This window comes from Coregonus clupeaformis, chromosome 10, assembly GCF_020615455.1.
Source record: "Coregonus clupeaformis isolate EN_2021a chromosome 10, ASM2061545v1, whole genome shotgun sequence".
NCBI classification, from domain to species: Eukaryota; Metazoa; Chordata; class Actinopteri; order Salmoniformes; family Salmonidae; genus Coregonus; species Coregonus clupeaformis.
In genome coordinates, this window is record NC_059201.1 from 52,951,061 (window position 1) to 53,095,239 (window position 144,179).

Here is a 144,179-nt window from a genome sequence, read left to right on the forward strand (position 1 = left end):
AGTAAGCCTATAGAAAGCTAATGGGATCCTCCTCTTTTTAATAGATGCAATTAAAACTCTGTTTTCTCATGCAATTGCATAGCATAGCCTATAGAAATGTAGCGCAACATTGGCTTATACGAACATTTATCTCATTCCATGCATCAACCAGCTATGAGTTGCTGGCTCTTGCTGCGCAACACGTGATCCTATTCCATTCAAACTCTGAATGCTAGGGCTCTCATGAAGTTTTTGATTTGTTTTTCGATCACATTTGCATTGATGTAAGAGTGATTAGAGAGACAACAGAGCGCTGCGTACCAGCCATTAGCGACTGGCAGTTAGAACGTTTGGTAGGCTACTAATGACTATCAGCGGTATCAGAGTGTAGTTTTGGAGAAGCCTAGTTACAATGACTAAATGGTCATATGGAATGTGACTGCGTTCATGACTGGTGACTGCCGGTGTGGCGGTAAAAGGATCACAGTAACTCCCTCTGGTGGTCGGCTGCGTCATTACATCAATTTAGATAACTTCACTTCAACGTCACATTGAAGGGATGGTCCTTAGAAAAACATTTATCCAGCTCGACTGCTTAACCGCACAGACATGGCAAAGCAATCACTGAATTTGTCTCTAGCAGGCAGATCTAAATACATAACTTTCATAGCTCTAGATAAAAAATGCGACCTACACACTTCCATAAACCTAAAATAAGTAAAGAAGTAATTTTGTGTGGAAGTCATACATTTGTTGTACATCAGAGGCAGACACATTGCATATACTCAGAACGACAAAATCAAGCCCTTTACATAGCCCTTCTCCCGTTGTTGATTTAGACGTTCACAAATTCTACAGATTTTGACTAGCACTATGTCAAGGGGTGCTGAAGGTGGGTGTGGTGCATGAATCAAGCGCAGGACGCAGAAGCTCAGTCCAAAAGACTTTAGTGCAATATTCACGTAGAAAATAAGCACAATAAGCCCGAAGGCGAAATCACAGCGCACACAGGCGTCAAACAAACGACGCACTAACATGTGCGAAAAACCTCTCCAAAACACTGGAGGGAAGTACGTAGCTCCAACACGAAAACAGAAGAGCAATCACACACAAAGACAAACACAACCAACGAGAACTAAATAGGACACTAACGAGGACTAACAAGACACAGGTGTACAACATCAAGACAAAACCAAACGAACATGAAACATAGATCGGTGGCAGCTAGTACTCCGGGGACGACGACCGCCAAAGCCTGCCCGAACTAGGAGGAGGAGCAGCCTCGGCCGAAACCGTGACAGTACCCCCCCTTGACGCGCGGCTCCAGCCGTGCGCCGACCCCGGCCTCGGGGACGACCAGGAGGACGCGGAGCAGGGCGCGCGGGATGGTCCCGGTGGAACTCCGACAGGACAGATGGGTCTAGGATGTCCCTCCGCGGCACCCAGCACCGCTCCTCCGGGCCGTACCCCTCCCACTCCACGAGATACTGGAGACCCCCCATCCGGCGTCTAGAGTCCAAGATGGTCCGAACGGTGTACGCTGGAGCCCCCTCGATGTCCAGTGGGGGCGGAGGAGTCTCTCCTATCTCATTGTCCTGGAGTGGACCAGCTACCACCGGCCTGAGAAGAGACACATGGAACGAGGGGTTAATATTCTTATACTCAACAGGTAGATGTAACCTATAACACACCTCGTTCAATCTTCTCAGGACTTTAAAGGGCCCCACAAACCGCCGACCCAGCTTCCGGCAGGGCAGGCGGAGGGGTAGGTTTCTGGTAGAGAGCCAGACTCGATCTCCGGGTGCGTACACCGGCCCCTCACTGCGGTGGAGATCGGCGCTCTCCTTGTGACGAAGGACGGCCCGCTGCAGGTGGACGTGGGCAGCGTTCCACGTCTCTTCCGAGCGCCTCATCCAATCATCCACCGCAGGGGCCTCGATCTGGCTCTGCTGCCACGGTGCCAGATCCGGCTGGTAACCTAATACACATTGGAAGGGGGTTAGGTTGGTAGAGGAGTGGCGGAGAGAGTTCTGGGCCATCTCGGCCCAGGGAATGTACCGTGCCCACTCCTCAGGCCGGTCCTGGCAATACGACCTCAGAAACCTACCCACATCCTGGTTGACACGTTCTACCTGCCCGTTACTCTCCGGGTGGTACCCTGAGGTAAGGCTAACCGAGACCCCCAAATGCTCCATGAACGCTCTCCAAACACGGGAGGTAAACTGGGGGCCTCGATCAGACACTATATCCTCGGGTACCCCGTAATGCCGGGAAGACGTGGGTAAATAGGGCCTCAGCGGTCTGTAGGGCAGTAGGAAGACCCGACATAGGGAGAAGACGACAGGCCTTAGAGAACCGGTCCACAACGACCAGGATGGTGGTATTCCCCTGAGAGAGGGGAAGGTCTGTCACAAAATCCACCGAGAGGTGGGACCATGGTCGTTGTGGAACGGGCAGGGGTTGTAACTTACCCCTGGGCAGATGTCGGGCGCCTTACACTGGGCGCACACCGAGCAGGAGGAGACATAAACCCTCACATCCCTAGCCAAAGTAGGCCACCAGTATTTAGTGCTAAGGCAATGCACTGTCCGGCCAATACCCGGATGTCCAGAGGAGGGTGACGTGTGAGCCCAGTAATTGAGTCGATCCCGAATCTCGAGCGGAACGTACTTCCGACCCTCAGGACACTGTGGAGGGCTGGGGTCGGTACGCAACGCTCGCTCGATTTCGGCATCGACCTCCCACACCACCGGTGCCACAAGGCAAGACTCCGGTAGTATGGGAGTAGGCTCAACGGACCTCTCCTCCGTGTCATACCGCCGGGACAGCGCATCTGCCTTACCATTCTGGGACCCAGGGATGTACGTGATTTTAAATACGAACCTGGTGAGAAACATACTCCATCGAGCCTGGCGAGGGTTCAGTCTCCTCGCTGCCCGGATGTACTCCAGGTTCCGATGGTCGGTCAAAATGAGGAAAGGGTGTTGAGCCCCCTCAAGCCAATGCCTCCACACCTTAAGGGCTTGAACTACAGCTAACAGCTCCCTGTCCCCAACGTCATAGTTACGCTCCGCCGTGCTGAGCTTTTTTGAGTAAAAAGCACAGGGGCGGAGTTTAGGTGGCGTGCCGGACCGTTGAGAGAGAACGGCCCCTATACCTGCCTCAGACGCGTCCACCTCAACCTGAAAGGGTAATGCGGGATCCGGATGCGCCAGCACCGGAGCCGACGTAAACAGGTCCTTCAGTCTCCCAAAGGCCCTGTCCGCATCAGCTGACCACTGCAGGCGCACCGGTTCCCCTTTCAGAAGGGACGTGATGGGAGCTGCCACCTGTCCAAAACCCCGGATAAACCTCCGGTAGTAATTCGCAAAGCCCAAGAACTGCTGCACCTCTTTTACAGTGGTTGGGGTTTGCCAATTACGCACAGCGGACACACGATCCACCTCCATTCTCACCCCCTGACGCGGACAACCGATAACCCAAAAAGGGAGACCGACTCCTGGAAAAACAGACATTTCTCTGCCTTGACATATAGGTCGTGCTCCAACAGCCTCCTCAATACATGACGCACCAGGGTTACATGCTCGGCTCGGGTAGACGAGTACACCAGAATATCATCAATGTACACGACCACCCCTTGTCCCTGCATATCCCGGAAAATGTCATCTACGAAGGATTGGAAGACTGATGGAGCATTCATCAACCCATATGGCATGACAAGATACTCGAAATGACCTGACGTGGTACTAAACGCTGTCTTCCATTCGTCGCCCTCCCTAATGCGCACCAAGTTATACGCGCTCCTGAGATCCAATTTTGTGAAAAACCGCGCTCCATGCAATGACTCCATCATGGTCGCAATCAGAGGGAGTGGATAACTGTATTTCACAGTAATCTGATTGAGACCACGGTAATCAATGCACGGGCGCAACCCTCCATCTTTCTTCTTCACAAAAAAGAAGCTTGAGGAGGCGGGAGAAGTGGAAGGCCGAATGTATCCCTGTCTCAAAGATTCGGCTATGTAAGTCTCCATATCTTTTCTCTCCTCTTGAGACAAAGGATACACATGGCTCCGTGGGAGCGCTGCTCCTGCCTGGAGATCAATCGCACAATCCCCCTGTCTATGAGGAGGCAACTGCGTCGCCCTAGTTTTGCTAAACACGAGAGCTAAATCCCCATATTCAGGCGGAATGTGCAGTGCGGGCATTTGGTTTGGACTTTCCACCGAAGTCGCCCCCACGGAAACACCCAGACATCGCCCCTCGCACTGAGCAGACCACCCATCGAGAGCCCTCTGTTGCCACGAAATAGCAGGGTTATGGGTGTTAACCAGGAATTCCCAGCACCACTGGGGTACGCAGGAGAGTCGATCAGATACAGCTGTATAGTCTCTTCATGACCCCCCTGCGCACACATCCTAAGTGGCGCTGTGATCTCCCTAATCAACCCCGACCCCAACGGGTGGGCGGCTATCTAAGGCATGAACGGGAAAAGGTTTGTCAACAGGTAGGAGAGGGATCCCTAAATCTAAACAAAACTTCCGATCAACAAAATTCCCAGCTGCGCCTGAATCTACTAGCGCCTTATGCTGGGAATGAGGTGCAACCTGTGGAAAACAAACAGGTATACAAAAGTGCACAACAGAAAGCTCTGGGTAAGTGGGAAGTCTACTCACCTGGGAGGCCTCCCCAGTGCGTGGCCTGTTGTCTTCTCCCCCGGAGAACCCTCCCTAGCACCTGGCCGCAGTGTGCCCTCCACGACCGCACTTGGTGCAGGAGACAGGCCCCCTCGGGCTCCTCCTCCTCCTTTCTATAGCGCCGGCACCCCCGAGCTCCATAGGGCTCGGCTCGGAGGTGCCGGAGGGCGGAATGGACGGACCCCCCTCGGGACGTCCACGGGTGGCCAGCAGGGTGTCCAGACGGATGGACATATCGACCAACTGGTCGAAGGTAAGATGGGTATCCCTGCAGGCCAACTCACGTTGAACGTCCTCCCGTAGGCTACATCGAAAATGGTCGATGAGGGCCCGTTCATTCCACCCTGCGTCCGCCGCTAGAGTCCGGAACTCTAGAGCAAACGCCTGTGCGCTCCTCCTCCCCTGTCTCAGGTGGACTAGACGCTCCCCCGCCACTTTAACCTCAGGTGGATGGTCGAACACGGCCTTGAAGCGACGGGAGAACTCGGCGTAGGAGATGGTGTTGGCGTCCATCTTCCTCCACTCGGCGTTAGCCCACTCCAACGCCTTGCCCGTGAGACAGGAGATGAGGGCGGAAACGCTCTCGTGTCCCGAGGGCACCGGGTGTACAGTGGCCAGGTAGAGCTCCACCTGCAGGAGGAACCCCTGACACCCGGCAGCTGTTCCGTCATACGCCCTCGGGAGCGAGAGCCGAATCCCCCTGGGTTCCGGACCTGGGACTGGTGGACCGGCCGATGGGGTTGGCAGGGTAGGTGGAGGTGTGGGTACCCCGCTGGCCTCCCGTCGGTGCAAGGTGTTGATGACGTCCTCTAGAGCGGTCCCCAGTTGTCGTATCTGGTCATCTTGGCCGCGGACATGCTCCTCGAGCGACTCAGGCGTAACTGCAGATCCTGCTGATTCCATTCTGGTGTGTGATTCTGTCAAGGGGTGCTGAAGGTGGGTGTGGTGCATGAATCAAGCGCAGGACGCAGAAGCTCAGTCCAAAAGACTTTAGTGCAATATTCACTTAGAAAATAAGCACAATAAGCCCGAAGGCGAAATCACGGCGCACACAGGCGTCAAACAAACGGCGCACTAACATGTGCGAAAAACCTCTCCAAAACACTGGAGGGAAGTACGTAGCGCCAACACGAAAACAGAAGAGCAATCACACACAAAGACAAACACAACCAACGAGAACTAAATAGGACACTAACGAGGACTAACAAGACACAGGTGTACAACATCAAGACAAAACCAAACGAACATGAAACATAGATCGGTGGCAGCTAGTACTCCGGGGACGACGACCGCCGAAGCCTGCCCGAACCAGGAGGAGGAGCAGCCTCGGCCGAAACCGTGACACACTAATGTCACGATATGTTTGGTGAAGTGATAAAGAAGGTGAAATATCTTCGGTAGATGTTCCTAAAACGGAGTATAACTATATATGGACATATTATAAAGTATGAAAAGGCTTATTCATTGATATTCTTTTATTTTTTAAATCATCCCATCATATTTGTATGTTTTATTATACTTTTATTGTGTACTAGATCATATGGGTTGAAAAGTGTTTTTTTCTCAGGCATAAATAAACAATTCCAGGTGACAAAAACCATAGCGAGACAGTGCAAAACGTCTGTCAGCACATATCAAGCTAGCTAGCTAACAAGACTACCTAGCTAACTAGCTAGCTCACAAGAATAGCCAAGTTAGCTGCGTTGCCACAGGGCTCTTTGATGAAGTGGTTATCGTGCATCTGAACAGTGGTACTTTTGATTATCTTGTGATCTCGACAAAACTACTTTTGTTATGTAGTGATCATGACAAAAATAAGTTGTGCTCTCAACATAACAAGGGAAATGTTATTTTTATTCATATGTCCTCTCTGGACTTCCGTACCGTAACAGCCCTAACCACAACGCTTCAACAACATTTGACATGTGATCCTCTGTAAGCTTTATAGGATTATGGCTCTGAGCACATACCGCAACACCTCCCCCATAGGCATTCCTGTCTTTTCTGTAGATGTAATATCCTTGTATTGCTACTGCTATATCATCAAAGGAATTATCTAAGTGAGTTTCAAAGATGGCCAATATATGAATGTTATCTGATGTTATTGTTTTCATGATCCTTATTTCTAAGGCTACATATATTAATATGGGCTATTCTTAGCCATTTCCTGGGTAGCTTATCGGAGATAGACATAATTTGAAATAATAATAATAATAATAACTTTAAAAAACATTGTTTAGCTAATAGTCAATCAGGTGCTTGTGAGTGTCATTTGAGTGTGTGTGTGTGCGTATGTGATGTTGGGATGAAGCTACTGACCCAGAAGCTTGGCTCTCTCACTTCACCCAGGCTTTTGGGAGGGAGGGTGGACAATGAGCTTGTCGTAGCGGGAGTAAGCAATGTCCCCACGCTCTCTGGCAGCTTTCATAGCTGGGATAAGTTCTTTCCACGAGAGTGACCCAAAGCCTGTTAGCAAAGTCAGCAAAAAGCTCCAACTTGAGAGCCCCTCAATTTAGCCCGTGAAGGGTAATAGTCCAAACATTAATGAATTTGAAATCGCAACACTTACATTTTGGTGGATGACTCGCTTCTGAGATTCAAACAACCGGACCCCTAGGGTCCTAATATGTACCATCTGACTTGACTTGGAGGCCCTCCTAACTGCTTACAATTTACTGGACAATCAAGCAACAAATGTGAACAGTTTAAGTGATTGTATAACTTATTGTAGTTACTTGGACAATATTTCTTTGTTATAATAAAGGGCCACTGGAAATGTTTGTTTCTAATAACCTCACTAACCACCATGTAGGCACGACATTTTCTGTATTTTTTCCATGTTGCCTTTCAAATCACTTTACGGCGAGATAAGGGAACAAATTGGATTTGAATGGTATTCAAGTAGATTGCTACAGGAAACCAAAGTCAACCAAAGTGTTTTATGTTTCATATTTTATGTTTTTTATTAAAGATACAAATATAACTACAATATAACTACAATGGTTCAGTGTTACTATTTTTGACATATTCGAACAAACACAAAACACACTCAAGAAATTCTCATTTCCTAAATCCGTACTTAAATAATATGGCATTACATTAATTGTCTTGAAAACATATATATTATATTGAAAGAAAAAAGTAACCCTTAAGAATATTACAAATGGTAAAAGTCCATTGTAGACTAAACTTGCCAAATTGCATGCACAATTGCTCATACATCACCAAGCAATTACTAAGGTCCTTCTAATAGGCATTTTCACAGTGTCCTATTGCGCCAAACACAACATTGTGTCTACCTACCACCCAGTTAGCATGTCAGCTAGTTAGCTATGTTTGTCTAAGCACTCTGTTCTCGGGAGAGAGTTGAGAAGTGAGGAGTGAATGCATACTGCAGCTGTCGTAGTACTGCAGTAGGAGGGCCAAGAGATCAAACTCACATCAGTCAGTGGATGTGGTGGCGAGTCAGCCGACAGAATGACAAACAGTCAAAACAGAACTCCATCTCAGCCAGGGCAATTACCAGTGTTTGCTTAATCTTTGGGAACATGCTGTCGAGTACCGGGTCAATTACGCCGTTTGACTCTTCTAGAGACTAAGGGGGATTATTTCTCATTAGGACTTCACAGTTTTGTGTTGGGTGACTAGAGGGCTGGCGTCAAAAGGCTGACACCCCCCCCCCACCAACATACACACACACAAACAAACAACACACACAAACATGCACACAAACACACACACAAACACACTCACACACATTTACTTACACACATTCACACACACACACAGACTGACAAGCAGACATACTGTACATACATACGTGGGCGTCATGCACCCCCAAAATCTGAGGTGGCACAAAGTATGTGAGGATGACTGGGGTTGGAGAATTTTGCATTTTTCTGAAACAGCTTTTTCCTGTAATCTAGAGCCATAATTATTATGCTTAATTCTATGTCTATATTTTTCTGCATATCGACGCATACCTCTTAAACTGTCTGTATCCTCCTGACTGGTGGTTCTTTTTTTAAAGAAACTAAATATGCTTCTCTGCATCTCTACTAAAATCTGGGTATTAGATTGAAAGGAATGTGAGTCTTATTCAGTACATTTAGTAATTACTTGCTTTTCTAAAGTCTACCAACCTTGCCAGAAGGCATGCTAGCTAAGACAGACAAGCTAGCTACTCTAACTTGATTGATAGCCTGAAATGGCTTCTTGGTAGCTAGTTATGAGGTTGGGAGATTGGGAATCTATCTGGGCTAGATAAAGCCAACTTCATAAAATTGCTAGGTGGCTAGTAGTATTACATAAAAGTTTTTTAAACAGGCCAACTCTGAGAGGGCACGTGCCCCTGTGTCCCCTATGGGCATTATGCCTCTGCATACAGACAGACAGACAGACAGACAGAAAGACACACAGACAGAAAGGCACACAGACAAACAAACGCTCGCACGCACGCATACTGATGGAGCTGATGAACATTGTATACTGGCATGCAACAATGTGTCTCATTGGAATACTGCATCTGTAATCCTGCACAATATGTAACTACACAGTAATAACTGTAGTAAAAACCATACATGTAACATGTAGTTACATAGTAACTGCTTTGTATTTAAAGTCCCCACAACTGTAAGTCGCTTTGGATAAAAGCGTCTGCAAAATGGCATATAAAAAAAAAAAAAAATGGAATCGTTTTTATCTCTAGGTAAAAGGCATGGTCTTTGAGTACCCATACATTGTGCTTATAGCCATAGAGTACATGACCGCTCCATTTTTGTTTGTGTGACTTTGAATGAATCCAACATTCAGCTAAACATTCTAACATTCACATCTCCTAAATGGTGTTACCTGTACAGTGCCTCTTTCTCCTCTGCAATTACATCAATATGAAACTCCAACCACCTGCAGGCCCTTTTCACTCTACAATTAAGGTGGCGTGATCTTGATTCCCATGCCACATTTAAATGACAGTGTAAGAACCCCTCGGAGGCAGTGTGGATGGGTTTACTGGGATAGTTTAGCATTAGTAATTACCTATAGTAATTACCCCTAATTCCACCCACTCCTGAGAATATCCCAGGTTATGTATAGCTGCAGGGAGAGAAGCTCTGTGTCTCTTACTCTGATGGTCATGTTGGATCATTTTCCTCTACCATTCCACCCCAACCCCCTCTCTCTCTCTTATTCATGCCTCTTCCTGCTTCTCCTCTTCTAATAACTAGTCATCTTTCGACTTGCTTATCCCTCTCCCATTGCCCCCCCACCACCCCTCTCGCTCTCTCTCTCTCTCTCTCTCTCTCTCTCTCTCTCTCTCTCTCTCTCATTTCTCTCTAATTTCTCTCTCTCTTTCTCATCTGTCTGTATGTCTCTCTCGCTCTCTCTCTCTCTACTCCACCTCCTCCCTCCTCTCTGGCTATCTTGTGTTCATGTTTTGACTAACTGGGGGGATGAGAAGAGGCTTCCTGCCGACAGGCTCAATGAGACAGGATGTCAGTGCTCAGTGGGAGGTGGCTAACTAGGGAGAGCATCAAAGAATGACTAAATCATTTCATTCTGATGATTTGCTTTAGAAGTAATTACATTCCTCTAAATTTAACATCTAAAATATGTAGGAACAATGTTGTCTCTGACCAGACTTAGATCTCATTAGAAATATGTCAGATGGTTGACATTTGACCATACTTTTCTCTGACTTGGTAGTGAAAATATGTAGGACATTTTGAAATATTTAGCCTTGGAAAAGGCTTTCTCTTAGTTGTCTCTTCTGCTAACTGTTATTGCTCATTATTGCATAACTTGGCAATTACGGAGATGACAGGTGAATTTGACACCCCCAATAATATACCATGATGAGTTTGAATGATTTGAAAAAAATAAAAAACATTTCCCCACTGTAAAGCGCCAGGCAGCTACTAGTTTCAGGTATGTGGACAGATAGGGGTCTAGCCTACCTGTGCCTGAGCACCTGCCCCTTGGCTCTCCCACTCGCCAAGTGCCCTTTTGGGTGGTGGTATTATTATAGATTTTTTTATGCCGTTTTTGTCGTTGTTGTTCTGAACCCACTGCCCCCAAGTTGTCGTGACGTCGGCACGTTCTCCACCCCCCACCCCTACCCTGTCCGTTGGTCTGTTCATACGGAGCTCATGTGCCATGTTGTGCCTTTTTTCCAGTCTGCTCTGTACGGAGATCGGTATCCAAACATGCATGGCTTGAGATGCCATCCCACCAGTCGAGTGAGTGTAGCAAGCTACCTAGTTTAAATATCAACAGTACTGCCACAGCAGCATAAAATTTGATTAACACTTGATAACACTTGATTTACAATATTGTCAATATTGTGTCCGGATGGCTGATACAGGCAGCAGAGAGAGGCAGAAAGACATCAACAACCCTTGCTCCGAACCAACTCAATTCCTTCCTCATTTGGCAGCAGCAACACTCAAGCTAAACACCATGTACTAAAATATCCACACAAACCACTAGCCAGCCAGCCATATACAGTGCCGTGAAAAACTATTTGCCCCCTTTCTAATTTTCTCTACTTTTGCATATTTTTTATACTGAATGTTATCAGATCTTCAACCAAAACCTGATATTGGATAAAGGGAACCTGAGAGTTGTTGATCAGTCTCTCACATCGCTGTGGAGGAATTTTGGCCCACTCTTCCATGCAGAACTGCTGTAACTCAGCGACATTTGTGGGTTTTCAAGCATGAACTGCTCATTTCAAGTCCTGACACAATATCTAAATTGGGATTAGGTCTGGACTTTGACTAGGCCATTTCAAAACATAAAATGTGTTGCTTTTTAACCATTTTCATGTAGACTTGATTGTGTGTTTTGGATCATTGTCTTCCTGCATGACCCAGCTGCGCTTCAGCTTCAGCTCACAGACGGATGGCCTGACATTCTTCTGTAGAATTCTCTGATACAGAGCAGAATTCATTTCATGGTTCCTTCTATTAAGACAAGTCGTCCAGGTCCTGAGTGTCACGTCTACTCCTGCTCCTCCCCTCCGGCGTGCGACGTCGAGTACTAACCACCGGTCCTGGGATTCATCATTACGCACACCTGGCATCCATCATTCATGCACCTGCAGATCATTATGATTTACACCTGAACTCCATTATCTTCCACATTACCTCCCCTTTATATGTCCCTCCCTTACGTTTAGTCCTCAGTCGGTATTGTTCCTGTGTTTATGCTATATCGCCACTGTTATGATGTCTCGTTTCATGTTTGTTGTTTTATTAAACGTTTCACCTGCACCTGCTTCTCGACTTACAGCGTCATTGTTACAGAATACCGACTCCAACCATGGAAGCAGCAGAACATTTGAATATCTCTCAGACGGTCGATGAACAAGGTTATCTTCTATGTCAACACCATGACCAGCTGGCACAACTGTGATCGGTTATGGAGGAGGTTCTTCGCAGTGTGCAACGTCTCAAACACGCACAGTGATTTCTCTGCTGACTGGGCGGGCGTTGGAGTGGGCTACGGCCGTCTGGGAGAGAGGAGAGGAGGAGCTTGAGTCTTATGAGGGGTTCATGGCTCTGTTTAAATGTATTTTTGATCATCCCCCGGAGGGCAGAGAGGGAGGTGAGCGGCTACTGCAATTACGGCAGGGTAACCAGACGGCTGCTTAGTACGCGCTCACCTTTCGGACAGTAGCAGCATCCAGTGGATGGAATGAGCCGGCGCTTTGTACGCTATTTAGAAGAGGTTTGTGTGAAGAGGTCCAGACGGAACTGGCCTGTCGAGACGACAACCTCTCCTTGGATGCATTCATTGCGATGGCCATCCGTCTGGATAACCTACTTCGGGAGCGCCGGTACTCTCATCGCTTCTCTCCTTCCCTCAGTGAACACTCGGAATCAGAGTCTGAACCCATGGAGGTAAAGGTCACTCGTCTCCCCGCGGCAGAGCGCCGCAGACAGATACAGTTGGGGCTCTGTCTGTACTGTGTAGAGGGAGGGCACAAGCTCCAGAGGTGTCCGGTATGTCCGAATCTGGGATCCACAAGAGCAGATGGACGGTCACGTGATCTTCCACCCCCTAGGGCAGGAGTGAGAATTCCATCTTCATCACTGTCTACTAGGCTCTTTTTAGTGTCCATTACATTTTACATTTTTACATTTTAGTCATTTAGCAGACACTCTTATCCAGAGCGACTTACAAATTGGTGCATTCAACTTATGATAGCTAGTGGGACAACCACCCAATATACAGTGGCGGAAAAAAGTATTTAGTCAGCCACCAATTGTGCAAGTTCTCCCACTTAAAAAGATGAGAGAGGCCTGTAATTTTCATCATAGGTACACGTCGTTGTTATATACCCTTTGTTGGCAATGACACAGGTCAAACGTTTTCTGTAAGTCTTCACAAGCTTTTCACACACTGTTGCTGGTATTTTGGCCCATTCCTCCATGCAGATCTCCTCTAGAGCAGTGATGTTTTGGGGCTGTCGCTGGGCAACACGGACTTTCAACTCCCTCCAAAGATTTTCTATGGGGTTGAGATCTGGAGACTGGCTAGACCACTCCAGGACCTTGAAATGCTTCTTACGAAGCCACTCCTTTGTTGCCCGGGCGGTGTGTTTGGGATCATTGTCATGCTGAAAGACCCAGCCACGTTTCATCTTCAATGCCCTTGCTGATGGAAGGAGGATTTCACTCAAAATCTCACGATACATGGCCACATTCATTCTTTCCTTTACACTGATCAGTCGTCCTGGTCCCTTTGCAGAAAAACAGCCCCAAAGCATGATGTTTCCACCCCCATGCTTCACAGTAGGTATGGTGTTCTTTGGATGCAACTCAGCATTCTTTGTCCTCCAAACACGACGAGTTGAGTTTTTACCAAAAAGTTATATTTTGGTTTCATCTGACCATATGACATTCTCCCAATCCTCTTCTGGATCATCCAAATGCACTCTAGCAAACTTCAGACGGGCCTGGACATGTACTGGCTTAAGCAGGGGGACACGTCTGGCACTGCAGGATTTTAGTCCCTGGCGGCGTAGTGTGTTACTGATGGTAGGCTTTGTTACTTTGGTCCCAGCTCTCTGCAGGTCATTCACTAGGTCCCCCCGTGTGGTTCTGGGATTTTTGCTCACCGTTCTTGTGATCATTTTGACCCCACGGGGTGAGATCTTGCGTGGAGCCCCAGATCGAGGGAGATTATCAGTGGTCTTGTATGTCTTCCATTTCCTAATAATTGCTCCCACAGTTGATTTCTTCAAACCAAGCTGCTTACCTATTGCAGATTCAGTCTTCCCAGCCTGGTGCAGGTCTACAATTTTGTTTCTGGTGTCTTTTGACAGCTCTTTGGTCTTGGCCATAGTGGAGTTCGGAGTGTGACTGTTTGAGGTTGTGGACAGGTGTCTTTTATACTGATAACAAGTTCAAACAGGTGCCATTAATACAGGTAACGAGTGGAGTACAGAGGAGCCTCTTAAACAAAGAAGTTACAGGTCTGTGAGAGCCAGAAATCTTGCTTGTTTGTAGGTGACCAAATACTTATTTTCCACCATAATTTGCAAATAAATTCATTAAAAATCCTACAATGTGATTTTCTGGATTTTTTTATCTCATTTTGTCTGTCATAGTTGATGTGTACCTATGATGAAAATTACAAGCCTCTCTCATCTTTTTAAGTAGGAGAACTTGCACAATTGGTGGCTGACTAAATACTTTTTTTCCCCACTGTAAATCATCTTCTTTTTATTTTTTATTTGTATTTATTTTTTACACTACACTATCTGACTGTCCCTCATGTACTGTGTCTGCAGCGTTAGTGGATTCCGGTGCCGTTGGGAACTTTATTGACCAGACCCTTGCCTCCTCTCTTAACATCAACTCATACCCGCTCTTCTCTCTTTTTCCGGTTCAAACCCTGGATAGTCGGCCTTTAGGATCCGGAACCGTCACCCACATCACTCAACCACTCACCCTTACTGTGGAGTCCATTCATCAGGAGAATATTCCCTTCTTCATTACCAGTGCACCAGTCAACAAGATCATCCTCTGCCTCCCTTGGCTTCAATGCCACAACACTACCATCTCATGGTGGAGAATGAGAATTACAGACTGGTCACTCGAATGCCGGAGGACCTGCTTCCCTGTCCCCTGTGGTTCCACGTCGGTTGAGAGTCCTGTGGTTGCCCTTCAGCCCAACATCCCGGAGGTATACCAGGACCTGCGGGAGGTATTCTCCAAGACCCGCGCCACCTGTCTTCCTCCTCATCACCCCTGGGAATGTGCCATCGACTTGCTTTCAGGTTCTGCACCTATCGGTACCCTCTCCCATTGGTGCCATCAGCCATCGAGCAGCTCCGCGCGTCCCGGCTCTTTACCAAACTGGACCTGCGGAGTGCATACAATCTCATCCGCATCCGGGAGGGGGATGAGTCGAAGACGGCATTTAGCACGATGTCTGGTCACTACGAGTACTTGGTAATGCCATATGGCTTAGCCAATGCTCCGTCAGTGTTCCAGGCATTCATTAACAAGGTGTTCAGGGACATGCTCGGCCGCCAGGTGGTCGTGTATATCGATGACATCCTGATCTACTCAGCTATCTTGGAGGATCACATCATTCACGTTCGAGCAGTCCTGGAACGCCTTCTCGCCAACCCCCTGTTCATCAAGGCTGAGAAGTGCCAATTTCACCAGAGGACGGTGTCCTTCTTAGGCTACCAAATCAGTCCGCAGGGTGTGAACATGGACGACAAGAAGGTAGATGCAGTCAGGTCATGGCCAGTTCCAACCACCTTAAAGGGGTTACAATGGTTTTTGGGGTTTGTCAACTTCTACCGCCGCTTCATCAGGAACTTCAGCTCTGTCATCGCTCCTCTCACCTCTCTCCTTAAAGGAGGGCCCGTAGGTTGGTGTGGAACTGATAGATGAATTTGTATGTTTATGGTAATGACTAACATTGTTCCACCCCGATACTGTATGACTGTGTAAACTGTGTTAGAGTTATAAGGTAGTAATAAACCCGCTAACAGAGAAGGGGGTTAGAAACTGCTGAGACAGACATTCCAGGAGAAAGGAGACTTAGAAACGGTCCTATTTAAACATTCTATACTGTGGAAATTTACAGGCCGCCTAAAGGTGGGAGGAGCAAAGTCCTTTGTGTGGACGCATATAAAAAGATTGTGTGTGTTTTTGGCGCTAGAGCGCTCTCAATGAATAAAAATGCTGATCCCTTGCAGACTGGAGATATTGTTTAATTCTTAATGAACTAGAGTCTTACAACCTCTGGGAATTATTCAAAGCTTAGCATTAGAGATATAAATTCTTATGACAGGAACCCAGCAGCCGATGAGGCCTTCTGTCTACTCAAAGGACGTTTCACCTCTGCCTCAGTGCTCAAATACCCAGATCCCACGACATCCTTTGTGGTGGAGGTGGATGCTTCAGAGGTAGGCGTGGGGGCAGTTCTGTCTCAATGACAGGGTAACCCACAGAAGTTGTACCCATGTGCGTTTTACTCTAAGAAACTGTCCCCTGCAGAGAGGAATTACGACGTCGGTGATCGTGACATGTTGGCAGTGAAGTTGGCATTAGAGGAGTGGAGACACTGGCTGGAGGGCGCCAAGGAACCATTCGTCAATCTCACCGACAATCGGAACCTGGAGTACATACGGACAGCGAGGAGGCTGAATCCGCGTCAAGCAAGGTGGGCCCTGTTCTTCACAAGGTTTGACTTCACGCTGACCTATCGCCCAGGTTCTAAGAACACCAAGGCCGATGCTCTGTCCCGTCTCTACGATTCGGGGGAGGGTCCTGTCCAGAATGCGCCGATAATTTAATCCTCCCGAGTCGTAGCTCCTGTGGTCTGGGACGTAGATGCGGACATCCGCCAGGCTCTGGAGAGGGAGCCCGCACCCACTAATTGTCCTCCGGAGCGCATTTACGTTCCCACAGGGATATGGGATCGGCTGCTGACCTGGGCGCACACAGCTGTCGTCGCTGTATTTCTCGCACTACCCAATCCATCTCTGGGAAATACCACCTTAGCGCAGGATGTCACTCGCTATGTCAACTCCTGTTCCGTATGTGGTCAAACCAAGTCCCCCCGGAACGCTCCAGCAGGGAAGCTCCTGCCACTTCCCGTGCCTCAGCGACCCTGGTCACATCTATCCATTGACTTTGTAACCGATCTCCCCTCCTCTGATGGTTTCACCACCATTTTGGTGGTAGTGGATAGATTTTCTAAGTCCTGTCGTTTAACCCTCTTCCTGGTCTCCCCACTGCTTTCCAGGTCGCTGAGGCACTCTTCCAGCAGGTCGTCTGACATTATGGCCTTCCGGAGGACATCGTCTCTGACCGTGGGCCCCAATTCACATCACGAGTATGGAGGGCCTTCATGGAGAAGCTCGGGGTCACGGTCAGCCTCACTTCCAGGTACTGGCCTCAGTCCAACGGGCAGGTGGAGAGGATGAACCAGGAGCTGGGGAGGTTCCTGAGGAGTCACTGTCAGGACTTGCAGAGTGAGTGGGAACGATTCCTTCCATGGGCAGAGTACGTGGGCGTCACTCCTCCACTGGGTTGACACCCTTCCAGTGTGTTCTGGGTTTTCAGCTGACCCTGGCACCGTGGACCCCGGGCCAGACCGAAGCTCCTGCGGTTGATGAGTGGTTCCGGCGCGCAGAAGAGGTGTGGAGCGACGCTCATGTGAGACTCCAGCGCGCCGTCCATCGTCAATAGGAACAGGCAGACCGCCACCGCAGTGAGAACCCTGTGTTCCACCCTGGGGATTGCGTCTGGCTTTCTACCAGGAACCTCCCACTCCGCCTGCCCTGCAAGAAACTGAGCCCCCGGTTTGTGGGGCCGTTCAAGGTTATCCGGAGGGTCAACGAGGTGACGTATAGGTTACAGCTGCCCAGTCACTATCGTATCTCACCCTCTTTTCATGTCTCCCTTCTCAGGCCGGTGGTTCCTGGTCCCCTAGCTGAAGCTGTCCCCCACGACACCCCCCACCCCCCCTGGACATCGAGGGGAGTCCGGCGTATGCTGTCAGATCCCTACTGGACGTCGTGGGGTTCATCTCCAGTACCTGGTGGACTGGGAGGGGTATGGCCCAGAGGAGCTGTGTTGGGTTCCGGTGGAGGACGTTCTGGATCCCAACATCATCTGTGATTTCCACCTTTGCCGCAAGGACCGACCCGCTCCTCGTCCTCGGGGTCGTCCCTCTGGTTGGTGTCGTCCTGCGGGGGGGGGGTGTACTGTCACATCTACTCCTGCTCCTCCCCTCTGGCATGCGACGTCGCCGGAGTACTTACCACCGGTCCTGGGATTCATCATTATGCACACCTGGCATCCATCATTAAGCGCACCTGCAGATTCACACCTGAACTCCATTATCTTCCACATTACCTCCCCTTTATATGTCCCTCCCTTACGTTTAGTCCTCAGTCGGTATTGTTCCTGTGTTTATGCTATTTCGCCACTGTTACGCTGTCTCGTTTCATGTTTGTTGTTTTATTAAACGTTTCACCTGCTCCTGCATCTCGACTCACAGCGTCATTGTTACACTGAGGCAGCAAAGCATCTCCAAACCATCACACTACCACCACCATGCTTGACCGTTGGTATGAGGTTCTTACTGTGCAATGCAGTGTTTGGTTTTCACCAGGCATAATGGGACCCATGTCGTCCAAAAAGTCAACTCAAGTTTGCCAAAAAGCACCTGGAAGCACCTGGATGATCATCAGAACTCTTGGAAGACGTTCTATGGACAGATGATTCAAAAGTATAACTTTTTGGATGACATGGCACCTCCCTCATGTCAGCATCAGTGTCGACATATCACCTAGGCTATACTTTGAGGGAAATTATTTACGTACAGGTAACTGACAAAATATTGGAAACACGAACATAAAGTGTCTTAATAGGGCATTGGGCCACCACAAACTGCCAGAACAGCTTCAATGTGCCTTGGCATATATTCTACAAGTATCTGGAACACTATTGGAATGGTGTGACACCATTCTTCTGTGAGAAATTCCATAATTTGGTGTTTTGTTGATGGTGGTGGAAAACGCTGTTTCAGGGGCCTCTCCAGAATCTCCCATAAGTGTTCAATTGGGTTGAGATCTGGTGACTGACACACACACAGACTCACATAAACACACATACACACCCTTTAAACCCCCTATGCTCCTTTGAGACCCCTCTTTCAAAGTCAAAGAGATATCTTCTAGCCATGGTAGCCAAAATAATAGGCAACTAGCCCTAAGCATGATGGGAAGTTAATAGCTAAATTAACTCAAGAACCACACCTGTGTGGATGCACCTGATTTCAATATACATTGTATCCCTCAAGTGTTTCCTTTATTTTGTCAGTTACCTGTACATTTATGCAAAATATTATTCCAATGTTGTCCTTATTAGAGGATTTTTGGCTCAGTTGACCCCATTAATCTATTTCAGTAGTAGGCCTACTCATATTAGCTAGAGATATCTGGGGTTTTGCGTCTCAATCCGTCTGCGGTGGAAGGTGGCCGAGCTACAGCAGTGTTTGTAAGACCATGAGACATCCCGAAAATCAGTCTTCTCGCGAAAACATCTGTAGTGTTAGAACGGTTTGGCACAAGCCCAACGGGACTCGTCTGAAGTTGGTAACACTGATGTGCCAACTTCTGTCTGTAGCACCTGAACCGTTTGGGCTATGAGCCCCACAAGTGTGTCACGATCGTCGTTAGATGAAGCGGACCAAGGCGCAGCGTGATATGCGTACATTATTTATTGAGTACACACACGAACAAAACAACAAACCAAACGATACGTGAAGTCCTAGGTTAACACCAAAACAGACCTTACGGAACAGGATCCCACAATGACTAGTGAAAACAGGCTGCCTAAGTATGGTTCCCAATCAGAGACAACGAGCTACAGCTGCCTCTGATTGGGAACCACCCTGGCCAACATAGATCTAAACGATCTAGAATGAAAACATAGAACAACTAAACATAGGAAAATCCACACCCTGGCTCAACATTTAAGAGTCCCCAGAGCCAGGGCGTGACAGTACCCCCCCCCAAAGGCGGGGACTGCAACCGCGCCAACCAAATACAAGAGGGTAGGGGCCGGGTGGACATTCCGCCTCGGAGGCGGATCCGGCTCCGGGCGTGACCACCACACTCTCTCTACCCCCCCGTTGCGCCCCTGGTCTGGTCCCGCTGGCCGGAGCTGGACTGAACACCGGTGGAGCGGATTGCTCTGGCTCCGGCGTGGAACAGGCACGGACCGTGCCGGACTGACGACACGCACCACTGGCTTGGTGCGGGGAGCAGGAACGGGCCGGACCGGGCTGACGACGTGCACCACTGGCTTGGTGCGGGGAGCAGGAACGGGTCGGACCGGGCTGACGACGCGCACCACTGACTTGGTGCGGGGAGCAGGAACGGGCCGGACCGGGCTGACGACGCGCACCACTGGCTTGGTGCGGGGAGCAGGAACGGGTCGGACCGGGCTGACGACGCGCACCACTGGCTTGGTGCGGGGAGCAGGCACGGGCCGGACCGGTTTGACGACGCGCACCACTGGCTTGGTGCGGGGAGCAGGAACGGGCCGGACCGGGCTGATGACTCGCACCACTGGCTTGGTGCGGGGAGCAGGAACGGGCCGGACCTGGCTGACGACGCGCACCACTGGCTTGGTGCGGGGAGCAGGAACGGGCCGGACCGGGCTGACGACGCGCACCACTGGCTTGGTGCGGGAGCAGGAACGGGCCGGACCGGGCTGACGACGCGCACCATTGGCTTGGTGCGGGGAGCAGGAACGGGCCGGACCGGGCTGACGACGCGCACCACTGGCTTGCTGCGGGGAGCAGGAACGGGTCGGACCGGGCTGACGACGCGCACCACTGGCTTGGTGCGGGGCTGACGACGCGCACCACTGGCTTGGTGCGGGGAGCAGGAACGGGCCGGACCGGACTGGTGACACACACCGCTTGCTTGGTGCGAGGAGCGGGACTGGGTTTCCTCATAAACCTCTGCTCCCTCTGCTGCCTAACCAGTTCCTCTCGCCGTGCTTCCACACTCTCCTTCTCACTCGTGACCAGTGGCCCCCGTAACCTGGCGGCCTCCTCTGCTAACCTGCTGAACCGCTCTCTCGCGGCCTCCTGCTGCCTCGTCGTTTTTTTTGGGCTTGTCTCTCCCCCGTGAACATGGCCTCCATGGCTCTCGCCAGACTCTCACTCTTCTCCTCCCAAGTCCATCCTCTCTCCTCTTCACACTGCTTGATCCAGTTGTGGTGGGATCTTCTTTCACGATCGTCGTTAGATGAAGCGGACCAAGGCGCAGCGTGATATGCGTACATTATTTATTGAGTACACACACGAACAAAACAACAAACCAAACGATACGTGAAGTCCTAGGTTAACACCAAAACAAACCTTACGGAACAGGATCCCACAATGACTAGTGAAAACAGGCTGCCTAAGTATGGTTCCCAATCAGAGACAACGAGCTACAGCTGCCTCTGATTGGGAACCACCCTGGCCAACATAGATCTAAACGATCTAGAATGAAAACATAGAACAACTAAACATAGGAAAATCCACACCCTGGCTCAACATTTAAGAGTCCCCAGAGCCAGGGCGTGACAAAGTGTTACAGGACTCGTCTGAAGGTAACCCATAGAACTGAGGTAGTTTTGTGCCAGAAAAAATAAGGGGTTAAATATGGAACCAAAAAAACAGAGCTTTTTGGACAGAGAGAGAGAGAGAGAGAGAGAGAGAGAGAGGAATTTTTCGGCCCAACACCTCGTAAGATATGACTTGCATTTGACTACAACCGTTTTTGTTTACACACCCTTCCATCCAGTTCCTCTATGCTGCACTCAATGCTTGCAGTGTAGACACAATAATATCATTGCTTCCTTACCAATGGTCTCCAGCGCTACAGCTGTCTTCACTTTGCACTTTATTGTGTACCCTTTTCATTGGCCTAGCAGCCATAGTACACTAATATCCATCAGGCTGAATTTACACAAACCGCCATTCTCAAAACCATATATAACACTCAGCGCAAAACATGAGGGCTCCATGGACTCTCACCACTGTTAAGTTGCACAGCGAAAGTCGCTGTAGACGCGAAAATGATGATTTATTTGGTGACAGTGTCTTTCTCTGTGTCTGTATTCCCCACAATTGAAAAAGTTACTTAATAAATGACCAAATGAAAGTTGTGAAAAATAGACACTGAAAGAGATGTTTTACTGCCAGACGTTCCACAATTCTCAGCCAAGACGCTGTATTATTATGCCTCAAAAACATCTCAGAAATGACCTTGATGTGCTGTGGTGTGGACAGATACATTTTAAGATTTAACACATCTGGAACACTGAAGTGGCGATCAGGCTGTTGTTGTTGTTCTGTATACAGTTGATCATTATCGCTGTCATATATGATGCAGTCAGGCAGTGCTTTGACAGCACAAGCCCCTCCCCTTCTCTTACACATTGAAACCGTCCCTAGGAGTGCGTGAGTGAACATTGACTCTATTTCATTGCCCAGAGTGAGTTATTCGCCTCTCTGTTTCATAGCCTCGCCATTGTGCCCAACTGCCCCTTCTTTTCTCATTCATTCCAAAGGACCCCTTATGACTTTGTCTCCCCCACCCCCCCACCCCCTTTAAAGTCCTGAAGTCACTACCCCCATGAGTCTGTCAAGCACTGAACAGGACCTGCTTTGACTGTCAGTTAATTACACACCGTTTTACTCTGCTGTTTACCAGTCAAAGGTAGGGCCGGCAGGGGCTGCATGGGGCCAGCGTGGCATTCCTTCTATCAATGTCGGCAGGCCCACAAAGGCCACAATGGGGATGAGTCCCTTAAAGCCGTGGCGTGTCCACCGCTCAAAGCCACCCATTCCTAATTGCCTTCAGAGATGGCTGATAATACCCACTTTGAAGTGAAAATGGGCCCTAATGAGAGGAGAGGGAGAAGGGAAGAGGAGGGAGGGAGGGAGGGGGTATCAAGTATCATGAAGTGAAGGAGTGGAGTAGTGGAGGAGGAGGGGGGGGAAGGGAGAGGGAACGGTCTAGGGACACTGTCCTGCCTCCAGCCCCCTCTCTGTGCTCAAGGGAGCACGGAGGAGTCGAAGACGGGGCCCCGAGACACACTCCCAGCGGGGGTCCCTCTCCATCCATCTTTCGGGCCCCTGTCAGCCCCTGTCTCCTGGCATGGCCCCCAGGCGCCTGACTCCCCCGCCATCGTTAGCAGCGCCTCTCTCTTTTCTCTCCCTCTCTCTCTCCTTCGGTCCCACCCTCTTCCTCCCGCCCTCCCGCTCTCTGTATGAAAGCCTCAGAGGAAAGGGTGACAATAGCACCGCCACTAGGTCTGGCGACTGGAGTTCCCATAAGAACTACATGCCTGGCATTCTTTGCACTGTCTTGCATACTTTCACAAGGTGTTCAGGTGCCTCGCAGACTGCTGAAGTTAAATACAAAGCGTTTTTTTCTCACACTTCGTTATCGAGCTCTTTGTCTGCTCTTCTTACCTTATTATTGTTCTCATTTAGCCCACTCTTTAATCTTCCAATTTCATCTGATTTGGTTTAATTCTCAATAAAAGACTATGCTTATCAACATAAATCAAACATAGAGTCCTATCTTCCTAAAGCATATCCTTACACACAACAGATATGATTTAGTGAGGTGACAAATCATACAGGTTTAACATCTACATTTTCCTAACATTATACCTACAAAAGGACAACAGAATCACAACATACAATACATGTACAACCGCCACTTTCTAACTCGATACAACCCAACAATAGGGTTTCATAGACTGTGGCAATGCAAGTCATCCCCCTCGTCATCCCCCCTTTGAACAGGGAGTATTCGGCAGTTAAGAGCCTCTATGTCGCGACCTGCCCTCGTTACGCAATAAAACAGAACTTGTTTGGACAATGAAAGACTCAGTTAACTGTAATCTCCTTTATTAGGCAAAATCAGCCATTGTGATCCAGCTCGGGTTGTGTTTTCCTATGGCCTGCCAATTCAAAGGAACTCTCTCCTCAGACAAAGACCAGAGCCACTGGGTTTTAAATGACAATGCTTTCAAGAATCAGTCAGTATTTACTACCAGAGCAGTACAGTGCATTAAGGCTCAGGCCTGATTGTCTGCTCTGTTTGCCTGTACTAATTGCCTGGAAAGCAGTGATCAGAAGGAAGGAGAGGAGAGGGAGGCTTACGGGGGAATGTATGCAGAAAACTTGCAACCACATAAAGCGTGACCCATACAGAAGGCTGAGCCTGAAACAGATCTTATACAAAGGTAGATGAGTCAGACTCCAAGGTGTGTAAGCCCAGTTCATTGCATGCAGAGGTGAAGCATAATGGCGGTGATGATCGTCAATGCATGCCATTATGAGACCCAGTGGCCACACTGCAGGTGTATGCTCTAAGTAGGTCAGAGGTGATATTATCCTTACGACTGTGCTTGGTTTCTGTAATGGGTAATTCAGTGAGAAAATCATAAGCTGCCTTCTTAATCATTATTCTTCATAATTCATAACTCAATCATTTACATTAGGACTGAATGATAATATTTTATTTTTCTGTATGTTGCCTTTTCAACACTTTCAGGGGTCCCTTCAAGTCACATGCCCTGTCCTTCAGGAAACCCTCAGAGGTCGTCACGTCAAAACATGAAGGGAGGGAAACAAATGGCCAGAGGACCTGGTTCCATCTAACCACTAGGTTCTAGTCTAGTTGGTAATCAGGACAAGCTGTGCGAAGACTTGGCCAAGATCCATAAAAGCCCAACCACAATTTCTGGCTCTGAGTGGGAAGATGAGGAGAAATAGTAGAAAGAAAACAGGGGAAAAAGAGTAAAGAATTATGCTGGAAGAGCAGAACAGTAGCCATCCTTGTGATGTTTATGGAGAAGGCAAGCCACAGGTCTAGACTGGGGGGTTGGGGTGGTATGGAGGCGTGCATCAATTCATTTTTCTTGCTGACGCAAGCCCCTGGAAAACAGCTACTCATCAAATTCTAGGTCAGAAAGAGCCCAAATTGACTGTGTGACATACAGTGAGGGGCAGAGATGAGGGGGGGGAGGGGGAGGCAAAAAAATCTATGCAAAAGCCAAAAAGGCGGGTTCCAAAACGGTCATGGTTGAAACTAGTATTCACAGCGAATTTCCGGCCACAGTGCCATGTCTAAGTCCCCTGATTAGGTTGCTTCATTTCAAAGGCCCTCTCTACCCTCATCTACTATTTTGTATTTTTAAGGGGAAACACACAGAGAGATGAAATTAAATTAAAAGTGACTATCAAACACACAGGGTCCACTGTACTCTGTTGCGGTACAGTGTCTACCTCAGTCTACAGTCTGTGTCTAACATATACTAATACAGGTATTTGCTGAGTGTGTTTTTGCAACAGAGGTACAGTGGGGGAAAAAAGTATTTAGTCAGCCACCAATTGTGCAAGTTCTCCCACTTAAAAAGATGAGAGAGGCCTGTAATTTTCATCATAGGTACACGTCAACTATGACAGACAAAATGAGAAAGAAAATTCCAGAAAATCACATTGTAGGATTTTTAATGAATTTATTTGCAGATTATGGTGGAAAATAAGTATTTGATCAATAACAAAAGTTTCTCAATACTTTGTTATATACCCTTTGTTGGCAATGACACAGGTCAAACGTTTTCTGTAAGTCTTCACAAGGTTTTCACACACTGTTGCTGGTATTTTGGCCCATTCCTCCATGCAGATCTCCTCTAGAGCAGTGATGTTTTGGGGCTGTCGCTGGGCAACACAGACTTTCAACTCCCTCCAAAGATTTTCTATGGGGTTGAGATCTGGAGACTGGCTAGGCCTTGAAATGCTTCTTACGAAGCCACTCCTTCGTTGCCGGGCGGTGTGTTTGGGATCATTGTCATGCTGAAAGACCCAGCCACGTTACATCTTCAATGCCCTTGCTGATGGAAGGAGGTTTTCACTCAAAATCTCACGATACATGGCCCCATTCATTCTTTCCTTTACACGGATCAGTCGTCCTGGTCCCTTTGCAGAAAAACAGCCCCAAAGCATGATGTTTCCACCCCCATGCTTCACAGTAGGTATGGTGTTCTTTGGATGCAACTCAGCATTCTTTGTCCTCCAAACACGACGAGTTGAGTTTTACCAAAAAGTTCTATTTTGGTTTCATCTGACCATATGACATTCTCCCAATCCTCTTCTGGATCATCCAAATGCACTCTAGCTGAACTTCAGACGGGCCTGGACATGTACTGGCTTAAGCAGAGGGACACGTCTGGCATTGCAGGATTTAAGTCCCTGGCGGCGTAGTGTGTTACTGATGGTAGGCTTTGTTACTTTGGTCCCAGCTCTCTGCAGGTCATTCACTAGGTCCCCCCGTGTGGTTCTGGGATTTTTGCTCACCGTTCTTGTGATCATTTTGACCCCACAGTGTGAGATCTTGCGTGGAGCCCCAGATCGAGGGAGATTATCAGTGGTCTTGTATGTCTTCCATTTCCTAATAATTGCTCCCACAGTTGATTTCTTCAAACCAAGCTGCTTACCTATTGCAGATTCAGTCTTCCCAGCCTGGTGCAGGTCTACAATTTTGTTTCTGGTGTCCTTTGCAGCTCTTTGGTCTTGGCCATAGTGGAGTTTGGAGTGTGACTGTTTAAGGTTGTGGACAGGTGTCTTTTATACTGATAACAAGTTAAAACAGGTGCCATTAATACAGGTAGCGAGTGGAGGACAGAGGAGCCTCTTAAAGAAGAAGTTACAGGTCTGTGAGAGCCAGAAATCGTGCTTGTTTGTAGGTGACCAAATACTTATTTTCCACCATAATTTGCAAATAAATTCATAAGAAATCCTACAATGTGATTTTCTGGAAAAAAATTCTCAATTTGTCTGTCATAGTTGACGTGTACCTATGATGAAAATTACAGGCCTCAATCATCTTTTTAAGTGGGAGAACTTGCACAATTGGTGGCTGACTAAATACTTTTTTTCCCCCACTGTATATAAATCTATATATACAAAGGCTTAAATTCAACCTTGTTACATTCTCTAGTTTAAATCTTCACTAGTGAGAGGGGTGATATATAAAGGCTGACATAGAACACAACATGTAACAAAAGAGCGTATTTCAGAGGATAAAATCAAAAAGATCTGCCCTATCAATTTTGTCTAGTCAGACCTAGGGCCAGATCAGTGGCAGTCGGTGCCATTTAAGATCAGGGAGGACAATTCTTTTTTTTAATGAGCATGGCCTTATTTCTAGGGTTAGGGTTAGGGTTAGAGACACATTCAATACCGCCTTGCACACTCTTCCCTGCATCTAGCTAATCTAGGGTGTAAGCATTAGTCCAACAGTTGCAAACAATAGTTTCTATTGGACAAATTCAGGTATGTTTAACCATCAATGCACTGAACACTGTAGCTACCTTTTCTTTGTCTCATACACGCATTGAAATGTGTTGTTTTACAGGGTCTGCCATAGTATTACGGCACCCCTGGAGCAAAAAAAATAAATAAATGCACATTCATGGTAAACGGTAATTCACGGTTTCGAGGCTCAATCGGAAAATAACCTTCAAATGTCAATCATGCTATAATGCGATCTTCCGTGGTCCAGATTGAATCTAGGCTCTAGAGGAGAAAACAGCATTGCCACTGTAATATTTGTAGAAGTGAAAAAAGGGCAAAAGAGTGCTAATTTGTTATGGTTAGAGATTGAGTGTGCTAGGTTTTGCACCAAAGGTCATCACAGAGTAAAGGAACGGCACAACAGTGAGTGTGGGAAGACATATTAAACTTTGAAATGGCAAAGCACAAGTCATCGGGAGATAAAATGACAAAAATTTGCCATTCAGATGAAGGTGGCAAAGTCATTTCCTCCTCAGATCCCGCATGTACTTTTTAAATCATGATCACTTTGTTCTTTGCCTAGCCACGGACTGACCTTCTCCGCTTGCAGTCTGTTCATGAATGACTCTGAAATGACACAGAATGGAGATTGCTCGGCTCTGAGGGACGGCCACGCTATATTGTCACAAGATTAGTTACTTTCTTACCAATACCCATAGGGTTCTAGTCACATATCCGGGTTCCTCTCCTCTCTCCACCTATTTATAAATACATTGAGTCTCTAGCAAAGATTTGGCCTTGGCCAGAGGGAGCCTGAGGTTAAGAATGAGAGAAACCATGTAAACACAAATTAGTTCTAGTTTAGTTTCTCTGTGCTGCAGAGGGCTTTGGTTTTGCAGCAAGCAATTTAGTTGAAAGTGTCCATATAACTTTAATATCAGTCACTGTTTTCTTAATGTTACTTAGGTCATTTTTCATTAAGTTAACTTGTCCCATCTGCTCTAATGGACCAAAGACTCATCATACAGTAGCTCATAAAGTTGAATAGAATAATGTTCCAGTATCAGAATTCAGAAAAATATACAGATATTATGCTACAACTCTGATGTTTGACTACAGTCATATTTTCTGAATGTACTTTTTGTAACCATCAATGCACTGAACACTGTAGCTACCTTTTCTTTGTCTCATACACGCATTGAAATGTGTTGTTTTACAGGGTCTGCCATAGTATTACGGCACCCCTGGAGCAAATTAGGGTTAAGTGCTTTGCTCAAGGGCACATCGATAGATTTTTGACCTTGTAAACTCTGGTATTTGAACCAGCAACTTTTCGGTTACTGGCCCAATGTACTAACCGCTAGTCTACCTGTTTCTCATTGACTTCTGTAAATAACCGTAATTGCTTAAATCAGTTCATACATCAAAAAATATATATATATGTGAAAGCTGTCCTATTACGGTGAGGCAATGGGACAATCTATAATCCATTCTGTAAATGTTTCTGTAGAACAGTTTTCCCTATAAGGGTATTTTGTCATAACGAATGAACACTGTGTGCTAATTTAGTTGTTACAGATAGCTCACCAGAGACATGTTAAGACATAGCTGCCCTCCAGGACAAAATTGTTTGAGTCAACATTGTTTTAGCATTATTTCAACTCACCTTATCAACATAATCACACTGCGTCAATGTGGCTAGTTGATTAGAATTTGCAAGTCATCAACGCACACAGGTTTTGTTTAAACAAGACGTCAACCACAAATAAACAATAGGGTTTCGAGGTTTTATTTATTTCCAGTTGAATTCTGCAGAATAAAACTTGCTGCATTACATGAAATCGCTGCTTTTAAAATTGATACATGAAGGAATGAAGGAATGAAGGAAAGAATGACACTAACATAAAACTCAATACATTTTATGATTAACAACTATAATGTGTGAATTGGTACACCACGTCTGTAAAATAAGTAAGTGTTGTTTGCATGGTGAATGAAGGTAGTGCTCTCATACAAAGGCTCATGTAAATTACATGAATTCAGCACCACAAATATGTTGCTATCGAGGAAGACAGACTTTTTTCTAATGATTGCTTGATGAAAGGTATCATTTAGAACTGCCACGGGAACTCAAAGGCCTCAAATGCCATATTACCTAGGAATGTGAAAAGAGACCATGTATTTTTTTATAAAAAAATATTTAAATTGTTATTTTTTTAGTCAATTTAGCAGACGCTCTTATCCAGAGGGACATACAGTTAGTGAGTGCATACATTTTCATACTGGCCCCCCGTGGGAAACGAACCCACAACCCTGGCATTGCAAGCACCATGCTCTACCAACTGAGCTACAGGGGACTTATATAGGGGGCAATTGTCTATTAGTTTAATTACAATGAGGATTCCTCACATAATGGCGCCGGAGGGGATGGCTATCGTTTTACGGGCTCCTAACGAACTGTGCTATTTTGTTTGTTTTTTCACATTGTTTGTAACTCATTTTGTACATAATGTTGCTGCTACCGTCTCTTATGACCGAAAAGTGCTTCTGGACATCAGAACAGCAATTACTCATCTCGAACTGGACAAAGATTTTGTCTTTAATGAGTCCGAAGCGAAGAATATACTGCTTTGTCAAGACAAGGCCCAAATCCTCATCATCAGTGTGAAGAAAAGACGGAGGAAAAAGGGGAGGAGGGCGGAGTGCCTTGTAAGAATTCGCCGACAAGTAGGTAAACCACCACTTCACTCCTTATTATTGGCCAACGTGCAATCATTAGAAAACAAACTGGACGATCTACGATTAAGACTATCCTACCAACGGGACATTAAAAACTGTAATATCTTATGTTTCACCGAGACGTGGCTGAATGACGACACGGATAATATAGAGCTGGCTTCTCCGTGTATCGGCAGGACAGAGCAGCTACGTCTGGTAAGACAAGGGGCGGGGCTGTGTGTCTCTTTGTCAATAACTGCTGGTGCGGGATGTCTAATATTAAAGAAGTCTCAAGGTATTGCTCGCCTGAGGTAGAATACCTCATGATAAGCTGTAGACCACACTATCTACCAAGAGAGTTCTCATCTATATTATTCATAGCCGTCTATTTACCACCACAAACCGATGCTGGCACTAAGACCGCACTCAACGAGCTGTATAAGGCAATAAGCAAACAAGAAAATGCTCATCCAGATGCAACGCTCCTAGTGGCCGTGGACTTTAATGCAGGCAAACTTAAATCAGTTTTACCTCATTTCTACCAGCATGTCACATGTGCAACCAGAAGAAAAAAAACTCTAGACCACCTTTACTCCACACACAGAGACGCATACAAAGCTCTCCCTTGCCCTCCATTTGGCAAATCTGACCATAATTCTATCCTCCTGATTCCTGCTTACAAGCAAAAACTAAAGCAGTAAGTACCAGTGTCTCGCTCAATACGGTAGTGGTCAGATGATGCAGATGCTATGCTACAGGACTGTTTTGCTAGCACAGACTGAAATATGTTCCAGGATTCATCCAATGGCATTGAGGAGTATACCACCTCAGTCACCGGCTTCATCAATAAGTGCATTGACGACGTCGTCCCCACAGTGACCGTACGTACATTTCCCAACCAGTAGCCATGGATTACAGGCAACATCTGCACCAACCTAAAGGCTAGAGCTGCCGCTTTCAAGGAGCGGGACACTAATCAGGACGCTTATAAGAAATCCTGCTATGCCCTCAGACAAACCATCAAACAGGCAAAGCGTCAATACAGGACTAAGATTGAATCCTACTACACCGGCTCTGACGCTCGTCAAATGTGGCAGGGCTTGAAAAATATTAAGGACTACAAAGGGAAACCCAGCCGCGAGCTCCCCAGTGACGCGAGCCTACAAGACGAGCTAAATGTATTTTATGCTCGCTTCGAGGCAAGCAACACTGAAGCAGGCATGAGAACACCAGCTGTTCCGGATGACTGTGTGATCATGCTCTCCGTAGCCGATGTGAGCAAGACCTTTAAACAGGTCAACATTCACAAAGCCACGGGGCCAGACGGATTACCAGGACGTGTACTCAAAGCATGCACGGACCAACTGGCAAGTGTCTTCACTGACATTTTCAACCTCTCCCTGACAGAGTCTGTAATACCTATATGTTTCAAACAGACCACCATAGTCCCTGTGCCCAAGAAAGTGAAGGTAACCTGCTTAAATGATTACCGCCCGTAGCCCTCACGTCAGTAGCCATGAAGTGCTTTGAAAAGGCCGGAAACGCTAGACCAACTCCAATTCGCATATCGCCTCAACAGATCCACAGATGACGCAATCTCAATCGCAGTCCACACTGCCCTTTCCCACCTGGACAAAAGGAACACCTACAGTGGGGAGAACAAGTATTTGATACACTGCCGATTTTGCAGGTTTTCCTACTTACAAAGCATGTAGAGGTCTGTAATTTATATCATAGGTACACTTCAACTGTGAGAGACGGAATCTAAAACAAAAATCCAGAAAATCACATTGTATGATTTTTAAATAATTAATTAGCATTTTATTGCATGACATAAGTATTTGATCACCTACCAACCAGTAAGAATTCCGGCTCTCACAGAGCTGTTAGTTTTTCTTTAAGAAGCCCTCCTGTTCTCCACTCATAACTTGTATTAACTGCACCTGTTTGAACTCATTACCTGTATAAAATACACCTGTCCACACACTCAATCAAACAGACTCCAACCTCTCCACAATGGCCAAGACTAGAAAGCTGTGTAAGGACATCAGGGATAAAATGGTAGACCTGCATAAGGCTGGGATGGGCTACAGGACAATAGGCAAGCAGCTTGGTGAGAAGGCAACAACTGTTGGCGCAATTATTAGAAAATGGAAGAAGTTCAAGATGACGGTCAATCACCCTCGGTCTGGGGCTCCATGCAAGATCTCACCTCGTGGGGCATCAATGATCATGAGGAAGGTGAGGGATCAGCCCAGAACTACACAGCAGGACCTGGTCAATGACCTGAAGAGAGCTGGGACCACAGTCTCAAAGAAAACCATTAGTAACACACTATGCCGTCATGGATTAAAATACTGCTGCGCACGCAAGGTCCCCCTGCTCAAGCCAGCGCATGTCCAGGCCCGTCTGAAGTTTGCCAATGACCATCTGGATGATCCAGAGGAGGAAAGGGAGAAGGTAATGTGGTCTGATGAGACAAAAATAGAGATTTTGGTCTAAACTCCACTCGCCGTGTTTGGAGGAAGAAGAAGGATGAGTACAACCCCAAGAACACCATCCCAACCGTGAAGCATGGAGGTGGAAACATCATTCTTTGGGGATGCTTTTCTGCAAAGGGGACAGGACGACTGCACCGTATTGAGGGGAGGATGGATGGGGCCATGTATTGCGAGATCTTGGCCAACAACCTCCTTCCCTCAGTAAGAGCATTGAAGATGGGTCGTGGCTGGGTGGCTACTGGCAACTATTAGCAACGGTATAGTTGTTTCACGCCTGAGAGCACCTGTAATTACGCCAGCTGGCTGCCTACAATAATTACATACAATAATTGCCTACCATTCAGCTGTTTTCTAACTTCATTGTCTGAACCGTTAACGTTAGGTAGTAAGTGGCTACTGTGCTTGAAATTTAGCTAGCTTGTTGCTACCTGGATAGCTACTAGTAAACAATAGTTGGAACGACCTAGCGAACAGACGCGAACTGGCTGAGTCAATTCAGTAGCTAGCTTTGCACTTGGCTAGCTAACAGTAGCTGCTAGGGGTAAGTCATAACCTACATTTGTGTTTTGTTTTTACATATTGGTAGCCAGAGTCGTTCAAGGAATTCGGGACATGGGTGACTAGTTAACGTTAGCTTGGCTCTCTCTGTGTGTTCGTGCCGTGAAAGGAGGGGTTTCTTCTTTGTCTGAAAGCAATGGCTAGCTAGTATGCTAACTATTCTAGCTAACTAACTGGCTGAATAAGTTGACGACGGACTCGCTCAAGCTGTCGGGACTAACCCACAACGTTAGACACGGACACGAACGATCTGCTTGTGTGTTGACACACTGGTGTGGCCGAGAATTGGTGCTAAACCGTGTTGTTGGAGTCCGGCATGCTAGCTGGCTGTGGCATCTTATGACTAGGTGCCCTGGATGATTTTCACGGAAGAATACTGTACCTAGTTAGCTAGCTGAATAAACTAAGTTAGTCTATTCCTAGAAAACATTGGAAGTTGGGAGAGTTATATTTGGGTGTTGTGATGAGGGAGGCCCCGCTCTCTCCTTTCCCAGATGTTTAGTTCATTTCATTCCGATCTCCTTTGCATTATTGTAGCCATTTTCTGCAGCCTGTCAACTATGCCTCTGTCTATCCCTGTTCTCTCCTCTCCGCAAAGGCTATACAAACGCCTCACACCGCGTGGCTGCTGCCTATCTAACCTGGTGGTCCCTGCACGCACCACCCACGTGGAGTTCCAGGTCTCAGGCAGCCTCTGGAACTGCCGTTCTGCTGCCAACAAGGCAGAGTTCATCTCAGCCTATGCTACCCTCCAGTCCCTCGACTTCTTGGCGCTGACGGAAACATGGATTACCACTGAAAACACTGCTACTCCTACTGCTCTCTCCTCGTCTGACCATGTGTTCTCGCATACCCCGAGAGCATCTGGTCAGCGGGGTTGTGGCACAGGAATCCTCATCTCTCCCAAGTGGACATTCTCTATTTTTCCCCTGACCCATCTGTCTATCTCCTCATTTGAATTCCATGCTGTCACAGTCACTAGCCCATTTAAGCTTAATATCCTTGTCATTTATCGCCCTCCAGGTTCCCTTGGAGAATTCATCAATGAGCTTGACGCCTTGATAAGTTCCTTTCCTGAGGATGGCTCACCCCTCACAGTTCTGGGGGACTTCAACCTCCCTACGTCTACCTTTGACTCATTTCTCTCTGCCTCCTTCTTTCCACTCCTCTCCTCTTTTGACCTCACCCTCTCACCCCCCTACTCACAAGGCAGGCAATACGCTTGACCTCATCTTTACTAGATGCTGTTCTTCTACTAATCTCACTGCAACTCCCCTCCATGTCTCCGACCACTACTTTGTATCCTTTTCTCTCTCGCTCTCCTCCAACACTACTCACTCTGCCCCTACTCAGATGGTAATGCACCGTCGCAACCTTCGCTCTCTCTCTCCCGCTACTCTCTCCTCTTCCATCATATCATATCTTCCCTCTGCTCAATCCTTCTCCCTCCAATCTCCTGATTCTGCCTCCTCAAACCTCCTCTCCTCCCTTTCTGCATCCTTTGACTCTCTATGTCCCCTATCATCCCGGCCGGCTCGGTCCTCCCCTCCAGCTCCGTGGCTTGATGACTCATTGCGAGCTCACAGAACAGGGCTCCGGGCAGCCGAGCGGAAATGGAGGAAAACTAGACTTCCTGCGGACCTGGCATCTTTTCACTCCCTCCGCTCTACATTTTCTTCATCTGTTTCTGCTGCTAAGGCCACTTTCTACCACTCTAAATTCCAAGCATCTGCCTCTAACCCTAGGAAGCTCTTTGCCACCTTCTCCTCCCTGCTGAATCCTCCTCCCCCTCCCCCCCTCCTCCCTCTCTGTGGATGACTTCGTCAACCATTTTGAAAAGAAGGTTGACAACATCCGATCCTCGTTTGTTAAGTCAAATGACACTGCTGGTCCTGCTCACACTGCCCTACCCTATGCTTTGACTTATTTCTCCCCTCTCTCTCCAGATAAAATCTTGCGACTTGTGAAGGCCGGCCGCCCAACAACCTGCCCGCTTGACCCTATCCCCTCCTCTCTTCTCCAGACCATCTCCGGTGACCTTCTCCCTTATCTCACCTCGCTGATCAACTCATCCTTGACCGCTGGCTATGTCCCTTCCGTCTTCAAGAGAGCAAGAGTTGCACCCCTTCTCAAAAAACCAACACTCGATCCCTCTGATGTCAACAACTACAGACCAGTATCCCTTCTTTCTTTTCTCTCCAAAACTATTGAGCGTGCCGTCTTTAGCCAACTCTCTTGCTATCTCTCTCAGAATGACCTTCTTGATCCAAACCAGTCAGGTTTCAAGACTGGTCATTCAACTGAGACTGCTCTTCTCTGTGTCACGGAGGCTCTCCGCACTGCTAAAGCTAACTCTCTCTCCTCTGCTCTTGTCCTTCTAGAACTGTCTGCTGCCTTTGATACTGTGAACCATCAGATCCTCCTCTCCACCCTCTCCGAGCTGGGCATCTCCGGCGCGTCTCACTCTTGGATTGCGTCCTACCTGACCGGTCGCTCCTACCAAGTGGCGTGGCGTGAAGCTGTCTCCGCACCACGTGCTCTCACCACTGGTGTCCCCCAGGGCTCAGTTCTAGGCCCTCTCCTATTCTCGCTATACACCAAGTCACTTGGCTCTGTCATATCCTCACATGGCCTCTCCTATCATTGCTACGCAGACGACACACAACTAATCTTATCCTTTCCCCCTTCTGATAACCAGGTGGCGAATCGCATCTCTGCATGTCTGGCAGACATATCAGTATGGATGACGGATCACCACCTTAAGCTGAACCTTGGCAAGGCGGAGCTGCTCTTCCTCCCGGGGAAGGACTGCCCGTTCCATGATCTCGCCATCACGGTTGACAACTCTGTTGTGTCCTCCTCCCAGAGTGTGAAGAGCCTTGGCGTGACCCTGGACAACACCCTGTCGTTCTCCGCTAACATCAAGGCGGTGACCCGATCCTGTAGGTTCATGCTCTACAACATTCGGAGAGTACGACCCTGCCTTACACAGGAAGCGGCCCAGGTCCTAATCCAGGCACTTGTCATCTCCCGTCTGGATTACTGCAACTCGCTGTTGGCTGGGCTCCCTGCCTGTGCCATTAAACCCCTACAACTCATTCAGAATGCCGCAGCCCGTCTGGTGTTCAACCTTCCCAAGTTCTCTCACGTCACCCCGCTCCTCCGCACACTCCACTGGCTTCCAGTTGAAGCTCGCATCTGCTACAAGACCATGGTGCTTGCCTACGGAGCTGTGAGGGGAACGGCACCTCCGTACCTTCAGGCTCTGATCAGTCCCTACACCCAAACGAGGGCATTGCGTTCATCCACCTCTGGCCTGCTGGCTCCTCTACCTCTGCGGAAGCACAGTTCCCGCTCAGCCCAGTCAAAACTGTTCGCTGCTCTGGCACCCCAATGGTGGAACAAGCTCCCTCACGATGCCAGGACAGCGGAGTCACTCACCACCTTCCGGAGACATTTGAAACCCCACCTTTTTAAGGAATACCTGGGATAGGATAAAGTAATCCTTCTACTCCCCCCTAACCCCACCCCACCCCCAAAAAAAATAAAAAATAAAAAACACATTGTAAAGTGGTTATCCCACTGGCTATAAGGTGAATGCACCAATTTGTAAGTCGCTCTGGATAAGAGCGTCTGCTAAATGACGTAAATGTAAATCTATGACCGAACTCTCTGAAATGATTTCCATGACTTCCTTTCCTCATCTCCTTGCATTCATTTACATTTTAGTCATTTAGCAGACACTCTTATCCAGAGCAACTTACAGTTAGTGAGTGCATAAATTTATTTATTTTCATACTGGCCCCCCATGGGAATTGAACCCACAACCCTGGCGTTGCAAGTGCCATGCTCTACCAACTGAGCTACACAGGGCCCATACTGTCATGACAGGTGAGCTGAGGGGACTAGATGGGTTAAATCACATAAAGGTCACCACCCCCACTCTCACCTGTCAAACCCTGCCAGACCATTGGTCACGAAGGGAAACAGACGGAGAAAGGAGGTCATTGTAAGAGTATTGGGACTAAACCAAGAGTTGATTTGTCAGTCTCTGTGGCTGGAGGGGTGTGGCGACTAAGCATTTGCCTCAAAGTCAGTTGCCTTACCAGGTAATTGGTTACCATCAGATCAAACTGCATGGAATTCTTCAGGAGCTTGCAGAAACTAAAGGATGCCATTAACTCAAACCAGGGAAGGTGTTGCTTATAGGGATCATAATAATAATAATAATATGCCATTTAGCAGACGCTTTTATCCAAAGCGACTTACAGTCATGCGTGCATACATTTTTTTTGTGTATGGGTGGTCCCGGGGATCGAACCCACTACCTTGGCGTTACAAGCGCCGTGCGCTACCAGTTGAGCTACAGAGGACCATCATTGTCACCATCATTGTCGGCATTCCAGTAAAAGTCTTTGAACATCAATTTCAGTCTACGGATCAGTCTACGGATGATGAAGAAACTCAACTTTATTTAATTTTTTTTAGGTTTTAGGTTTATCTTAGGTTTAGATAGTTACGAGTGTTTTAGCTATTATCAGTGATTGAAAGGTGACAATAGTGTTTTGGTTGAATTCATACATTACTCTGTGTTAACGTTCTGAAGTATTTCTTCATACAATTACATATGATGCATATCCAAAATATGAGATGAACCAGCAAACAATATCCACCCCAAAACGTTGTCTTCTTATCCTAAAACCATTCCAACCGAGAATAGAGCTGCAGGGACCAAAGATAAGGGCCTTTGATATAATCTAGCCACGTTGAAACAGTCAATAGATGAGCCCTCTGAAGATAAAGTGGCCAGGACTGACAGGCCAGATAATAGTCCAGACAAAGAGAAAGTGAAGATTAAGGATAGGAGTTAGGGATCCTTTTCAGTGAGTTAAGTGGTCTGCCCAGAGGACACTCAACAACATGGCTCATCTGTCACAGAGAGAGTGACTGAATACTATGACCAAGCTACACTTCTCCCGGTTGTCAAAATAAATATATATATCATGGTATTTCTCTATAAAGCATATCATCTATTTTTCATTTTGGCAGTTTGTGGATTTCATATCACATGGTACTGTAAATAAATCCAACTCAATCTTTGTAGAGGAAGCATTTCTGTTTGGGATTTATATGAAAATACTAGAAGGTGCAATTGATAGAATCATTTTCTCTATTCAGCTAATCTGCAGTTGATAGCCTGTATATTGAATGTAATATATCTTGATACATATCTTGATATCATGCTCTGCTTTTCATCAACCTTCTTTACATAGTCATAGACATGACAAGGCGGAGGTTGTATGTTGTCATGAGAAAGAATTTGTCTGCATTTAAGTCAGATAATTAACAGTGGTACAGTAGGTGAGGCTGCCAGTGCTAATTTGGTGCCAAGGTAACCACCCACCCTGATCACCGAAAGTATCTGATCAAAAAGATGAAGTAGATGTTATGAATAATACATATTTTGGAATTGATCAAATTAAGTTGGATCTAAGCAACAACTAACAATATGCTGGACTCAATATATTAGTGTTTGTGAAACACCAAAAGCTAAGTATATTATACATAAGAATACCTTATATTGGAAATACTCAAAAAGCTGATACAAATAGCTACCAATTTTTTTAAAAAGTAGAACTAGGGGGAAAAATGGCTGACATGTAAGCAGCTGAGTGCTGAAGCTGCAGAAGAGGAGACATTCACACCAATCTACTGTAACAGAATCTGGCGCAACACTAACAAAGGAAATGAGCAAACCGCACAGCAAATAACCATATTTTATTCAACACATTGAGCCCCTACACTTACATCTAGGTGCCAACCCAAGTGAGAAATATTATGTACAAATTACTACATTCGTCTAGACAGGACATTATTTTAGTTTTACTTAACTTGGTAGTGTTGTAGTGTAATTTTTTATAAATATGCACTTAAGTATACATTACATACCTAAGCAATTAAATGACTTCAGCATTCAACATTCTACAGTGCACTTAGGTAAGAATCCTATAGCAGCACTCCTACTCTTTCTTTGTAAATTCCCTGAATTCCTAGCCTGGTAGCCTGATTGCCAAGCTAGCAACAAGCTGGTTACCATGTTCTCAGAACTTAAAATATTAATGTTCTAGACACGTTTCATGGGAACGTTGCAAGAACATTTATATGTCCAAAGAAAAATTCATTACACATCAGGTCTTGTTATTGTCGCCAAGCCAATCAAGGCCGTGATTGGTAAACCACTGATCTATTCATAGCTCTTTGTCTGTTGGTAAGTGATACTCAAACACAGTGCTTTTACTTTACCTTGTGCATGTCATTATTTTTCAATATGTCCTTTCCTGGGATTTGAACTCACAACCTCTTAGTACATGGTACTCTGATCTTCCTGCTACACCACCATGTCCGTGTCAGGTATCAGTTAATCTGACTACATTTACATTTTAGCAGACGCTCTTATCCAGAGCGACTTACATGAGCAATTAGGGTTAAGTGCCTTGCTCAAGGGCACATCGACAGATTTTTCACCTAGTCGGCTCGGGGATTAGAACCTGCGACCTTTCGGTTACTGGCACATCGCTCTTACCCACTGAGCCACCTGCCGCCCATTCTCATCATTGATTTTCTTTACTTATTTCAGCAATTGAAGGGATTTCTGTATACAGTGGCTTGCGAAAGTATTCACCCCCCTTGGCATTTTTCCTATTTTGTTGCCTTACAACCTGGAATTAAAATTGATTTTTGGGGGGTTTGTATCACTTGATTTACACAACATGCCTACCACTTTGAAGATGCAAAATATGTTTTATTGTGAAACAAACAAGAAATAAGACCAAGAAAAACAGACAACTTGAGAGTGCATAACTGTTCACCCCCCCAAAGTCAATACTTTGTAGAGCTACCTTTTGCAGCAATTACAGGTGCAAATCTCTTGGGGTATGTCTCAATAAGCTTGGCACATCTAGCCACTGGGATTTTTGCCCATTCTTCAAGGCAAAACTGCTCCAGCTCCTTCAAGTTGGATGGGTTCCGCTGGTGTACAGCAATCTTTAAGTCAGTCCAAAGATTCTCAATAGGATTGAGGTCTGGCCTTTGACTAGGCCATTCCAAGATATTTAGACGTTTCCCCTTAAACCACTCGAGTGTTACTTTAGCAGTATGCTTAGGGTCATTGTCCTGCTGGAAGGTGAACCTCCGTCCCAGTCTCAAATCTCTGGAAGACTGAAACAGGTTTCCCTCAATGATTTCCCTGTATTTAGCGCCATCCATCATTCCTTCAAATTCTGACCAGTTTCCCAGTCCCTGCCGATGAAAAACATCCCCACAGCATGATGCTGCCAACACCATGCTTCACTGTGGGGATGGTGTTCTCGGGGTGATGAGAGGTGTTGGGTTTGCGCCAGACATAGCGTTTTCCTTGATGGCCAAAAAGCTCAATTTTAGTCTCATCTAACGAGAATACCTTCTTCCATATGTTTGGGGAGTCTCCCAACACCAAACGTGTTTGCTTATTTTTTTCTTTAAGCAATGGCATTTTTATGGCCACTCTTCCGTAAAGCCCAGCTCTGTGGAGTGTACGGCTTAAAGTGGTCCTATGGACAGATACTCCAATCTCCACTGTGGAGCTTTGCAGCTCCTTCAGGGTTATCTTTGGTCTCTTTGTTGCCTCTCTGATTAATGCCCTCCTTGCCTGGTCCGTGAGTTTTGGTGGGCGGCCCTCTCTTGGCAGGTTTGTTGTGGTGCCATATTCTTTCCATTTTTGAATAATGGATTTAATGGTGCTCCGTGGGATGTTCACAGTTTCTGATATTTTTTTATAACCCAACCCTGATCTGTATTTCTCCACAACTTTGTCCCTGACCTGTTTGGAGAGCTCCTTGGTCTTCATGGTGCCGCTTGCTTGGTGGTGCCCCTTGCTTAGAGGTGTTGCAGACTCTGGGACCTTTCAGAACAGGTGTATATATACACATACACTGAGATCATGTGACAGATCATGTGACACTTAGATTGCACACAAAGTGGACTTTATTTAACTAATTATGTGACTTCTGAAGGTCAACAGATCTTATTTATGGGCTTCATAGCAAAGGGGGTGAATAGATATGCACGCACCACTTTTCCGTTATTTATTTTTTTGAATTTTTTTAAACCGGGATGCTGACCTTCTAGGCAGAGTTGCAAAGAAAAAGCCATATCTCAGACTGGCCAATAAAAATACAAGATTAACATGGGCAGTCTGAGATATGGCTTTTTCTTTGCAACTCTGCCTAGAAGGTCAGCATCCCGGAGTCGCCTCTTCACTGTTGACGTTGAGGCTGGTGTTTTGCGGGTACTATTTAATGAAGCTGCCAGTTGAGGACCAGTGAGGCGTCTGTTTCTCAAACTAGACACTCTAATGTATTTGTCCTCTTGCTCAGTTGTGCACCGGGGCCTCCCACTCCTCTTTCTATTCTGGTTAGAGCTAGTTTGCGCTGTTCTGTGAAGGGAGTAGTACACAGCGTTGTACGAGATCTTCAGTTTCTTGGCAATTTCTCGCATGGAATAGCCTTCATTTATCAGAACAAGAATAGACTGATGAGTTTCAGAAGAAAGTTATTTGTTTCTGGACATTTTGAGCCTGTAATCGAACCCATAATTGCTGATGCTCCAGATACTCAACTAGTCTCAAGAAGGCCAGTTTTATTGTTCTTTACTCAGCACAACAGTTTTCAGCTGTGCTAACATAATTGCAAAAGGGTTTTCTAATGATCAATTAGCTTTTTTAAATGATAAACTTGGATTAGCAAACACGATGTGCCATTGGAACACAGAACTGATGGTTACTGATAATGGACCTCTGTACGCCTATGTAGATATTCCATTAAAAATCAGCTGTTTCCAGCTACAATAGCCATTTACAACATTAACAATGTCTACACTGTATTTCTGATCAATTTTATGTTATTTTAATGGACAATAAATTTGCTTTCCTTTCGAAAACAAGGACATTTCTAAGTGACCCCAAACTTTTGAACGGTAGTGTATATTGCTAAGAATGTGAGAGTAGGGTGACTCGCCTAGCGGAACTCAAACCCAGGCCACCATCACCCATGACAAACACCCTAACCACTGTCCCAATAAGGTATATCACTGTCCAGCAGAAACACTAACCTCTCCTCCATAGGCATTTGTGCAGATCTGAAACAACTTGATAGGTGTAAGCAAAGGGATGAATGCACTTTGAATAAATCTCAGCTCTGTTAAAAGTACATTCAAGAAAAACTTTTATTGATTTTATTGATGTTGAATAATAATTACTGTATAAATGAACATGCACAATGTAATCATGTACTGTATGTCAAAGTGTGTCAAATATGTAAGTTGAAAACACTATGTTAAAAGCACTGTTTGTGTGTGAGTATCGCTTGGCAATCCCTAAATTCCCTGTAGCTCAGTTGGTAGAGCATGGCGCTTGCAACGCCAGGGTTGTGGGTTCGTTTCCCACGGGGGGCCAGTATGAAAAATGTATGCACTCACTAACTGTAAGTTGCTCTGGATAAGAGCATCTGCAAAATGACTAAAATGTAAATGCCAAAAGAGCTGTGAATGGATCAGTGGTTAACCAATCAGGGCCTTGATGGGCTTGGCAACAGTAACAAGGCGTGATGTGTAGTGAGTTTTTTTGGGGGGGATTGTTTGTTTGGGACCATCAGGCAATGTCCTGACAACTGATACACAGAAATGTTCTTGCAACATTCCCACGAAACGTGTCCCGAACATTAATGTTGTATAATCTGAGAACATTGTAACCACGTTGTAGATAAATTCGGCTTGACATTAAGGCAATGTTCTCCTAACTTTAACACCAAAACCTGATAAAAAGGTTCTCAGAAGGTTTCTGCTAACATAAATAGAATGTTCCCCTAACTAACGTAAAACTGGACACTCAAACATTAGGGGAACATTATGGATAATATTACAAAAACGTTATCTCCCTAGAATTGTTAGCTTGGTCTATGCTTTAGCTAAATGTATTCATACGTTTTAAAATGTGGCTAAATGTAAATTCTAAACATTAAGACAATCCTTGCATAATAGTCAGCAACTCTTCCAAGAATATTGGGGTGAAATACATTCCATTAATTTTTTGGGTGCAATTTTGATCCCTATATAGTATTTTACTGGAATGCTGCACACTTCAGTCAAAGATTTTTATAACTTATTGTTCTACAGCAGGGGTGTCAAACGTCCGGCCCGCGGGCCGGATCAGGCCCGCAAACGGGTTTAATCCGGCCCGCGAGATGATTTTGTAAAGTATAAAAATGAGCTGCAATTTTTCAATAAAAGAAACTGCTGTTCCAATTGTGTCCACTGGATGGCGCAATAGCAATTGTGTTAAGCAAGCAAACTGTTTATACCGGGGCAGAGCAAATAGGTCAAGCAAGTGCAGCCAGTCCGGATGAGCTACTTTGTTTTGCCCGCGATATTTATTACGGCTTCTACTTTTAACATTATGTGCTTTGGCACCCTCATTGCCCCAATATGTCTCTGTCAAAAAGAGAAAAGTGGACGCAGAGTGCAGAGTGTTCCAAGAAAAAATTGTCATCCTTCTATTTATTCATGGAATTGAATGGGAAAGCTGTATGTTTGGTGTGTTCACAGCATGTTGCAGTGCTGAAAGAATATAACCTTTGTCGCCACTATGTGAGTCTTCATGCCGACAAATATGACAACTTTCAAGGACAGCGGAGAAGAGAGAAGGTGAATGAACTGTTGGCGGGTCTGAAGAAACAGCAGTCTGTGTTTACTCACAGCCGAGACATCAGTGACGCTGCAGTGAAAGCTAGCTACCTCATTGCTAATGAAATCGCAGTGGCTTCAAAACCATTTAGTGAGGGTGAATTTGTAAAAACATGCATGATGAAGGCAGCGGAGATTGTGTGCCCTGAAAAGCACCAGGCTTTTGCAAATATCAGCCTGACAAGAAACACAGTTACAGACAGGATTTCCGATCTTTCAGTGGATTTGGACAGCCAGTTGAAGCAAAAAGTAAAGTAATTTATTGCGTTTTCGGTTGCAATTGATGAAAGCACGGACATTACAGATGTTGCACAACTGGCCATTTTCATCCGCAGAGTTGATGACACATTGACCGTCACCGAGGAGTTCGTGGAGTTGGTGCCGATGACAGATACAACGACAGCAGCTGATATTTTCACTGCACTCGTCAGCGCGCTGGACAGGGTCGGAGTGGACTGGTCCCGCGCTGTCAGCCTGGCTACAGATGGTGCGCCCTCAATGATCGGGAAAAAAGCAGGCGTTGTGACAAAGTTCAGAGAGAAAGTGCAATCTGCAAATGGAGGACGTGATTTTTGGACTTTTCACTGTATTTTGCACCAGGAGGCTTTGTGTTGCAAGTCATTAAAGATGGATAACGTCATGAAGGTGGTTATTATTTTTATTATATTATTATTATTATATTATCCAAACTGTTAATTTCATCCGATCCAGAAGCCTGAATCAACGTCAGTTTGACAGCCTTCTCAGAGAGAAAGACCACATCTATGGCCTGCCATACCACACTGAGGTAAGATGGTTAAGCCGAGGTGCTGTGCTGAGGCGTTTCTTTGATTTACGAGAAGAAATTGAACAGTTCATGGAAGAAAAGGGCAAACCAGTGTTAGAATTTCATTCCGCAGAATGGATGCAGGACCTTGCATTTATGGTGGATGTTACAGAGCACCTGAATAACTTGAACAAACAGCTGCAAGGGTGCAACAAAGTTGCCACGCAGTATTATGACAGCATACGTTCTTTCAAGTTGAAGCTGTCATTGTGGGAGACGCAACTCGCCGGTGGTGATGCAGCTCACTTCCCCTGTCTGAAAAATGTGTGCGCGACCCAACATGTGGCAGACATGAAGCGGTTCAAAGATAAAATAACGGGACTGTTAAGGGAGTTTGAGCAACGCTTTCAGATTTTTGGTGAACTGGAGAAAGACTTCAACGCTTTTTTGTTCGCCATTAACCGTGAATCCCTCTGATCTGCCCGTCAGCATCCAACTTGAAATAATATACTTGCAGTGTGACTCGGATTTGAAGGGCAAATTTGCCGCAGCTGGCTTGGACACATTTTATCAGAATCTCTTGCCAGGTTACCCCAACTTGACAGCCCTCGCTGCAAAACTGTTGTGCATGTTTGGAACCACATATCTTTGTGAGCAAGTTCTCTGTAATGAGCATAAATAAAACAAAGCTGTGCTCAAGGCTCACGCACAAGCACTTGAATCACATCCTGAAGTTGGCTGCCACTCAGGATGTGACGCGTGATATTGATGCGCTGGTGAAAGCTAAAAGATGCCAGGTATCAGGAGTCAAATAAACTATGCAACCCCACTTAAAGTGCTGCATGAGACACCCTGATATAGTTCTGTGATCTGTGATATACTTCTGTGAATCACTGAGGCATTGTGTGTTTGTGTGTTGTTTGTCCTCAGAATTTCAAATAGCTTGAGGTGTTTTATGATTAATAGTGATGTTGTGCTTTTGGACACACTGTCCTCAGGCTCCAGCTTTATGTTTATATGTTTTTATGTTGATGTGCTATTGTTTTTAATTGATTTTATTTTATTTGTATATTTAACCTATTCTTGACTCTGTGGTTCTTGCACTTGTTTGGGGAACAGGATTTCATTCTTTGTATCTACATTTCTGCCTGAGAAATGACACCCTGATATAGTTCTGTGATCTGTGAAACAGTTCTGTGAATCACTGAGGCATTGTGTGTTTGTGTGTTCTTTTTCTTTAGAATTTTCAAATAAACTTGAGGTGTTTTATGATTAATAGTGATGTTGTGCTTGTACTATTTTGGACACACTGTCCTCAGGCTCCAGCTTTATGTTTTATGTTGATAGTATTAAAACATAGAAAACAATCTGAAGTTGTTGTTTTTAAGTTATATATACCATGATTTTACCGGTCCGGCCCACTTGGGAATAGATTTTCCTCCATGTGGCCCCTGAGCTAAAATGAGTTTGACACCCCTGTTCTACAGTATCTGTACTTCATTTTACAATGGGTGGTTCTAATCCTGAATGCTGATTGGTTAAAACCGCATTCCAGCCGGTGTCTATTCCACATTAAAATGCTTATTTACTCTGTTCCATCTGACTGTGCAATCCACTGTCTCATCAGCCCAGCCAGGCAATTTATAAACTTAATCTCCACTATAAAAAGCATCTACACATTATCTCACATTGGACACTAACATTTAGTTTTCAACAGATTTGTATAAACCTTTCTCCTGTAGCTCAGTTGGTAGAGCATGGCGCTTGCAACGCCAGGGTTGTGGGTTTGATTCCCACGGGGGGCCAGTATGAAAAATGTATGCACTCAATAACAGTAAATTGCTCTGGATAAGAGCATCTACAAAAATCTAAATCTCTGTCTCTCTGATATTCAAATTCGATCTCCAGATGTCCCATAGTAATGAAGGTGTTGGGATCAGACAGGCAGTCAACGTTTCTCAGCCAGTCGAAATCATGAATCAGCTGGCATCATTTTTACGGATATATACTGTAGCGACCCGCACAGACAGCTGTGTGTTATGTGTTAGGCTAGTAGATGGTTGTGTTGTACCTACCAGTACCCAGTGTTCGCGGGGTCCGACATGTCAATCAACCTGCTATCTGCCAATCACGGGAATGCCTGGAATGTTCTGATGCCGGGCATCCTGGCGGTTGGCGGAGTGGCGTGGAGGGGGGTTGGGCAGGGGGATGGAGCATTGGAAGTTAAGACCAGGTTTAGCTTTTGTTCTCTCTCTTTTTACGTCTGGGCTTCACAAGAGAAGGTCACGATTGGCTTGTGGGTTATCTTTCATTTATTTGGCGTGGGCTACGGCCAAACAGTAGCCTGTGTAAAGTTGGTTTAATAAACCGTCCATTCGTAAACTCAATCCTCTGTCTGGACAGTTGTTCTTTTATGATCTAGTCAGGTCATTACATTGGTGTCAGAAGTAAAAACGTTGATAAAAGTTAGCCAGCTAGCTAGCTGACTTCTGTGGCTAGCTACCGTAGGTGAGAACGGGGGTTGAAGATGCTTCGAGGGAATCCGAAAGTGAAGGTGGAGGTAGGGGACGATTATGGCCAAGGAGGTGCGTGTGCATGGACGTCGGGGGTTCTGGCTGAGGAGATCGCCAGGGCATCGGAGCCCAGAGGCCGCTTGAGGGAGGACGTTAGAGTGATGGCGGCTGAAGCGGGCATGATTGCTTCGCCGACTGTGTTTCGCGCGGATTCTGGTGGGGCGGACCGAAGGGGGTGACGTCGACGCGGCGGGACGAGGAATCTGGGGCTCAGGATGTAAACAAACATGGCGGCGCCCAGTTCCCGGCTGCGTCCGTATCCGTTAAGACCCCGAAGTATTCCGGTAAGGCGGATTGGGAAGCTTTTCATGCTCAGTTTGAACTGTTAGCTCATTTTAGGGGGTGGTCGGATGAAGATAGGGCACTGCAGTTGGCTTTATGCCTCACGGATGAAGCTCTGGCCTGTTTGATATTGATTAGCCCCGAGGACAGACGTGATTATGGTGCTTTAGTGGGAGCACTGAGGAGGCGCTATGGACAGTGTGTACAGCCCGGGCTACTGCGCTCCGAACTGAGTAATAGACGCAGGCAGCCTGGAGAGCCTCTACGGGTGCTAGCTAATGACATTGAGAGCCTCTCTCGGCGGGCATATGCTCACATGCCCCCTCCGTGCAGAGCGAGCTAGCACGGGACCAGTTCATACAGGCGCTCTCTCCTACGGAGCTGCGCATACAGACCCAGCTGGCTCATCCTGAGTCATTGCAGGTAGCCTTGGAGATGGCTTTGGAGAGGGAGCTGGTGTGGGCTGGGGCTTCAGCTGGGGCTTTGGTGGGGATGCAGGGAGACAGACCCTCTGTGCGAGCTGGGGGGCAGAGCAGCCCGGAGCCAGAAAAGCCTGCATGGGTGGCTGAAATGACAGAACTCATTCGTGCTGTGTCGCTACAGGCGGCACGAAACACACGCCCTGGTCCCAGGGTCTGCTGGGGTTGTGGCCAGCCAGGCCATCTGCGCCGAGATTGCCCCATGTCCCCCAGAGCTCAGGGAAACGGCTCGGGGTCCGCATAGACCGGGTAGTGCGGACCCCTGGCTTTCTATCCCAACCACCATCTTCTTCAGGAGCCCACCGGCACAGACGGGGAAGCAAGGCTCCACTTCCCCCAGAAGCAGACGAGGGCAAGCGGATGGAGCCTGTTGTTGTGGTGGGCCGGACCTGTGTTGGTGACTTTTGTCATGTCCCTGTCACTGTGGAGGGGGTGCCCTGCTCCGCCCTGGTGGACACTGGGTCCACAGTAACCCTGGGGAGGCCAGATATTGTGCCAGGTTGGACTCAGTGTGAGCCTACAACTGTGCATTTCCGCACAGTCACAGGTGAGCTGGCACCCATGAAAGGGAAGGGAATAATGACTCTGACAGTAGGGGGCAGGACTGTGCGTCATCCTGTGTGGGTGGCGGCTGTGCAGGACCCTTGTATCCTGGGGTTGGACTTTCTTAGGAGCACAGGCTGCCAGTTAGACCTAAATAGGGGCACACTGAGCTTCCAGGGAGGGCCGGAGGTCACCATGGCCCCTAATGTCACATTCACTCAACCCAACAAACCCTTTACTCCAACAGTTAAAGCAGCAGAGACTCATGGCTGCCCCCCCCCCCCCACATCTGGGTGTGACTTTTCCCCAGCCCCCCTGTCACCTACGGCATTGCGTTACATTCCCCCAGCTACCTCCACGACACAGTCCTCTGTGAGCCCGGGCCGCGCCCCCCCAGCCCAGCTACCCCAGATGGGAGGGGAGAGGACACTGTCTGCAGTGAGGGAGATATGGGGGAGGAACTGTGTTGGTCTTGACCCCGAGCAGCAGGAACGGTTGAGGCAGTTGCTGTTTGAATTCAGAGACAGCTTTGCGCTGAGTGAGGAAGAGGTGGGTCAGACTCATCTGGTGCAGCATGAGATCGACACAGGTGATGCTCGACCTATCAAGATGCGTCCCCGCCGTATCCCGCTGGCACGCCAGGAGGCGGCAGACAAGGCTGTGTTGGAGATGCAGCGGGCAGACTTCATTGAGCCCTCAGACAGCCCCTGGGCGCCACCAGTCGTCATGGTTCCGAAGAAGGGGGGCAAGCTGAGGTTCTGTGCGGACTACAGGCGGCTGAATGAGGTAACCAGGAAGGACTCATACCCCATACCACGTATCGATGAGTCGCTGGACCTGGTTAGGGGGTCCTCCTGGTTCTCCTCACTAGACCTCCGCAGTGGCTACTGGCAGGTGCCCCTCTCCCCAGAGGCCAGAGCCAAAACTGCGTTCTCCACTAACAGAGGACACTGGCAGTTCAAGGTCCTGTGCTTTGGCCTGTGCAACGCTCCAGCTACTTTTGAGCGTTTGATGGACAGGGTGCTGGATGGCATCCCCCGACAGCAGTGTCTGGTATACCTCGATGACATCCTGGCCCATGGCAGCTCCTTCCAGTCAGCCCTGGGGGCGCTACGGTGTGTGCTGGAGAGGGTGGCTGCCGCAGGTCTGAAGCTCCACCCCGAGAAGTGCCACTTCATGAGGAGAGAGGTGTCCTTCTTGGGCCACCGAGTGGGGAAGGAGGGGATCAGCACCATGGAGGACAAGGTAGCGGCTGTCAGAGACTGGCCCACCCCCACCGACCAGCGTCAGCTGAAGAGCTTCCTGGGCCTGGCCTCGTACTACAGGAGGTTTGTACGGGGCTTCTCAAGCGTTGCTGCTCCACTGAACCGCCTGCTGCCGAAGGACAAGGCTTTCACTTGGACAGTGGAGTGTGAGGAGGCGTTCAACACCCTCAAACGTGCACTGATCGAGGCCCCCGTGCTCGCCCCCCCTGACCTCACATTGCCCTTTATCCTGGACACAGACGCGAGCAATGTGGGCATGGGTGGGGTGCTGGCCCAGGTGGGGCCAGAGGGGGAGAGAGCGGTGGCGTACTTCAGCAAAACATTTGACAAACATGAGCGCCGCTACTGTGTCACCCGGCGGGAGCTCTTGGCTGTTGTGGCTTCCGTCAAACACTTCAAGTACTACCTGGGTGGTCTGCCCTTTACTGTAAGGACTGACCACTCTGCTCTCCAGTGGCTCATGTCTTTCAGAGAGCCAGAAGGACAGGTGGCACGCTGGTTGGAGGAGCTTCAGCCGTATGACTTCACGGTGGTGCACAGGGCAGGGGCACGCCACTCCAACGCCGACGCCATGTCCCGTCGGCCCTGTACTGCAGACGGCTGCCGCCACTGTGAACGGAGAGAGGGACGGGAGAGAGAGCTGTGTGCAGAGGAGGGGGTCTGTGCCACAGTGTGTCGGGCGAGCGGGCCTGTCTGCTGTGAGCTGCAGACTGTCGACGTGGCTGAATGGGGGCAGCAGCAGGGACGGGACACAGACCTACAGCCAGTGCTACAGTGGGTAGAGGCGCAGGTGAGGCCACCATGGGAAGAGGTGACAGCGCTCTCACTCGCGACCAAAGGGGTTGTGGTCAAAGTTTGAGCGACTGCGGCTGGCTGATGGCGTGTTACAGCGGGCATGGAAGGAGTCAGCTACGGGAGAGGAGAGGTGGCAGGTGGTGGTCCCAAAAGCATTGCGGGAGGCTGTGCTCCAGAGTACTCATGGGGGGTGGGGACTGGACACTTTGGGGTCACAAAAACACTGCGCCGCCTCTGTCAGGGCTTTTACTGGGGGGCAGCACAAGAGGGATGTGGAAGACTTTTGCCGCCGCTGTGACAACTGCACAGCGAGAAAGGGCCCCCCAGGCCGCTCTCATGCTCAGCTCCAACAGTTCCCAGTGGGGGCTCCCATGGAGAGGGTGGGAGTGGATGTAGTTGGGCCGTTCCCCACCACAGACAGTGGAAACCGCTGGGTGCTCACGGCCATGGACTATTTCACAAAGTGGCCCGAGGCCTATGCTCTGCCTGACCAGGAGGCAGAGACCATCGTCGACGCCCTGACAGCGGGGATGTTCAGCAGGTTTGGAGCTGCAGAGTCCATCCACAGCGACCAAGGCAGAAACTTTGAGTCCCGTGTGTTCGCCACCATGTGTGAGAGGCTGGGTATGCACAAGACCCGCACTACTCCTCTCCATCCTCAAAGTGATGGCCTTGTGGAGCGCTTCAACAAAACGCTTGGACAGCAGCTGGCCATCGTCTCTTCCAAACACCAGCGTGACTGGGACAAGCACCTGCCTATGGTCCTCATGGCATGCCGCTCCGCTGTCCAAGACTCCACCTCCTGCACGCCTGCCCTCCTCATGCTGGGGAGAGAGATCCGTACCCCTGCGGAGATGGCGTTTGGTCGGCCCCTGGATAGCCCTCATGTTTCCCGGGGCCGGAGTATGCCCGGAGACTCCAGGACCGCCTGGAGACAGCCCACACCTTCGCCAGAGAGCAGCTGCTGAATGCAGGTGTGAGGCAGAAGAGGAACTATGACGTGCACACCCGGGGAAGGCACTTTGTGGCTGGGGAGCTGGTCTGGGTCTACAGCCCGTTAAGGAAAAAAGGCAGATGCCCCAAGTTGGAGAGTCACTGGATGGGACCCTGCAGTGTCCTGGAGAGGGTAGGGGAGGTTGTTTACCGGGTGCAGCTTCCTCCCAGGGGGAGAAAGGTGACACTGCACCGGGACAGGTTAGCCCGATATAGAGGGGCCTCTTCTCCCCAAACCCCAGGAACCCCCACAATTCCCCCTCTCTGGCAATGACATTCTCCAGGCACCCACCCCCAGGTGCCGCAGACAAGGCTCCAGACAGCCCACTCCCCCTGTGTCACCGCGTGGTTCCCCAGAGCCACGGACTGTATTACCCGTTCCCGCTTCCTTGTCCCCCCATGTCCTTGCCTTCATCCCCTGGTTCCCAGAGGGGCACTCTGCGGCCATCACAGCCACGCAGGCAAAGGAGACCTCCGGGTCGTTTCAGAGACTTTGTTTGTTCCCTCGGGGACGAGGGACTTTGTGGTGGGGGGGGCTGTGTAGCGACCCGCACAGACAGCTGTGTGTTATGTGTTAGGCTAGTAGATGGTTGTGTTGTACCTACCAGTACCCAGTGTTCGCGGGGTCCGACATGTCAATCAACCTGCTATCTGCCAATCACGGGAATGCCTGGAATGTTCTGATGCCGGGCATCCTGGCGGTTGGCGGAGTGGCGTGGAGGGGGGTTGGGCAGGGGGATGGAGCATTGGAAGTTAAGACCAGGTTTAGCTTTTGTTCTCTCTCTTTTTACGTCTGGGCTTCACAAGAGAAGGTCACGATTGGCTTGTGGGTTATCTTTCATTTATTTGGCGTGGGCTACGGCCAAACAGTAGCCTGTGTAAAGTTGGTTTAATAAACCGTCCATTCGTAAACTCAATCCGCTGTCTGGACAGTTGTTCTTTTATGATCTAGTCAGGTCATTACAATACAAAGAAATGTCAATTGAAAAAAGGTCAAACGAAATGAAGTGCAGCTAGTTTGCAGTCTTTCCAGCTTCAGTTTGAAGTGATTGTGTTAGCTGTGTTGTTGGCTAGCTCCTCTGAACAACAGTGTCCTGACGAAAGAGCACATTTTCTATGCCAGGCGAAATCGCGCCTCATTAGCTCATTGTAATGGTGGGTCTAAATTAATGTCACTAGAAAACAGCTTAAACAAATGCAGCCAGCTACTGTTGTTATTCTGGCTGCACTGTTTGACGTGACTGCAAATTAGCCGTAGTTGCTAGCTAGCAAGCAAGGGATAAGAACGTTGCCAGCCAGTATGGCAATGAAACATTTAGAACGAACAACTGGGTCGAGTCCATAGATAAAGAACAAAAAGACTGAACAACTGGGTCGCGTCTCTGACAACCGAACTGATAGAACAAATGACCAGCCGGCTTGGGTAGCAACCCTAGATTTGTGTCAGGACTATATCTTGTGGAAGGATAAAATAGTATGAATAAATTCAACAAAATAAAAATTTTCATGAAAATATGGCTATCATTATTTGAACATGTTGGTAACCTTTTGTTTAAAAGTGATAATGCCCTCGAAGCCGGTGTTTGGAGGATATGTTGGCACGGTTTGCCGACCGTCGACTTCGACTCGGGCCTAACAACACCCGTGCCAATATATCTTCCAAACACCGGCTTCTCTGGCATTATCACTTAAGTGGCCAACCATGCATGTTTCGAACGCACCCATGCGTCGCAAAAATATGACGTTGAATGTGGTGACGTGTCTCTGTTGACAGTGGCGTGGACTGACGTGCTACCTGGGTGCTACTCACAGAAATGGCTGTTGATATAACTTTACTGTTCAAAGCCAGTGTCAAAACGGTAAAAACCCGAAATAAAGCTATCGGAGTAGGGTTTGATTCGCCTAAAGATGAAATATTCAAGAAGAGCAGACCCAAGAATGGATTTTCTCCCAAGGCGAAGGAAGTGGTGAGTATTCATTCACTGCACTGGCTAACTACCTGGTAACGTTAGCTAGCTAGTTAATGTAGCCAAGATAGCTGTTTGTTGTAGCCAGCTAGCTAATTTATTTGAATAACAGTTGTGTAAAGATGGAAATTAAGAGTTACGGGTGCCGTTACAGCTCATGTTAGCTAGCTCATCAGTTAGCTAACGTTAGCTGAGTCAGTGGCTAGCGTGCTAACGACATTAGTCAAACATATCTGGAAGTTAGCTAACGTTAGCTAACAACTAGCCAGCTATCTAAAAAGGCCTAAGTCTATGATGTGCTCGCTAGTTACTTATATCGACCTCTAAGTAACCAATACTACTTTGCTCAAACGTTCAGTACTTGGCATGTAGCTAGCTAGCTACTACTTTTTGCATTTGACATGTTAGTGGTGCGTTCCAGATCGCCTACATAGTCAGTCAGTGTATTTTACTGGCTAGATAGCTACACATTTTCTGCGCATAAGTGTACTGTCACAGATTGTAGGACTGTTGCCTCATGTAGTTGTGGTTCATGAGACTAACTTATTCTTTAGCACAATTTGATTTCCTGAGTTGGTTCCTGATATTTTATAGTAGATGTACGCACACAAACCGTTCTAAATGTTATAATAGACAACATGACGCTCACTAGCCCAAGATGTACTCTTAAGGAGCCTAACGTTACCATTACTCCTTAAGGTCCAAGGACCTTATGATATCTTCAGAAGTAGACTGGCTCTGACAGACAAATACTCCATCTAGATGTGAATCGATTTTAAATTGTGATACGGTTCTAGAAACATAAAGCCCTTTACTTTCATATCACATCAAAATAATATCACAAATGCAAAATACACGCTGCTACTGTACACTGTTTTAACCGGCTTTGACACAGTTGCAGCCAACAGTATTTTTCAGTGCTAAAATGTTTCTGGTGGCCATCTTCCTTTACATTATTACACATAGGTGTTCGGAACAAGTCACATAATAAGTTGCATTAATACTTGGGGGCTCCCGAGTAGCACGGCGGTCTAAGACACTGCATCTCAGTGCTAGAAGCGTCACTACAGACACCCTGGTTCGATTCCAGGCTGTATCACAACTGGCCGTGATTGGGAGTCCCATAGGGTGGCGCACAATTGGCCCAGCGTCGTCGGGGTTTGGCCGGTGTAGGCAGTCATTGTAAATAAGAATTTGTTCTTAACTGACTTGCCTAGTTAAATAAAAGCAAAAAATCGTGTTTAATATGATTTCTGAATTACTACCTCATCTCTGTACCCCACACATACAATTATCTGTAACATCCCGTAGTCGAGCAGTGAATTTCAAACACAGATTCAACCACAAAGACCAGGGAGGTTTTGCAATGCCTCGCAAAGAAGGGCACCTATTGGTAGATGGGTAAAAATAAAAAAAGCAGACATTGAATATCCCTTTGAGCATTGTATAGTTATTAATTACACTTTGTATAATGTGTCAATACAAAGATACAGGCGTCCTTCCTAACTCAGTTGCCGGAGAGGAGAAAACCACTCAGGGATTTCTCCATGAGGCCAATGGTGACTTTAAAACAGTTACAGATTTAAATGGCTGTGATAGGAGAACTGAGGATGGATCAACAACATTGTAGTTACTCCACAATACTAACCTAATTGACAGAGTGAAAAGAAGGAAGCCTGTACAAAATAAATATTCCAAAACATGCATCCCTTTTGCAACAAGGCACTAAAATAATACTCTTAAAGATGTGGCAAAGCAATTAACATTTTGTCCTGAATACAAAGTGTTATGTTTGGGGCAAATCCAATACAACACATTACTGAGTACCACTCTCCATATTTTCAAGCATAGTAATCATTCCGAATAAAAAATAAATGGAATGGAGCCAAGCACAGGCAAAATTCTAGAGGAAAACTTGCTTAAGTCTGCTTTCCACCAGACACTAGGAGATGAATCCACCTTTCAGCAGGATAATAACCTAAAACACAAGGCCAAATCTACACTGGAGTTGCTTACCAAGAAGACTGAATGTTCCTGAGTGGCCAAGTTACAGTTTTGACTTAGTCAAATAGATGTATCTATAGCCAGACCTGAAAATGGTTGTCTAGTAATGGTCAACAACCATTTTGATAGAGCTTGAATACTTTTGAAAATAATAATGGGCAAAATATTAGACTTGGGCAGTATACCTTATATACTGGGGTATTTGGAAATAGCCACTGGATGTTTTTTCAATACCGTCAATACTGTTTTGAAATGTTTCTCTACATTTTACTATTTGTAGCTACTTTTTTAAGTAAATACCTGCAGTCAACTTGTGCAATATGTTAGAAGATAAAGCAGATTGTGTTCTTCATTTCACCTGTCACATTATTTTACATTATGAAGCTTTCCGTAGTTCCCCAGAACGGTTGAGCCAGTCACGTGTTTGTTTGTAAATAGCACAACTGGGGAAAGCGGGAGCAGGCGAGTCCAGCTGTGTATTGACTGGGGTCACGTTTTATAATGAAAGTCAAGTGTTTTTTTGCTTCAATACAGTGATCAGGGATGTGCAACTATAGTTTTCCTTCACAGAAAATACATTCGTGCGACACATTCGGCAGAAAATAGCTTCATTTTCATCAGATGACAACAGAAGTACAACACTATTTGGCTGGCAGCCACATAAGTAGGCTAAATGAGCTTACAATGAAAAAGCAAGGTATTATTAGCAAAAACTATGCATGGTCATCATATTTCTGTTTATCATAAAAAGAAAGTAGCCAGCTACATTTCCTAATGTTTTGCTTAAAGTTAATATTGCCATTTACCAGAGAAAAGTAGGCTGGCTACACCGAGAAAAGTAGCTCCACATCAGTCAGAACATTGTCTGCTGATAGAATGCCCGTTCTTGAATTCTCATCCAAGTTTAGAATTAGAAGTGCAACTGAAGCACAAAATTAGTCTGATGTTGAGCAGAAATTACAATAAGAAGCACAAGATACTTGTTATGCGTTTTATATTTTTTGCCTGTGAAAAATGAAGATTTCTGTGTTAACACAACCCCTAAGTGTTTAACTTACTAACTAGCTAAGTTGACGGGGCATCATATTGTGTTGGCTTTCTGCCTTGTTTGAGAAGTCAAAGCCCTTTGGATTAGTTATCTGTACAGCTGCCACTGCTATCTTTTGATTTCCTTGCGTTTTTTCTCCTCTCAGTTCTTGGCCTATCTGCTCCTCCCCCATCTTCTCCGAGCACATCAGGCAGGCCCGTTACCCTAGCGACTCCAGACTCCACACAGACACATGCTGCTCCAGAGCCATTACTGTTCATTTGCACAATGTCTCTCGTTCATATTCGCTTGTAAATGTCCAAACTCCCCCAAAATGACATTCCGTAGATCCTACCTATATACAGTATCTATAACTTTAAGAGCTGGACTGCCTGTCTTTGCCATTTTTTAAAAATGTGTTTGCACTCGTTAGCATATTTAGCTAGCAGCCTCCATGGAAATTCGCTATTACTTGTGTTAATTTTGTTAGCATTCTGGTAATAGACGCCCAATAGCCAGTAATATCGTAAATCCCAGGATAAGAGAAGGATGGTATGATATGAAAATCTGGATAGCGCACAACCCTAGCAAATATTGCACAATCCAGGTGTGGAACGCTCTTAGAGATTTACCCAGAAAGACTCACAGCTGTAATCGCTGCCAAAGGTTCTTCTACAAAGTATTGACTCAAGGGTGTGAATACTTATGTAAATGGTATATTTTTGTATTTCATTTTCAATAAATGTGCAAAACATAAATAAAAAAACATGTTTTCACTTTGTCATTATGGGTATCGTGTGATTAGATGGGTCAGATAAAAAAAAAAATATTAGTCCGTTTTGAATTAAGGCTGTAACACAAGAACATGTGGAATAAGTCGAGGGTATATGAGTAGTTTCTGAATGCACTGTAGGTAGGGGTAAAGTGACTGGGCAACAGGATAGAAAATAGACAGTAGCAGCATATGTGCTGAGTGTGAAAGTGTGTGTGGCATCAGTATGCATGTGTTTGCATGTTATGTGTGTGTGTGGGCATACAGTGCATTTGGAAAGTATTAAGACCCCTTCATTTTTTCCACATTTTGTTATGTTATAGCCTTATTCTAAAATTGATTAAGTTGTCTTTTTTCCTCATCAATCTACACACAATACCACATAATGACAAAGCAAAAACAGGTTTTTAGAAATTTTGGCAAATGTATAAAAAAAATAATATGGAAATATCACATTTACATAAGTATTCAGACCCTTTACTCAGTACTTTGTTGAAGCACCTTTGGCAGCAATTACAGCCTCTAGTCTTCTTGGGTATGACGCTACAAGCTTGGCACACCTGTATTTGGGGAGTTTCTCCCATTCTTCTCTGCAGATCCTCTCAAGCTCTGGGAGCGTTGCTGCACAGCTATTTTCAGGTCTCTCCGGAGATGTTCGATCGGGTTCAAGTCCGGGCTCTGGCTGGGCAACTCAAGGACACTCTACCATAAAGGCCTGATTGGTGGAGTGCTGCAGAGATGGTTGTCCATCTGGAAGGTTCTCCCATCTCCACAGAGGAACTCTGGAGCTCTGTCAGTGTGACCATCAGGTTCTTGGTCACCGTCCCTGACCAAGGCCCTTCTCCTCTGATTGCTCAGTTTGGCCGGGCAGTCAGCTCTCGGAAGAGTCTTGGTGTTTCCAAACGTCTTCCATTTAAGAATGATGGAGGCCACTGTGTTTTTGGGGACCTTCAATGCTGCAGAAATTTGTTGGTACCGTTCCCCAGATCTGTGCCTCGACACAATCCTGTCTCGGAGCTCTACGGACAATTCCTTCGACCCCATGGCTTGGTCTTTGCTCTGACATGCACTGTCAACTGTGGGACCTTATATAGACGGGTGTGTTCCTTTCCAAATCATGTTCAATCAATTGAATTTACAACAGGTGGACACTAATCAAGTTGTAGAAACATCTCAAGGATGATCAATGGAAACAGGATGCACCTGAGCTCAATTTCGAGTCTCATAGCAAATGGTCTGAATACTTATGTAAATAACGTTTTTCAGTTTTTTATTTTTTAATAAATTTGCAAAAAATTCTAAAGTTGATGAGGATTTTTATTTATTTAATCTATTTTAGAATATGGCTGTAGCGTAACAAAATGTGGATAATGTGAAGGGGTCTGAATACTTTCCGAATGCACTGTATGTAGTGTGTGTTGGGTTGTCAGTGTAAGTATGTGTGGGTAGAGTCCCGTGTGTGTGCATAGAGTTAGTGCAAAAAAGGGGTCAATGCAGGTAGTCCGGGTAGCCATTTAATTAGCTATTACCTGTCTTGTTTAGAAGTCTGATGGCTTGGGGGTAGAAGCTGTTCAGGGTCCTGTTGGTTCTAGACTTGGTGCATTGGTACCGCTTGCTGTGCGGTAGCAGAGAGAACTGTCTGCCTTGGGTGGCTGGAATCTGAAAATGTTTTGGGCCTTCCTTGATGAAAGCCAGTTCCAATTTGAGGGGATAGCCTAATATGAAACACCCAGTGATGGACAGTCCTGATGAGAGGCTGCATTTTTTCACGTCTTCCTCTTTTTTTCTTTTTACATTCACATGTCATTCCAATGCAGTAGGTTGGGGATAGATCCGTGGATCTTAGATCTGTGGTCTTCCCAGATTTTCACTCTCACCACCACATAGTCGCAACCCATCATTGGTGCTGAAATAAAGAGGGCTCATTGCAAGCGACTGGCAAATAGAATAAGTGCGCCACATGCAGCGTGACCACTGTGATATGCAGAGGTGAGTATCGTAGATACAAGCCCCATCAAAGGCACCTTGAAGAACTCCTCTGGATTTCCGCAGGGACTTCAGCTCTTGATCCATACCTGATGTCCCCACCAACCATAGCCAGGAGAAACAAGCCCAGTCACACAGCTCCACACAACTATTCTTTGTTACGCCTCGCGCACCCCTGTTGCAATGATATTGGAAACGATGGTTTAATAAAAGCAGGGATGCTGATTTGAGGAAACTCAAACCTAGCCTGTGGTGACATCCCCCCCCGGGCCCCCACCCTCCCGCTGTCTCCCCTGTGCTACCGATATCATCTGAAACGATCTCGGTGAACCAACGTTTGGATAAATTGAAAATGTGAGTTTGGAATGTCCTCACTGCATACAGTTATGTGGTGGTTTTCATCTACCCCCACCCCCTCATCCTTTTCTCCATAAGACTTCAGATACAGGCTCCATTTTTTTGTGTGCGAGCCCTCTCTTCACATGTTTGATTCCATAAACATGCTGCAATAACATTTTCTTTCAGCTTTCTAACAATTTCTTGAGGAAAGCCGATCCTCCCAAGAGCCAGTGATTAAAGGTGGAAGATCAAAGCAGAGAAAACATTAAATTAGGTCCCCAGTAACAATGTTGACGGCCGGCCCCTAATGCTGAACAGATGTGGGCGCTCTCCAAGACATGCACTGCCTTCTCAGTTCCCAGTGACACTTCCCAAAACAGATAGGTAAAAAAAGTCAAAGTAAACAAATATAAAGTAGAATGTATGGGTTGTTGTTTTTTCAAAACTTTACCCTTTGCAGAAAGTTAACATTTTTGATGGCGAAACGAAAGGCTTGATGGACTTATAAGAGGGGCTAGTGTGTGTCTGGGGTGCGGTGATCGGGAGGGAATCTTTTACCTCGGGTCGGTTTGGAGCACTGTTTTCTCAGTTTCACCGCTCTCCTCCTCGTCTCCACAGCAGGCTGCTCTTCTCGTGTTTAAATGCAGGAGGTCACCCCGAAATGGTTAAATTGTGTGTAGAAAATTGCGTTTGGCTTCCCACCATGCCTTCAGCAGCGCCGTTCCAAAATTGACCACTTTTTACAGTTTTTTCTTTGAATCTCCGATAAGTGCGGTGATCAGCCAGCACTTAGAAGTATGCGTTATTACTAAACTCGATCGAGGTAGGGGTTGCCCTCTCATATGGCGAATTTGAAATGGAAATTATAATCTGATATATTCTCAAAACATTGAGTTACATTTTGATAACCTGGGTCCATTTCAGCCTTAATTTTGTAGTCTCTCCTATTGGGGAAAAAAAACTTTCTGGGAAAATCTAAATTTTTTAAGTACTTACACAGGGCAGTACATGTGATGCTTTGATGGAATTTATCTGCTCTACAATTAGAATACCATAGCCTAACTCTTAGGCTAAGAGATAAGGTACAAGCCTAGGTTATATTTGTTGGCCCCATTACCTGAGAATCACACACCTAATTTGAGCAATTGAACAAATCTCTTCACCCCATTTCTTCCTGTTCTTCCTGTTGACACAGAGCAAGTTTTTGCAAGTCACCTCACAAGAATTGCCATGAACCTACATCTGCATGATCAGTGATTTGTTTTGTAGTCTCAGGAGTCTTCATTCTCTCCCACAAATTATTAAAAAATATATCTATATTTCTCACGCACTCACTCACACAAAACTGCAAATGTATTCTCTCACCATCAGGTTGTGATTTGAGGGATTTTACCTGAGCAGAATGTCCTGCTAAACACCGTCTTTACCAGTTGGTTTAATCTCCGTTCTGTTTTCGCAAGGAGGCCAGGCAAATAGAATTTTGAGGCATCAAATGCAATAGCGGAACCGATCTTATCTAGCATTTCCCCACAGACGTTTCAAGAAAGGGGATTTCACCAGTTTTGCAAAAATGAAAATATAATAAAGTGTAAAATATGGAGACATAAATGCACAAACACAGGTCTGTGGACGAGTGTCAAATGAAATCCAGATACTTGGCAGTCTAAACAGTGGAATTGTAACAAAAAGGCAAAATTCAGATTGATATGAGCCATAACGGCATTATTTAATTAAGCAATGAGGCTCCTTCCTTAACAAATAGGCCTAGGCCACATAAGACGATAAGTAATCTATAGGATAATTGATTACTCAAACATTTCTCAATTAGGCTATCATTTAGCATATCTGTATTAAAATAGGCAGAAAAATGTCCTCAATCACAAACTAGGGAAACATCCACTCTCAGGCTCAGGGACAACCAGAACAAACCTTAGAGGAAAAGTGACATTTCTCAAAACAACTGTAAAATATTTCAGGGCTTTTGTAATAGGCCAAACAAAAGGTGTTGCATAAAGCTTACTTCATTTATTTTTTATTTATTTTTATTTTCACTGCATCGGTTCCCTACAAATGCTGTTTTGAATTAAAAGAAAATTGGACCTACACACTGAAAAAGGCTGCAAAGCCGAACGTTTGTGTATGCTATCCCTGAAAAGAATGAAATGAAAATAATAATTAAATAAAAAATGAAGGTCGCTTTATGCGACATCTTTTTGAGTGCGGACCCATTACACCTTAATGTTTGTCTGAATTTGTGGATTTTACATACCAGCCAAGCTTCTGGGAGAGCAAGATGGTCCCCTTTTAATTTTGTAATAGGCTTACCTGCCTTTTTCACAAAGACACGATAACCATTGAACATGTGTCAAAGAATTAGGCTAGCCTAATTACCAGTTAACATTGCATTTGGGTAGCCTACATTGGTACGATCTAGTCTGTTCTACTGTGAGCACCATATACACAGGCCTTGAGAGGAATAATGTGTCCTTCATCTAAGTGTTTCATTAATTAATCCCTTAAGTGCAACAAGACCAAACATTAGTGTTGCTCAACTACCCAACAAACAACACAACGTTCTGGCTTGTTAGTCATGTTTTCCATTAAAGTTCAAATAAAAGACTGGGCTAGAGGTTCTGAGGGGAAGTCTGATGTGGTCCCAATATCTTTCTTTCTCAATGAAGCTAGAATATGACATTGTTCGCATCCATTGTAGTCAGGAGAGAGAAAGCTGCTTTGAACAGGATAAACCTCTGAGCCTTTGTTCATCAAGTTTGTTCAAAAGGAAAATAATGCTTTTAAAAACGGTGATGTGCACAACTTGGATGCATTTGCAAAACAAGATGCTGTTGACTTTTCAGAAACAATTTACTTGTCGAGGGCAAAAATTCGACATCTGACATTAGAGCAACAGGAGAACGACAGTGGTCTCCTAGTTAAACGTATACTTTGTTCTTCATTTATGCTGCATACAAGTACGTGACTCAAAAAAGTCAGATTGAATGGCATGATGGCATGAAAACTTGTGGACTACCATACATGTTTCTTGGCAGTTGGCCTGGCTAGCTGGTTAGAAGAACACGCTAACTTCCGGCCAAAATGTAAAACTGAATAAATACAGCACTTTGAACCACAAAGTGGACGCAGTGGATGGTATTTTGTGGCAGAATTTGCTGTCGTCATCTCATTGAAAACCATGACATCCGGTATCATCCTGCCGCCATGAGTCTGCTATGCGAACAACGCATTATTCTTACACCTAGTTTTAACTAAAACAATACAACTTATTTTGGTTTTAATTTATTTTTCTATTTATTTGTATTTCTTTTGAAATCTGAGAAGTTTAGGAATGTATGCTGTAGTCGAGATTATTACCCTAAAAAATGCACACTCTAGACAACTATTTGTTTAAAAGCTCCTAGATACCTTTGGATGCGAGTGTAGTTTATTGACTGTGTTGTTGTGACTGACCAGAAATCTCAATTTCTAATACACAAGAGTTAGTAAGACGTAAACACATTGATCAAATCAACGCGGCGACGTCCCCTCCACTGCAAAGAGCTTTAAGTGTTTCTCACAGTGTCTTATTTTAACAATTAGGCTAGTTATAGAGTCTGTAGATCTAAAATCAGATTTGGACAGGCTTCAAAATGGACAGCTAGGGGTCAAGTAATGGAGACCTAAACGACTGCTGGGTGATCATTATCAAATTATCTCAGTTACCTGGTTTTAGTAAAATAAAGAGCCTACCCAGACTGACTTTTAAAAAAATCAGCTGGCTAAGCCTTTTAAAAATGTTTATAATAATGCACTGTGATGGTTTGTTTGCGCTTCGTACAGGCTGAGGGGCAGGGGAGAGTGAGAAGATAAAGTGGGGGTCCTTGATGATGATGAGATTAGATGTAGCCCGGCAGACTGTCTCCTCCTGCTGCCTCGTTCCAAACACAACACACACGCGCACAAGCACATTCATATACATTCGCACACTCCTACAGCCACAAGCACAAGGCTACCCCCTTCCTCATTGTTTAGGTATTACTAGCTCTTTAGAGTCTTAAGTTACAAGAGCAATTGATCCCAGTGACCCCCGAAAAACCCTGGAGGTTGCAGTGGGAATCTGAGCCCAAATGTATACACACAGGAGACAGATCAACCCCCCAAACCAGCACTCTTGACATCTTCTCTCTTCTCCTCTGTTCTCTCCTGAAAGCCATTGGGGCTCCAATACTGGCAGCCTAGTGCTACCTGCTGGTGAGGAGGTGTGTTACAAAAGCAGAAGAATGTAGCCTATTTCAAATAGCACATCAGTGATCTAGTGACCCTTGGTTGTAGGCCAAATTAGCATGATATGGGTTTATAGCTGTGATTTATATAGTGAGTGTCTGGGAGAAGAGAAAATGAAGACACTCAGGCATCCAAGGATTGGAGTTGCCCATCCCAGATGGTATTCGTCTTGAATCTAACAAGACAGCAGACAACAACACAGACAGCAGACAACAACACACTCCTGCCTTTCAACCATGGGAACGTTTTTCTTCACTCAACCCGTTCACAAGCACAAGTGCTCTGAACAACGATTAACATTTGACCCCTGATAATTGTATTATTACAAGGGTCGACTCGCTGCCACAGCCCTTTACTCGGTTATCTTAAACCTGCTTGGTTCTAATTGCTCTGAAGCAATGTCACACCTCGAGACATCTAGGCTTATTTGCTTTCTAGGAGAGGTGATGGGTTTCAAGCAAATTGTAGCTCTGTATTTATTTATTTTTTAACTTTCTTTTCAAAGCCTTGTCGTTTTCTTCTCGTTTATATTTTTAGAGTCGCCATTAGAGACTAAGACCCAGGTCGTGCTTTACCACTGCAGCAATTTGGTAATTACGGTCATTAGAAGAAGAAAAAAACTGGACCGAAGACGCCGCGGTTTGGCTTTACAAAAATAATCCCGCTCGCCCTGGGTCTCTGTCACAGTCGAACTCATTGTGTCATTTTCAATATGGCGCTTGTCTGGATTCTCTCTTAGGTTTTTTCTTCTATTTTCGCAAACAGAGCCTGCTGTGTGTGTACAGTCTGTCCTTCTTGTGCTCCACTCTGTTGATGGGGAAGCAATTAGGAGTTTTTCGATGTTAACCGAATTATAGGAGCAAATATTGGATTCAACCGAGTTTCCTCTGGTTTTCCTGTGCACACATCTTCCCGGACATTTTATCTGTGATAAATACATTTCAGGCATATTTAAATGTTTTCTGTCAGGGAACTACAGTGTATAGGAGAGTATAATTTTATTTACTGGAGCTAGGCTATTTAACAAGGAAATTGCCAGTTTGATTTTGGTATGTCCTGCCGTAAACAAATATTAATTGGTAAACATTCAGAATGGATAGAGGGAGACAGATGGACAAGGTGGCCTGTCACAGTCAATGAATGCTAAATATGGTCATTTTAAAGGAAGGCCTAACTTGAGACATGCAAGCAGAGCCTGAAACTAACTCTTTGGTCCACCAGTGAATGAATGAAATCCACCAACCTCCCAGACGTCTTACCAGCATTTGGCTGTGCGAGACATCTAATATTGTCATCTTCAACCTAGCTTAGCTCCTACGGATGCACTCATAATGGCTTCCAGTCCACCCATTATGCCATTATTGACTTGAATGGGGACACCCGTTCTATTCATTCTATTTTTATTGCAGCACATGCTGTCAGGAGAGGAGAAAATGTGTCTATAAAAAAAATATATATGTACACACACACATACAGTTGAAGTCGGAAGTTTACAGACACTTAGGTTGGAGTCATTAAAACTCGTTTTTCAACCACTCCACAAATTTCTTGTTAACAAACTATAGTTTTGGCAAGTCGGTTAGGACATCTACTTTGTGCATGACACAAGTAATTTTTCCAACAATTGTTTAAAGATTATTTCACTTATATTTCTCTGTATCACAATTCCAGTGGGTCAGAAGTTACACTAAGTTGACTGTGCCTTTTAAACAGCTTGGAAAATTCCTGGAAATGATGTCATGGCTTTAGAAGCTTCTGATTGACATCATTTGAGTCAATTGGAGGTCTACCCGTGGATGTATTTCAAGGCCTACCTTCAAACTCAGTGCCTCTTTGCTTGACATCATGGGAAAATCAAAAGAAATCAGCCAAGACCTCCAAGCTTTAACGTCCAAGCTTTAACGTCCAAGCTTTAACTTCCTGACTGATGTCTTGAGATGTTGCTTCAATATATCCACATAATTTTCCTTCCTCATGATGCCATCTATTTTGTGAAGTGCACCAGTCCCTCCTGCAGCAAAGCACCCCCACAGCATGATGCTGCCACCCCCGTGCTTCACGGTTGGGATGGTGTTCTTCGGCTGCAAGCCACCACCTTTTTCCTCCAAACATAACGATGGTCATTATGGCCAAACAGTTCTATTTTTGTTTCATCAGACCAGAGGACATTTCTCCAAAAAGTACGGCTTTTTTATGGTGGTTTTGGAGCAGTGGCTTCTTCCTTGCTGAGCGGCCTTTCAGGTTATGTCGATATGGGACTTGTTTTACTGTGGATATAGATACTTTTGTACCTGTTTCCTCCAGCGTCTTCACAAAGTCCTTTGCTGCTGTTCTGGGATTGATTTGCACTTTTCGCACCAAAGTACGTTCATCTCTAGGAGACAGAACGCGTCTCCTTCCTGAGCGGTATGACGGCTGTGTGGTCCCATGGTGTTTATACATGCGTACTATTGTTTGTACAGATGAATGTGGTACCTTCAGGCGTTTGGAAATTGCTCCCAAGGATGAACCAGACTTGTGAAGGTCTACAATTTCTTAAGACTTCTAGATATTTACAGTGGTTTGGTTTTTCAAAGAAAACTAACTTTCCATGTGCATTTTACCAATGAAATGAGTCCACAATGACAGGGACAAAATCATGAAGAGGAACTGAGATGTAGCCAACAAATAGAGAGAGAGACATGAAGACATTGATAAACTTCTCTGTAACATGTGTTTTCTCTTCATTTTGACAGATCTCCAACATCACCAAGCTGAAAGACTTTCTGCTGCAGCACAGGAAGGACTATGTGAATGCTGGAAGGTAAGCCTCGTCTCAGGCCACCAAACCCTGTCCTATTTACTGTCTGTTTTCTGTCACTTTCAACAGTGACTTTCATGTGGCTATAAAATGTAGGCTAATCCCTTTTCACGTTTGACCTAAAGAAAATCCCCCAGGAAGGGTTCGGCTCGGCCTCCATGTAGATTGGGATATATCTAACCTTTGACAACTTGATTGATGTTTCAAAGAGAAAAAAGGTCATTCTCATAAAGGATGCAAAAAGGTTTTAACCTTCTCAACCCTAGAGCCTTCATTGTTAAAGAAGTTGATGACATTAACTAAAAAGCATAATCCTAAGCAGTAGTCATATAGGCTAAGGTGGCTGGAGCTACTGATGGAACATTGGGGTCTGTCAGAACTTGGCTCATAGTGCTGTGTGTGTCAGTCAGTCAGCAGAGTTGACTACAGGCTGTGTTGCAGACTCAAAGGTCTGACTGGTCTAATTGAGGTGGGTGGTTGGGGAAGCCAGGCTCTGGCACAAGGTCAGTAGCGAGTGGGGTGGTCTTTTGGATACTCAGTCTAATTGGGTGGAATAATTGAGCTGCAACCAAGTGTAGAGCAAATCACGCCCTGGGACTAATCCTAGACTTCATCTGATCAAGGCCCCGAGGGCAGTGTGTGTGAGCACGCATGGTGGGCCTTGAAAAACGTTTTCAGTCCCTTGCAGTTTTCACATTTTCTTGCCTTAGTTTAGAGCCAGCAATTTGGATCTATTAGCCTAAAAAATATATATAATAAAAAACCTGTCACATGCATTAAAAATGTAATAAATAAAAACGTATTATTAGTTTACATGGGAAGAAGTACATTATATGATCTTCCCATAGAATTGACTTAAGTATTTAGTTTTTTGTTGTTGTAATTAAACACTGGAAACACAAGAAAGGTCTGGGTGCCTTTTTCATGTTTCTTCGACAGAAAATGAAAATTAGCATGTGTCAGTCATCACAGAACTATCATTCTGAGACAATTATCTATTACCTGTACAGTAGGAATCCACTAGAGGGCAACATAGGCTAAACACTTTAAATGTAACTGCACAGAATCAGCAGGCCTAGTTTACAGCAGACCTGGGTCCAAATACGATTAGTTTCCTTTCAATTGCTTTGTGTGTTTGCAGTCTCATCTCGTCAGACCTAACCCGGATGACCGACAATGAGCGAGACCAGATCGACCAGGACGCCCAGATCTTCATGAGAACCTGCTCTGAGGCCATCAAGCAGCTCCGCTCTGAAGGTGTGTGTGTGTGTGTTTGAGTCCATTGGCTTGCATGTACTGGACATACTGTATAATACACAATAATAAGAACCCTTTTGTCATTTACTGTCGCCCTTCCAGCTGAGAAGCAGGTCATATCGACACAGATCAGAGAGCACAGGGGGGCGGTCCTCGACCTTATCGAGATATATTTGAGAGGTGGGCTCATTGATGATGTCACGATATATAATTGATGTCAGTGCATATTGTAAGTACTTTATAATAATGTAGACCATATCTGATTTGTGTTGATCATTCCTGTTTGCAGGAGTGTGCAAGCTTTACTCCGAGCAGAGGGCTATACGAGTGAAGAGAGTGGTGGACAAGAAGAGACTGTGAGTATTTAAAGAGCAATGTTTTTCAATGGAAGGTTAAAATGAATCACATCTATTATGGAAAAAAATACCTTGAATTATTCATTTATTGACAGAATTGATTTCAGGGACAGTTGAGATGAATTCTGACATGTGTATAGGTCTGTATATTCATAACACATCATTTATTTGTGAATTATTCTTCATTCATTTATAACATTTTGGCAGTAAGCTATCTCCATAATATATGTTGTGACCTTGCTTTAAGTGTTTTGGGGGCTTTTAGGAAGCCTGACCTTGTCTACGGTGTTTGATATTATTCCAGGTCCAGACTAGAGCCAGAGCACCACCACAGTAGGGTGGCGGTAGAGAGAAGCCCACTGGTGGAGCAGCACAGCGAGGAGAAAACAGCCAAGGAGGAGAACAGCAGCGGTGGTGAGTACAGAGACCAAGACGAGATCCCAAAGAGACTCTGTGTGGAAAGAACATCTATTTTGAGTCACTACAGCCGACTATTTAAATGGTGTTTGTCTAGGGTTGTGGGTTCGATTCCCACGGGGGGCCAGTATGGAAAATGTATGCACTCACTAACTGTAAGTTGCTCTGGATAAGAGCATCTGCAAAATGACTAAAATGTAAATGTTTATTACAGCCCCACACATCTCTACATGTAACATGTTATTCTCTCATTGATTTGATTTATTTACTACTACTGGTATATTCATTGACATTTAGCGCTATTTGCACGTGGAAATCTTACAAGTGCCTAAAACACAAATGTTTGAATGAAAATTGTCAACATCTGTATTTAAAATAAAGCGAAATGGATAGAGGTAAAGAGAGGGTTATGAAAGGAGTGGCTTGATGTTTGTGTAATAAAGAGAAAGGGATAGAGTGGAAAATCAATGGCTATGACAGTCACAGGAGTGACTTGATGTTTGCGTGAGCTTAAAGTGAAGAGGGTGTATTTCTCCCTTTGTTTTCTCCCTGAAGAACGGAGCGTGGCGGAGGTGCCGGAGAACAACGTGAGCCTGTGGGAGGAGGGCCAGGGCCGTGTGGAGGACGAGCTCTCACCTGAGGAGATGCAGATGGTATGGAACAGAGATGTTGTGTATGCTTCCATGTGCTCTCCCTCTCTCCAATGCATTGTGTTACACCTCTTCTATTAATGCCTTTACGTTGTTGTCTGATATCTCAGAATCATCTACACAGCATTTACAATACTTGTTTCACTCTGTCTAGTTTGAACAAGAGAACCAGAGGCTGGTGAGCGAGATGAGCAACCTAGTAGATGAAGTCAGGTGAGTGTTTAATCAGTCCTTCAGCCCATTTTTACCACTACATTCCTAGATATGACTGAGGTGAAGCAAAGGTGAAAAAGATGAACCGATCTCCTCCTAATGTCTTTCAGGCAAATTGAGGGCAAGGTCGTCGAGATCTCACGACTCCAGGAGATCTTTGCGGAGAAGGTGCTAATGCAAGTGAGTGACCTCCTTATTCCCATTTGGCCATCCCTGAAGGAAAATGCCTCTATTGAAAAGAATGTCCATCCAACTTAATAAAGTGTTATTAGTGTGTGTTGCTTATTTCCTGTTTATCTGTTGTTCACAGGAAACTGAGATCGACAGTATCCATCAGCTAGTCGTGGGAGCCACTGAAAACGTCAAAGAGGGAAACGAGGACATCCGAGAGGTAATGGCAGGTTATGCTAAACAACCCCAGTAGTTTTCCCTACTCGTTATACTGTATATTATTGTATTTTTAGATTACGGGGGTGTCCATAGGTTTCCATTGGATATAACTTTAATAAATGTTTTTTTAAACCAAATATTCAGAACTGACTCTTGAGGTTGCTCAACACAGCTAGTGATCTGTTTTAGCTCTGTGGTTTCATTGTACGCTTAACTTGTTTTCAGGCCATCAAAAACAATGCTGGATTCCGTGTCTGGATCCTCTTCTTCCTTGTCATGTGCTCCTTCTCTCTGCTCTTCCTGGATTGGTACGACAGCTAACTCCCTGAACCTGGCAGAACCAGGAAGTGACATCAGCCCGGGACTAGCCCTAAGTGGTTATCACATTGAAGTATATGGTTGGATGGACAGTGTTGGATCTAGGACCAGCTTTTCCTAACCCCCCAAAAAACTGACCCCAGACCAGTGCTTTGAGGACGACTTCACTACATGTCAACCGTACTCGAGCCACTAGAGGTCAGTGCAAACGCATGTTACTAGGTAACTCTTCCTGTTCCTGTTCAACAAAGCACGCTATTGGCTGAATGCAAAGTGCTGTCATCCACCTGCACTGTGCATATATGGGCAATCAGGATCGCATACATATTGACCACTAGAATGCTTGTTATTGCATCAACAGCAACTGTCCTCTGCCATCTTTCTCAAAGGAAGTAACAGTGGTTTTTGAGCTATTAGTCTTTCTTTATCTGTATTGAGATCTTGACATTGTGGACTTATGCTTTGTTGAGATGAAGAAAATGTTTTTTGAAACCATTGTGGTCTTTCATATGTATTTATTTCAATGGTATGTACACATTTAGAAGATATGAGATAATTAAGCAATAAGGCCCAAGGGGGTGTGGTATATGGCCAATATACCACAGCTAAGGGCTGTTCTTATGCATGAGGCAACGAGAAGTGCCTGGATACAGCCCTTAGCAGTGGTATATTGGCCATATGCCACAAACCCCCAAGGTGCCTTATTGTTATTATAAACTGGTTACCAACATAATTAGAACAGTAAAAATATGTTTTGTCATAGTGGACGTATACCACAGCTTTCAGCCAATCAGCATTCAGGGCTCGAATCACCCGGTTTATAATCACTAATATACCATGAGTTAAGGCTTAGCTCTTGCAGTTGCGATATTTTAAAGAATGGTTATTATGAGTTACACCGAGCATGTAAGCCTTTTGTTTGTGTAAAGATAGTGGTTATGATCAATCAATGGGAGTATTTGTGTTGGTATAACTCCACTTTGCACTTACACTGCTTGTGTAAAAACCTGGTCCTAACACCAATAAAATGAAGCACTGCTTGTGAATGACATTTTCATATTTTTTCTTATTTCCCCAAATTACAGCAAGAAATCCACACATTCACTAGTTGATATATTGTATGGATTGTACTTCAGCCATTCCCTAGTCTAGTTTACATTTACATCATTTAGCAGTAGTTCATGGCAAAACAATAGTATCCAGATTACATACAGATCTAGAAATCTGGGCCTATGGCATGAACCACGATCCAAAGAATTGGCTTTGGAAATTAGCATAAAGGAACTTCATCTCTTGTTTAATGTGATGGATTACTCAAAGGTTGATGTGAAATGTGTGCATTTTAATAGATATTTGGTTTACAGTTCAAAGCCAATCCATGTTCCTCAATTGTCCCCAAAAAACAGCATAAAATGTACTTCTGTTTAAGTCATTGTATCATTGAACAAACTTAAATTACACCCCTTTAATGACAAATTGTTTTTTTTAAGTAATGAAGCAATCTCCTGTCAGATGTCTTTTTTAGAGTTGCACTGCACGCGTTCACTCAATCTGGTATTTCTGTATGACTTGACTGCCTTCTAGGGTGACTGACAACTACAGAACCCCATTCAATGGCATGACACATTACCTTCAAGAGCAATGCAAAAACATTCAGTATCAACAACATGGGATATGCTATGCAGTGACAATAAGCATTCGCATGCTTTCTCTAGACCTTGACGTAGTGCCTGATCAAACAGTGTTGTTCACAATAAAGGCGAGCTCTACAGACAAATATAGTGAGCGTCATGCCAGGGTCGTGTTCAGTATGGCACAGCGTCGCAAAGTGTTTTGAAAAGGTAGTATCTCCCTGTTTCAAAATGTGTTCCCGTTTCGTGCTTACTGAACAAGACCCAGAATTAAAAGTTCTCTACACATTGGAGTCATTTGACTTCGAAAACATCAATAGGACATGACTTTTGGATTGTATTCATTAAGATTTTAGATTATAAAAATGTATCTTCAAGTGAGTCATAGCCCATTCATCCACAAATGGGAGAGGCAAAACCATCTAGGAGGAGAAAAACGTTATTTTTTTATCAGTCATTTTAGCAGGATCTCAAGGGCTAAACAGTACATTCTGACGGTACTTCATATGTTTTTTTTGTAATAAAGACAGTCTGTGTAAAATACATAAGCCTTATAAAGTCATGCATGCATGTGTGGTTAAACCAGCTCCACAGACTATATGGTTCACAGTCAGTTTATATTTGGGGTACTAAAGTGAGATTCTATTCCCCATTTACGTTTGTGTACAAAGATGTTTTGTCAACGAGTGTGGCAAGACATGTTTGTGTGTGTGTTCGCCATAATAAGAACTAACCACGGAAGCTATTCAAACAAAACTGATATCCCTCCGACCGCTGTTCCGGTCTGTGCATACACAAAGGCATCTGTAAAATAATTGAACTGATTAAAACAATACTTAATGCCTGATACATTGCAGTTCTACAATATCAATTAAAACTGGTGCAGCTCAGGAATAATCATTTTAGCTCAAGAACGCTTTTCCAGATTTGGGTTTGCTTGAATGGCACCGCGTATCCTTTCTTCACATGTCTAGATGGTGATCCTAGTACAGAAGGGTGCAACATTACAAAACGCTGAGATATAAATACATTTTGTAGCACACACATGATTAGCGCTCATGTAGAATTGGGCATCAAGTCAGCTCTATTCATTGCATTTTTATCTGTAACATTCTTAATGTTTCACCTCTGAATACAGCCCAGTGCATTAGGCCAACTTCTGGTGGGTCTCGGTCTCCTGCTGGGTGACCTTCTCCTCTGACATGACGGTCATCCACGGGGACACGGACCGGGTGATGGTCTGCTTAGCCATGTTGTAGTGGTTGATGATGGTGAAGAGACGCCCGCGCCCACCTGGTGGGTAGTAGCCGTACATCCCCGTCGGCATGCACCGACCTTGCTGCTGCTGCGAGAGAGCGAGAGTTTTAGCAGAGGAACAAGGGGAAGAACTATAAAAATGCTTGTGGAAACCTGTCTTGTTGTCATTACTGAAAAGAAGCTAACATCAAGGTGCCACTAATAAAGAGAGAGAAAGGAGAATTGATTCACCATAGAGACAAGTTTTGTCTTGCAAGTGCAATTGTATACTGGATTTTTTTTTCATTGGTACCTACAAGAGGCATCCCACTGGGCAAACACTGGTTGAATCAACGTTGTTTCAACATAATTTATCAATGCATTGTGATGTGGAATCAACGTGGAAAATACATTGGATAAAATAAAAATCAACCAGTACTGTTTCTCATTTCAACCAGCGTTGTAAACATTGAAATGAGAGTAAAACTTAAATACATTGGCTTAACCTGACTTAACAGGTTGTTACGTCAGTCTAATTTCAACAATCTTCAGAACTATATATACACGTTGAAATGGCATTAAATTACACATAGAAACGTTGGGTGGTTGAAATTGTTTAATTTTATTAGACATTTTATTTGCCATGGTTCAATGTTGATAGTCAAATTGTATGTTTTAATCAGCGTCATTGTTTCAACGTTATGCCAGCAACCTAAATAAAGAGGTATATTGACATAAAATGTGAAGCCACAGTCTAACAATCCCTGCCTGAACAGTGACTACTGGTGTATGAGGGGTAATGCATTTCAGTGAGAACAAGTCTACCATCCAGATGCATACTATAAAGTGCATTCGGAAAGTATCCAGACCCCTTCCCTTTTTCCATATTTCCTCAATCTACACACAATACCCCATAATGACAAAGCGAAAACAGGTTTTTAGAAATGTTTGCAAAAAAATGATAATACCTTATTTACATAAGTATTCAGACTCTTTGCTATGAGACTTGAAATTGAGTCAGGTGCATCCTGTTTCCATTGATCATCCTTGATGTTTCTACAACTTGATTGGAGTCCACCTGTGGTAAATTCAATTGATTGGACATGATTTGGAAAGGCACACACCTGTCTATATAAGGTCCCACAGTTGACAGTGCATGTCAGAGCAAAAACCAAGCCATGAGGTCGAAGGAATTGTCCGTAGAGCTCCGAGACAGGATTGTGTAAAGGCACAGATCTGGGGAAGGGTATCAAAACATTTCTGCAGCATTGAAGGTCCCCAAGAACACAGTGGCCTCCATCATTCTTAAATGGAAGAAGTTTGGAACCACCAAGACTCTTCCTAGAGCTGGCCGCCCGGCTAAACTGAGCAATCGGGGGAGAAGGGCCTTGGTCAGAGGTGACCAAGAACCCGATGGTCACTCTGACAGAGCTCCAGAGTTCCTCTGTGGAGATGGGAGAACCTTCCAGAAGGACAACCATCTCTGCAGCACTACACCAATCAGGTCTTTATGGTAGAGTGGCCAGACGGAAGCCACTCTTCAGTAAAAGGCACATGACAGCCCACTTGGGAGTTTACCAAAAGGCACCTAAAGGACTCTGACCATAAGATACAAGATTATCTGGTCTGATGAAACCAAGATTGAACTCTTTGGCCTGAATGTCAAGCGTCACGTCTGGAGGAAACCTGGCACCTACGGTGAAGCATGGTGGTGGCAGCATCATGCTGTGGGGATATTTTTCAGCGGCAGGGACTGGGACACTAGTCAGGATCGAGGGAAAGATGAACGGAGCAAAGTACAAAGACATCCTTGACGAAAACCTGCTCCAGAGCACTCAGGACTTCCAAAGACAATGCAGGAGTGGCTTCTGGACAAATCTCAATGTCCTTGAGTGGCCCAGCCAGAGCCTGGACATGAACCCGATCTAACATCTCTGGAGAGACCTGAAAATAGCTGTGCAGCAACGCTCTCCATCTGACCTGGCAGAGTTTGAGAGGATCTGCAGAGAAGAATGGGAGAAACTACCCAAATACAGGTGTGCCAAGCTTGTAGCGTCATACCCGAGAAGGCTCGAGGCTGTTATCGATGCCAAAGGTTATTCAAAAAAAGTACTGAGTAAAGGGTCTGAATACTTATGTAAATGTGAGTTGTTGTTTTTTTATATATACATTTGCAAACATTTCTAAAAACCTGTTTTTGCTTTGTTATTATGGGGTATTTAATCAATTTTAGAATAAGGCTGTAACGCAACAATATGGAAAAAGTCAAGGGGTCTGAAAACATTTTCCTAAATGCTTGGGAAACAAGCTGTGTATGTTTCAGCTGAGCTATTATCTCAACATGTTTAGACATTGATCAGCTTCCATACTAATTTGCATAGACTATCTACATAACATTGAATAGTTGAAAGTAACAAACTTTTCTTACACAAGCTGTATGTGGGCCCAAGACCATAGGGGGCCCAAGGAGAATAATAATTTTAAAAAACAACAGGAGCCCGCTCTCAATGTTCAAAACACAGCAGAGAGCATCATTTAGTTTCTAAACGTTTCTAAAAAATAAAGAACTGTGGATTAAGTTGTATCACAAGCACATACAGGTAACTGCCAATAGTCTTTTAATAGCCCCAGGGCCTATGATTTCTTAAATCGGGCCACTTATATAATGAATAACACATATAAAAGAAAATATCCAAAAGGTAAAAGTTTTCTATTAATATCATGAATTTGGTATCCTATTTATAGGGCTAATGGTAACTACTTCTAAACTTCCAAAGATCCAATCAACCATGGACGAATGATTGTCCTTTGGGCAAATCAGATGTCAATGTAGACTACATAAACCCAACCTCACTCCGAATTTACTTTCACATACTGCTTGTGTAAGAAACGTTAGTTACTTTCAACTAGAGACCGACCGATTTATCAGTTGACAGATATTATCGGCCGATATTAACCTTTTACCGATGTATTTGTATCGGCGTTTAACCCACCGAGAAGGACCGATATAAGATGTGGAGAAAACGCTCTGAAAAAAAGCAGTTTTTCATAGAATCGGACATTTTTGTTGTTGCATTTCATTATGTGTCCTGAAGAGGGCACTTGGTGCGCTACAGCAAGACTGGACACTACCACCCAACGCACCTACACCAGTCAGAGAGGAGAGTGAGCTACTGCTTCTACGGTGAGTGCTGAGTAAATAGAAGCTTGCCAGCTCAATAAAGTGCGCTGGCCATATACTGTTACGTGAAGTGTCATGGAGGGTGTTGGGGGTCATGACAAACAATGGATGCTGTCCAAATGTAAAGCAAGTGCCTTGCTAAGAACATTCAACTTTGTGGTAACAAAGTTACAGCCCTTTAGTGAAGCCAGTGAAAAATTTTGTTATATTTGCTCTTTGCAAATGGTATTCCTCAAGCTCTGTCATTCAAATGTTTTCAGAGACACGAAAAAAACATAGCAGGTTACAAAGTAGTGCTTCGTAGCTACGTTTTGATGTATGGATTCATTGTCACTTGATAGGCACTGGTTCAAATTCACGTTTCGCCAATCGCCACCCCCATTTCCATGACGAGTGCTAGCTAACTAACTTGCCAGATAACTAGCTGTGTGAGAGTACTTGTCGCCGTTCATGGAGGGTTACTGCTATTCGGGATCCTTGGGACATCCCTACGCTAAACCCAAACCTTAACCCTAACCTAACCCAAACTTTAACAATTTGAAATGTCAACTTCAATGGAGTAGGGACGACGGTTCACTGAGGCAACGCTGTCAGCGGCACATTTTGTGATTGATGTTTTTCCTTTCAAGTGACAACTACCAGAATTCAGTGGCTACAGCCTTACAAATGATGAAAACATAGCTAAATACCAAAACATTGAAAATGTGTCCTATGTCGTTGTTTTCCAGCTGGCTAGCATGAGGCAGCTCAGTTTTCAGAGCCTAGGGGGGAAATGTTTTTGCTGGAATCAGTGCAGTTTATCCTCCTTTCACTAGAGTAGCACAGTTATTCCATTAAATAATCTCAGCTTTCTTGTGCACCTAAATTCTATGTGGTGCTTACATTAATGTTGTTTCCTCAAATTTAAGAAATCAGCTTTGAGTATCTTTGTAGGGCTGTTTTAAGCACAATCTACCTATAATAAACATATTGGCAGATATCGGTGAATATTTCCACTCTAAAATCGGATTCGGATCCAAAAATCCCATATCGGTCGGCCTCTACCTTAAACTATTCAACGTTATTTAGGTAGTCTACGAAAATTAGTATGGAAGCTGATCAATGTCTAAATGTGTTGACAATATAGTTCAGCTGACTCAAACACAGCTTGTTTCCAAAGCTAAGCAGGACACATAGAGGTAGGCATCTGGATGGTAGACTTCTTCTCACTGAAGTGCATTACCCCTCATATTCCAGTAGGAGTCCCTGTTCAGTCAGGAATCGTTGGACTGTGGCTTCACATTTTATTTCAATATATCTCTTTATTTCGGTTGATGGAATGATGTTGAAACAATGACGTTGATTCAAATATACCATTTTACTATCAACATTGAAACAAGGTCAAACAACATGTCTAATCAAATATGAAATTCTACATAATTTCAACCACCCAATTGATGTAGGATTTAAAAAATAAATGTTTCTACATGGAATTTTCAATGCAATTTCAACATAATCATCAGAACTATGTATATGTTGAAATTAGATTGATGTAACAACCTGTTAATCAGGTTAAGTCAATGTATTTACGTTGAAGTTTTACCCTAATTTCAATGTTTACAATGCTGGTTGAAATGAGATTAAAACATTACTGGGCCCGGTTTCCCAAAAGCATCTTAAGGCTAAGTTCATCATTAGAACCTTCATAAGAGCATCTTAAAATTTCTGAGCTGTTTCCCAAAACCGTCTTTATTAACGTTGCACTTGAAATTGCTCGTAATCTAACGCCTGCCTCTGACCCCTCGATCATTAGATCACCGTTTACCCACTTTATAGACAGAAAATCTCAGCTAAACATAGAATGAAGATGTCTCTCTGTGACCGCCGAAAACGTCATAGTTGAATAGCAAAGCAAGGATACATTAAATGTTTTTATGAAAACTGAAATAGCATAATAATCTAGCTATTATATAATTAGGTTAAATATTGACAGCACTTTCATGTGCAATTGATAGACATACCTAGTAATAAGCCATTAGGCTACATCTGAGTCTTCCAAATTCATAACTATTAGGCCTATAGGTTACTATTAGCTAAAAGCTCATGCATTTCACTGAGTCTAACCAATAACCTAAAGGTTAGGTCTATTGTAACGTCGCTTAACTTGCTACTTCATGTTTAATTATTTTAAATTGTTTAGTGATTTAATTGTAGAATATCTGTAGGCCAACTTGAAGCCCAATTCCTGCCTGCCATTAGGCTACAATGATTTGTTGAGCAATTACAAAAAACATTGTCATCATATCCTATTTTTAGGTCACGTCGATATTGTCTAGCGAAAGAGGGAACGAGCGACATTAGCTTTAATTAATTCTTGCTCACAATTTAAACAAACTGAAAAATTCAGAATTTACATCAAACATTGCATACAAAATGGTACGAGTAAACACTTAGAATACATAAACTTGGAAAACATAATACAAACACTTAAATACATAATAGGCTACAGAACATTTATTCTCTTGATGGGAAAATTGTGTAAAAAAAGAGACAAAAAAAAAAGACTTTGAATAATCATTAATAATTTAAGAGCTACAGTGAGCTCTTTAGCCTTTATTGTGGAATCATTTTCAGCACGGGACAGCTCCTGTAACGACGCAGTTAAGTTTCACTTTGTAACGAGTGCACTGCGTGGTGTTTTGGGAAACGGGTGTGACATCTTCGGCTGTTATTTTTATGATGCATAGTTAAAACACTCTTAAGCCTAAATTCCATCGCTATCGGGAAACCGGGACCAGGTTGATTACTTTTTTCAAATCCAATGCATTTTCCACGTTGATTCCACGTCACAATACGTTGACAAATTACGTTGAAACAACGTTGATTCAACCAGTGTGTGCCCAGTGGGATGCTTACTGTAGTTGCTTACCATATACATGAAGCCATCTGGACAGGGCTGCTCATATTGGTAGACTTTATAGACCACCAGAAACACCACGCAGACCAGAAATGCCAAAGCACAAATCACCAGCAGAGTGACCTGGGAAGATGAGAGACACAAACATCGCCTCTGGGTTACTGATGGGTCACACTATGCCCAAACCCAAATCAATCCCTAGACGGCTAGCCCCTAGATACTACTCTGTGGTAGATTACTGAACTAGATGGGTGTAAGAAATATGCCAGAATCTCCATTTGCCAACCACAGGGATAGGTGGAGTTATTACCATATCACCTCCACCAATCCAATTATTTCATGGCCCATATTTATATAGCGTCTCAGTAGGAGGAGGAGGCATGCTGATCCAGGATGTCTTTAAAATAGTACAAGTACATTGCACTGACATCTCCAGGGTGTTATGCAATGGCTACAGGCACTTCGAGGAAGGAGTTGGCGGGGAGTGGGAGAGAGGTGTCGGGAAAATCACTTTGTAAAATATGCCAGCCTCAATGATGAGGCCAGGGCCCGTATTTATAAAGCGTCTCAGAGAAGGAGTGCTGTACTAGGACCTTTATAATAAAAAAAGGCTAAACTGGTCCTAGATCAGCAATCCTACTCTGGGACACTTTATAAATAAGGGACCTGATCTTGTCTTGGTCACAGGCCCAAACATAGTGTATGATATCATCAATTTTTATTGACACTGAGGTTTAATAAGAGTTCCTTCTGATTTTCCAGGATGTAGATGATGTCATATTTCTCTACTAGAGTTAGAAACATCTTGCGGAAATCATTAAAGAATTGATATCAAGGGCTGCTATGCAAAACCAGCATGGTGCCAGAGAAGAAAGAACCCATGTAGTCCCTTTCAACTACAGTGTGCATATTACCTACAGAAAAGTAAATGTCTTGCCCTATCTGATAACACATTATGCCTTAAGACTTCAGATTCAAAGATATCAGCATAGTGAGCTGGAAAATACCACAAAGAGCACATGAGCACTACAGAGATAGAAATCAATTGTGCTATGGGATGTCATGGAATGCATTCGCACCAATGTTTTTGATGGACCACTCTTAGATAGTGAGCAGGTATGGCTTTTTAAGGTGGTCTGTAGCCTAACAATTTGCTTCTCAAAGACCTCTATGTAAACTGAGTGAGACATAACCATTACAAGGCCATTGCCATGGCAACAGTTGAATTAATCAAGGGTTGAGGGCTTGAGTGAAGAAGAAGAAGAAGAAGAAGAAAACATGTCTTACTTTAAGTCGTTCAGATACCCCTTCGATTATGCTTATTGAGAATTCTGCTATCTTGGGGGAGTGCAGCTTGCTCTTCTTGTGCTCCCCATCATAGTCTGTTTTGGTCTTTACCACCACCTGAAACACAAAGACAAATGCCAAGATGAAAAAAAATAATGTTGATCATAGGCCTGCATGAAGGTGTAACACGGAATCAATTGTAGGCTATTTCCTTAATGTGTGTAATGGAGAATAGACTGATAGATGTTTATTTGAGGCTATTGACAAAATAGTGATTACAATGACACGTTTATTTCTATTGGATCCTTATTTGGTCACATTCATATTATTTCAGACTATGAAGAAAACGGACTCCATTAAAACATTGACGATGGGTAGAGTATATTGCGTCAATAGGCTTTCAATTCACTTGAATAAATATTACCTTGTCGAGTACAGGGAACTGCAGTTGACTGGCATCCAAGGGTGTTATGAGGGGAATGGTGTCGAATCCATCTTCTGAGACGGCTTTGGCGTTGTTTTTGTCACTGAAATTATTCCCCAATTTAACCATTTTCCGAGACGATACGGTGTAAAAACCTGTTCGGAGAAGGACAGGGCGTTTAATAGTGATTGTCTGACGAATACACGCGTCGTCTAAATTATGAATGGCATATGATTGTTTTCGTTTTATCTTAACGTAGCCAATCATTCCTGAGATGAAACAAAAACACACCTGGATAGCAAACACACTGCAATTGATAACAAAACAATCCACGTTGCATATCTATGTTAATTTCATTATAGAATACCAGAAGGAGCGCTCGCAAATAAAACATAATTTGTAGTATCCTTTGGATGTTACTTGCAATTAGCACTATTTATGATAATAAGAACGATAAACCTGTATATGCCATTGACTAATACATCAACCCTTACCTGCTAACGTTTTTTTATTTTAATCCTTGTTGATTTTGTTGTCCTATTTTATTGTTAAAACTGAGACCGCCGGTATAGGTGTGACTCAGCCGATTTACGATGAGGTGGATGCACAATATGGCCAAGCTCTCGTTGATGCTCCTCAAAGGCGGTCCCTCGGAGCGGATGCTGCTGCCGGCAGCCCAAGTGATGTAACAACATTAGCCTGCATCCCATGCATAGGCTACACACGAGACAACACATGGGAGCAGGTCTAGGGAGAGAATGGTTTTACATCTAGACTTTGAAAGCCTATTTTAAATCTAATCAAAAGAAAGAAACATTGATAATGAGCTGAACATTTTTACAAATGAATAAAAAAATTTTTCTAATGCCACGCAAAGAAGGTCATCTAATGGTAGATAAAAAATGTTTTTTAAAGCTGACAATGAATATCCGTTTGAGCATGGTGAAATTATTAATTACACTTTGGATTGTATATCAATACACCCAGTCACTACAAAGATACAGGTGTCCTTCCTAACAGTTGCCTGAGAGAAAGGAACCCGCTCAGGTATTTCACCATGAGGCCAATGGTGACTTTAAAACAGTTACAGAGTTGAATGGCTGTGATAGGAGAAAACTGAGAATGGATCAACAACATTGTAGTTACTCCACAATACTAACCTAATTGACAGAGTGAAAAGAAGGAAGCCTATAAAAAATATTCCAAAACATGCATCCTGCTTGCAACAAGGTACTAAAGTAATACTGCAAAACAATTGGCAAAGCAATTAACATTTTGTCCTGAATACAAAGTGTTATGTTTGAGAAAATCCAATACAACACATTACTGAGTACCACCTCCATATTTTCAAGCATAGTGGTGGATGCATCACGTTATGGGTATGCTTGTAATTGTTAAGGGCTGGGGAGTTTTTCAGGATAAAAAAGAAATGGAATGGAGCTAAGCACAAGCAAAATCCTAGAGGAAAACCTGGTTAAGTCTGCTTTTCACCAGACACTGGGAGATCAATTCACCATTCAGCAGGACATGAACCTAAAAAACAAGGCCAAATCTACAGTACACTGGAGTTGCTTACCAAGACGACAGTGAATGTTCTAGAGTGGCCGAGTTACATTTTACATTACATTTTAGTCATTTAGCAGACGCTCTTATCCAGAGCGACTTACAGTTAGCACATACATTATTTTATCGAACCCACAACCCTGGCGTTGCAAACGCCATGCTCTACCAACTGAGCTACATCCCCTGCCGGCCATTCCCTCCCCTACCCTGGACGACGCTGGGCCAATTGTGCGCCGCCCCATGGGTCTCCCGGTCGCGGCCGGCTACGACAGAGCCTGGATTCGAACCAGGATCTCTAGTGGCACAGATAGCAGTTACAGTTTTGACTTAAATTTACTTGAAATTCTATGGCAAGACCTGAAAATGTTTGTCTAGCAATGATCAACAACCAATTTGACAGAGCTTGAAGAATTTTGAAAATAATAAAAAAAGAAATGGGCAAATGTTGCACAATTCAGGTGTGGAAAGCTGTTAGAGACTTACCCAGAAAGACTCACAGCTGTAATCACTGCCAAAGATGCTTCTACAAAGTATTGACTCAGGGGTGTGAATACTTATGTACATTTCTGAAGGCACTGTAGATTTGGTGCACCTGTTGTAGCACTGTGGGCGGGAAGGCCTGCTGATAGACATTTTGCCATGCTTTTGCTATTGTTCCCATTCATCTGAAATTGTGAATTTATAGTCAATAAATAAAACACCATTGCAATACTGATCTCAAGCTTTTTGAGATCTTCTCTGCTCCGCACCTATTCTCAATCCATAGACCTTAGTTGTGATTATTCTCATGACTTCATGTTCATGCCTAATATTATCTTGCTGGAGATAGTAGTGTCATGGGGAGGTCAGAGAACTCAGACTGAAGACTAAATCCCTGTTTCTGAAGAGATAACGTAGCCACTCGCTTGGAGCAACTAAAGGGGACATTTATTGAAGCCCTAATGAACTAGAAATATATTTTCTCTATGTGGGTGGTTGGAAAGATTTCCTGCATTACCTCATAAGTTATGGGCAGAGAAGGCTTACAAAGTACACAATTGTAGCATTACTGCATGAAAATTCAATATCCTACTACATATTTTAAAACAACCAAAAAAGCAATATAATTTGGCACTTTTTATTTTATTACATTATCCATAAAAAATATACAAACATAACTTAGCTTTTTTTCCATCTTTATAACAAGTTGTTCTTAAACAATACATCCTATAAAGAAAATACATGAGTGATAATATCATAGTGCTGAGCAGTCTTCCTTCATAAGGGAATTATATGTCCAGTACTGAATAGATTCAAGTTAGATAATATCATAGTGCTGAGCAGTCTTCCTTCATAAGGGAATTCTATGTCCAGTACTGAATAGACTAGTGGCCTCCTTTTCTCATCCCCTTCCCTTCATCTACAATGATGTGAAAGAACTGAACAGATGAAAGATGATCACCAATAGGTATCCTCATGCGGCTTTCCCTACAACAGTGTCTTCAAAATCAGTGCAGATGAAGGAGAGGAAACGAAGAAAGGAAGCCACGTTAAACACACTCCTACTTGCTCCTACTTTCACTGCTCCATGTCATTCTGCAGTGTTTTCATGGCCAGACACTATAGTGTTACACTGGAAAAGAAGGGTCCCTCACTTGCCCTGTAGGGGGCACCACTGGTGAGGCTGGCCCCAAGGAGGGCCTCACAGTAACTGTCTGGCCTCCTGGGGTAGGTGAGCTTTGCCCAGTTTCAGGGAGTCTGCTAGAAGAGGGGACTTCTCCTGCTGCTGGGAGGAGGAGAGGAGGTGTTGGGGCACAATGGAGCGCAGCTCGGGGAAGGACGTTGAGATAGACGGGCTGAGGTGGATGCTAGTCAACGGTGCTTCGGCATGTCGAGCCCCATCACGGTAGTGAAGGGTGGTGGTGGCTGCCTAGGCACAGGGTCTATATTGTGGCTGACAGGCATGTGGAATGGACCTCCTCCTCCACTTCAGTGCTGCTACTGCCAGGCTGCTCTGGGTCCTCTATGTCAGGGCCGGCGTCGTCGGGCGTGGCCTTGCAATGCATGCTACAGTGTCTCCTCAGGACAGCTGAGTGGGTGAAGCTCTTGCCGCAGGTGTTAGAGGTAGGGTCTCTCGCCGGTGTGCGTTCTTTTGCTGAGCTCGTTGGCCGCTTTTCCTTCACTCTGCCGTCCGACTCATCCCAAACCATCTCAATTAGGTTGAGGTTGGGGGATTGTGGAGGCCAGGTCATCTGATGCAGCACTCCATCACTCTCCTTCTTGGTAAAATAGCCCTTACACAGCCTGGAGGTGTGTTGGGTCATTGTCATGTTGAAAAACAAATGATAGTCCCACTAAGCCAAAACCGGATGGGATGGCGTACCGCTGCAGAATGCTGTGGTAGCCATGCTGGTCAAGTGTGCCTTGAATTCTAAATAAATCAGACAGTGTCACCAGCAAAGCACCCCCACACCATAACACCTCCTCCTCCATGTTTTACGGTGGGAACTACACATGCGGAGATCATCCGTTCACTCACACCGCGTCTCACGAAGACACAGCGGTTGGAACCAAAAATCTCAAATTTGGACTCCAGACCAAAGGACACATTTCCACCGGTCTAATGTCCATTGCTCGTGTTTCTTGGCCCAAGCAGGTCTCTTCTTCTTATTGGTGTCCTTTAGTAGTGGTTTCTTTGCAGTAATTCGACCATGAAGGACTGATTCACACAGTCCCCTCCGAACAGTTGATATTGAGTTGTGTCTGTGACTTGAACTCTGTGAAGCATTTATTTGGGCTGCAATTTCTGAGGCTGGTAACTCTAATGAACTTATCCTCTGCAGCAGAGGTAACTCTGGGTCTTCCATTCCTTTGGCGGTCCTCATTAAAGCCAGTTTCATCATAGCGCTTGATGGTTTTTGCGACTGCACTTGAAGAAACGTTCAAAGTTCTTGAAATGTTCTGTATTGACTGACCTTCATGTCTTAAAGTAATGATAGTCTGTCGCTTCTCTTTACTTATTTGAGCTGTTCTTGCCATAATATGGACTTGGTCTTTTACCAAATAGGGCTATCTTCTGTATACCACCCCTACCTTGTCACAACACAACTGATTGGCTCAAACGCATTAAGAAGGAAGGAAATTCCACAAATTAACTTTTAAGAAGGCACACCTGTTCATTGAAATGCATTCCAGGTGACTACCTCATGAAGCTGGTTGAGAGAATGCCAAGAGTGTGCAAAGCTGTCAAGGCAAAAGGGTGGCTATTTGAAGAATCTCAACTATAAAATATACACTACCGTTCAAAAGTTTGGGGTCACTTAGAAATGTCCTTGTTTTCTAAAGATTTTTTTATGACCATTAAAATAACATCAAATTGATCAGAAATACAGTGTAGACATTGTTCATGTTGTAAATGGCTATTGTAGCTGGAAACGGCAGATTTTTTATGAAATATTTACATAGGCGTACAGAGGCCCATTATCAGCAACCATCAGTCCTGTGTTCCAATGGCACGTTGTGTTTGCTAATCCAAGTTGATGATTTTGCTGACCTTCTAGGCAGAGTTGCAAAGAAAAAGCCATATCACCCTCCCTCAGTTGAGAAGCTTGAAGATGAATAATATAGCTCTAGGTGATTTTAAAGTGTAAAGCATTTTTGGGGGGGGGGTGGTTTGACTACCTTGACATTTTGGCTTCTAGAGAACTCTTCCTGTTTATGAGAATCAAGTGTTTTATGACACAAGTAGAAATTATTTAGTTTTTATTTGAAAAGTACTGCAAATCATTTTTTAATGTATATTAAAACACCAGATTGTGGTTCCCCAGGTCTTGAAAATAACTGTACCAGTGTTTGGGGGCAAAAAAATAAAACAAACAAATACATATTTTGGGTACTACTGCCCACATTTGTTTTTCAACAGTACAAAACAAAATCAAACAAAATCATTCAAACGCTCTCACTCACATCACTATCTCCTTTGCAATCTTCCATTTATGGCATTTCAACATTGACACAGAGGTACACATCACACACACCTGTAGCATCTTGTTTACATTTCTCACATTTTAGGCATCCAGCTGAGGTCTTGGATTGATCATGTTGCACTGAGATGGGCACAAGGCAGTGGAGGCTCCTCAGAGGAGGACCATCCTCCTCAGTGAATTTCGTGAAAAATTTAAAAAGTTATCCTTTTTACATACAACTATACTAAATATATTAACATGTCACCAAATAATAGATTAAAACACACGGTTTTGCAATGAAGGTCTACAGAAGCCTCAGCAGCACTCTGTAGGTTAGCGCCATTGTGTAGCCGGAGGACAGCTAGTGTCCGTCCTCCTATGGATACATTGACTTTAATACAAAACCTAGGAGGCTCATGGTTCTCACCCCCTTCCATTGATTACACAATAATTACGACAACTTCCGGAGGACATCCTCCAACATATCAGAGCTCTTGCAGCATGAACTGACATGTTGTCCACTAACGCTTTAGTTCTAGTAGCTAGCTATGTTGACTATGACGTGACAACGATGTAGGCTGTGTGTAGCGGTTATAGCAGTCATGATATGAAGGTTTGGAAAGGTTTTTTCGCCAGGTCAGACAGCTGATGTGTTGACCACGTTGTTTTTATGTGGCTGCTATGAAAGTGAACTGTGTTTGCGTGTGATCAGGGGTGTATTCATTCCGCCTATTCTGTTAAAACGTTTCTTAAACGGAAGCAAGCGGAACAAAACAGGGATAATGATTACTCCCTAGATCAGGTAGATGCAGGCAAGAGTGTGCAATGTGATATTGAATGTGTCACTGTCACCTTGATTAATCAAAATGATTTACGTTGTAAACTTTCATTCGTAGGTTGTAGCAACGGGTACAGGGGAAATTCGAGTATCATGTAGTAGCCTAAACCTATCGATTTTACATTGAGCTGGGTGAATGGAATATGAATGACAGTCATCCAATATGCTGTAATAGAAATATGGCCATTCTCATAAACAAAATAATAATCCTCCCTCATCTTAAACAGCACCGACCACCACTGGCACAGGGGTATGTACAGTCCTTTTCTGTGTGGCAGCAAATTAGTTTAACAGGAGAAGACGATGTGGTTGCTTGAGGAGGGAGAGCGGTGGGTGTAGTGGGTTGAACAGCTGCAGTGAAGCTGATTGGTTGCTCTGGCTAATCATCTTTTCTTGACTAAAAGACAGATTTAGAAATTAGTTCGACATTGCCATAGTTCAACAGCTGAAAATCCTTCATTAACATGCTCCCAGAGATGGCAAAACATTCAGTATTCAATGAATGTACTATTTAATTCATCAATGAAATAAGTTATACTATAACACATTCAATGACGTTATTATTATAGCCTATAGGCTACCTTGTACAATACCGTAATCATGGAATTAAGTAGCATACCCATCCACATTTATCAATTACATAAATAATACTAGCACATACAGTTATTGCAGAATAGGCTACTCCGGTATGCTTAAGGGCACATCGACAGATTTTTCACTTTGTCAACTCGAGGATTAGAACTAGCAACCTTTTGGTTACTGGCCCAACGCTCTAACCGCTAGGCTACCACAAGTGTAACTAATATTATGTAGAAGGGTTTACCAAATCTACCACAACATTTTTCCAGGTAGGAGTATAGAGAGCAGCTGGGTCCACAATTGGAGACTGGTTTCACACTAAGGCCCAATCCCAAATGGACCCACAGACCATATGTACTTGTGGAGCTATGAAAGGATCAATATGGTAATAGCTCCACCTTGTTGTAATAAATAATAATAATATTATAATATGCCATTTAGCAGACGCTTTTATCCAAAGCGACTTACAGTCATGCGTGCATACATTTGTGTATGGGTGGTCCCGGGGATCGAACCCACTACCTTGGCGTTACAAGCGCCGTGCTCTACCAGCTGAGCTACAGAGGACCTCCTCTGATAGGCTAGGTTGAAGCTTTGCCATATTGCTTATACCAATCAAAACCTCACAGGTTTCCACAAGTACATAGGGTCTAGATGTCTATTTGAGATTGGGCCTAGAATGGCAAAAAGTCTGCAGGGTGGAAACATCATCTACTCTAGTCAGTGACACTACCCTTGTGGCCCCACACCCACTTTGAAATAATTGATCTGAAAGAAGTCTGGCAAGTACAGAGCACTGTAAGGCAGAGAAGCCATGTCTCTTCTAAGGAGAACAAAGTTTGCTCAGTCTTTCAACTACTCCTAGTTACAGAATGTAACACCAGATAATGATTTAACCAAACATTTTTGGTATCCATTATACTGGTAGTTAGAGGTTATGTACTGTTTTGAGCATAGAGAATTTGACCAACCTTAGTAATACTGTCTCAGTCCTCGATTTATGGAAACAGGAGTCTCATAAAATATTTGTGCCCAGTTGCAGGGACTAGTCCGTTAGAATTTAGAAAATGCTCCACTATTTAAATAATTGTTTTGCTCCGTGAAGTAATCCAACAATATGTACGACGCCATCTTTTCTATTTCAAGTCTGCTCTCATTCATTGAGACAGGTGGGTCCACCCCAAAGTGCAGACACCTGTCTCAATCAATGACAAACATTCTGTAGCTAACCTACTCCAAGATGTGTGGAGATAGGCCTTTGCTAAAATATTAAGGGGAAAGGGCTTGAATCACCAAGGTACTAAATTCATGATTTTAATTGACTCTGTTTTTCTTTCATGCAAATACAAGGCTGCTGTGGTGTGGGTGTCTTTCTAACAGCTTCCAGCAACAAATGCAAGCTGCGCTTATGCAACTCCAACCGAGTCAGTAAACGGTGAGTGACAAACTTTCAAAATAGGGGAACATCCTAATAGTCTAACTGGCTACACCTCCTTGTCATTCTCTTCATCTGGATAGAGTGTAGACTTCTAAATGTGGACCGCTAAATGTGTCAATGTAATATGCACTAACGTAACATAACTGGATAAGTAAAAGCATAATCTGAGAAGATATTCAATGTAGATAATGGAGAAAGTATTAATCAAATTCAGGTGTTAATTAAATGTGCAAGTCATTGTACTGTACTTATTTATGCTAACAAAATCTTTAATATTGCTCTGTTTACTTGTCAGATTTGACAATTGGCATACACAAAGATGAGTTCAGATGAGACAGCAATGACCAGCCCAAGGAAAATCAGCAAGGAAATGGTGAGTGAATAACCATTTCACACTGTAGGTGTAGTGTCAATTGTGGGGGTGCCCCTGTTGCTGGGGATCAGAAGTGTCTGGTGCGAGAGAGGTGGTTTGAGATTGTCAGAGTTGAACAGAAGGCGTCGTATGCTGAGGCAGTGAAGAGAGTAGAGGATGATTGGTCAAGGGTGAGTAGTAGGCCTAGGCCAATACAGAGTGATACAAATGTGTGTTTCAGTAAGGTTGGCTTCTTAGCATTCATTGCCATGGTTGTCAACTGTACTGCAGAAATGGAATGTAATTCACAGAAAATAGATGTTGTGGTGGCAGCTGCAGAGAAGTACTTGGGTGTATGAGGTTTTACTGCAGTAGAGTTACAAGGCAGTTGGCCTGGTGTAGGATTAATTAGGGTCAATGGGGTGTTGATTTTGTTTTTATGAAATAGTGGTGTGTAGGGTTAGTTGGTGGGGCAATTTTTTCCTAGAGGAACAGGACTAACTTAATGTAGGTAGGCTGTGACTGGCCTCACAGTACAGTAGGTGGCAGTGTATACACCTTAAAAGTTGGATGCGATCTGCCAACCCAATCCCAAAGAAGAAGACCAGAACGAGGAATACCACATTTTTTCAAGCGAAGTATATGGGAGTTGTACTCCAGTCTAGTAGGTGGCGGTAATGCAACATTTATTGGATGCCAACCGCCGTTAAATCTCATCGAAGAAGAATACCAACACATACAATATACGTTTACGTTTGAACGACCACAAAAACTAGTTTAAACTAAAGTTGCATTTTTAGAGACCAGGGCCATTAGAAAATGTTTAAGATTCATGTCATGAAGTGGAACTCCTCAAAACCATCTGCCGCCTTTTCGGAATGTAAATAATGTAACACTTCCTGTCTTGAAATAAGTCGCGTGTTTTGAAACGTTTGCACTGACGAACCTACATGTGGATATTTTCCAACGTCTTTGTATCGCTACTACAGCTAATGACCTATGTAGTAGCCTCGTATAATTCATATGACGCAATTTTAGTTTGAAATACCGTTGTAATTTAGTAAGTAGCAATCTTGTTCCTCGCCTGACTAGAGTAAGCTAGCTACCGCCGGGTAAGTTAGTTCGGGAAGCGTTGGCTCGTGTCTCTGTATCGATTAAAACGTAATTTGCCATAGTATATAGCAAGCAAGCCAACGTTATCCAAAAGGAATTTGTTTTGCTGAGTTCATTGACTTCCGTTAGTCGGTAATATTAATTGAGCTACAAAAGAACGGTAGTATCCGCTAACGTTAGCTAGTACGTAACTTAGTCATCTAACAGATAGTCCAACATGGTCTTCTTCACGTGCAATGCGTGTGGTGAATCACTAAAGAAAGCCCAAGTAGATAAACATGTGAACATGTGCCGTGGATGTGAAATTTTGTCATGCATTGACTGTGGAAAAGACTTTTGGTAAGTACTTGTGAATGTTTTTTCTCTTCTTGCTATGTTGGGTACATCGCAGTTTGGTTGATCACCAAATCCAAATCAAATTGTATTTACCACATGCGCCGAATACAACAGTTGTAGACCTTACAGTGAAATGCTTACTTACAAGCCCTTACCCAACAATTCAGTTTAAAGAAAAATAAGTGTTAAATAAAAAATGGATGAGTAAAAAATAACAAATAATTAAAGAGCAGCAGTAAAATAAAATAACAGCAGGGAGGCTATATACAGGGGGTACCGGTACATATGGAGTTTCGGTGAGTAACTATATACATATACTCCGGTTACGGCTGGTATGTACTTTCAAAAAAGGTCTAAATAAAAATGTACAAGCTACCGAAAAGAAATGCGTATTTTGCACCTCATTACTGCCACGCACAGGTCGGAGGTATACAACAGCTCAATACTTTGGGGCTGCCGAAGAGGCAATTTTTCGGTTGCTTGTACATTTTTATTTAGACCTTATTTGGAAGTACATAAAACATCAAATTGTATTCATCACATGCTTCGTAAAACACAGGTGTAGAGTAACGGTGAAACGCTTACTTACGGGCCCTTCCAAAATATGCAGAGAAAGAAAATAGAAATAATAGAAAAGTAGTAACACGTAATAATAAATACACAATGAGTAACGATCATTTGGCTATATACATGGGGTATCAAATCAAGCTTTATTTATACAACATTTCAGACATGGAATGCAACCCAATGTGCTTCACAGGAGAACTAATAAAAAACAATGAAAATAAGAGCTGAAATGTTTACTACACAACAAACTTAAGATACAAAAACAACTGAACCTAAAAAGCAGTCTAAGGAAAAGCAAAGTTTTGGCCCCCCTCAGGTTCTCTGGCAGGCTATTTGAGAGGCTGAGGGCATAATAATTAAATGATGCCTTGCCATGCCACTTGGTCCTAGGCTTTGGGATAGTTAAAAGACCAGTGCCAGAGGACCTGAGGGACCTACTGGGTATATAACTTAAAAGCATGTCTGACATGTATTGGGTTGCACAATAGTGGATTGATTTAAAAACCAATAGAAGAATCTTAAAATTAATTCACTGGCTGCTTGTGAGTTTGAAGAGACCTTAAAACTGGTGTAATGTGTGCTCTCCGTCTGGTCTTGGTCAGTACCCATGCTGCAGCATTCTGTGTGTTTTGCAGTTGACCAATGGCATTCTTGGGTAGACCAGACAGGAGAGCGTTACAGTAGTCAAGCCTGCTTGTAATAAAAGCATGGATAAGTCTCTGTATTGGCCTGAGAGAGAAACGGCCGCACCGTGGCAGTGTTCCTCCGATGGTAAAAAGCTATTTTGGTCACATTCCTAGTGTGTGATTCGAAATTTAATTCAGAATCTAAAATGACACCTAGGTTTTTTACCAGGTGTTTTATCTTTATTTCCTGTGAATTGAAATGTGCGGCCAGATTGTCTCTCTCTCCCTCTGCTTTGGTTCCAACAATAAGTACCTCAGACTTGTCTTGATTTAGCTGGAGGAAGTTGTGAGCCATCCAAGTAAATGTGTCTCAATCCAATTTGTCCGCCAGTGTCGCATTTCCGCATCTGGAGTGAAAGGTGGCAGCGCTAGAGAGGTGTTTGTCAGACCATGAGACATCCCGAAAATCGGTCTTCTCACTTAAACGTCTGAAGCGTCCGAATGGTTTGACCTACAAACTATTATGACCACTCTCTATGGAAAGGGGAGACTCACAAACACGGTGTGTCAAGGGACTCGTCTGAAGGTAACCGGTACTGGTTTTAAAAAACTAATGGAAGTATTGTGCCTACCCAAAAAAGAGGGTTAAATATGTGTTTAAAAAAATGTATTTGACACACATTTAACCCCATTTTTCAATGTCTTATTCAATGTGTTTCTATGGGCTTTAGTAGTAAATGCCTAAATCAATATTTTATCCCCCCCAAAAAATACTTAGCCTAAATAAGTTCAGTACACATTTGCTTAACTCGCATGATAGGTTCCATGGACTCACTCTGTGTGAAATAATAGTGTTTAACATGACTTTTGAATGACTACCTCCTCTCTGTACCCCAGACATATACAATTATCTGCAAGTCAGTCGAGCAGTGAATTTCAAACACAGATTCAACCACAAAGACCAGGCAGGTTTTTCAATGCCTCGCAAAGAAGGGCACCTATTGGTAGGTGGGTAAAAAAAACAAAAAAAAGCAGACATGGAATATCCTTGAGCATGGTGAAGTTATTAATTACACTTTGGATGGTATATCAATATACCCAGTTGCTACAAAGATACGGGCTTCCTTCCTACTACCTCGGTTGCCAGAGAGGAAGGAAACCGCGCAGGGATTTCACCATGAGGCCAATGGTGACTTTAAAAGTTACAAAGTTTAATGGCTGTGATGGGAGGAAACTGAGGATGGATCATAACATTGTAGTTACTCCACAATACTAACCTAAATGACAGAGTGAAAAGAAGGAAGCCTGTACAGAATATAATACTCCCAAAAATGTGGCAAAGCAATTTACTTTTTGTCCTGAATACAACGTTTTATGTTTAGAGCAAATCCAATAGAAGACATGACTGAGTACCACTCTCCATATTTTCAAGCATAGGGGTGGCAGTATCATGTTATGGGTTTGCTTGTAATCGTTAAGGACTGGGGAGTTTTTCAGGATAAAAAATAAACTGAACGGTGTTAAGCACAGGCAAAATTCTAGAGGAAAACCTGTTTGTCTCCTTTCCACCAGACACTGGGAGATGAATTCACCTTTCAGTAGGACAATAACCTACTGTTACTTACCAAGAAGACAGTGAATGTCCCTGAGTGGCAGAGTTCCAAAAGTTTTGACCTAAATCTGCTGAAAATCTATGGCAAGACTTGAAAATGTTATTTTTAAAATAATAATGGGCAAGTGTTGTACAATCCAGGTGTGCAAAGCTCTGAGACTTACCCAGAAAGACACACAGCTGTAATTGCTGCCAATGGTGATTCTAACATGTATTAACTCAGGGGTGTGAATACATGTAAATGAGATTTCTGTATTTAATTAAATTACCAAACATGTTTTCACTTTGTGAATATGGGGTTTTGTGTGTAGTTGGGTGAGGAAAATAATCAATTGACTCCATTTTGAATTCAGGCTATAACACAACAAAATGTGGAATAAGTCAAGGGCTATGAATACATTCTGAAGGCACTGTATAACTAGGAATAAAGTGATTAGGAAACAGGATAGATACCGACCGTAACTGCTTAGCGAAACTCCATATTTGGTGATCAACAAATTTATTTTGACATAATGCTTGCGGAGCTGGTGAATGGGAGTTTGGATCTGTGCTTTTTGGGTGTTTGAGATGTCTCTAACACACAGATACTGGTTCAAGCCAACATCACATGTTGAGCAGGTAAATTATTCTGATCGGTACCTAGCTATTCTATTTCTTCCTCCAACAGGGGAAATGACTACAAGAACCACATCAAATGCATCACTGAGGATCAGAAGTATGGAGGCAAAGGCTATGAGGCTAAGTCCAACAAAGGGGATGTCAAACAGCAACAATGGATTCAAGTGAGAAATAGATAATCTGATTTCCCTCTTTGTTTATCAGCACTTTGTGTAGATGATTAATGGATGAGATCTTTCCATAGAGAATCCAAGAAGCCATGAACAAACCAGGAATCAGTGCCATGCTGAAAGATGTTCTAAGTCAAGTCAGTTCATATGATAACGTCCCACGAAAGAAGTCAAAGTTCCAGGTTGGTTATTTCTATTGTTGCTTAGGATATGATGGTTCTTTCTCTATTGTCAGTTGTACTTGACTTTGTGCTGGTCCATAGTGTCAGTTTACTGCTATTATATGCTTGGCTTGCTGAAGCGTTGCACAAATGTTAAATCACTATTGTAATAATGCTGTCACATGCTGCTCACTCCATCAGAACTGGATGAAGAACAGTCTGAAGATCCACAATCCCACGCTGCATGACCAGGTGTGGGACATCTTTTCAGCAGCAACCAGCAACGTGAGTAGGGTGTTAACATAATTAGGTCCATTTAGCAAACGCTTTTATCCCAATTTTGACACTTGACACCGCTGGACAGATGTCAAGTTAGTACTGTACACTGAGTTAACAAAACATTAGGGACAGCTGCTCTTTCCATGACATAGACCAGGGTTTCCCAACCCTGTTCCTGGAGAGCTACCCTCCTGTAGGTTTTCACTCCAACCCCAGGTGTTACTAACCTGATTAATCTTATCAACCTGCTAATTATTAGAATCAGGTGTGCTAGATTAGGGTTGGAGCAAAAACCTACAGGACGGTAGCTCTCCAGGAACAGGGTTGGAGAGCCCTGACATAGACTGACCAGGTGAATCCAGGTGAAAGCTATGATTCCTTATTGACGTCACTTGTTAAATCCACTTCAATCAGTGTAGATGAAGGAGAGGAGACATGTTAAAGAAGGATTTTTAAGCCTTGAGACAATTGAGACAGACTGTATGTGTGCCATTCAGAGGGTGAATGGGCAAGACAAAATATTTAAGTGCCTTTGAACGGGAATATGGTAGTAGGTGCCAGGCGCACCAGTTTGTCAAGAACTGCAACGCTGCTGGGCTTTTTACACAAGTTTCCTGTGTGTATCAAGAATGGTCCACCACCCAAAGGACATCCAGACAACTTTGGGAAGCATTGGAGTCAACATGGGCCAGCATCCCTATGGAACGCTTTCGACACCTTGCAGAGTCAATGCCCCGACGAATTGAGGTTGTTCTGAGGGCAAAAGGGGGTGCAACTCAATATTAGGAAGATGTTCCTAATGTTTTGTACACTCGGTGTATATGATTTATAAAACTGAATCAATGTGTATTTTTACAAATCAGGGTAACATTGTTTCAAATTAACTTTTGATTTTAGCCAGCTCCCGAAGCCCCGAAACAGACAGAGGAACCCGGGAAGTCTGTTGCTGACAGCAAAATCGAGTCTAATGGGAGCCATCAGAATGGCACATCGGAGGAGCCACCACCAGAGAAGAAAAAATTGAACAAGCGGGAGCGCAAAGAGGCAAGACAAAAGAAGAGCGGGAAGAAAGAAAAAGCCCTGGAGAACGGTAGCACCGAGGAGGAAGCCAGTGCAGGCAAACGAAAGGACAAGAAAAGGAAGAGGAGTTCTGAGGAAGACGGGGAGCAAAAAGGCCAGGATGCTGGAGGCGAGGTGACTACCAAGAAACGGAAGACAAGTAAAAAAGACTGTTCCGAAGGTATATATTACACATTTTCAGGAGGTTCTTTTCTCGAGTGAGTGTGCTTCTCCCGGTTGCTACTGTTCTCCTACTATTGCTAATGTAAAATGTACTTGGCACATTACATTCTTTGATTCAGTTTATTTTTATTCTACCTTCCAGATGACCGAAACACAGAGGCGGCTGAGGAGGAGGCAGAGGGTGTTGCAGGTTCGAAAGGTACCAGTTCTTCTGAGAATGTGTTCATTGTCCTGCACATTTTTCATAGTAAGAAAAAACTTCATCCCAATTCACCACACTTTTTTCCCCGAAGTGTGCGCTTGCACACCACACATGCCTCTTTCGTGGATTGAGAAGCATTGGCTGGAGGGAGTTTTCAACTTCGTTAAATCCATGCCGAGAAGGGTGCACACTTCGGGAGAAGAGTGGAGAATTGGGATATACATTGGACTTAGTGCATTACCTCTGGTTTTACATTTTCTGAATGAAGCCACCAGGGGACAGTGTTGACACGTTCCTCTGCTACATAGTAGGCCTACGTAAATGTGCTTTCAAAAATAGTTAGAAACAGTGATTATTTGATATCCAACAAAAGCACCTTCAATTTCAAATTGTCCTGTATGTAGTCAAAGACTCCATCCACCCAACTCATAGACTGTGCTATCTACTACCGCACGGCAAGCAGTACCGGAGCGCCAAGTCTGTGACCAAAAGGCACCTGAACAGCTTCTACCCCCAAGCCATAAGACTGCTAAACAGTTAATCAAATGGCTACCCAGACAATTTACATTGACCTCCTCTATTATTTATTCATCTTAATTGTTTTGCACGGACTCCCTTGCACTGGCTCTATGCACACTCACTAGACTCTACCCACACACTCACACTGACACTCCAACACACACACACTACATACACTCACACACACAAAACACGCATATTGACGCCACACATACACACTTTCACACGCTGCTGCTACTCTGTTTATTATATATCCTGATTGCCTTGTCACTTTTACCCCTACACACATGTAAATACTGTACCTCAACTACCTCGTACCCCTGCACATTGACTCGGTACTGGTACTCCTTGTATATAGCCTCGTTATTGTTTTTATTGTGTTCCTATTTCCTTTTTTATTTAGCAAATATTTGTATTTTTAACTGCACTGTTGGGAATGGGCTCCTAAGAAAGCATTTCACTGTAAAGTCTACACCATGTGACCAATACAATTTGATTCGAGTTAGTCATGATCAACTAATGCTCTTGTTTGACTTTCAGGCAAGTTCAATTGGAAGGGAACGATAAAGGCAGTCTTAAGACAATCTCCTGAAGAAGGACTTGCAGTGAAAAAACTCAGGAAGAAGGTATGTTCATCTGAATCAGACATGTATGAATATTGTGCATCACACAGATAGAGGTCAGCTTTTCTGGCATTGATCAAATATAGTTCATACATACTACTGGAACAGCATGCTTTACATTATGCCCATAGGGCTAGAATAGTGATATGACATGGTCATGATTGTAATTGTCGCTGTTTTCATTAATGGCACCATTTTTCCTTCCAGGTTTTGTCAGCTTACTACTCATTCAGCGGAGAGAGAAATTTCAAATCAGAAGAGGAGCTGCTAGCACTCTTCAACAAGAAGATTAAAGGCAACCCCAAGTTTAGAGAATTGAAAGACAAAGTTAGACTTATAAAGTAAATCTTTCATCAATGTCATGAATTCCAGCATGGCTGTTTTAGCAACTCACTGTCGTCCTCCATGTTGTGCGTGTAATTTTTGTAAAGACAATTAAATCATCTTTAACACCAAGTCATGACCCTTTACTGACTTTTCATTGGACACCAATGTTGTCTTGTTTCTTGAAGACTAGAAAGAATGCAGGCTTTAGTGTAAAGAGCCACTGAACAAGCCAATTGGCACGTGTGTTTTTCTGTTGCTCATTAGAAAAATGAGATTTCAGTCTTGGTGTTTCCTGATCGATTCCGCGTTTGGTTAATGATGTTTGTCCCCCATGAGAATCTGTAGACGTGGAAGCCTATTTCACTTCCTCAAAATCCCCAGAATGAATCTACAGTGCCTTGCAAAAGTATTCATCCCCTTTGGCGTTTTTCCTATTTTGTTGCATTACAACCTGTAATTTTAAATTGATTTTTATTTGGATTTTATGTAATGGAAATGCACAAAATAGTCCAAATTGGTGAAGTGAAATGAAAAAATTAACTTTTTTCAAATAAATTCTAAAAAATAAATAATGGAAAAGTGGTGCGTGCATATGTATTCACCCCCTTTGCTATGAAGCCCCTAAATAAGATCCGGTGCAACCAATTACCTTCAGAAGTCACATAATTAGGTAAATAAAGTCCACCTGTGTGCAATCTAAGTGTCACATGATCTCAGTATATATATACACCTGTTCTGAAAGTCCCCAGAGTCTGCAACACCACTAGGCAAGGGGCACCATGAAGACCAAGGAGCTCTTCAAACAGGTCAGGGACAAAGTTGTGGAGAAGTACAGATCAGGGTTGGGTTATAAAAAAATATCCGAAACTTTGAACATCCCACGGAGCACCATTAAATCCATTATTAAAAAATGGAAAGAATATGGCACCACAACAAACCTGGCAAGAGAGGGCTGCCCACCAAAACTCATGGACCAGGCAAGAAGGGCATTAATCAGAGGCAACGAAGAGACCAAAGATAACCCTGAAGGAGCTGCAAAGCTCCACAGTGGAGATTGGATTATCTGTCCATAGGACCACTTTAAGCCATACACTCCACAGAGCTGGGCTTTACGGAAGAGTGGCCAGAAAAAAGCCATTGCTTAAAGAAAAAACTAAGCAAACATGTTTGGTGTTCGCCAAATGCCATGTGGGAGACTCCCCAAACATAAGGAAGAAGGTACTCTGGTCAGATGAGACTAAAATTGAGCTTTTTGGACATCAAGGACAACGCTATGTCTGGGACAAACCCAACACCTCATCACCACGAGAACACCATCCCCACATTGAAGCATGGTGGTGGCAGCATCATGCTGTGGTGATGTTTTTCATCGGCAGGGACTGGGAATAGTTATGCACGCTCAAGTTCTGTTTCTTTGTCATATTTCTTGTTTCACCCCCAAAAATATTTTGCATCTTCAAAGTGGTAGGCATGTTGTGTAAATCAAATGATACAACCCCCCCAAAAAAATCCATTTGAATTCCAGGTTGTAAGGCAACAAAATAGGAAAAATGCCAAGGGCGGTGAATACTTTCGCAAGCCATTGTATAGCTCAAGAAATCCGTAATACATTTTGACGTTTTTGCCGAGGATGTTTTGGTAGCGCAATTTTAAATTTAACTAAGGTGTTTGGTGCCATATTTCTCAAGTAAAAAAAAATGTGCGACGTCTTATTTAAAGGAAGTCGGAGATGCTGATCAGGTCTGTCTCACTGTCTATCCAATTGGATAGAGTGCAATCACCACAGCTGTTCAGCCCATGTTAGTGGGCAAATGGACATTGTCAAATCAGCACCCAACCTTCATTTACCCATTGTGACGCACGGATGTTCCAAACTCTGTTTTAGACAAGACTGACTATGACCATTTATTTTATGACTATTTACACTTTGTAGTCAATTTTGACACTAGAATAACTGTTTCTGACTCATATCCATGCCAAATAGGCTATTTTCAAAGGGATTCGTTGCTTTTTAAAGGCGGTCGCTCTGTTTGCCAAATTAGTTAATTTGAATAGAGACTTATTTTATGATTGTGGACGGACCTAATGAGTGTTCTGTAAAAACAAGACTGACAAACAGAGGTGGTTTAGAAGCACTCCCATGATAAGGGCTTACCAAGAAAAGCTTCCAAAAGGACCAATTCGATACAGAAAGGAGTTGGAGCACTCAACAAAAAAGGCAGAGATTAATTAGTTGAATTATTCCTTTTGGAAATGTTTCTTGGTAAGCCCTTGATGGATTTTTGTCATTGTTGTCGAACACCCCTCCTATTTTCCTGTTTGCTTTAGTGCGGAGGCCCACCTGGACTCACCCCAGGCTAATACTTAGGCTTTAGTTCAACAGGATAAATACTGTCTTGTTGCAGGCTTTGTCGGTTTAATTGTTTGCATCCTATTACTTGAGCAATAAGAATTTACTAAATGTATCTTCATGTGCCTTAGGGATAATAGTGGCTGTGGAGGATAACGGCTCTTTCACATTCCAACCCACAGTACGGCTGTGAAACGGTACCTTATCTCTGGGATTGGATGTGGAAGGGAAGGGGAGGGGTGCACCTGAGGTGAATTTGACTCACACGGGACGGGGCTAATGCACATTCCTCGGCACCCAGAATGGGGTTCATTTGGCCGGGTACACAGAAGCTCCATAGAATCAAGACATTGGTGTCAGCCTCAGGTGAAGTTTTAATGCTGTCTGATTTCCACCACTCAAATGAGCAGCCTGTTACCTGCACCCACACACTCACTGCACACACACCCACGGACACAGTCACTGGGAGATATGGGAGGAAATCTCCCCAGCTTTATGAAGCTCCTGCTAATCCCGCCGAGTTTAACACTGATTCTCATTCATCGCTGTGCTTACCTGTAATTATATATTGCATACTTTGGGTATTAGCAAAGCTGTTACTCAAGTTTGCAAGTATTAAAATGGTGTTTTCTGGCCTGTATTAGGGTTCAAGCTCCGTGTTATTATTTTTCAGTGCAGACCCTACAGAATACTCACCAAAGCATAAGTGTCATTACACAAATAGTATTTTTATTTCACCTAATTTTAACATGGTCATAAAGAGCACATGTTCAACTTCATAATAAATATTTGTCCCATTTCAAGAGGTTTGAACTTGTTTTAAACATTTCTAGCCTATCTATATGGGTAACAGGGTTGACGTGTTATGCTCGGCGCGCTGTTTTCCACCACAAAACACCAGAGAATTTGAAAAAATTGTAGAACCAGCTCACCTGCTCTTTATACTATGATTTGACTATTAGATGTTCAATGTTTGTTTACATTTATTTTTAAGGAATAGTTTTAGTTCACCTTAGAGGGTTGACATTAACCCTGAGGTACAGATGTAAATGTATCAATAATCACATTAAATAAGTACAAATCTTCAGAAATAACATTCCCAAAGCAACACAATAACTACGGCTTTCCACTGATGGTGAAAACCGGGAAGAACCTTGGGGTTAAGTGGGTTCAATTCTTCCTAGAAATTGGACAAATATGACCGGACATGCCAAAATAGGGATCTAAAGAGAACTTATTTTTATGAAAACACACTGCTATTGGATTTTTTTACATGGTTTAGTTAGAGCATAGATGTGTTATCCAACTGTTAAATTGAATGTTTTAAGACAAATGTACACACCTATTTGTCTAGAGGACATAAGGCAGTATTTGTGGAACGACCCATAAGACCTCTCATGATATTGGCTTTGGACATTTCAATAATACTGATTGTAAGCTGTCAGTATTGATCCAAGTAATAGTACTGAAACATGACTACAAATAGGTTTGCGTGTGATATCTCGACTAGGGTTATCGATCCAATTTAGTGAACTGGCCACCAGAGGCAGCACCTTCAACCCTTTTAAATATACAAACATATTCATACAATACTTCAAGAAGAGATTACACTGGAGGTACTAAACCAGTGTGAGGTGCTCGGATGAATTTCAAATGTTCACTTGAATCTCATACTTCCTCGAACGACAGCTGGCAACTAGTGTGCATGTTTAACAAGCTACGCTGTGATAGTGCCATTTTGGGGAAACAACCTGAAAACAACTTGGGCGTGTCACTACCCATAAGCCGATGAGTGATGGACTTACCCAGTAGCACGCTATGTTACTAAGAGAGACAAATGTAAAGTTATTTTGAAAGGCTAAGCAAACAAAAGCAATGCCTGCGTAACAAATTAGTTGCATAACTGACATGGAAATCCAGAAAGACAATAAGCCAGAGACCTGAATAGGGGCTTACCTAAATTAGTGTTACAAAATAACTTGCCATAATTGCCATATTTTAGCTGCTGTCAACATTCACAACATTTGACTACAGTCAAGGAAACATGGCAAATTGGAGTAATGTTCAACAACAACAAAATAATGCACTTAACTGAAAGCCCATATACAGTGCATTCAGAAAGTATTCAGAACCCTTGACTTTTTCCACATTTTGTTAAGTTACAGCCTTATTCTAATTTAAAAAAGAATAATTATATCCTCATCAATCTACACATAATACCCCATAATGACAAAGCAAAAACAGGTTTTTAGACATTTTTGCAAATGTATTAAACGTAAACGGATACCTTATTTACATAAGTACCCTTTGCTATGAGACTCGAAATTTAGCTCAGGTGCATCCTGTTTCCATTTATCATCCTTGTGATGTTTCTACAACTTGATTGGAGTCCATCTGTGGTAAATTCAATTGATTGGACATGATTTGGAAAGGCACACACCTGTCTATATAAGGTATAAAGTTGACAGTGCATGTCAGAGCAAAAACCAAGCCATGAGGTCGAAGGAATTGTCCGTAGAGCTCCGAGACAGGATTGTGTAAAGGCACAGATCTGGGGAAGGGTCCACAAGAACACATTGGCCTCCATCATTCTTAAATGGAAGAAGTTTGGAACCACCAAGACTCTTCCTAGAGCTGGCCGCCCGGCCAAACTGAGCAACCGGGGGAGAAGGGCCTTGGTCAGGGAGTTGACCAAGAACCCGATAGTCACTCTGACAGAGCTCCAGAGTTCCTCTGTGGAGATGAGAGAACCTTCCAGAAGGACAACCATCTCTACAACACTCCACCAATCAGGCCTTTATGGTAGTGGCCAGACAGAAGCCACTCTTCAGTAAAAGGCACATGAAAGCCCGCTTGGAGTTTGCCAAAAGGCATCTAAAGACTCTCATACCACGAGAAACAAGATTCTCTGGTCTGATGAAACTAAGATTGAACTCTTTGGCCTGAATGCCAAGCATCACGTCTGGAGGAATCCTGGCACCATCCGTACGGTGAAGCATGGTGGCAGCATCATGCTGTGGGGGTGTTTTTCAGCGGCAGGGACTGGGAGACTAGTCAGGATCGAGGGAAAGATGAACGGAGTAAAGTACAGAGACATCCTTGACGAAAACCTGCTCAGGCTGGGGCAAAGGTTCACCTTCCAACAGGACATCGACCCTAAGCACACAGCCAAGACGATGCAGGAGTGGCTTCGGGACAAGTCTCTGAACGTCCTTGAGTGGCCCAGCCAGAGCCCAGACTTGAACCCGATCGAACATCTCTGGAGAGACCTGAAAATAGATGTGCAGCGACACTCCCCATCCAACCTGACAGAGCTTGAGAGGATCTGCAGAGAAGAATGGGAGAAACTCCCCAAATACAGGTGTGCCAAGCTTGTAGTGTCATACCCAAGAAGACTCGAGGCTGTAATCGCTGCCAAAGGTGCTTCAACAAAGTACTGAGTAAAGGGTCTGAATACTTATGTAAATGTGATATTTCCATTTCTATTTTTTTTATACATTTGTAAACTTTTCTAAAACCCTGTTTTTTCTTTGTCATTATGGGGTATTATGTGTAGATTGATGAAGGAAAAAAACTATTTAATCAATTTTAGAATAAGTCTGTAACGTAACAGAATGTGGAAAAAGTCAAGGGGTCTGAATACTTTCCGAATGTACTGTAGATAGTCAAATATGATGTATGTCAACATCAGTTGAGGCAAGTTTCAACTATTTTTTTGATAAGGCATCAAAAAGCATAATTGATTACCCTGCACTCCCAGATACAAAGTTGCCATCTGTGATTTGGCCAGGACTTAAGTTGTTGTGCGGTGTAGCATTCAGGCCACGTAGCCTGTAGGCCTACATGTAAAAGTATACATAACAGATAAGCTTCCTTACCTGCCACTGAGAATATAGTACTGTATTTACCAATTATGTGTGCAATGAGCAGGTTTTTCTCCACACTTGGATTCATCACCTTAGGTAGCCATTTCTGCAGTCTGTCTTTTTGGAACTGTCTTTTAAATACTTTTCTTCACATACTTTTCAATGTCATATTGTGAAATGTAGGCTATAGGCATACCCATTCAGATTAAGCCTAAAGTTAATGCTGGACTAAAAAGCATGCTCAATGGAGAATCTCCATTGAAAGCTTTTTAGTCCTGGACTAGGCTTCATCTTTGTCTGGGAAACCAGCCCTTAATAAACCAAGCTTCATTTATTGAGTACAGACCAAATAGCCAGCATGTTTTTACATCATTCCATTTGGGTTGACAACACCCTCCCAATTTGGACTTGAGATTGGATCTTTAGGTAGTCGGACACTAAAAACAAATACATTGCAAGTACAACAGAGTACACGCTGATTGGCATACACTAACAAAGAAATTGTCTACAATATCCAGTAAATTTTGATTCTGCATTATCCGACTGAAGCATGGCTTTAATTAAAGATTTTCTAGAATTGATTCGGTCATGTCTAAAAAGTCTTTACAAAAAAAAAGAGTGCAGTATACTGCAGTATGCTGCAAATGCTACATTAATTTTGCCGTACAACTGCGGTTTACAGTGCAGTATAATTGCAGTTCAATTCCAGTACACTGCAGTTATTCTGCAATTACTGCGTCCAAAATACCACAATCGACTGCAGTTACTGCACTTTTACTGCTATATTGTTTTGTAATGGAGGATACAGCTTATGTCAAATTGACATCAAAAGTGTAAAACAAAACAACATTTTAGCTAACCCTAACCCTTTTCCTAACCTGCTACGTTAATTCTCCTAACCTGCTGCATAAATTATCCTAACTTGTTATGAAAAATCTATTCTGACATAAACTGTAACCTTTCTAGTCAAAACCAATTCATTCCCCCAGAGAGGAAGAAGAGAAGTGAGGGTTAACTCCGCACAAAATCTGTCCACGAAAATAAGGTGACAAAGTGAGGAATTTTTGTATGGAGGTCAATGAGAGTCGAATTTGGTCAACAAAAAATGTAATTGCTATTGCAATTTATTTGATCTAAAATAAGTTTCATAATGGTTAGGTTCTTACCAATGCACTGATATGGCATTTCGGCAACTTTGGAAAAAAACGACTTGCCTGCATTCCATCTTTGAGGACATGTATTTCCATTGTTAGTGATCACTCTGTGAAGGAAAAATTAAGCTTAATGACAATTGTGTTAGACAACTGTACTGTGTACCGTAAAGCTATTATGCAAGTTGAAGGTGAGTATGAAACGTGGCAATCCCACGTACTCAGCCCCCTCCTGTACTCCCTGTTCACCCATGACTGCGTGGCCAAGCACGCCTCCAACTCAAATCATCAAGTTTGCAGACGACACAACAGTAGTAGGCTTGATTACCAACAATGACGAGACAGCCTACAGGGATGAGGTGAGGGCCATGGCGGAGTGGTGCCAGGAAAATAACCTCTCACTCAACGTCAATAAAACAAAGGAGATGATCGTGGACTTCAGGAAACAGCAGAGGGTGCACCCCCCTATCCACACCGACGGGACCGCAGTGGAGAAGGTGGAAAGCTTCAAGTTCCTTGGCGTACACATCACAGACAAACTGAAATGGTCCAGCCACGCAGACATTGTGGTGAAGAAGGCGCAACAGAGCCTCTTCAACCTCAGGAGGCTGAAGAAATTCGGCTTGGCACCTAAAACCCTCACAAACTTTTACATTGGTCACCATAGCAACACCCACCCGTAGTATGCGTTCCAGCAGGTATCTCTCACTGGTCATCCCCAAAGCCAACACCTCCTTTGGCCACCATTCCTTCCAGTTCTCTGACTGGAACGAACTGCAAAAATCTCTGAAGCTGGAGACACTTACCTCCCTCACTAACTTTAAGCATCAGTTGTCAGAGCAGCTTACTGATCACTGCACCTGTACACAGCCCATTTTTATTTTTTATTTTATTTAACCTTTATTTAACCAGGAAGGGCTCATTGAGATTTAAAATCTCTTTTTCAAGAGCGTCCTGGCCAAGATAGGCAGCACCAAGTCATTACAAAAAATTACAGACAGACAACATGAAAAACTACAAGTAATCTAGTAAAAACCATTCATGAATTCACAAGAGTATAACAATATAAAAAATAGCAAATTAAAAACATTGACAGGTCAGGGAATCAGCCTCAAAATCCTTCATCAGAGATTTAAAATCTGTAATTAGCCCACCCAACTACCTCATCCCCATATTGTTATTTATTTTGCTCATTTGCACCACAGTATCTCTATTTGCACATCATCTTCTGCACATCTATCACTCCAGTGTTAATGCTAAATTGTAATTATTTTGCACTATGGCCTATTAATTGCCTTACCTCCATAACTTACCACATTTGCACACACTGTATATAGATTTTACATTGTGTTATTGACTGTACGTTTTGTTTATTCCATATGTAACTATGTTGTTGTTGTTTGCTTGATCTTGGCCAGGTCGCAGTTGTAAATGAGAACTTGTTCTCAACTGGCTTACCTGGTTAAATAAAGGTGAAATAAATAAATTAAAATATGCACAATTGAGAGCATCCTGTCGGGCTGTATCACCACCTGGAACCGCAGGGCTCTCCAGAGGGTGGTGCGGTCTGCCGAACGCATTATCGGGGGCAAACTACCTTCCCTCCAAGACACATAGAGCACCCAATGTCACAGGAAGGCCAAAAATATCATCAAGGACATCAACCACCCGAGCCACTGCCTGTTCCCCCCGCTATCATCCAGAAGGCGAGGTCAGTACAGGTGCATCAAAGCTGGGACCGAGAGAATGAAAAACAGCTTCTATCTCAAGGCCATCAGACTGTTAAATAGCCATCACTAGCACATTAGAGGCTGCTGCTGCCTATTGAAATCACTGCCCATTTAATAATGGAACACTAGTCACTTTAATCATGTTTACAGTCACTTTAATAATGTTTACATATATTGCACTACTCATCTCATATGTATATACTGCATTCTATTCTATAATATTCTACTGTATCTTAGTCCATGCCACTCTGTCATTGCTTGTCCATATATGTATATTTTCTTAAATTCCATTCCTTACTAGTTTTGTGTGTATTAGGTATATGTTGTGAAATTGTTAGATATTACTTGTGAGATATTATTGCACTGTCGGAGCAAGAAGCACAAGCATTTCACTACACCCGCTATAACATCTGCTAAACACGTGCATGTGACAAATAACATTTTGTTTGATTTTATTTGCTATACATTGAGGGGTGGAGTGTTTATCTCTTGGATGCCAATATGTACAGTTGAAGTCGGAAGTTTACATACACCTTAGCCAAATACATTTAAACTCAGTTTTTCACAATTCCTGACATTTAATCCTAGTTAACATTCCCTGTCTTAGGTCAGTTAGGATCACCACTTTATTTTAAGAATGTGAAATGTCAGTATAATAGTAGAGAGAATGATTTATTTCAGCTTTTATTTCTTTCGTCACATTCCCAGTGGGTCAGAAGTTTACATACACTCAATTAGTTTTTGGAAGCATTGCCTTTAAATTGTTTAACTTGGGTCAAACGTTTTGGGTAGCCTTCCACAAGCTTCCCACAATAAGTTGGGTGAATTTTGGCCCATTCCTCCTGACAGAGCTGGTGTAACTGAGTCAGGTTTGTAGGCCTCCTTGCTCGCACACGCTTTTTCAGTTCTGTCCACACATTTTCTATAGGATTGAGGTCAGGGCTTTGTGATGGCCACTTCAATACCTTGACTTTGTTGTCCTTAAGACATTTTGCCACAACTTTGGAAGTATGCTTGGGGTCATTGTTCATTTGGAAGACCCATTTGCGACCAAGCTTTAACTTCTTGACTGATGTCTTTAGATGTTGCTTCAATATATCCACATAATTTTCTTCCTCATGATGCCATCTATTTTGTGAAGTGCACCAGTCCTTCCTGCAGCAAAACACCCCCACAGCATGATGCTGCCACCCCCGTGCTTCACGGTTGGGATGGTGTTCTTCGGCTTGCAAGCAACCCCCTTTTTCCACCAAACATAACGATGGTCATTATGGCCAAACAGTTCTATTTTTGTTTCATCAGACCAGAGGACATTTCTCCAAAAAGTACGATCTTTGTCCCCATGTGCAGTTGCAAACCGTAGTCTGGCTTTTTTATGGCGGTTTTGGAGCAGTGGCTTCTTCCTTGCTGAGCGGCCTTTCAGGTTATGTCGATATAGGACTTGTTTTACAGTGAATATAGATACTTTTGTACCTGTTTCCTCCAGCATCTTCACAATGTCCTTTGCTGTTGTTCTGGGATTGAATTGCACTTTTCGCACCAAAGGACATTCATCTCTAGGAGACAGAACGTGTCTCCTTCCTGAGCGGTATGACGGCTGCGTGGTCCCATGGTGTTTATACTTGCGTACTATTGTTTGTACAGATGAACGTAGTACCTTCAGGCGTTTGGAAATTGCTCCCAAGGATGAACCAGACTTGTGGAGGTCTACAATATTTTTCTGAGGTCTTGGCTGATTTCTTTTGTTTTCCCATGATGTCAAGCAAAGAGGCACTGAGTTTGAAGGTAGGCCTTGAAATACATCCACAGGTACACCTCCAATTGACTCAAATGATGTCAATTAGCCTATCAGAAGCTTCTAACGCCATGACATCATTTTCTGGAATTTTCCAAGCTGTTTAAAGGCACAGTCAACTTAGTGTATGTAAACTTCTGACCCACTGGAATTGTGATACAGTGAATTATAAGTGAAATAATCTGTCTGTAAAAAATTGTTGGAAAAATTACTTGTGTCATGCACAAAGTAGATGTCCTAACCGACTTGCCAAAACTATAGTTTGTTAACAAGACATTTGTGGAGTGGTTGAAAAACGAGTTTTAATGACTCCAACCTAAGTGTATGTAAACTTACGACTTCAACTGTATGTCTTATATAATAGATAAGCTTGCCAAGAAAACTCAGTAGAGAGGAGAATGCTGATCTGAACCAGATGTTCCTTGCCTATATAAGCTAAAATGTATTTATGTCTAAGAGAGTCCAATGCTGGCTGTGTCCAGAAAAGGTCTTCCCTGCGCAGGTCACTATTGAATAAACCCTGGGTGAATGCTTAACAGTTTTCGACTACAAGAGCAGATTTTTCTACAACAACTCGACTATCTTGTCAATAAAGCTCGCCAGCTTGTAGTCCTAAAAACCAGTACTGAGTTAGCATTTTCTACTTCTGGTGTGTTGGGCATTCCTATGAATGGGGAAATTAATGGGGTTTTGGGATATACACCAGAAATTAGGTCAGAGGTTAACACAGGTTTAGGAGATCTTATACGTTTTGTTCTATGGGATAAAATCAGTCAGTTAACATGACCTTTATGAATTATGAAGCCTTTATGTGCTCAAAATAAGTCAGTTGCTAACGAGTTGCTAACTGTCAGAGAAATGGAACTACATTTCACATCACGCCAACCACGCAAACTAGTCTACGCTACTGTATGCCAAATAGCTAATTAGCTTTCTGCTTACCAGCTCTAACGAAAATGCAAGGATGGTATATTTTTATGCTCCAGGCTGCAACCATATCTCTTCAGCAGGACGGTGCTCGTTTTATTGTTAGCTATACATCAAAGGCATGCGACCTGAGATGTAGTTTGATTTTTTACATGTTAGCACATTGTTAGCGTTTTACTTGTTTTGATTACATAAATGTTTCAAAATTCACAGAGTAACGTTAGCTGATGAGATATCAGAACAAACGTTTAAGATCTCTCCATGTTGACCACAGCCCTTATTTCGGTGTTTATCCAACAACAACAAAAACATTCATTTCCCCCTAGGCTTTGGCAGAGTTAGCCTTCGTCAGTGTCTACAAAAAGACACCGTTACTATTGCTTTCTATAACTATGATGTGGTTGGCTGATCCTTAAAACACCTATCCAGGCATTGTAAGATTTGGCATGCTTCAGCAACGCCTGGGCAGAGGAACGTGCCTATGATCTTTGATTCACCCCTTCTTCATCTTCTTCAATGAGGTTTAACGGCGGTTGGCATCCAATTTGTTGCATTACCGCCACCTACTAGACTGGAGTACAACTCCCTTATATTTTGCTTGAAAATAAAATAAAGAAATACCCTACCATCTAACACAACACGCACAAATTATGTATATTTATTAATAATTAACACCACCCTACTCCACTATTTAAATATATTCATTCCTACCTCATGCCCTCAACCTGAAATGATGGGACATCACCACTTAACACTCCCTTTAACTCTTCAGATGTCAAGTCTCGCACACCCAAATAACTCTCTGCAGCTGCCACCACAACCTCCATTTTCTTCGACTTACGTTCCATCCATACAGTACAATTAATAACCATTGCTATAAACGCTAAAAACCCAATCTTACTGAAACATATCACTTGTTGGCCTATCCGTCTGTACTAGTAAATATCTACCTCTTCACTGCCTCTGCATTTGATTCACCCCGCTACGACTGTCGCATTAAATAAACGTCACAGGCAAACGAAGGAACAGGAAGTGTTAGCCACAGCTAGCCAGTCAGACAAGACAAAAACAGCCTGATATCAAACATGCTTGCTGATAGTGATTTCGTAAATCTACGAAACAGATTCAAGAAAGATGCTGAACTTCTCATGCAAGGGTTTTCAGCAGGTGACCGCAACGAAAAGAGTAAGTAAAGTTAACTGCAGACGTCCAATTTGTAAGTCGCTCTGGATAAGAGCGTCTGCTAAATGACGTAAATGTTAGCCATTAAAATACGCAAATGTTAGCCATTAAAATACGCTCGTAGCTTGCACAGAGAACTGAGTTTCACGAAAGTAACAAATCAATGAATGAGTCGTAAATAACTTATTTGTACTGTCGTTGCCTATCATATTCAATTTTCCCATTTCTAATTGCGATTAATGTAACTAACTACTAGCTAGCTTGCTAAAGTCGAGGCTATCTAGCATGTCATTTTTCTGTAAGGAAAATCCTAGCTACGTCTAGCTAGGATTGTCTCGAATATAAAGTACATTCAGGGTTGCCAGGTCAAACAAATGTCTAACCATATGACGTCTGAACCTGCCCAAAAGGCATAAAACTAGCCCAAATGTGTGTTTTCGCAGCAAGAGAGGAGTTGTCACATTTATCCAATAAACCCTTTTTCATAACGTAATCGAGCGAATTAAGAAGGAATATCGACGTATGCGAAGAAGCAGAATTCGGTTTTCCATCAATTATCATTCTTGCGAGTTAAAGAATATTGCAAGAGAAAATATAAATTGCGCTTATTAAACTCTCCAGATCATTTCCCGTCAATTTAACCTGTTTTGACTTATGATTAAGCAATAAGGCCCGAGGAGGTGTGGAATATCAACGAGTGGTCTTCACGCACACACACACACCCCCTCCGGCCCTCCCCACCATTCACTCGCTCAGTAACAGCCTGCTCACTGCCTCATAGCAGCAGCAGGTAACATAAATATAATGCCATGGCGGCCGCCGTGCAGTTTAGAAGTAGCCCAAAAACCCTCCACCTGCGACCAATACATTTTTCACCCTCTACATCGTTTTCAAAGTAGCCCAATTTCAGGAAAACTGCTTCTCCGTAGCTAGCTAGGTATCTAGTTAGTTAAATGTAAAAACTGTCAATTTCACAAGTTAAAAAAGGAACGGAAAGGAATTATTTAAACTGGTACTAATTTCTGGTTTGAACCAGTTCAGAGCTTTAATATGCAGGTCGGGATAGTGGGTCGAAACGATTGGAAAATAATTTCAGTTCCAACCGCTACTCCATAACAACCATTTTTGTTTGCCATAGCAACCTTCCAATCAAATTAACAACCAGTGAACCTTGGCTGGAAACAATGCTATCGAACGAACGACCAGACGGCTTGGGTAGCAACCTCGGGACTATATCCTCGTGGAAGGATGAAATAGTATGAATACATTCATCAAAATAACATTTTTTATGAAAATGTCAATCATTATTTTAATGTTTCTAACAGTTGTATTTGTCTCGGACCTAACAACACGGGCCAATATATCCTCCAAACCACGGCTTCACTTAAATATAGCCAACATACAGGAGGTCCAGTAAGCAGATTTGACAACAGAGAGAACAATTGTCTTATCTTCAGGCTCAAACTGGGCAACATGCCACTGATTCTTGATTGTTTTGACTGTGCAAATGCTGTGTCAGCACTGCAGCAACATGATAGTTCAGACTATACTTCTGGACCATACTCAAGACTCAGCCCAGTGCTTGCGTAAACTGATATGCATTAAAAGAAACAGCAGACCCAACATTGGCTGGATGGTTCAGTACATGGTATTCTTTTACACTGGCAATATTTTATGCAACATTATTCATGTGAAATATTCCCTTATTTTTGAATACTATTAAATTACCCTTGAAGTTGCTATTTGAGCTGTCTAGTATGAGACAGCTGCATCTTGGTTGGCCTGATTTTCAAGTAAAGGAGATTTTTGTTCCAACCCCAGTGCACTGGGTTCATACCTGAGGACAGACCTCGCAGCTTGTCCACTTCCACAGCCAACTGCTGTCTCTGATACATTTAATCAACTGCTAAATTATAGAGATTAATAGGCTTTCCAAAAAATTATCTTATCGCCTACTGCCCCTCGTGCTATCTGTTTCATCTTGAAATATCTTGAACCTTAAAAGGTGTGGATTGGGCACCTTCTGTTCTCATTCTGTTGTAAATTCAATCTAGTTTTATAACCCCTTGGCAGACTGATGCTATTCAGCATTAAACTCAATGATAATAATAATAATATGCCATTTAGCAGACGCTTTTATCCAAAGCGACTTACAGTCATGCGTGCATACATTTTTACTTATGGGTGGTACCGGGGATCGAACCCACTACCCTGGCGTTACAAGCACCATGCTCTACCAATTGAGCTAAAGAGGACTGTAGCTTAGGCTATTATCATACATAGGCCTAGCTAGATTGTGTGGCACCCTTCAACAAATCTCTAAACACTAAACTGTGAGAGCAATTACACACAGTCACTGTAGGCCTTTGCTGTTTCTTTTGAGAAATCAACTGAATAAGTGATGATATAGGCCTACTGCATTACCAGTGACCATGGCATTTTGTCTCAAACCTGCAGGTCAAGAAGAGAAAGATGCCAAACCACTCTCTCGGATCAACCGCCATTCCGTGTTCTGGATTGTGGCGTCTGTTGGGTTGACTTACTATTTTGACTTCCTCCGGGTCCTCATGGAGAATGAGGATATCAAAAGGTGATGAAAAAATATTTTGTACGCAAATCAATCCAGCTAGTTTGAAAAGAAGAGTGTGTGTGTGTATGCCTTTGCAGTAGGTCATCTGTGATTAGTAGGCTAATCAAATGGGTTGTTAGCCTGGATCCAGACTTGAGAATTTAGTTTGTGGATTTTCTCTTATTGAAGTGATTTCCACTGGCCAGAAAATATCCAATATTTGGTCTTAAGTTACTAAGGTGTAGATTGGTCAATGTAATTGGAAAAGTCCCAAATATTGTGCTTATTTGGTCTTTTTTGGTTAGGCACATTTTATTAATGCAGGATTATCTTAATACTCAATGTTTGCAGAAACGCATTTATGATTACTGCATTTCCCGAAGAATCAAACCTCAAGTTCCTGTCATGTATTTGCTGCTTATGTGTTTTGTTTTCCAGCTGGTGGTTCAATGTTGGTGTGATACTGTTGGGAATATGCCTATCTTTGGCCACATTTTGCATCGTATACCTGGAGTGGTTCAAGGGCATAAAGCACTACGACCAGGAATACCCTGCTATTGCCCCTATCACCACAGCAGCCTTCATTGCAGCATCATGCAGGTAATACTCTTTCAATGACATTTACATCCTCAAAACTGACATGGGATGTGTTTCTAACATAAAGTATGTTTTTGCCGACTTTAACTTACGCCTCTTGTAGAAGGGCAGAGTGCTTTATTTTACGAATGTCATTAGTTCATGCATAGAAGATTAACCGTCAAACATACATTTTTATAATAGTTACTCTCTTGTGGCTGGGTTGTGCAAATAAATAATATATTACTTTAGCTGCGAAGGCTGTAGGAAACCCACCCCTGAACTTTGCAAAAAGTAACAAAAGGGCTTACAAAAGAGATGATTTTCTTGTTCATCCTCAACAGTGGATTCAAGTGAGAAAATAAGAAATGAATCTCTCTTTTTTGTTGTTGAGTTCTCCAACTCCTCTCTGCCTGAAATTATTCCTTTTGGAAGTTTTTCCTTGGGTAAGCCCTTTTTGTTGGATTTTTGTCATTGTTGTCGAGCACTCCTCCTAGTTTTCTTTGTTTGCTGTAGCACGGCAGCCTTCCTGAAATCTTCGCAAAAAAGTACCTTAATATTCCTTAAAGCATACCCTGTTACTGATCTATGTGAATGGATACACATGGCATAGCTAGCTAGCTACATAATGCTTTTGGTTAGTAAGTTGTTAGCCTATTTTACAATATCTCCAATGGTGATCAGAATGATTTTGGTCAAGCACATTTTTTATTTATTCTCCCCAGTTTTAATATAGCTCTGTGGCCTGTGTGGTCGTTCCTCACCCCCGTCCTCCTGTTTACCCAGTTCATGGGAGGTGTTATGCTCATATCGATGCTCGGGTGAGATGTTAAGGTAAGATGTCAAAATGTTAATGAAGATGGTCTTATGAATCGATATTGTGAACTGTATTGTTAGTATTTGTTCCATCCAATACTTCTCCCTCAATTTCAAAATATCATTGTATTGCATAACTACCAATAATAGATAACTAAGTACCTATTGCTGAATGCAATTATTTTTGTTTCATTTACAGTACTAAAGCCTCAACATAAAGTGAATGACAACAGTTTGACTGACTTTTGTGTTAATAAATTGATCATATTCAGGATTTATTTTAAATATGCATATTATATTTGATCAATTACCAAAGCTTTTTAAGTGCTTTAATTGTTCTTTGTATATGTTTTTGAATCACATGTGTATTTGTGAGTCACAAAGCCATTGTGCTATTAACAGTGTAAATGTGTGCTTAAATTCTGTAAAATCTTTTCAACTTTTTGCTAAATAAATAATGGTTTGTAGCTAATGTCATCCTTGTTTTCCTGTATTGTTGGCAAAAAGCCTAACCGTCAAAATTATTGATATGAACTTGAGTGTCTTTATTTATTTAATACGGTATGTGAGACTAATAGGTTATTTAAGTGGACAAACTTCTTCCACTCATTGGGTCACAAATAATCATCAAGGTTTTTGTTGCATCAAGATGAGCTATACTGTAGTTGTCTAAGAGTTGTGGGATCAATTATTATAATCTCCTAATCTCCTTGAGAAAATCTATAGGCCTACCTGGAAATGTACAGGCCTAAACCTGCAAGATGGTTGTAAAATCAAATACCCTTTAATAATAGCTGCAATAAGATACATTTGAGCAAGACACCTTAACCCTTTACACTCGTGGGAATTGGCCTATAGGGATAGGGCAAAATGGAAATGTTTCTTACAGAAGTATATGAAAAGCATATGCATAACTGTGGTAGCAATTGAAAGGGAACAGTTTGGAGATAATGGGGAAATTATTAAACCAAAGTTGAGGACAACAGTTCACCTGACACAAGACTGAATTAAATATTACACTGTTGATTTTATGTGCATTTTACAGTTCCTGTACTTTTCACCGCATTTGTTGATAACAAAATCTGAAAAGACTCTGGATAGATTCAGTAACATCAGAATATTCCTGGAAAATGTGTGGTAGTGAGAGGACTAGTCCTAACTCCACGTGGCCACACAACTCTCCAAAGTGTGCACAGTTCCTAAGTCATTTCAATGCACTTATTTATTTATTTATTTTCTCTCCTAGCTGTGCCATTGAGGAGCTAGAGCAAGCACACATGTAGTTGTTTTGTTTGGAACACAGACCTGTATCCCCGACATCACACAATTACTGTTGTTTCCGCGAACCAAAAACCGCCCAAAACATTAGGAACACCTTCCTAATATTGAGTTGCACCATCTTTTGCCCTCAGAACAGCCACAATTCGTCGGGGCATGGACTAAAAGGTGTCGAAAGCGTTCCACATGGATGCTGGCTAATGTTGACTCCAAATCTTCCCACAGTTGTCAAGTTGGCTGTATGTCCTTTGGGTGGTGGACCATTCTTGGTATACATGGGAAACTGTTGAGCATGAAAAACCCAGCAGCATTGCTGTTCTTGGCATACTCAAACTGGTGCGCCTGGCACCAGTGGAGGCTGCTGAGGGGAGGATGGCTCATAATGGCTGGAACGGAGTAAATGGAATGGCATCAAACACATGGAAACCATGTATTTGATACCTTTCCACAGACTCCGCTCCAGCCATTACCACGAGCCCATCCTCCCCAATTCAGGTGCCACCAACCTCCTGTGCCTGGCACCTACTACCATACCCCGTTCAAAGGCACTTAACTTTTGTTTTGCCCATTCACCCTCTGAATGGCACACACACAATCCATGTCTCAAGGCTTAAAAATCATTATTTAACCTGTCTCCTCACCTTCATCTACACTGTTTGAAGTGCATTTAACTGGTGACATCAACAATGGATCATAGCTTTCACCTGGTTAGTCTATGTCAATGTTTTGTACACTCAGTGTAAATCGCAATCTGGGTCAGGTGGGCATCATTTGAAAGCTTGTTCTGTTGCTAACATGACTAGCTAAGTTATAAAGTACAATCTTAGTGTTAGGCTTTCACAGGGCAATTCAGAGAAACTGATCGTAATTGTGGTGTGCATGTTCAGCGGCGAATTTATCACAATAGACAAACAGGCTCATTCTGTTCAGAACAACCCAGAGTATGACGCCATGTCATCTTGTAACTAACTACACTACCGTTCAAAAGTTTGGGGTCACTTAGAAATGTCCTTGTTTTCGAAAGAAAAGCAATTATTTTGTCCATTTAAAATAACATCAAATTGATCAGAAATACAGTGTAGACATTTCTAATGTTGTAAATGGCTATTGTAGCTTGAAATGGCTGATATTTAATGGAATATCTACATAGGCGTACAGAGGCCCATTATCAGCAACCATCAGTCCTGTGTTCCAATGGTACGTTGTGTTTGCTAATCCAAGTTGATCATTTTAAAAGGTTAATTGATCATTAGAAAACCCTTTTGCAATTATGTTTGTACAGATGAAAACTGTTGTGCTGATTAAACAATAAAACTGGCCTTCTTGAGACTAGTTGAGTATCTGGAGCATCAGCAATTGTGGGTTTGATTACAGGCCCAAAATGGCCAGAAACAAATAACTTTCTTCTGAAACTCATCAGTCTATTCTTGTTCTGAGAAATGGAGGCTATTCCATGCGAGAAATTGCCAAGAAACTGAAGATCTCGTACAATGCTGTGTACTACTCCCTTCACAGAACAGCGCAAACTGGCTCTAACCAGAATAGAAAGAGGAGTGGGAGGCCCCGGTGCACAACTGAGCAAGAGGACAAATACATTAGTATTGCCTCACAGGTCCTCAACTGGCAGCTTCATTAAATAGTACCCGCAAAACACCAGTCTCAACGTCAACAGTGAAGAGGCGACTCCGGGATGCTGACCTTCTAGGCAGAGTTGTAAAGAAAAAGTCCAGTGTATGTGTTATTTTGCCCATCTTAATCTTTTCTTTTTATTGCCATATCTCAGACTGGCCAATAAAAAGGAAATATTAAGATGGGCAGTCTGAGATATGGCTTTTTCTTTGCAACTCTGCCTAGAAGGTCAGCATCCCGGAGTCGCCTCTTCACTGTTGACGTTGAGACTGGTGTTTTGCGGGTACTATTTAATGAAGCTGCCAGTTGAGGACCAGTGAGGCATCTGTTTCTCAAATTAGACACTAATGTATTTGTCCTCTTGCTCAGTTGTGCACCGGGGCCTCCCACTCCTATTTCTATTCTGGTTAGAGTTTGCGCTCTTCAGTTTCTTGGCAATTTCTCGCATGGAATAGCCTTCATTTCTCAGAACAAGAATAGACTGACGAGTTTCAGAATAATGTTCTTTGTTTCTGGCCATTTTGGGCCTGTAATCGAACCCACAATTGCTGATGCTCCAGATACTCAACTAGTCCCAGGAAGGCCAGTTTTATTGCTTCTTTAATCAGCACAACAGTTTTCAGCTGTGCTAACATAATTGCAAAAGGGTTTTCTAATGATCAATTAGCCTTTTAAAATGATCAACTTGGATTAGCAAACAACGTACCATTGGAACACAGGACTGATGGTTGCTGATAATGGGCCTCTGTATGCCTATGTAGATATTCCATTAAATATCAGCCTTTTCTGGCTACAATAGCCATTTACAACATTAACAATGTCTACACTGTATTTCGGATCAATTTGATGTTATTTTAATGGACAAAAAAATTGAAATATCCTTGTTTTCGAAAGAAAAGCTAAGTGACCGCAAACTTTTGAAAGGTAGTGTATGTACAGTGGGGAGAACAAGTGTTTGATACACTACAGATTTTGCAGGTTTTCCTACTTACAAAGCATGTAGAGGTCTGTAATGTTTATCATAGGTACACTTCAACTGTGAGAGACGGAATCTAAAACAAAAATCAAGAAAATCACATTGTATGATTTTTAAGTAAGTAATTTGCAATTTATTGCATGACATAAGTATTTGATCACCTACCAACCAGCAAGAATTCCGGCTCTCACAGACCTGTTAGTTTTTCTTTAAGAAGCCCTCCTGTTCTCCACTCGTTACCTGTATTAACTGCACCTGTCCACACACTCAATCAAACAGACTCCAACCTCTTCACAATGGCCAAGACCAGAGAGCTGTGTAAGGACATCAGGGATAAAATTGTAGACCTGCACAAGGCTGGGATGGGCTACAGGACAATAGGCAAGCAGCTTGGTGAGAAGGCAACAACTGTTGGCGCAATTATTAGAAAATGGAAGAAGTTCAAGATGACGGTCAATCACCCTCGGTCTGGGGCTCCATGCAAGATCTCACCTCGTGGGGCATCAATGATCATGAGGAAGGTGAGGGATCAGCCCAGAACTACACGGCAGGACCTGGTCAATGACCTGAAGAGAGCTGGGACCACAGTCTCAAAGAAAACCATTAGTAACACACTACGCCGTCATGGATTAAAATCCTGCAGTGCACGCAAGGTCCCCCTGCTCAAGCCAGCGCATGTCCAGGCCCGTCTGAAGTTTGCCAATGACCATCTGGATGATCCAGAGGAGGAATGGGAGAAGTTCATGTGGTCTGATGAGACAAAAATATAGCTTTTTGGTCTAAACTCCACTCGCCGTGTTTGGAGGAAGAAGAAGGATGAGTACAACCCCCAAGAACACCATCCCAACCGTGAAGCATGGAGGTGGAAACATAATTATTTGGGGATGCTTTTCTGCAAAGGGGACAGGATGACTGCACCGTATTGAGGGGAGGATGGATGGGGCCATGTATCGCGAGATCTTGGCCAACAACCTCCTTCCCTCAGTAAGAGCATTGAAGATGGGTCGTGGCTGGGTCTTCCAGCATGACAACGACCCGAAACACACAGCCAGGGCAACTAAGGAGTGGCTCCGTAAGAAGCATCTCAAGGTCCTGGAGTGGCCTAGCCAGTCTCCAGACCTGAATCTAATAGAACATCTTTGGAGGGAGCTGAAAGGCCGTATTGCCCAGCGACAGCCCCGAAACCTGAAGGATCTGGAGAAGGTCTGTATGGAGGAGTGGGCCAAAATCCCTGCTGCAGTGTGTGCAAACCTGGTCAAGACCTACAGGAAACATATGATCTCTGTAATTGCAAACAAAGGTTTCTGTACCAAATATTAAGTTCTGCTTTTCTGATGTATCAAATACTTATGTCATGCAATAAAATGCAAATTAATTACTTAAAAGTCATACAATGTGATTTTCAGGATTTTTGTTTTAGATTCCGTCTCTCACAGTTGAAGTGTACCTATGATAAAAATTACAGACCTCTACATGCTTTGTAAGTAGGAAAACCTGCAAAATCGGCAGTGTATCAAATACTTGTTCTCCCCACTGTACATCATAGTGATCATAAACTTTGACACTGTATATGACATGAGTTTTATATGGAAACATGTAGTGCACATTTGGACTGGGGGGTGTTTGGCTTGCATGTGTGACATCATAGTGGTATTTATCATTATCATCCTCAACCTCTCATCTTTAAAAATACATTGAGTCCCTCACTCAGACAACAACAAATTAGCTAAAGTTGCCCAATTAGCGGGTGCTCCAGTTCAAAACTGCTGTCAGTCAAACCCATACAGTGCTGTGACCTATGATTTCATGTATAGCATGTTACTGTACAGCCACTGTGTCCAATTTAGGCGCGTATCAGTGCCCAAAACTGCAATGGTCAACCTGTATATGGGTACAAGTGTAAAGGGCTACCTGCAAATTATTGGTCTGTAGTAAACAACTATTGCACGCGCTCCACTGGGCAAAATGACCGCCTCCAATCAATTTGAAATGTCCAGAAACAGAATCAATCAGGTTGATGGAATTAACATTTAAATGGATGTTTGTTTATTTGACTGATAGGAATCGAGAGCAATGATTAACGACACGGTGTCATCTCAGATTAGGATTCCCATTCAGATGGGTTAGCGCTAATGACCACCTCAACTGAGAGTCCATGAGTTTATTTCCTGATGCTTGATCAAAACAATGAGTACAACAACGGAAACGAAGTTCTGATTAGACACGTAGAGTAGTATTGAGTTTCGATATAGGCCTGCGCCAACCCATTTTATGAGCTAATTGATCATTATTTAATGGCCCTATATTTGTTTTACGCCTCTCCTGTAAGCACTATTCAATGCACCCTGGTAAATTTATAATTTGCAGCCTATAATACTGCAGCTATGGCAACATAAAAAGCACCAAAGGGAATTTGGAGTCATGCGTAAAAGGTGGAAACCATTCGGGAGAACATCTAGGTCAGGGGTTACCCGGTCAGATTTTCCCAGAGTTCCCGACGGATATTGAAATATAATGGCTCCCATTGTTAAACCATTACTCCTACCTGTATCAATTTCACTAAGTGTATCTCACACTAACTACCACACATTGATACCCTATTGCATGCAATATGTTATCATGCATTTGATAAACATATTGTAGACTAGGTTAATTTTGATGTTACCTATAATCCCCCCTCACATAAAAAAAAAAACATGCCCTTAGTGCATTTTCTTTTTTTTGGGGGGGCATTCTCATTGAAGATGAGTCCTCCTACTTCAACAAATCCATTTACAAAAAGGGCCATTGTAAATTCGACCATTGAAATCCGATTCTGTTTTTTTTCACTCTTGAAAAGCATAGTTCTTAACCATGACTAGGCAAGTGGAGGTAAACGCTTACGGGCAATTGGACTGAAGGGCGTTTGGGTACGATAATATTTGGAGAGTTGGGAACAGTCTGAGCCCCATACCTGTAAAACCTCGCCTAAGTGGTTTGACAAATATCGTTTTCTTTTTATCTTACACGAGATAACCCCTCAAAACGGATTTCAGAGACTTGGACAGCAGTGCTAGTTGGCAACGACTATAGAAACGAGGATCCGTGGACGAAAAAGCTTTTTGGGGATTAAATTATTCCATGATCACGTTATTTTTTTCTGTAGATTAATTGAATGGTTGGCACTACTAGTCCACCAATTTAGCAAAAAAACGTATGGCAGATCCAAACGGACAATGGATGGGGGTCACCGATGGCTGAAACTCAATCTATTCATCTGAATTCACCCATCAAGCGAGTATATAATGCGCTATAAAGTAGCCTAATTTCAGCTAAATGGTTCAGGGTGACAATAGGTTACGTCAAACACACCATGTTAGTGAAACTGGACACTGAAAGCATGCGAAACAAATGAGACCGTCTTTGGACTGAATCAACATGTAGTTGGCACAGTTCCTATCCATTTGCGTCCCCGCCTTTTTACAACAGGTTGCGCACTTGGCCTTCCACAAATGCACTTATAGCGCACAGTTTTGACATTGCTCTTACTTTCGGACTCGAATGTTACAGATTTCGGCGCCATGGTTGAGCACGGTGGCCTTGACCTTATGTGTTTAAATAAGTCCTACAGTCACAGTTCCTCTACCTCGTCCTCCAGCTCAGAGCGAGAAAAGAAAATATTCACCAAGTTGAAAGTCAGTTTGACTGAGGACTATCCGCAGAAGAATGCGGAGATCCTGAGCGGCCAGTATGGGACTAATTTACTTTTGATCGGCGTGTCGTTGATGCTGGCTATTGCGCACCATGGCGCATCCGTGAAGGAAGAGCACCTGCTGTCGTTTATCACGACCCTCATGATCCTCCAGCTGATATGGATGATATGGTACATCGTGAGCAGAGACAGGCAGAGTAACTTACAGCCAGAAAAGGATGTGCATGCTACTACCTGTTGGATAAGAGGTGAAGCTGACGCACGCATGTTTGGAAGATTTAGGCTTTTCCTTGCGTAAAATGGTGTTGCGAATGTATTTATTTAATCTCAAGGTCGTTATTAGTCCATAAGAATAATGTGGTATTACATGATATCTTCAATGTTTTATATAGTTTAATGCTTCTCAAGTAGCTAATGGGGCTTATTTTCCAAATATTTGTGTTCTTGTTTTTCAAACATTTTATTGACATCAAAAGCAATTAAAGGTTGATTTGCATAGTTATTCGTTTCGATGCAGCCCCATAATAACGAATCTTTCATTGATATAGGTGGGCTAACTCTTCTTGCGCTCCTCTCGTTGATCATGGATGCCTTCCGTATTGGGTATTTTGTGGGCTATCGATCATGCGTGTCGGCTGTTCTAGGGGTGTACCCTATCATCCACGCAACTCACACAATAGCACAGGTAAGATACAACCCCCATTCTATGTTGATTTGATCACGCTTTTCATTATGGCCTATACTTACAAGGATTTGTAAAGTGGCCTGTAATTTATAAACGGTTAATTATTCATTTAAAGATTATTAAGCAAGCACCAAAATAACAATGTACTTATGAATGCTCTATTGATTATTACTGTTATTATTGACAGTGCAGACATATAAGCTCATTATTTTCCAAGCAGCGAAATGACAAGCACACAGTTTAAACCAATGTGTTATTAGAGCCTGCAATTACAATGTACATAGGCTAACTGTTTATTTCAGATTTATAAAGTAACAATTAACAGCTTATAAACCATGTATAAACCCCTTTACCCTCTTAAATATATAAAGTGTTACAGGTAAGCTGGCTGCTCTGTTTAAAAGTTATTGAGTAAAGGTATCGAAATACCACTTCAACAGGTATAGTGCTTTGTCTTGAAGTGGAATAATGTACGCTTTGTTTCTCAGGTAAGAAAGAGAGTTGTCTGTACAACATAATCCTGTCATTGTCCATGTTATTGGAGTCTAATGTAGCACAGGCGGAGGTAATCCATCAGTTGAAAGGTCGCTTGATATGGCCTCACATTCTGATTATTCATTTTCACAGTCCAAATGAAAGCCTTCACCAGAATTTTTAATTTTTTAATTTTTTTTATTATATAGTGTGTCTTGTCAGTGCTATGATACAAATATAATTTAGAGTTTTGTTTTAGGTGCATTTCCTTTGGTTTCACATCAAGGACGTCATCAAGGCCTTCGAGACCTTTGAAAGGTATTGTAAAATATAATAAACCAGTATTTTGAGATTGTCACAACCCATGCAAGCCTCTCAAACCTACGGTATGTTTAGGTTATGCTCAAGTACATTTTTCATTGGTGGAATTCAGTAAAACAGTTGATGAGTTTATTTATCCTGTTATAACCATTATACTAATTTAAAATGTCATTGTAAATTCATATTGTTCCATTTTGTTTCATGTGTGTTTCCCTCAGATTTGGTGTAATCCATGCAGTCTTCACCAACCTGCTGCTGTGGTGCAACGGTGTGATGTCTGAGGCTGAGCACTTCCTAAACAACCACAAGAGAAGGCTCTCTTCCCTGGGCTATGTAAACCTCACCATAGGTAAGGAGACCAGGGGTCGAGTGGCTGCTTGTACCCAAAGAAAAAAGGACAATAGTTCACTTGAGAAGCTCACTTCATTGGATGAAAGACAGGGGTGCGAGGGGGGTTGGAGGGGAAGGTGGGATGGATTAGGCAGTCCGGCAGGTCTTGTTTGTGTCGAACGCCTCTCTCTTAGGTTTCACGAGACATGCACGGTCGCTGGCCCCCACCACCCGCCCCCCCCCAGCTCGAGCGACCTCAGACGCCTTTGTCCCAAGCCGGGCTGCTCCCAAGGGCGCTGCAATTACAGTAACTGATACATCTTAAGCCGTGGCTGCTCCACCGGCCCCCTCATATCCGGCTGACTGTGCCGCTGTTGTTCCCTTTTTAATTAAAGAGAGCAGGACCGTAGTGGGACCCTTTGGGGAGGGGTCGTGAGTGGGTAGAGATAGTGGTGCTACAGGGTTGAGTTTAAAAGCAGTCTCTAGAGGGCAGCACTAGGAAAGAGTAATACAAATGGTAGGGGCTTCAAGTACAAGGGAAGTATTATTTCGAGGAAAGACTGAAAGTCATTGTATACCATTTTGTGGAATTGTGTATTTTTGTGTTCAGAAGGTTGATTGATCCACTTGATCCACCAACCTGATGATCCTCATCACACATGTGAAGAGCAGTTTGTGGTCATATTTATCAGACCCACTGCTACATGAAGATTGTCAAAACTGAAATGACTAGGACATTGAGCTGGGAGGCCCAAACAGGACATTTTCTCTAAATTCCAGTCCAGACCAATTCATTTGGTAAATAACTGTATTCTAAATTCCAGACCTACCTCACTCTGAAGTGTATTGTTGCTTTAGACTCTGATGGCAAAGAATTGATTAAGACACAAAAAAACATGCAAAAAACATGCAAAAAACGTTGAAATATACTTTATTGCCATACATATTTGTTTTAAATATTTGAATAACTTGGGAGTTTACATCCTCTGTGTAGTCTACTTGTATACACAAATTGGAGGTCACTGTTTTGTAAAGCACATTATGGTGGCAGAAGTGGGATTTCACTGTGCTTGAAACTGACAAGATATTGTTTTTTTATGTGTTTCAGTGGATATGGAGCCTCACTGTAATTGCACTACCAGCGCCTGTTCCATGTTCTCCAACAGCCTCTACTACCTTTACCCCTTCAACATCGAGTACCACATCTTTGTCTCTGCAATGCTCTTTGTCATGTGGAAGAACATAGGGCGCAGCATTGACCTCCAGTACAACCGGAAAAGGCCGGCTACCAGGACCCAAGGGCTGGTGGTTGGCCCCATCCTGGGTCTCGTTGCCCTGGCCAGCACCATCGGTGTGCTGGTGGTCTACATCATCCATGTGGAAGAGTCGATGGACACCCGGGAGTCGGCCATCGCAATGTTCTACTGCTACGGCATCGTCATGCTGGTGTTCATGTGCTCGGCCGGGGCCACGGGTCTGCTCATATACCGTGCCGACCCTATGCCCATGGACACCACCAAGAACCCCTCGCGGACGCTGGACACAGAGATCCTGTTCGGATCGTCGGTGGGCTCCTGGCTCATGTCCTGGTGCAGCGTAGTGGCTGTGGCAGCCTCAGGCAGCAGCCCGAGCTACCGCTGGACCAACCTGATGTACTCGCTGCTCATCGTCCTGGAGAAGTACATCCAGAACCTGTTCATCATAGAGTCCCTCTACCGCCAGCGGGAGGACGGTGAGAGGGAGGACGCTGAGGTGGCAGGGCCTGTGCCAGAGATCTACTCTGTGACCTCCTCCTTGGCTCCGCCCTACAATGGCATCATCAACCGGGCGTACGAGAACCCAGACAAGGGCTGTGTCACGCTGGAGAACGAGCAGGAGGAGAACGGACAGGTTTACGGAACATTCAGCCCACGGAAACATTCAGCAGTGCCCCTGCACGTCGGGAACAACGTGGCGGAGACCCCGAGCAAGAAGAGGCAGATTCTGAAGAACATTGCTGTCTTCCTCTTCATGTGCAACATCTCAGTAAGCTTGCTGTTTTTTACTTATCATTTATGATTTATTTAATTATAATAGTCAGCATTGATGTTATTGTCTTAGGGTATAGCTAGTTCTCAAACGCATAGCATTCCCCATTTCTTACCCTACTAGCTACTTTTATTCTCTACCTTCAATGCAATGTTCCAGTAGGGAAATGTATTGTGTGTGAGTCTATGAAAATACAAGACATATTCACCACACACAAAAAAACAAAAAACAACATCACAAAGTTAGGTTTAACTTTATTTGGTGTCTCCTTCCTGCAGCTCTGGATCCTCCCCGCCTTTGGCTGCAGACCCCAGTATGACAATGGCCTGGAGCAGGAGACGTTTGGCTTCACCATATGGACAACAGTTCTCAATTTTGCAGTGCCAATGAACCTCTTCTACCGCATGCACTCTGTGGCCTCCCTCTTCGAAGTTTTCCGAAGAGTGTGACAAGACGAAGAGGGACCGACGAGACAACATAACATGCACAAGAACACTTGTCACCAAGGGCTCCATAGAGGAAATGAATAGCAACACAGGTCAACCTTTCAGGAGGTGCTCTTGTCATGTACTTTAGACTTCTAAATAAGCATTGAAACACATTTGTCAGTTTAGGGGGCTTATTATACTAGATGAGATGTCCCTTGTAGCGATGCATCTTCAGAAACATTTTATAGCACCAGATAAAAACAACAAATTACATTGATATCAGACCCTGGATTCAAATAGTATTCGGAATCTTTCAAATACTTTAGCTGTGCTTGTTTGAGCTGGCCTGGCACAATGTAAGCAATGGAATAGCCCCAAACGTGCAAGAACTGGCACCCCCCCCCGCCCCCGGAAGGCTCACCCAGACCCCAAAGTATTTGAAAGATTTCAAATAGTATTTGCTTTGTTATTGCTTTGTTGTGTGTTGCTGCACTGAAAAGTGAAATTGAAATTTGAATTTAGGTCTCTGTTATAACAAGTGTTTGGGTTTGTCTTTTGATGTTCATCAAAGTTTTGTTGAACGCGTTATTAAACGCGTATGTAATAGTTTAGTGTTGAGTCGTGTCTCTGATCTAGTACAGATGTAAGCCAGGCTATGTATGAATGCATCATGAGAGTGTAACGTGGTGCCTGATAAGTGATGATACATGATGAAAGTAGATGGTGCAGTGAAACAACTTATATCGAACTGCCATGCCACATTCATTTTTCAAATCCTGTTTCATGGTGAGACTAGTGAGACTGATCCCCTGTTGCGCTGATTTCACACACACCACTGTGTTCGTAGCAGTACTCCAACATCATAGAGAAGCCAAAGAAGCTCTCTCTGTCTCGATTATTTAATGTCACATAAGAACTATACTATGGATTGGAAAGATGACGTGCAACTGTAAAAGCCTTAAACGTTTTTTTTTTTGTGTTGCCATTTTTATGTATATTTCAAATGCACATACTGTCATGGAGGATGTTCTCAGTGGTCAGAAAAATACACAGGAAACTCAACACTTCTGTGTCAAACACTTGAACTACTTGGCTGGCCACAGTCTAGAGTCCTACATGTACTGTAGTATAGGGCAGGACTTTGAATGCTCTTCGGTGTAATATTGGACTGTAGTTCTCAATCTCTCGCAAAGTCCATCGGACTGTAGTTCTCAATCTCTCGCAAAGTCCATTGGACTGTAGTTCTCAATCTCTCACAAAGTCCATTGGACTGTAGTTCTCACAATCTTTCGCAAACGTCTCATTGTATTGACTGTCCTCAATCATGACTTGTTGACATCATTCCGTGTATGTTTGATGACATACACATTCAGTTGAATGCTGTACAGTGTTGACGGCTCTTTAATGCTAGTAGCTCTATGAGGCAATACTTTCCTTTTAGTTCTTTTTTCTTCTTCTAATGAACCTCATGTGGTTTCCTTAAATATGTTTAACATTTCAATCATTATTATGGAGCTCAATTTGACTAAAAAACTGCCTGGGGTGTGTGGAGCATGTGCCAATCCACACTGATTTATTCCCTGGACCCATATTAAGCCTAGTCCTGGACTAAAACAAATGCTCAATGGAGAATCTCCGGTGAAAGTGTCTGTAAACTGGCCACTGGCCGACAGTGTATACCATTTGCTCTCCCACTCCATAATGATGGTGAAGAGACTAAGTAGGAACTCTGCATTTTAAAGGGCCAATCTGCAGTTAAACAACACCAAAGTGGTGACCCCGCCACTGTTTTGGTAAACAGCTGAAGGATGGGGCGGTTATTATGTTATTGAAAAGGGCAACAATACAATATTTGCTCAGATCAGTATATACTGTATTGACTGACATGCATTTTCCCAAAATAAAATATGTTGTTTCAAACTGAAACAATTCTGAAACTGAACCAAATATCTTGATTGATGTCGTTTTGAAAAGTAAGCATTGACAATAATCTTAACCTGTGATGTTGTTGATTGATTTTGTGATGAATTAGTGAAATGTAGTGCTACTGTATAGTTAATTTTTGAACAACATATTTAGGCTGTAGGGTCTATCAGAAAACTGTGAGTTCTACATTGGTGCTAACTACTGTACTTGTTCTCAGTTGTATGTGCCAATCTGTGGTTGATGCTTATTGGTAAACCTGCACCAATACTATATCCTCTCTGTGTACATATCTGAAAGTAGATTAAAGCTACTGTACATATAGGCTCTGTAATAAAAATGATTGTGAAACTGACATTTTAAGTTCAAAGAAATACATACAGTAGGTCTATTATCTACAGTGAAGACATAACTCACATAAAACATATGTACATGCATGAGTCCTATAACCCACCACGGTTGGTAGGGGACCCTGGTCTCTCTCGTTCGATCTTTGCACGTTAGCGAAAAGTTCATCAAATCACTGTGGACCTTCATCAGAGCATATAGGCCTATGTAGCATAGCTCAATGCTCAAATAGCAAAAACCATCTTCTTTCACGACAAGTGCCTAGAGTTAAAACCATATTTTTGGCAACAAGACGAATCAAATGGTATAGTTATAGAACTCTGGGAATATAGGCCTAAAGTTATCACCCCCAGTCTCAGTTTATCCTGCTAATTATTTGAATTTACTTTCCATTTCCTAACTTGCTAAAATATCGGCTTGATGTAATAGCTGGCCACAATGGCCACGTGGTGGCGACAAATGTTAACTTTCTAGCCGACTTTCTAGGTTTACGTTAGTGCGTAAAACCTCGGAATCAGATACATTGCAAAGGTTGTTGCCCAATTCCGAACTTGCTATATTATCTTTGTATTCAACTCTTCAATAAAGTTCAGCGAATGTAAACTTTTTGCAATCACCCATTTTTGTCAGTTAGTCTAGTCCCATTGTTTGTTGGAATGGAATTGCTAAATAATTTCAAAACGTTTGTGACTATATTTCCTAGGGATTCTACAAATTATAGGCATATAGCCTATTTATTATCTGAATTATATCATTCATAATTTCAAATGCAGAGTATTATCTGAATATAATTCATGCTTTATAGATAAGCATATCTAGCCTATTATAAATAGTAAACATTAAAACGTTCAATTTGTATACATCTTTGTCATTGATTGACATTGTACAGGTAGGGGGTAGGGGCTGACAAATCCCTTTTGTTTGGTAAACTCTCACTCACTATATTCAAGGATGGTGAAAGTCAGTAAAAAAGACTGATCATCATATGCACAAATTACCATGAATGAAATAAGTAAATAATGTCAGAATTCGACATAACATATCCTAGATTTTACTCGACAGAATTTTGCAGGACGCTGAGAGATTATGTACATAGGCATCAAAACAATTTGACAGGCATGTTGTCGACACACCTAAAAATAAAGATGACATTAAAAAGCCGGAAACTGCCAACGCAAGAGGATACACTGCACATGCAGATGTTGCAGTGCATTTAGTTATTGTGTTTCTACTTGCACGTAGAGTGTGAGAGTGAGTCACCTAGGATGTCTAGCCTGAAGTTGAAATTAAACTGAAAACATCACGCTCACTCCAAACGCGTCTTGCGTAATTTGGAGAGAGCTGTACTATCAATTGCTCACAACGTAGGCTATAGGCTAGTGATGACCTTCATAAATGTATGCAATGTTTATTTTCACACAGACAACGTCGATTAACAATACAATTCCAGCCACAAAAGAAGGCTTAATTCTAAAACAAGTGTCAAAATTCGCATTCCTGAGGGAGAGTTGTTCCATGTGCAATTTCAGCACCACGGACAGCACCCCTGGATATCATTATTCATTATCCCCACAGCAATGAAATACTCCATAATTATTTCACTGTTTATAGAAAAGTATAGATTAAATAAAAAACATTCACTCAGGCCTACCTTTTGCAAACTGAATTGTTGCTTTTGCTGAACAGAAGCCCACAACTGGAGTATGAGTGTGCAACCTAATCTAAAATTAGAATCCAGATAGAATGCTCATTGGTAGCTTTCTAGCGAGAGGAATAGAACCTCAATTCGTGTAGTGCAAGTGCGTGTTTCCACAACGGAGGTGTGTGTGTATGTGTGTGTATATGTGCGTGCGTGTGCCTGTGTCTGTGTGTGCGTTGGCTCAGGGGACTCCCTCCCTTCTCAAAGCACTCACGAACTCCAAATAGCCTCGACCAATAGTTTCAGTGCAGCTGCCTTACTATGGCAAGGCAGGTCAGACGACACGCGAGGTAATAACATGTGGTGGCCAATGAGCAACGCGCTTCAACCTTTTGGCGCACCGAACGCCCAGTTCGGCTCAGCGTGGATGCAACACATTTGTCGCAAATTCACTAAGCAATCTCAAATCCTTCGTTTGTATATTTATTTCAAATAGAATGGCAGACGAAGGGACGACAGAGCACCGTGAGTTGGTTACTACTGCGTCCTCAGACGCGATTGGCGCAATGGACTGGCTTTCCACTTGAGAGGACACATAGAGAACCGTGCGAAATACCTCTCAGTGCACGAGAACCACTCCGTCCCGTTACCTCTTGGGGAGATTATGTGGAACTCGACCGAATCGGAGGCAACATCAGACGGTGGAAAGGAATTGGTCATCCGGACAGTGACGGGCTGTTTGCTCTCCCTGCTCATCCTATGGACACTACTGGGAAACCTTATGGTGTGCTCCGCCGTGCTCCGAATTCGGCAATTGCGAAGTAAAGTGACCAACATTTTCATCGTTTCTTTGGCTGTGTCGGATTTATTCGTTGCAATTCTGGTGATGCCATGGAAAGCTGTGGCTGAGGTGGCGGGGTATTGGCCATTTGGCACTTTTTGTAATTACTGGGTGGCGTTTGACATTATGTGCTCAACTGCGTCTATCCTCAACCTCTGCATTATCAGCGTGGATAGATACTGGGCCATATCAAGTCCGTTCCGGTACGAGAGAAAAATGACCCAAAGAGTTGCCTTTGTGATGATAAGCATCACGTGGACATTGTCTCTACTCATTTCATTCATACCCGTCCAACTGAACTGGCACAAAGCCAGCGAAGACGAAATAGTTAGAGCGCATAACACCTCCTTGGGTCAAGTAGAGGAAAACTGTGACTCTAGCCTCAACAGAGAATACGCCATATCTTCATCTTTAATAAGTTTCTACATACCCGTAGCAATTATGATTGTGACATACACGAGAATCTATCGGATTGCTCAGATCCAAATCAGGAGGATAGCTTCCCTAGAGCGCGCGGCAGAGCACGCCACAAGTTGCAGGACCAACACACTCGAGTGCCAACACCACAATACCTTGAAAACGTCTATTAAAAGGGAAACCAAAGTTTTAAAAACTTTATCGATCATTATGGGTGTTTTTGTATGTTGTTGGTTACCTTTTTTTATTTTGAACTGCATAGTTCCATTCTGTGACAAACCACCGACTGACAAAGATGCTGGTCTCCCGTGCGTCAGCGAGACAACATTTGACGTCTTTGTGTGGTTTGGCTGGACTAATTCATCCATGAATCCTATTATTTACGCTTTTAACGCAGAGTTCAGAAAAGCATTTGCCAGTCTGCTGGGTTGTCGTCGTAATTTCTGCTCCAGCACACCAGTTGAAACGGTGAATATTAGCAACGAGTTGGTCTCCTACAACCAGGACACCCTTGTCCACAAAGAAATCGTGAACGCCTACGTCAATATGATCCCCAACGTAGTGGAATGCATTGAGCACGAGGACACGTTTGACAGGATATCACAGTTAACTCACAACAATGAAAATGGCACCGACTCCGTTTGTGACTTGGACGACTGTGAGGAAGAGATTAGCATTGACAGGATGACACCATTCACCCCCAATGGTTTACATTGAATTCACTTGTCTCAGCTCGTGCGTAAGAAGATGTATTGTTTCAATCAGATATTTGAGATGTGGTGTTGTTGTCCCGTGTTGAAAAGTGCTGTAAATTGGTGTCTTATAAGAGAAGACACCAGTCTTTGCTTATTCATATGATCTCTAAAGGTTCTAGCTTCTATGTATTTGGAGCAGCAGATGTATTGAAACCAATTGCTACAATTGGTACAAGTTACCCAAGATGGAATTCCGAAATGACTGCTTATCATTATCGCGCTCAATGACAGTATGACCGCTGTCCTACAGACTATGGAAAATATGGTAAGCCTTACAGGGGCAGTGTAACGACATGCAGTTGTTTAAATGCCTTATTTATTCTGGAAAAGAGTGCAATATTGTTTTTAAAACAAGGGGAATGTTACAGGATTACAAAATGTTTAATTTACATGAGGCCAAAATATTAAAAGTGCTTACTCTCTCTCGCTCTCTCTCTGATGTCTCGCGCGCACGTACACACACACACACACACACACACACACACACACACACACACACACACACACACACACACACACACACACACACACACAAACAAACAATCTCCCTGCTCTGCACTTACACTGAGGTAACTGCACATTAGACAAAGCTTTCTCAATCGAATTATGCACCTGCAGCAGCAGACCCCATAATAAATCCACACCGGTCCAAAGCTAATCAGGAACTGTTGGAAACCTTCATTTGAGTGATTATGGCGCACACCTGATAAGTATGATAAGCTTAAGGCCAGGTACCACACCCTAATAGGGTAACCCCCCCTCCCTAATCATATCACAATCAACTTTTACCAGTTGAATGTGGACACAATTATAATACTTTTTGAAATATATTTTTCTTAAATATTTTATTGAAATATACAAATTAGGTGACCTTAAAAAAAACGCTCATATTTGCATATCATGCAAATCAATTTTTCTGGACACTGGATGAAGTCAGTGGTTTCATTTTGTTAAAACTCTCTTGCCTCATTTTTCAGAAGAAAATGTAATCCAGAATAAAAATTTGACAACACATCAGCAATTCCCTATGTATAAGTCTGGAGAATACGTCTAATGCAGATGCGTCTGAGGCTGAGAGAAATGAGTTGGCGTGTGGTAAGAGTCTGACTTTTGGGAAATGGTATTTAAAGACTACCAACCCACTGTGCACAGATGTCAATTCAACATTTAGTCCACGTTGGTTCAAGGTATTTTTCATTAAAATGACATTGAAACAACGTTGATTCAACCAGTGTGTGCACATGGGAAACGCCAAACACCTATTTAGACCCAATCCCCATCTCTTCAAAGTAAGTTACTACATATAGTCCAGTTTGTAACATTGTCTATGAAATGGGCTTTTATTAAATTATGTGTGATTCAATGTAGTGAGCTTTGTAATTATGGATGTATGTCCATTTAAAAGTGGTTACAATTCAATAACTTTTATATATATATATGATGGTAGTATGATAAAGTAACGAAAATATACATTTTCATCAACCTATTTTAACTTTTTGAAAATACTAATATTATTGGAGCAAAATAAAAAATCTAAATTGCTAGGTGTCACGATCGTCGGGAAGAGAGGAGGACCAAGGCGCAGCGTGGAAGGTGAACATACTTATTTATTTAATGATACACGAACAAAACGATAATGTGACGTCCTTGGTTACAATAAACACACCAACACGGAACAAGATCCCACAAATACTGTGGAAAAACAGACTGTTTAAATATGGTTCCCAATCAGAGACAACCAGCAACAGCTGACACTCGTTGCCTCTGATTGAGAACCACTCTGGCCAACATAGAAACACAATAACTAGAACACCCTAGAAACACAAAACTAGAACACCACAAAGAACACTCACACCCTGGCTCAACATACAAGCGTCCCCAGAGCCAGGGCGTGACAGTACCCCCCCCCCAAAGGCGCGGACTCCGACCGCGCCAACAGAACACCACAGGGGAGGGACCAGGTGGGCACTCCGCCTTGGCGGCGGATCCGGCTCCGGGCATGATCCCCACTCCCTCTCTAACCCCCCACAGTACCCCTGGTCCGGTCTGGCCCTGCTGGCCGGAGCTGGACTGAACAGTGGTGGAGCGGATTGCTCTAGCTCCGGCGTGGAGCAGCTGACCGGTGCCGGACCAGGCACCGGTGGAACAGGCACAAGCTGTGCCGGACTGACGACACACACCACTGGCTTGGTGCGGGGAGCAGGAACAGGCCGGGCCGGGCTGGCGACGCGCACCATTGGCTTGGTGCGGGGAGCAGGAACAGGCCGGGCCGGGCTGGCGACGCGCACCATAGGCTTGTTGCGGGGAGCAGGAACAGGCCGGGCCGGGCCGGGCTGGCGACGCGCACCATTGGCTTGGTGCGGGGAGCAGGAACAGGCCAGGCCGGGCTGGCGACGCGCACCATAGGCTTGGTGCGGGGAGCAGGAACAGGCCGGACTGGGTTGGCGACGCGCACCACAGGCTCGGTGCGAGGGACAGGAACAGGCCGGACCGTACTGGGGACACACACCACTGGCCCTACGCGGGGATCAGGAACGGGCCGGACCGGACTGGTAACACACCCCAGTACCTCTCGCCGTGCCTCTACACTTTCCTTCCCCTTTGTGACCAGCGGCCCCCGTAACCTGGCAGCCTCCTCTGCCAACCCGCTGGACCGCTCTATTGCGGCCTCCTGCTGCCCCGTCGTCCACGGCGTGAGCCCCCCCCTAAAAATTTTCTGGGTGTCTCTCCTCCCCGTGGACCAGGCCTCCCTATCTCTCGCCAGACTCTCACCCCACTGCTCCAAAGTCCAACCTCTCTGCTCTTCACTTGGCCCAGTCGAGACTCTTCCTCCACTGCTCCCAAGTCCACCCTCTCTGCTCTTCACTTGGCTTGGCCCAGTCGAGACTCTTCCTCCACTGCTCCCAAGTCCAACCTCTCTGCTCTTCACTTGGCTTGACCCAGTCGAGGTTGCAACGGAGATCCGCTAGAGATTCCCCTGGCGATGGCTCCTGGACACGCTGCTTGGTCCAGTTTTGGTGGGATCTTCTGTCACGATCGTCGGGAAGAGAGGAGGACCAAGGCGCAGCGTGGAAGGTGAACATACTTATTTATTTAATGATACACGAACAAAACAATAACATGATGTCCTTGGTTACAATAAACACACCAACACGGAACAAGATCCCACAAATACTGTGGAAAAACAGACTGTTTAAATATGGTTCCCAATCAGAGACAACCAGCAACAGCTGACACTCGTTGCCTCTGATTGAGAACCACTCTGGCCAACATAGAAACACAATAACTAGAACACCCTAGAAACACAAAACTAGAACACCACAAAGAACACTCACACCCTGGCTCAACATACAAGCGTCCCCAGAGCCAGGGCGTGACACTAGGTAGATGCAAAAATGTATTTTCCAGCTTGTGTTGCCTGACCTTAAATATTACTTAGCGGATATTCTATTCTCCCTCTCTCTGTATGATTTTCTCCCTCTCTCTATTTGGTGAGAAAAATGGCCAAAACGCACAAATCCAACCATTCTCCATTCTCCATCATACAGCATCCATGTTAGGAAGTCCACCAAACACCATCCGTAAAGCTGATTCCCACAGATGACGATGATATTTAATTTTGTAATAAAATGCTCTCTAGCAGAGACTCAATTTATTCTAGTGGTCACTGTTCTTGTAGCCTGACTACCCATCTACATCACTCTGGCCAAATGCCACGCCCACTAGCGTTTCTTCTCCATGATGAGTCTGGATTTACTTTCCTCCCTGACATCTTGTAGAATGCAAACACATTCTGATCATTTGGGTTGGGCCAGAGCCGGCCTACATGATGATGTTATCAACTTTGATACTCTGATTGGTTAGATTGGTTAGAGACAATCCAATTGCTGATTAATTTGTTTTGTACAACACCCCTCATTTTGACATCAGCACAAGCGACTTCTAGGATGGCAGTTTCAGACTGAATGTATGTTCGAGCGATCGATAGAGCAGCAGAATTAAATTCAGGATAAGTCATCAGGCAACTGTTGTTGTAGAATGAAAGGGGACAATTATACTGTGTCCATATTAATGACAGCCTCAGAGTAACAAGGAGATAGTCAAGGAACTGCGTCCTGTTTTATTCCCTAGTGGGAAAACAATGCTGTATTTGATATTAGCAATCTCTAATTGAATAAGTTCTTAGTTAATAAGTAGAATACCATTCAATCTATGTATATGATACTGCTAATAGGCCTACACACTTGTACATGGCAAAAACAAATGCAGTTAAATGCTTAAGTGCTTAAATACTCTTGGTCTCCTCTCAGAGTTGCTGAATATGCCACCATCACAGTCCCTACCAACCAACCATTCATGTATTAACTGTCAGAAGTACATTTCCGGTTGAAAAATACAGACTTTGCTCAGACAAAATCACCCAGAGGGAAAACTTCCAGACTTTTGCCTCAGCTTGCATCTCTGTGGTTTTTTGAGTCCTCAGTTGTCGCTATTTCCTTCCAATAAAACAGAGTTTAGTTATACTATGAATTGTCCTCATTTTGTCTCTGAAGAGAAGACCAAAACCTAGGGAGATGGCTACGTGCCATGTTCTTGTCTCGATGAAACCACATGGGCTTAGCGCTGTGGCTCATCCTCTCCTCCCAGTGCTGAGGAGATGTGAAAGGTAGTTGGTCATGATGTTCTGCGATGACAGGAGGTTTGAAGAGGAAGCAGAGGTAGGCTCAAGGGGGTTTCTCTATCGGTCACTACATATTCGTCAAAAGCCTCTCTCTATTCCCACAGAGATATCTCTCTCTCTCTCTCTCATCTTTAACTTTGTTGTTTACCCCTCTCTCAGCAGGGTTCTCCATAGAACTTTCATAATGGAGATGATTACTTGGTGACTGTTACGAGATAGAGATATGGATGGCCTCATTCTCATATTTCGTGACAGTGGGGAGAACAAGTTTTTGATACACTGCCGATTTTGCAAGTTTTCCTACTTACAAAGCATGTAGAGGTCTGTCATTTTTATCATAGGTACACTTCAACTGTGAGAGACGAAATCTAAAACAAAAATCCAGAAAATCACTTTGTATGATTTTTAAGTAATTAAATTGCATTTTATTGTATGACATAAGTATTTGATCACCTACCAACCAGTAAGAAATCTGGCGCTCACAGACCTGTTAGTTTTTCTTTAAGAAGCCCTCCTGTTCTCTACTCATTACCTGTATTAACTGCACCTGTTTGAACTCGTTACCTGTATAAAAGTCACCTGTCCACACACTCAATCAAACAGACTTCAACCTCTCCACAATGGCCAAGACCAGAGAGCTGTGTAAGGACATCAGAGATAAAATTGTAGACCTGCACAAGGCTGGGATGGGCTACAGGACAATAGGCAAGCAGCTTGGTGAGAAGGCAACAACTGTTGGCGCAATTATTAGAAAATGGAAGAAGTTCAAGATGACGGTCAATCTCCCTCGGTCTGGGGCTCCATGCAAGATCTCACCTCGTGGGGCATCAATGATCATGAGGAAGGTGAGGGATCAGCCCAGAACTACACGGCAGGACCTGGTCAATGACCTGAAGAGAGCTGGGACCACAGTCTCAAAGAAAACCATTAGTAACACACTATGCCGTCATGGATTAAAATCCTGCTGCGCACGCAAGGTCCCCCTGCTCAAGCCAGCGCATGTCCAGGCCCGTCTGAAGTTTGCCAATGACCATCTGGATGATCCAGAGGAGGAATGGGAGAAGGTCATGTGGTCTGATGAGACAAAATTAGAGCTTTTTGGTCTAAACTCCACTCGCCGTGTTTGGAGGAAGAAGAAGGATGAGTACAACCCCAAGAACACCATCCCAACTGTGAAGCATGGAGGTGGAAACATAATTCTTTGGGGATGCTTTTCGGCAAAGGGGACAGGATGACTGCACCGTATTGAGGGGAGGATGGATGGGGCCATGTATCGCGAGATCTTGGCCAACAACCTCCTTCCCTCAGTAAGAGCATTGAAAATGGGTCGTGGCTGGGTCTTCCAGCATGACAACGACCCGAAACACACAGCCAGGGCAACTAAGGAGTGGCTCCATAAGAAGCATCTCAAGGCTCTGGAGTGGCCTTGCCAGTCTCCACACCTGAACCCAATAGAACATCTTTGGAGGGAGCTGATAGTCCGTATTGCCCAGCGACAAACCCCCGAAACCTGAAGGATCTGGAGAAGGTCTGTATGGAGGAGTGGGCCAAAATCCCTGCTGCATTGTGTGCAAACCTGGTCAAGACCTACAGGAAACGTATGATCTCTGTAATTGCAAACAAAGTTTTCTGTACCAGATATTAAGTTCTGCTTTTCTGATGTATCAAATACTTATGTCATGCAATAAAATGCAAGAATTAATTACTTAAAAATCATACAATGTGATTTTCTGGATTTTTGTTTTAGATTCTGTCTCTCACAGTTGAAGTGTACCTATGATAAAAATTACAGACCTCTACATGCTTTGTAAGTAGGAAAACCTGCAATATCGGCAGTGTATCAAATACTTGTTCTCCCCACTATATATATAGTATACAAAAATGTGCTGTATACTCACTGTACTGGAAGTCATTTTGGATAAATGGATAAATTGGTTATTATGTTCTGTTTTGTTATTGATAGGTAGTATTTGCTCATTCCATCATCTACTCCCTCTCTCCTTTTTCTTTTTACCCCTTCTAACCTTTCTTCCCACGTCAGGCTCCATCTTTCCCCGACACCGTGCTTGATTCAAGTGTTTACGCCTTGCCGTTCGTATCTCCTCTCCGTCTCCACCAGATGTTTGATTCACTTGAGAATTCCCAGTGGTCATGTAGGGGAATGTAATTGCTGTCCACTTTCGCAGAGTCACTTGGACTACTCCATTACATCTCTTCTAACTCTAGGCATAGGGCTCTATTCAGGCTGACAGATTCCGCGCTAGAAATGTAAAGGTAATTTCCGATTGAGCCCGACATATGCAGTGTTTACCGTGAATGCAGTCTCTGCTAAAATGGAAACATTGCCTTTTCAATCATGCTGTAAAGCTGAACTTCCGTGACGCGGATTGACTAGAGTCCTAAGTCTTGTTGGAAACTGTGAAGCCCAGAAAATCAAATTGAAAGTTTTACACTGTTAACTTTTAATAGGTTCCTTCACCAAAGTTTCGGCTCAGAAACCTTCATGAGGGTGTGTAGAAGCCATTAGCACCTCCCTAATACATGCTGTCGGTAAGTTCCACCACAATAAATCCCCCCCAAAAAAAATCGAACTCAGGCCCATTTACATTTACATTTTAGTCATTTAGCAGACGCTCTTATCCAGAGCGACTTACAGGAGCAATTAGGGTTAAGTGCCTTGCTCAAGGGCACATTAACGTCATTTAGCAGACGCTCTTAGCCAGAGCGACTCACAAATTGGTGCGTTCACCCATTTCCTCCCTGTGGGCCATTAGAAAGCATCAATTATGGATTTCATTCTAATGAACAGTTAACTCATATGCCATGCATTCACACTACCTTCCTCAAAGACACTGTACTACATTTCAAAATTCTAAATTTAGCAAAACATACTCCTAAGGCATATTATATTGTTGTGGGTTGTGCACACTAACAATCCTCAAAGACTCTGTGTACTTCAAAATTCGAATCATTTGCAGATCCTTATACATCCCAGGGTTCACATAATGTTTTTGGACAGAGTGAACATATCGTCAATGAGTTGTCATATCCTCAATACATCTGAACATTTCCGTCTCGAACCTCAATCCGGTAACATGGCTAGAGAAATGGTCTGGCCTCTCTTTGCTTCAACAACACCGTCATTTAACTAACATTGAATACATTTTAGTTTAGTTTTTAAGTGCTTGAATGAAATGAGAAATGCCTGTTCAACTATGAAAACATTTCAACCATACACATTCAAGACAGCACACATTCACTACTGTTGTACACTACCTCCTGGATATGGTCACTACACCAACAGCACGGTGCTCCCTCAAAAGGTCAAAGGTCAGCATCCACCCAAAGGTCAGCAAAGATGACCCTTATTTCTTGTAGCTGTTATGGGAGGTCCTTGTTATACATTGACCCTCAGCTGGCCTCTTGTTTTCTCTGACTTCACAGGCCTGTATTCGATGTACGGTGTCACAGTCATAAGCATGCCCGTGTCCTTTCCTCCTGCAAGGTGGTAACTGATCTTTAACCTTTTAAGGGAGCATCATCATGCTGCTGGTGTATGCTGACCATTAACCATGATACACTCCATTCACAACAGAGTCGTATTAAATAGGCACCAACTGGAAGAAAATAGACGGAAACAGTGAGGGACTTCCTGAACTTATCCAATAAGAAATGCTCAGTTTAGTTTTCTTTTGCCAAACCTTTTGCTACGGTGTGCCCTAATGAATGACTCAAGTAAAGTTAAAATAGTATGTCCAATATGAATATGATAAATTCAGTTGCTTTTACAGCAAGATGGCTCAGAGATCTGGAATTGATTCAGCATGAAATTATAAAAAGAAGGACATTGGCATAAGGATAGTTATTAAACATTGTTTCATGTCATACTTCTGTACAGTAATGAAAAATAAACGATTCTCATGTCACTGTCATCTTGAGATAAACGGGGGGATTGCTGTATTTTTGGCCACGTACGTCACACCTCCCTATAATAAGTGTCCATCCATTTAAGGTCGTCTTCAGATGTCACTCAACACCACACAGCTCTAATTGATGCACATGAACTGAAGGCCGCTGTTAAATGTCCTTCTTATTCAGCGAGAGTGAATTTAAAGTAGAATTGTAATGCATAAGTTCAGGACTCCATTAGGATACATAATGCTGACATTGCAGATCCCTTTGATCCCATTTGAACCATTGCAATATGGGCCTCAGACCATGATCAATAAATGATCAATCATCCAACTCATAAACAATAGAGAATGAATAGCAGACAGTCCTGATTAGGGTTGCAAAGGGAGGGTTTATTACTGGAAACTTTCGAGGTTTACCAGTAAACTACTAGAATTTTGGTGACTTTCAAGAATTTTATGTAATTTATCACAAGACATCTAGTGGACCTTTTGGATACTTCAGATTATCACAGGTTTCAGTAATTATCTCTGGCCCTCTGTGTGGCCTTATCACAAGTAAAATATATTAAATAATTCAATAAGATGATTTTAAATGAAAGAATAGAATGACAAAGCTGTAAAACATTATCCTAAATATAAACCATCAACTCAGTGAATACCATTGCTGGTTAATATGAGGGTTTCAGCATGAAATATCCTTTGTATATTTTCCTACACCATTTTTTTTATTTTACTATGTCAATATGTATTTGTTGTCAATGTTTTGGAGTCAAATTGGTGGCAGTTGTGAAAAAATTCAATAGCTGGAAGAGTTGCAGAGTTAATTGAAAATTGTTAATTAGATGCTTTTTTCATGAATTAGAATATTTTCTCTTGAATCATATGGTCTATCCACTAGACACTCTGACAATATGGATACAGATATAAAACATGATGATACAACGGGTGGTTTGAAATTCCCACTGTAAGAGCCTATCCTGCCCATGATATACTAGACAACATACACATGGCCAGTACATTAATAAAAAAGTGCCATTATGACCTCCCGAATGGCGCAGCGGTCTGAGGCACTGCATCGCAGTGCTTGAGGTGTCACTACTGACCTGGGTTCGATCCCAGGCTGTGTTTTTTCTCTTATTTTTTTATAGTATTTTTATTTATATTTTTTTAGGGGGTAGATCAGCTTTAATATTGCAGATAGTTGTAACTTCCATCAATTTAATTGTCTGCATCACTTCCAATCCCCCATGTTTTTTTTCTCTCGCATATCTACAGTGGGGAGAACAAGTATTTGATACACTGCCAATTTTGCAGGTTTTCCTACTTACAAAGCATGTAGAGGTCTGTAATTTTTATCATAGGTACACTTCAACTGTGAGAGACGGAATCTAAAACAAAAATCCAGAAAATCACATTGTATGATTTTTAAGTAATTAATTTGCATTTTATTGCATGACATAAGTATTTGATACATCAGAAAAGCAGAACTTAATATTTGGTACAGCAACCTTTTCTTTGCAATTACAGAGATCATACGTTTCCTGTAGGTCTCCTCCATACAGACCTTCTCCAGATCCTTCAGGTTTCGGGGCTGTCGCTGGGCAATACAGACTTTCAGCTCCCTCCAAAGATTTTCAATTGGGTTCAGGTCTGGAGACTGGCTAGGCCACTCCAGGACCTTGAGATGCTTCTTACGGAGCCACTCCTTAGTTGCCCTGGCTGTGTGTTTCGGGTCGTTGTCATGCTGGAAGACCCAGCCACGACCCATCTTCAATGCTCTTACTGAGGGAAGGAGGTTGTTGGCCAAGATCTCGCGATACATGGCCCCATCCATCCTCCCCTGAATACGGTGCAGTCGTCCTGTCCCCTTTGCAGAAAAGCATCCCCAAAGAATGATGTTTCCACCTCCATGCTTCACAGTTGGGATGGTGTTCTTGGGGTTGTACTCATCCTTCTTCTTCCTCCAAACACGGCGAGTGGAGTTTAGACCAAAAGCTCTATTTTTGTCTCATCAGACCACATGACCTTCTCCCATTCCTCCTCTGGATCATCCAGATGGTCATTGGCAAACTTCAGACGAGCCTAGACATGCGCTGGCTTGAGCAGGGGGACCTTGCGTGCGCTGCAGGATTTTAATCCATGACGGCGTAGTGTGTTACTAATGGTTTTCTTTGAGACTGTGGTCCCAGCTCTCTTCAGGTCATTGACCAGGTCCTGTTGTGTAGTTCTGGGCTGATCCCTCACCTTCCTCATGATCATTGATGCTCCACGAGGTGAGATCTTGCATGGAGCCCCAGACCGAGGGTGATTGACCATCATCTTGAACTTCTTCCATTTTCTCACCAAGCTGCTTGTCTATTGTCCTGTAGCCCATCCCAGCCTTGTGCAGGTCTACAATTTTATCCCTGATGTCCTTACACAGCTCTCTGGTCTTGGCCATTGTGGAGAGGATGGAGTCTGTTTGATTGAGTGTGTGGACAGGTGTCTTTTATACAGGTAACGAGTTCAAACAGGTGCAGTTAATACAGGTAATGAGTGGAGAACAGGAGGGCTTCTTAATGAAAAACGAACAGGTCTGTGAGAGCCAGAATTCTTACTGGTAGTAGGTGATCAAATACTTATGTCATGCAATAAAATGCAAATTAATTACTTAAAAATCATACAATGTGATTTTCTGGATTTTTGTTTTAGATTCCGTCTCTCACAGTTGAAGTGTACCTATGATAAAAATTACAGACCTCTACATGCTTTGTAAGTAGGAAAACCTGCAAAATTGGCAGTGTATCAAATACTTGTTCTCCCCACTGTATATATATATGTACATACACATACACATAAATACATACACACATACATACATATATGCACATACATATACTTAAAAAAAATTTTTTCCCTTTATTACTTAACAACCCCACCACCCCTTCCCTATTTGGAGTAAACTAGTGAACAACAATGCTTAGGCCTCTACTTCCAGCTTATTTTACATTTTACATTTACATCATTTAGCAGACGCTCTTATCCAGAGCGACTTACAAATT

The 144,179-nt window shown here is 43.5% G+C and overlaps 6 protein-coding genes and 1 long non-coding RNA gene across 8 annotated transcripts; 6 read left to right on the forward strand and 1 right to left on the reverse strand.

Annotated features, from left to right (window-relative positions):
* The first annotated feature begins 53,019 nt into the window (after positions 1-53,019).
* Positions 53,020-70,681, forward strand: stx18 (syntaxin 18). The gene is made up of 11 exons (XM_041888675.2): positions 53,020-53,244; positions 66,389-66,456; positions 67,595-67,710; positions 67,813-67,890; positions 68,000-68,066; positions 68,371-68,480; positions 69,039-69,136; positions 69,288-69,346; positions 69,457-69,526; positions 69,657-69,737; positions 69,962-70,681. Exons 1-11 carry the CDS (start codon positions 53,092-53,094, stop codon positions 70,055-70,057), a joined length of 996 nt encoding a protein of 331 aa, XP_041744609.1. The 5' UTR covers positions 53,020-53,091; the 3' UTR covers positions 70,058-70,681.
* Positions 70,682-71,166: 485 nt separating this feature from the next.
* LOC121575519 (neuronal vesicle trafficking-associated protein 1) lies at positions 71,167-81,378 on the reverse strand. Of its 2 annotated transcripts, none has more exons than XM_041888674.1 (6): positions 81,204-81,378; positions 80,710-80,864; positions 80,286-80,402; positions 79,011-79,121; positions 72,812-73,027; positions 71,167-72,668 (listed from the first exon to the last, which is right to left on the reverse strand). In XM_041888674.1, the coding sequence occupies exons 2-5, from the start codon at positions 80,836-80,838 to the stop codon at positions 72,833-72,835; spliced, it is 552 nt and encodes a 183-aa protein (XP_041744608.1). In that variant the 5' UTR covers positions 80,839-80,864; positions 81,204-81,378; the 3' UTR covers positions 71,167-72,668; positions 72,812-72,832. The 2 variants fall into 2 exon arrangements, with proteins under 2 accessions (XP_041744608.1, XP_041744606.1); XM_041888672.1 differs by having other exon boundaries at positions 72,812-73,030; positions 81,204-81,376.
* LOC121575520 lies at positions 75,823-89,448 on the forward strand. Its single transcript, XR_006002348.2, has 3 exons — positions 75,823-76,105; positions 88,984-89,068; positions 89,367-89,448. It is a non-coding gene; the product is annotated as an uncharacterized LOC121575520 (long non-coding RNA).
* A 747-nt stretch (positions 89,449-90,195) lies between these two features.
* Positions 90,196-97,947, forward strand: lyar (Ly1 antibody reactive homolog (mouse)). Its single transcript, XM_041888671.2, has 8 exons — positions 90,196-90,875; positions 94,345-94,459; positions 94,540-94,647; positions 94,828-94,911; positions 95,803-96,145; positions 96,290-96,346; positions 97,409-97,494; positions 97,699-97,947. The coding sequence occupies exons 1-8, from the start codon at positions 90,754-90,756 to the stop codon at positions 97,834-97,836; spliced, it is 1,053 nt and encodes a 350-aa protein (XP_041744605.1). The 5' UTR covers positions 90,196-90,753; the 3' UTR covers positions 97,837-97,947.
* A 12,708-nt stretch (positions 97,948-110,655) lies between these two features.
* Positions 110,656-115,247, forward strand: tmem128 (transmembrane protein 128). The gene is made up of 5 exons (XM_041888669.1): positions 110,656-110,822; positions 113,277-113,409; positions 113,827-113,988; positions 114,690-114,798; positions 114,980-115,247. Exons 1-4 carry the CDS (start codon positions 110,723-110,725, stop codon positions 114,787-114,789), a joined length of 495 nt encoding a protein of 164 aa, XP_041744603.1. The 5' UTR covers positions 110,656-110,722; the 3' UTR covers positions 114,790-114,798; positions 114,980-115,247.
* A 6,268-nt stretch (positions 115,248-121,515) lies between these two features.
* On the forward strand, positions 121,516-126,988 carry otop1 (otopetrin 1). Its single transcript, XM_041889303.1, has 6 exons — positions 121,516-122,602; positions 122,903-123,039; positions 123,773-123,831; positions 124,053-124,183; positions 125,273-126,189; positions 126,471-126,988. Exons 1-6 carry the CDS (start codon positions 122,224-122,226, stop codon positions 126,639-126,641), a joined length of 1,794 nt encoding a protein of 597 aa, XP_041745237.1. The 5' UTR covers positions 121,516-122,223; the 3' UTR covers positions 126,642-126,988.
* Positions 126,989-130,889: 3,901 nt separating this feature from the next.
* On the forward strand, positions 130,890-132,932 carry LOC121576002 (D(1B) dopamine receptor-like). The gene has a single exon (XM_041889301.1). It carries the CDS (start codon positions 131,195-131,197, stop codon positions 132,503-132,505), a length of 1,311 nt encoding a protein of 436 aa, XP_041745235.1. The 5' UTR covers positions 130,890-131,194; the 3' UTR covers positions 132,506-132,932.
* Positions 132,933-144,179: the final 11,247 nt, after the last annotated feature.

Coding starts and splice junctions, on each gene's coding strand:
- stx18 (XM_041888675.2), top strand. CDS start 53,092: ATGGCTGTTGATATAACTTTACTGTTCAAAGCCAGTGTCAAAACGGTA. Junction 67,711..67,812: donor CAAGCAGCTCCGCTCTGAAG/GTGTGTGTGTGT, acceptor TCGCCCTTCCAG/CTGAGAAGCAGGTCATATCG. Junction 69,527..69,656: donor CGGAGAAGGTGCTAATGCAA/GTGAGTGACCTC, acceptor TGTTGTTCACAG/GAAACTGAGATCGACAGTAT.
- LOC121575519 (XM_041888672.1), bottom strand. CDS start 80,838: ATGGTTAAATTGGGGAATAATTTCAGTGACAAAAACAACGCCAAAGCC. Junction 80,403..80,709: donor AGTTCCCTGTACTCGACAAG/GTAATATTTATT, acceptor TTTGTGTTTCAG/GTGGTGGTAAAGACCAAAAC. Junction 79,122..80,285: donor GGGTATCTGAACGACTTAAA/GTAAGACATGTT, acceptor TCATCTTCCCAG/GTCACTCTGCTGGTGATTTG.
- otop1 (XM_041889303.1), top strand. CDS start 122,224: ATGGTTGAGCACGGTGGCCTTGACCTTATGTGTTTAAATAAGTCCTAC. Junction 124,184..125,272: donor CTATGTAAACCTCACCATAG/GTAAGGAGACCA, acceptor TATGTGTTTCAG/TGGATATGGAGCCTCACTGT. Junction 126,190..126,470: donor TCTTCATGTGCAACATCTCA/GTAAGCTTGCTG, acceptor TCCTTCCTGCAG/CTCTGGATCCTCCCCGCCTT.
- LOC121576002 (XM_041889301.1), top strand. CDS start 131,195: ATGTGGAACTCGACCGAATCGGAGGCAACATCAGACGGTGGAAAGGAA.
- lyar (XM_041888671.2), top strand. CDS start 90,754: ATGGTCTTCTTCACGTGCAATGCGTGTGGTGAATCACTAAAGAAAGCC. Junction 96,146..96,289: donor TAAAAAAGACTGTTCCGAAG/GTATATATTACA, acceptor TCTACCTTCCAG/ATGACCGAAACACAGAGGCG. Junction 96,347..97,408: donor GGGTGTTGCAGGTTCGAAAG/GTACCAGTTCTT, acceptor TTTGACTTTCAG/GCAAGTTCAATTGGAAGGGA.
- tmem128 (XM_041888669.1), top strand. CDS start 110,723: ATGCTTGCTGATAGTGATTTCGTAAATCTACGAAACAGATTCAAGAAA. Junction 110,823..113,276: donor AGGTGACCGCAACGAAAAGA/GTAAGTAAAGTT, acceptor TCAAACCTGCAG/GTCAAGAAGAGAAAGATGCC. Junction 113,410..113,826: donor GAGAATGAGGATATCAAAAG/GTGATGAAAAAA, acceptor TTTGTTTTCCAG/CTGGTGGTTCAATGTTGGTG.